This window comes from Acipenser ruthenus, chromosome 26 (assembly GCF_902713425.1).
Source record: "Acipenser ruthenus chromosome 26, fAciRut3.2 maternal haplotype, whole genome shotgun sequence".
Lineage (NCBI taxonomy): Eukaryota > Metazoa > Chordata > Actinopteri > Acipenseriformes > Acipenseridae > Acipenser > Acipenser ruthenus.
In genome coordinates, this window is record NC_081214.1 from 13,330,587 (window position 1) to 13,474,765 (window position 144,179).

Here is a 144,179-nt window from a genome sequence, read left to right on the forward strand (position 1 = left end):
AACCCGGGGCCGGACCTGGGTAGGAGTGCCAATGTGAAAGGGGATCTAGGTAGTTAGATATTCTCTCTTGGAACTTCTATTCTGTTTACATTATTGTATGGCACACTCAACAACAAAGAGTAAAAACGTCCATTACAAAACCAATGCATTATAAATAACACTTTCAGGGGGTTCAGAATGCAATGCTTTATAGTTGGAGCTCCAAATTAGGGTGCCCTAATGATCCCATGTATAACTGTTAGATGTACTGTACATTGAACCCAGATTATAGAACTGAATCGTTCTTTACAGAACCTAGAACAAAAGAAAGAGTTCCAGAACAGTTCAGGTGATTATATGTAGTAGAACACACAAGCTGGATAGGGAGGAGACTTATTCATTTTAAGTTTAGAAGCAGGGCAGTTTATAGCACACCAGGGGTAGATACATACTGTACGTGGCATCTGTGCATAACCTGTGTATGACCATCAGTGAATATTCTCGGTAAGATGTGATCCACAGCGACGGGAATTAAACCCTCCTTCAGGGCACTCTACTGCCATCCAGCACCAATCTGCGCGGCACAGAGGCACTGAGGGGAGAGAGGGCGGAGGAGGCTGGCTTTCCTTAATAACATCCCTCTCTCTCTCTCGCTCTCTCTCTCACTCTCTCTTTACCAAACACTTCAGAACCTGCTGGGCACATAACAACTACACACAACATCGGTGGACTATATTAGCGCAATAAACCAGCGAGGCAAGGATACATCTAGAATCAAGACTTTTCCGCGGGGGTGAAAAAGAACAAGACAACGGTCAATTCGGTGAGGAGACTTCATGTGTTCATAGTTGCTTGGTTGTCATGGAGCTTGATGCTAATTTGTAGTGGAATGTTCGGTGACTAGAATCTCGAGACCGTTTCTACATATTTGTTCGGATGTTGAGGGCATATAGTCTCAGTGTTTTAAAAGTAAATTATATATTTATACAATTAATTATACAGTGGCATACTGAGAAACTCGTTTGAGACACCAGCGTTTGATTTTGTCTCATACTGTCTGTACTAATAAATGTCAATCAATATAATTTCAAGAACTGTGCAATATTAATTTACAGTACGCAGTGTCATATATGTGGTTTAATAATAGTAAATAGAGAACACAAGTTAATTGCTAAGTAACATTGGCATTTTGAAATGTTTTAAACAAATATAACTAATTTATGGACATGACATTAAATCGTGATGATGATCTACATACACATGATGTACCTTTCAGAAACAAATCTAAACCTAGAATTCTTTCAAACTTTTAAACAAATCTAATCGAGACTATTTACAAGCACGGCAATAGAGCAGACCGTTCTCATGTTGCATGTGATATACTATTACATCGGAGTGTTGTGCACCGGGAATGAAAACGATTCTGTTCCACTTTCCTTAAAAAAAAAAAAAAAAAAAAAAAAAGAAACGGTATATATTGTGTACAAATAAATTCATAATTAAACGGGAACATACATCTACATAGCATGTTCCAGCTCCTCGAATTGTTTTATTAGCGGTGATTTATTTGCAATGCACAGGTATTCATGCATACTTTATATTGCAAAGAGAATATTGCATTTCGCAGCTGAACTGTCCTTACATACTGTTCTCTTACGAGTTCATGATTACCCGCGTGCTCAGGTACAACAGGTCAGGTAACCAGGAATAATAACAGTGTACGTTACAGCAAGGCTTTGATTGAGAATGACGTATCTATACAGGTGCGTTTCTTGGTCTTTAAATGTTTAATTCATATTCCATTTACGATACTATGATATCGTACCATATTTACGTCCGAGTTTTAGTAAAATGCGTTTATAATTGTGATGAAACTTGGTTAAGACATTCTTAGCTCATGGTATTGCAATCTAGCATATCTGTTGTAGAAACCTACAACAGATATGCTCTGTCCGTCCAGCTTTTATTTTCCATATACTTAACGAAACAACTGCCAAAAAATAAAATTGCGATAGAATTTTGTAGTTTCTTTGATTACATGATGCTAAATAAAATATCTAAATTATGTTTATATATATAAGTTAATTAGTTTCATAATGAAAAGAAAAAAACAGTAATTACAATAAATAATAATAATAATAATAATAATAATAATAATAATAATAATAATAATAATAATAATGAATGTCTGGGTTGTTTTTATTTTGTTTTTTTCTGAAAACATTGTTGCATTGTCGATTTGGAGTAGAGCTTTGAGAATCCAGCCCAGCATGTTCTATAGTTCTATAGGCATCAGTGTGGAGTAGTGGTTAGGGCTCTGGACTCTTGACCAGAGGGTTGTGGGTTCAATCCCTGGTAGGGGACACTGCTGCTGTACCCTTGAGCAAGGTACTTTACCTAAATTGCTCCAGTAAAAACCCAACTGTATAAATGGGTAATTGTATGTAAAAATAATGTGATATCTTGTAACAATTGTAAGTCGCCCTCTCTCTATAATAATATAGTACGTACTGTATAAAGTCTGATTTCACAGGCGATTGTGCCTTTCAACAATTTGTTTCAATATGGTCAACTTGGAGTCAGACACCTTTTCATTGTTTTTAAATAGCGTATTCTACACAGTAATAAACATAAAGTGAGCAGCATGTTATAATATGTTATTATGATAGTGTGTTCTACTCAGATACCAGAAAGACTGCTGAGTGCAACTCAATGGCACAAGCCAGAAGTTCTGGTATGTGAGTAAACACACGAAAAATAATGCACCCGAACTGCCAAAGTAAAGAGAAAAGGGGTGGAATTGGCCCTTCATTGGTCCAGTTAGTTGTCTGCACGGTTGCCAGTGTGAGATAGTTTTGTTACTGGTCCGCACGGTTGCCAGTGCGAAATGGTTTTGTTACTGGTCCGCACGGTTGCCAGTGCGAAATGGTTTTGTTAGTGGTTCGCACGGTTGCCAGTGCGAGATGGTTTTGTTACTGGTCTGCACGGTTGCCAGTGCGAGATGGTTTTGTTACTGGTTCGCACGGATTGCCAGTGCGAGATGGTTTTGTTACTGGTCCGCACGGTTGCCAGTGCGAAATGGTTTTGTTACTGGTTCGCACGGTTGCCAGTGCGAGATGGTTTTGTTACTGGTCTGCACGGTTCCCAGTGTGAGATGGTTTTGTTACTGGTCCACACGGTTGCCAGTGCGAAATGGTTTTGTTACTGGTTCGCACGGTTGCCAGTGCGAGATGGTTTTGTTACTGGTTCGCACGGATTGCCAGTGCGAAATGGTTTTGTTACTGGTCTGCACGGTTCCCAGTGTGAGATGGTTTTGTTACTGGTCTGCACGGTTGCCAGTGCGAGATGGTTTTGTTACTGGTTCGCACGGTTGCCAGTGCGAGATGGTTTTGTTACTGGTTCGTACGGTTGCCAGTGCGAGATGGTTTTGTTACTGGTCTGCACGGTTCCCAGTGTGAGATGGTTTTGTTACTGGTCTGCACGGTTGCCAGTGCGAGATGGTTTTGTTACTGGTTTGCACGGTTGCCAGTGCGAGATGGTTTTGTTACTGGTTCGCACGGTTGCCAGTGCGAGATGGTTTTGTTACTGGTTCGCACGGTTCCCAGTGTGAGATGGTTTTGTTACTGGTTCGCACGGATTGCCAGTGCGAAATGGTTTTGTTACTGGTTCGCACGGATTGCCAGTGCGAGATGGTTTTGTTACTGGTCCGCACGGTTGCCAGTGCGAAATGGTTTTGTTACTGGTTCGCACGGTTGCCAGTGCGAGATGGTTTTGTTACTGGTCTGCACGGTTCCCAGTGTGAGATGGTTTTGTTACTGGTCCGCACGGTTGCCAGTGCGAAATGGTTTTGTTACTGGTTCGCACGGTTGCCAGTGCGAGATGGTTTTGTTACTGGTCTGCACGGTTCCCAGTGTGAGATGGTTTTGTTACTGGTTCGCACGGTTCCCAGTGTGAGATGGTTTTGTTACTGGTTCGCACGGTTGCCAGTGCGAGATGGTTTTGTTACTGGTTCGCACGGATTGCCAGTGCGAAATGGTTTTGTTACTGGTTCGCACGGATTGCCAGTGCGAGATGGTTTTGTTACTGGTCCGCACGGTTGCCAGTGCGAAATGGTTTTGTTACTGGTTCGCACGGTTGCCAGTGCGAGATGGTTTTGTTACTGGTCTGCACGGTTCCCAGTGTGAGATGGTTTTGTTACTGGTCCGCACGGTTGCCAGTGTGAGATGGTTTTGTTACTGGTCCGCACGGTTGCCAGTTGGTTGTTTTTGTGTCTGCCCTTGAACCAGTGGGGTTTGCAAAGCGTCTTGCTTTTGAAAAGGGAATTCTGTGGATAACTGTACAGTTGGGAGTGTTGTTATACTATTGAAGCACATGTGTATGACCTATATTATATACTGCTTTAATGTTAATATATGAGTTACAAAATCCACCTTGGAGTGTTTCTAATCACAATAACCCTTTGTTTTTGTCCTCTGGCACTTTCATTTAAAGGAGGGGGAAAGGTTGATGAATCCATGTTCTGTTAGTAGGGACTGGTTGCCATGTTGCTTTCCTTAATTGATTTTGCAGTTAAAGGGAATAAAGCATGATAAAAACTCAATATGGTACAGTTGTGATGTCATGAATAGGGTTTGTCTGTGATGTGCAAAACTGGTGTTCTGATATGCTGAAAGCAGTCCCATCTCCATCATAAACAATGTCAACCACCAAACAGGAAAATGCTAATGTATTCCTAACACAAACATATTATATGACAACATAAGATAGATATTTACAAGCATGCTATGTCCATGGTGCCTTTATGCCTGGCATCCTGTTTGTTCGCAGCCTGTGCTCTTGTCACGTCCTTAACAAGGACAATAAATAAATACATAGATAGATAAATAAATAGACTGCAGTGTTTCATTAACTCTAGAACCAAAATACAATCCTGAGTCAAACGTGTAAGCATTCATGCAGCACAGCAGACAGGCTTTGTCTGGGAGAGATGCAGTGAGTGAGGGGGTGTGTGTGGCGGGGTGACGATTTGCTGGAGAAAATAGAAACTGGAAGGAAAATGTATCCTATATTAGGACAAACAACAACCAACAGGGAAGAGTGCAACAAATGCCCCCCTTTATATATTACAGAGCTCTTGTGCTTGATATGTTCATGCCATCTCTCTCTCTCTCTCTCTCTCTCTCTCTCTCTCTCTCTCTCTCTTTCTCTCTTTCTCTCAGATCATAGTGTATCGCTGCCTTATTCAGGGAAAAACAATCATTACGTTATTGTGTAGTTCTGTGATGGCAGCATGGATGGAGCTTTTTTATTTTTTAGATGTGATTTTTTAATTATTTTTATATTTCTATTTTTTACGTGTTCATGCAAGGTGAAGGCAAGTGCTATAAGAGAGAGAGAGAGAGAGAGAGAGAGAGAGAGAGAGAGAGAGAGAGAGAGAGAGAGAGAGAGAGAGAGAGAGAGAGAGAGAGAGAGAGAGAGAGAGAGAGAGAGAGAGAGAGAGAGAGAGAGAGAGAGAGAGAGAGAGAGAGAGAGAGAGAGAGAGAGAGAGAGAACAACCCCTGCCTGTCTGCCTGCCGTTCAGTCCTGGCCCTCTCTCAGTTGTTCCAGATTCTGCTGCGTTTGTTTTGTGATGTGGAGGATTACGGTAACGTACACTAGAGTCTAGGTTAAGAGACCGCTGACGAACTCCTTTTGACCACAGAGACCGATTCAACCTCAGGTCTTAACAAGTGAAGAGCCCAAGAAGTTACTAGCGAGTCCTCACCCCCTGTGTATTATTTAAAGAGTTAGGCTGCAGATTTCAGTTTTATAAACTAAAGAAAGTGTTGCCAGCAATGCAAAAAAAAAAAAAGAAAAAAAAATCTAAAAAGAGCCTTTTCCCCTGTTCATCTTTCTGCTTTTGGACAAATGTAATTAGCAAAAGCAGCAGACCTGAAAGCATCAGCTTACATGTGAATGAGATCAAACCGCTTTATTATTTTTTGCACACAGAATCAGAAACAGGAACTGGTGTAAGGATTACTGACTGTATGTTTATTGGAAGGAAATGTCATTGACAGTGAGTGGCGCTATTGCTTCTAGATATATCACATCTCCTCATTCAAGAATTTCTACAAGGCATCAGCATCTATGGTGACCGGGGCAGGATACTGATGGGAAACACACTGATGTACATATGTTAGGAGAATGTCTGCATGCTATATACAGGTTGCACTATACAAAGTGAGTATGAAATAGTATTCTGCATACATAGTGTAGTACACTATGGGGTTTTTGCAAGGGTAGCATGCAAGGGGCTGCTCAGGTAATTGTGCTACACACAGGATGAATCTTATATAAGTTAATACAGGTACGTCTCTTTTTATATCGGTGACATCTTGTGCAGTTTTGGCAAAAGAAGTTCTGGCTGCTCAGATTGCTTAAAATGATGTTTCTGGGCTGTGGTGAGTCTGAGCTGTGATGAGTCTGGGCTGTAATGAGTGTGGGCTGTGGTGAGTCTGGGCTGTGGTGAGTCTGAGCAGTGGTGAGTCTGAGCTGTGATGAGTCTGAGCTATGGGGAGTCTGGGCTGTGGTGAGTCTGGGCTGTGGTGAGTCTGGGCTGTGATGAGTCTGGGCTATGGGGAGTCTGGGCTGTGATGAGTCTGGACTATGGTGAGTCTGGGCTGTGATGAGCCTGGGCTGTGATGAGCCTGGGCTGTGATGAGCCTGGGCTGTGGTGAGTCTGGGCTGTGGTGAGTCTGGGCTGTGGTGAGTCTGGGCTATGAGGAGTCTGGGCTGTGATGAGTCTGGACTATGATGAGTCTGGGCTATGGGGAGTCTGGGCTATGGGGAGTCTAGGCTGTGGTGAGTCTAGGCTGTAGTGAGTCTAGGCTGTGAAGAGTCTGGGCTATGGGGAGTCTAGGCTGTGGTGAGTCTAGGCTGTAGTGAGTCTAGGCTGTGATGAGTCTGGGCTGTGGTGAGTCTAGGCTGGGATGTTTCTGGACTATGATGAGTCTCGGTTATGGGGAGTCTGGGCTGTGGTGAGTCTGGGCTGGGATGACTCTGGGCTGGGCTGAGTCTGTGCTGTGGTGAGTCTGGGCTGTGGTGAGTCTGGGCTGTGATGAGTCTGGGCTGTGATGAGTCTGAGCTGTGATGAGTCTGGGCTGTGGGGAGTCTGGGCTGTGGTGAGTCTGGGCTACGAATCTCCTGGTTTGATTTTATTGATCCTATAGGTTGAGGTTGTATCTCACCTGTTCTGGTTGTAGTTCAGGATGATTGTTTTTTTTATTTTGATTGCATTATAACCTTTACTCTGTAGTATTATAATACTCTGCAGCAGATGTTTGAGTTACATTGCTGTGCTGTTCCCAGTATTATATAACAGGACACATTCAAACCGTTGTTTATTAAAGTGTATTGATTAGCACGGTTCCAGGCATTGCTCAGTGCAACAGGGGAATTAATGTAAAGAAGACTTCAATGCAGGGTAATCACATCAATGTCACTGTTTATTTGAGTGCAACAATATTTCATTGTATGGTATTATAATTAATATATAGCAATCTATCTGTTAACAGTTAATAAACTGTAATATACTGGGACATATTACCATCAAGTTAATTATTTTTTCTTTTCTTAAAATACAGTATATCATTTCTGTATTTGTCCTCCTGCATGGGACGGTGTTGCTTGAGAGGGACTCCCTTAATCTCAATGGAACTCCCCCTGTTAGCAAAGCCATTAAAAAATCACTGCCTTCATGTCACTGTTTGTAGCTCAGACTTGATGTCCGCGTTTCTCCTCTGGGTTAGACAGCAAGCCAGTGTGAATGAGATGAGAGGAGGGCAGACTGGCTGCAAACCCGCCTCCGCTGCTCTGAGAGATGTAGCCCAATGAGAAAATGTGACACAGCCTGCTCATAACTTGCTGGGAGTGGTGATAGAGGAGAGCTTTGTTAGCGCTGCTAGAAAGCTAAATCGCTGAACTGCACAGTGCATATTGATTTATACATGTGTATATATAAATGTGCCTTGTCCTCTGGAGGCCAGCACTGTGCCAACGCCCAGTCTCGAGCTGGCTTGCATCGGAGCAAGCCCACTGATCTTCACTTCTTCTGAGCTGTTGTGAGGGAACACAATAGAGAATTCTAAATGTGGGAGAGAAACACTTCAAACAATGAGAAACAAGAAAGAAAAGAAACAAGAAAGGAATAAGACAGGCTTCCAGATTAGTGCAATCTGTGAAACCACAGATATCATTTGAAATTGTAAAGAAAGGCATTGACTTTATGGGTATATGGATATATGGAGGCGGTATTGTGGAAGACAGCATGGTTATTGAAAGAACCCCACTGTACTGAGGGGTTTGTTTAATTGATCTAACCTGTGTTTGAATGATTGAAATAGGCCCCTTTCTGGTGTTAAAAACATGCCAAAGAGACTCATGTGTGCTGTTAGATGTTTGCTTTTCATAACCTTGGTACACAGAGTCCTATTTTAATTATTAAAAGGGCGGCTGTATTCTTTAGATCAATTGCAGAGGCCCCAGAACATTTGCAGTTGCATTACTGTGTGATTATATGAAATAATTACGCACCAGTAAAAGGTAGCGTGAAAATGGTGTCAATACAGTATTTAAGGACATTGAAAAAGACTGCTAGTGGAAACGTGTGAATTTATGAAGTTTCTTTCAGTATTTCTAAATTCAGCACTATTGAGTGTTTCATAGGTATGGATGCTCAATACAGCACAATACAGTATGTTTGACAGAAGGAAGCTCCTTGTTTTAACACTTTAGATTAAGGGTTGTTTTCCACAATGCTCTAGTGGGCCACTGTGGTGAATGGCGATCAAAGGGTAGGCCTCTGGTGGGAGAAAGTTTGGGATCCCCTGGTTTAGCCGTTTTGCTAATTTCTTTTGTAATAATAACAGGTGGCAGTGTGACAGCTCACAACAAATTACCACTTAATTACGCCACACTGCAGTAGTTCCTCAGCTGTTACATATTAATGTCAGCTATGGTTTTGTTGTCTGCAAATAAACAGTGTTTTCAATAATGGAAAAATGTTCCTTTGCTGTGGCAGGGCTTTGGCGATTGACTTGGAACAAACCCCCTGTGATGTGATTTAATAAAATACAGTTTCCTAAAATGCAAACAAATGACTGCATTGCAAAATCATTTAAGTTGTAGCGTAGCCAAAAAAAAAAAAAAAATCAAACGAAGTTAAAACAAAATACCACAGAGGCTTTTTACTCCTTAAAAATAAGTACTTGATGCAATGAAAGGGGAGCCCCTGTATGGAGATTTACCTGCTTAAACAATTGACAAGGGTTGCCCATGTCTGCTCTAAAGTACCAGAATCTAGGGTAATATTTCCTATAAAAAATTCAGCTGTGATTTTACCTGACAGGGTGTAGGGTCATCAAACCAACCCCTAAGTCAAGTGACACATACATGTATTTTGGTTCCCTAGACCAAAATTAATAACAACTAATAAATAATATTTATTGTGCTACATTTTATGGATTATATGGACTGTCCTGATGACTATTGGCAAGTATCACACATTGTAGTTCCATTAAAGGTTAAATATATTCTGTAGAACAATTTTTAGTTTTTGGACTTGTCTTACAGACTTGTCCTTTCTTCCATAGCTTAACATTCTGTGTACTCTGCTTCTGTAGATAGCAGACTTTGTTGGCTGCCTCAAGGCACACAAGCCTCCTCGCTACTGAAGCCTCCTAACAATGTCATGCTGTCTCTTGAACTTACACCTACTCTCCAAGCCATGTTATAGAGTTTCAAATGACACCTCAGCATACTTAATCTAGCAGGGGTGGAGACAGCATTATGGCGAGCCAAATTATCATTTAGAGATGTCTCAAATTGCATTTTAAGATATATTGCAATATTTAAAGATATCTCTCAATCACGTTGGCGATATCTCATATTGAATTGCAGATAGCTTGACTTGTGCTGTTTTTAAGATATCTAAAATTAATTTTAAGATATCTGTAAATTGATTAGAGATATCTAAAAATGAAATAAAGATATCTCAAATTGATTTACATATATCTTTAAATGCTATGGAAACCATGTGGATTTTGCTAGCATGGTATGCCAAACTGTCATTTAGAGATATCTTAAAATGAGGGTTTTAAAGATATCTCTAAATCATTTGACGATACCTCTAAATGACTTCCTGTTAATTTAGATATATCTTTAAATCATTTGAAGATAATTTGAAATAACTTCTTTTTCATTTCGATACAGTCAGCGCTCACATATCCGACCCTATAAAATTTTGACTTCAGTGACGGTTAAACGTGTGTGACGCATATTTCATTTCATTTTGGCCCGTTCCAACCCTTGTATCTTTTTTATGTTCCCTGAAAAATGGATAATATCAAAAATACATATCTGAAAGGACTGTTTTAAAATAAGTAGGCTTCTAGTTATATGTACTGTATTAGTTTTGTTGGTACAGTACTATATTTTTAAGAGAAGTAGTAATTTAATTCAGAATGATATGATTCTGGAAATATCACTTGCCAAAACTAGAGAGACGACACATTAACTGTAATACAGTACATACTTTTAAATCCGGTACATATTGTAGCAGTATGTAAAATTCTAACAGCACCTAACAGCAAAATTAAATCTAAATGTTATCCATGCACAGAACTGCATAAAAGGTAAAAGGTAAAAGGCAATGCAATTTAGCAAAACCAAAAGACAAAAAAAAATACACAGTTTCCAGAATTAAAACAGTATCCAAAGTCAGTATTCAAAATTGCAGAATACAGTGCTCGATAAGGCCCTAATGTCACAGTCCACTTGCAAATGAAAATGCACAAAAGCAACATAAGATCACAGATGAAAAAAAAAAATACATCACAGTATCTAAAACTGTTTAATGATTAACTGTTACATAACCCTAGCTTGTCTCGTTCTCTTAGTTTTGGCTGCATTTTCGTCAGGTAAAACTGGAGGAAGTGCTGTGGATATTCAGATAAATTGTAACATTGAATAGATAGGATTTGTATCAGAAAATTGGTGACGGAGTCGGAAATTGCGTGTGACGGGTAAGTGCATTAATTTGTTACATATGTATAATGGGGATTGATTCTTAATACAAGGGTGGTAAAACGCGACTGACGTGTATCTGGGTAACGAATATGCAAGTGCTGACTGTATCTCTAAATCATTTAGAGATATCTCTAAATAACTTCCTGTTCATTTGGAGATATCTCTAAATGGACAGGAAGTCCATTTAAAACATAGAGCATTTTCACAGTGTAGTATACGGGTTACTACTGACACAATGATGATGTAAAAGGTCAGTGTGTGTAGAAGGTCAAGTCATGCTAGGAAGTGCCTTACCTCGTGTTGGGCACTGTTCATTAATAAACACAGTTCTGTTAATTAAAATACTTACCAAAGTGGTTTCCTTCATGAAAGCAAGTCCTCCAGTCTACAACTGTATGACAATTTAAAACAAACTACAACATGGTGTTAGAAGTGGTGAAGTTTTCCGTAGCTGAGGACAGAGCAGTGTGGTGAGCTAGACAAGCGACAGGCAGTGAGCTGCAGGCAGTATGAGACAGGCAGTTTGAAACAGGCAATGTGAGACAGGCAGTGAGCTTCAGGCAGTATGAGGCAGGCAGTGTTAGACAGGCAGTGAGCTGCAGGCTGTGTGAGACAGGCAGTGAGCTGCAGGCAGTGTGAGACAGGCAATGTGAAACAGGCAATGTGAGACAGGCAGTGTGAGACAGGCAGTGAGCTGCAGGCAGTGTGAAACGCAGTGTGAGACAGGCAGTGAGCTGCAGGCAGTGTGAGACAGGCCGTGAGCTGCAGGCAGTGTGAGACAGGCAGTTTGAGACAGGCAGTGAGCTTCAGGCAGTGTGAGACAGGCAGTGTTAGACAGGCAGTGAGCTGCAGGCAGTGTGAGACAGGCAGTGAGCTGCAGGCAGTGTGAGACAGGCAATGTGAAACAGGCAATGTGAGACAGGCAGTGTGAGACAGGCAGTGAGCTGCAGGCAGTGTGAAACGCAGTGTGAGACAGGCAGTGAGCTGCAGGCAGTGTGAGACAGGCAGTGAGCTGCAGGCAGTGTGAGACAGGCAGTGTGAGACAGGCAGTGAGCTTCAGGCAGTGTGAGACAGGCAGTGTGAGACAGGCAGTGAGCTGCAGGCAGTGTGAAACAGGCAGTGAGCTGCAGGCAGTGTGAGACAGGCAGTGAGCTGCAGGCAGTGTGAAACAGGCAGTGAGCTGCAGGCAGTGTGAAACAGGCAGTGAGCTGCAGGCAGTGTGAGACAGGCAGTAAGCTTCAGGCAGTGTGAGACAGGCAGTGAGCTTCAGGCAGTGTGAGACAGGCAATGTGAGACAGACAGTGAGCTTCAGGCAGTGTGAGACAGGCAGTGATAAAGTGCGACAGGGGCAGATGATAAAGTGAATATTAAAATAGCCATCATGTTACACACGTTCGGGGAGGATGCTTTAGGGTTGTATAATACACACACCATAGCTTATGCAATTCCACAAGCTAAAACAATGAAGGAAATAATGGATGCATTCAAAAGTTACTACATTCCAAAAAGGAACGTTGTGTTTTGAACGTAACCAGTTCTGGGCACATACAATGCTAGAATCTGTAGGGATTGACAAATACATGACAGAGCTCAGACAAATAAGCAAATATTGCAAGTTTGGCAACACTGAAAACAACATGATCAGAGAGAAAATGGTCTTTAGCATCAATGATCAGCGTCTGAAAGAGAGACTATTGAGAGAATCAGAGCTTACACTAGCGAAAGCCATTGATATTTGCAGAGCAGCAGAGACAGCTAAAACGCAAGCAATGGGAGCCACAGCACTTGAAAGACATGTACAAGCAATTTCACAGGCAAGGTCACAAGTAAAAAAGAATAAAGAGCACAGCAAAATAAACAAAAGTGACAAGTATGCACACAAACAAAAAGCACATGTTGCACTTGCAAGCACATGTGGGAGGTGTGGAAGTCACATCATCCACGGGCATGTCCTGCCTATGGAGTCACTTGTCATGCGTCTGGTAAATGCAACCATTTTGCTAAAATGTGTGGAGCTGGAAAAGCCACTGGAAAAGCTGTCCAGAAGAAACTCCCAGAAGTTGATGCTCTTTTCATAGGAACAGTGGCATGCGCTGAAGCGAATTAGTCATCCTGTTGTGTGATGCACTCAATGCGAAGGTCAGTCTGCAATTCTTTGTAACCAAGCACTCAGCAATGCCAATTCTTGGCAGACAGGCATGTGTGGAGCTGAAATAAGTAAAAAGGATCGAGCAGCTAAATGTGAAAGCTCCAGCTACTAAAGAGGACTTAGTGTCCAAATTCCCCACAGTCTTTGAGGGTCTGGGACAGTTTCCTGGAGTGCACCACATACATGTGGACCCTGCTGTAACACCTGTCATACATGGATGCAGGAAGATGCCATTTGCTGTGCTGTGCAGACTGAAAATTACACAGCAGAAGCTATTGGAAGCAGACGTCATAGCTCCAGTACAAAAACCCACAGAATGGGTGAACAGTCTTTCGTCATAACAGAAAAGAAAAACGGCACACTACGGGTATGCTTGGATCCCCGTGAGCTGAACAAAGCGATAAGACGACAACATTACTCGATCCCAGTGCAAGCTTTCGGGCAAGAAAATATTCACCATCCTGGATGAAAAGGATGGCTACTGGCAGATAAGGCTGGACAAAGAATTGTCACATACATGGGACATGTCATCACCCCTGATGGAGTATGGCCTGATGCTGAAAAGTGCCATCTATCTCCCTCCTCCTCAGCTAAGAACCTCGGAGTCACCCTGGACCCCTGCCTCACTTGCCGCTACACCTCCACTCGACCTCTCTGCTCCTCCTGCACTAGAAGACTGGCTGTATCTCCTCTACGCTCCCCTGCCTCCAGAGCCCGCTCCTTCTCCACCCTTGCCCCTCAGCGGTGGAATGACCTTCCTACAGATGTCAGGACTGTGCAGTCCCTGACCACCTTCCGGCGCCTCCTCAAGACTCACCTCTTCAAACAGCACCTGTAGAACTCTTTTCCCTTTGGACACTTTATCACTCTTCCTTAATGCGCTTTACTTGCACTTATCTGCTCCCTATTTTATTTATTATTATTATTATTTATTTCTTAGCAGACGCCCTTATCCAGGCCGACTTACAATTGTTACAAGATATCACATTATACATTATTTCACATTATACAGATATCACATTATTTTACATACAATTACCCATTTATACAGTTGGGTTTTTACTGGAGCAATCTAGGTAAAGTACCTTGCTCAAGGGTACAACAGCAGTGTCCCCCACTGGGGATTGAACCCACAACCCTCTGGTCAAGAGTCCAGAGCCCCTAACCACTACGCCACACTGCTGCCCATAAAACACAACGTAGTCGGCAGGATATGAACCTGCGCGGGGAGACCCCAATGGATTTCGAGTCCATTTTACTGCATTTAATCCTGTACTTTACAGAGTACTGTACTGTAATCTGCCACTAGTGTTATTCAATCGGTAGTATTTTGCATTTAATCATATCCTGATGTAACTATCACTGACACTATTATCTGCTCTGATATTGATTTGTATTTTGTAATATATTTGTACTTACTAGAACTGAAGTCATTGTATTTTATCTTGCTCTTAATTGTATTAATACTTGTACTGGGATTCTTGAAATGTATTCTTTGTTTACGACTGTAAGTCGCCCTGGATAAGGGCATCTGCTAAAAAAATTAATAATAATAATAATAATAATAATAATAATAATAATAATAATAATAATAATAAAGGGCTGCAACGCCTGCTGGGCACGACGAGATACCTTGCACAGTACATTCCCAATGAAGCGTCTATCACTGCACCACTGAGGAATCTGCTGTGCAAAGCCAATAGCAGTGGGAACATGATCATGACGAGACCTGATGCAGCTCAAACAAACTCTCACTCAGGCTCCTGTAACCAAGTTCTTCGATCCAGACAAACAAATCACCATACAGGCGGATGCCTCCAAACACCGTCTTGGAGCATGTCTCTTGCAGGAAGGAAGGCCAACTTTGTCGGATTCAGAACAAAATTATGCTCAAATTGAAAAGGAGATACTAGCCATTGTCTTCGCAGTGAAAAAGTTCCATCAGTATGTTTTTGGAACCCCGGTGATGGTTCAGTCTGATCATAAGCCAATGGAAGCCTTTCTTTCAAAGCCACTGGGAAAGCTCCTGCAAGACTGCAAAGAATGCTGCTTCAGCTGCAATGCTATGATTTACGGATTTCATACACCCCTGGGAAATATATGCTCATCGCGGACACGCTGTCTAGCGCCGTTGTTGGTGAGGTATCTACACACAGTGATGAGCTCACAGAACTGAAAGTAGTTTATGCCATGGAAGCTACAGAAGCACTAAGCTCACAGATGTTAAGTCAGCTGCAGGAAGCAACATCGAAATACAAAACCTTGCAAACATTGCTGGAGGTGCGTAACAGAGGTTGGCCTGTAATTAAAAAACAGCTTGACCTCAGACTTAATCAATACTGGCCTATTAAGAACACCATCGCCGTGAAGCAAAGCATACTGATTAAAGGAGACAGGATAATAATTCCTAGCAGTGCCAGACCAGTAATGCTGGAAAAATTACATTGTGCGCATCAGGGCAGCCAATGCACAAAAGCTCATGTATTGGCCAGGAAATAGAACAGATGATTGAAGCTTGTGCCACCTGTTAGCAATATCTCCCCAAGAACAAATTTGTTGGTACCCTTACAGCTCATTGAAATAATGCTTCATTCCTCCTGAAAAGTGATGAAATTAAAAGCGATTTTATCATGTATACTTGCATGCCTTTGGTATGTCATAGAATAAAGCAAAGAAGCTGTGAAAAGAGATGAATTATTGCTTATTCTACAAAGATATTCTAAAATGGCCTGGACACATTTGTTGGTACCCCTTAGAAAAGATAATAAATAATTGGATTATAGTGATATTTCAAACTAATTAGTTTCTTTAATTAGTATCACACATGTCTCCAATCTTGTAATCAGTCATTCAGCCTATTTAAATGGAGAAAAGTAGTCACTGTGCTGTTTGGTATCATTGTGTGCACCACACTGAACATGGACCAGAGAAAGCAAAGGAGAGAGTTGTCTGAGGAGATCAGAAAGAAAATAATAGACAAGCATGGTAAAGGTAAAGGCTACAAGACCATCTCCAAGCAGCTTGATGTTCCTGTGACAACAGTTGCAAATATTATTAAGAAGTTTAAGGTCCATGGAACTGTAGCCAACCTCCCTGGGCGCGGCCGCAAGAGGAAAATCGACCCCAGATTGAACAGAAGGATAGTGCGAATGGTAGAAAAAGAACCAAGGATAACTGCCAAAGAGATACAAGCTGAACTCCAAGGATCAGTTTCTGATCGCACCATCCGTCGCTTTTTGAGCGAAAGTGGGCTCCATGGATGAAGACCCAGGAGGACTCCACTTTTGAAAGAAAAACATAAAAAAGCCAGACTGGAATTTGCTAAAATGCATATTGACAAGCCACAATCCTTCTGGGAGAATGTCCTTTGGACAGATGAGTCAAAACTGGAGCTTTTTGGCAAGTCACATCAGCTCTATGTTCACAGACGAAAAAATGAAGCTTTCAAAGAAAAGAACACCATACCTACAGTGAAACATGGAGGAGGCTTGGTTATGTTTTGGGGCTGCTTTGCTGCACCTGGCACAGGGTGCCTTGAACCTGTGCAGGGCACAATGAAATCTCAAGACTATCAAGGCATTCTGGAGCGAAACGTACTGCCCCGTGTCAGAAAACTCTGTCTCAGTCGCAGGTCATGGGTCCTCCAACAGGATAATGACCCAAAACACACAGCTAAAAGCACCCAAGAATGGATAAGAACAAAACTTTGGACTATTCTGAAGTGGCCTTCTATGAGTCCTGATCTGAATCCTATCGAACATCTATGGAAAGAGCTGAAACTTGCAGTCTGGAGAAGGCACCCATCAAACCTGAGATAGCTGGAGCAGTTTGCTCAGGAAGAGTGGGCCAAACTACCTGTTAACAGGTGCAGAAGTCTCATTGAGAGCTACAGAAAACGTTTGATTGCAGTGATTGCCTGTAAAGGTTGTGCAACAAAATATTAGGTTAGCGGTCCCATCATTTTTGTCCATGCCATTTTCATTTGTTTTCTTATTTACAATATTATGTTGAATAAAAAATCAAAAGCAAAGTCTGATTTCTATTAAATATGGAATAAACAATGGTGGATGCCAATTACTTTTGTCAGTTTCAAGTTATTTCAGAGAAAATTGTGCATTCTTCGTTTTTTGTGGAGGGGTACCAACAAATTTGAGCACGTCTGTATATATATATATTCCTGGATTTGGCTAATGCATATGGTTCAGTGCCACATGAACTACTTTGGGCAGCATTTGATTTTTTCAGTGTACCGATGACAATAACAAATTTAGTGAAAGCCTATTTTGGAGATTTGCAATTCAGTTTTTCAACTTCAGAATTCAGCACTACATGGCAATGCCTAGAGGTTGGAATAATGGCAGGATGCACCATTTCTCCACTGGCTTTTACCATGGCAATGGAAGTAATCATTAGGGCATCAAAATGGGTAGTAGGAGGAGAGCGCTTGGCTTCTGGAATGCGACTACCACCAATTCGAGCATACATGGATGACATGACAACCATGACTACAACAGTAGCCTGCACTAATCGATTATTGGGCAAATTAACCAATAACATTGAATGGGCACGAATGCAATTCAAGCCCACTAAATCAAGGAGCATCTCTATAATTAAAGGCAAAGTAGTAGATAAAACATTCTTCATTAATGGTGAGGCAATACCAACAGTGTCTGAGAAGCCAGTGAAGAGTCTTGGGAGATGGTACGACGGGGATCTAAAGGACACAGTTCGTGTGGGAGAAGTTAGACAACAAGCAGTGGAAGGGTTGAAGATCATTGACAGCTGCGCTCTACCAGGTAAACTAAAACTCTGGTGCTTTCAGTTTGGTCTACTGCCGAGGTTGCTGTGGCCACTGACTGTGTACGAGGTTTCTTTGTCAACAGTAGAGAAGCTGGAAGCTTTAATCAGTTCATACATCAGGAAATGGTTGGGAGTTCCACGCTGCCTCAGCAGAGTGGGACTTTATGGTAAAGGAATACTGCAGCTACCAGTCTCTGCTCTAACCGAGGAGTTTAAGTGCGCCAAGGTCAGATTGGAAATGACATTAGTAGAGTCACGCGATAAATGTGTAAGGGAGGCAGCACCTGTGTTGAAAACTGGAAGAAAGTGGGCGGCAAAGAAAGCTGTGGAAGATGCAAAGGCTGCCCTTCGAATTGGTGATATCATGGGGCAAGTTCAGCATGGAAGAGGGGGTCTTGGTTTCAGTTCAACTCCTCCTACATGGCACAAGGCGGCCCCAGCTCAAAGAAGGAAGCTGGTAGTCAACGAGGTGCAAAAGCAGGAGGAGAGGATGAGGTGTATAAAGGCCATTTCCCAGGCCAAACAGGGAGAATGGATGAGATGGGAGAGTGTGGAACAACGCAAGATTGGCTGGCAAGACCTATGGTCAATGGAACAGAGCAGGATCAGTTTCCTCATCAGGTCAACATATGATGTTCTCCCATCACCACAGAACCTAAACCTCTGGGTAGGAGAGGATCCCTCATGTCCTTTGTGTTCATCACCTGCAACATTAAGGCACATTTTGACAGGATGTAAGGTGGCTCTTAGCCAAGAACGGTTTACTTGGCGCCATGACCAGGTGCTGCGATGTTTGGCCTTAGCATTGGAAGACAAGCGTAACATGACCAATAAGTTGCCACCTGTTCCATCAAAACATTACACACAAAAGACAACATTCCTCCGCCCAGGAGAGCAACCACCAAGAAAAGGTGTTAAAACCAATCCTCGCCCAGGACAACTGGAAGCTGCTAGAGACTGGAATATGCTGGCAGATGTTGGTCAACGGCTTATTTTTCCACCTGAGATTGCCACCACTAACCTTCGACCATATATTGTCTTGTGGTCTGGATCAGCACGCCTTGTTCACCTGGTAGAGTTAACAGTGCCATGGGAGGACGCTGTAGATGAGGCGTATGAGAGGAAGAAACTGCGGTATGCTCAACTAGCCACTGAAGCGGAACAGCGAGGATGGAGAGTTCGGGTTTACCCAGTGGAAGTGGGTTGTCGAGGATTTGTGGCACACTCTACAACCCGGTTTCTCAGAGACGTCGGATTCAGTGGCCAAGAGTTGCGTCGCACAGTGAAGAACTTATCTGAAGCAGCAGAGAGGAGCAGCAACTGGCTGTGGTTGAGACGGAAAGATTCTGGCTGGGGACAGGTAAGTAAGCTGGGCTGAGTTGAGTGGGGGACGGAGGGGGGTGATGCTGGGACGCCAGAATCACCGTCGAGCCCTCTTGAGGTGTCGTGGGCTAGTCGACGAAACACTGAGGATGGAAGGTGCCCACTTGAAAACCCCAGAGATGTACCCTACTTAGCTCAATCCAGACGGTTGTCATGCTGATGCGCTGGGGAGGCCGCACTTTGGTTGATCCCCGGAGCCAGCATCGCAGCCGTTGTGTGTGCTGATGCGCCAGGGAGGCAAAATAAGCTGATCCCTGGAGCCAGCATTACACTTCAGCCATTAACACCAGACAGAAGGATATCTACATCATCATATGGAAGGAAACGTAAATGGATGGAGATGCATATGGATCACATTAGTTTACTGTAAAGCTACGTCTTAGTTGGTGCTTATCTTGGCGAGAGCCGAGTTCAAATCAGCATGAAGTTTTAACATCTACTCTCGTGTAATGGAAATCATTATATATATATATATATATATATATATATATATATATATATATATATATATATATATATATATATTATAACATTATATTTTTAAAATAAAACCTTGGGTATGGTTGCCAGTGTTCGCCAGTGTTCACCAGTGTTTGTTTGGTGGAAGAAAAAAAAAGAAAAAACCCTGCTTTATTACCCACTAAACGCTGACTTGAATTATCTTAACACATGTATAAGACAACACAGCTTTAATCTGTTTCATAGTTGTTGAAAGATACCAGTTTTTTTCTATAGTATGTAACATGTTGAAAGCTATGACAATTCAAGTTCTATAAAAACATTCCTCTATCGTTTGCCATAGCATCTTTTCTAATAGATGACACGGCTCATAAAATATATCCTTTAGCTGAAGCTCCATAGGGGCTTGAGATTTAGACTGTAATTTAATTACTTGAGTGACAGAGCCTATAATTAATGTGCTCTAATCTTGGGATGAACATCCTGTATTTCACACGTCTCAGTACAAGCTAGACTCAAAATTATACTACATTCAACAAGGATCTTTTTAATTGTGACACACAAACCGATTACTGAGAAATCACATGATTTAAAGTAAATTATATACAAGCATGTCACTAATATGAAAAACTGCAGCACCGTGACCTACAGTACATTCACTGAATGTACGTGTAAGAAGTAAGACAGACGAACGGACAGACAGCCTTTATATATACCACCAAATGTACACTCAATAACTTATGCTAAAGAATGGCCTTACAAAGTTTCTTCACAACTGGACAAGTGCTTCTCTAGATATATGCAAAAATATACAGTGGAGCAGTGCATCCACTGACACAATATCCCTGACGGCAGGGACATGCATCAGCAGTGTGGGGTAATGACTGTCAGCCTAATCTTAAATCCCTTTCTACTCCCAGGATCCTCTGCAGTCTCCTCTCTGAGATATGGCGCTGGGGTTCCTGAGCTTCTCTTCATCCATTCCTAACCTGTGGATTCTTCTCATGGTCATCGCAGTCCTTTCTCAGCCAGGGTAAGCCAGCCCTGCTTTCAACTTGTCACTTCCAGGGATATATGCAGAATCTAAAGGTTGTTTCCTCTCTGAAACTTTATGTTTTAATGGACTTGTAGGGCCTTTTCTCAAACAGTTTTGTCCACTACTGCCTTTTAAAGATGTAACAATGAATGGATTATTGATCACCCTAAAATCCCACTGAACAATCAAAGAACTGTGTCACTTTAGATTCGGATACTGTCACTCTCAAGCCCTCCTGCGTGTTGCCTAATGAACACAGATCTGTTATTTCTAGAAATCTAAGATTATGGGATTTCCCTCAAAAAGCAGCAAATAGCTTTAGAAACAAGATCTTGACCTAGTAATGACCCTTGATGGAGAGGTCAGCAGGCTTGCAACCTGGCATTAGCAATTACTCAGAAAGGGGAACCGCGGTGTGTCATGCACAGACCCCGATCAGCGTTAGCACGTACAGTTGACCTGTCTGTCTCTCACAGTATCAACTTGTGCTTCTCTTGCACACCCCGGGGGGGGGGGGGGGGGGGCTGTTCAGAGGATCTTACTGTTTATAGCCCTAAATATAATAAACCTGCTTTGTGCACCTCGTTTCTATTGTCTTTAGTGATGTCAAAAATTAGGTCAATAAAAACCACTGGGGAACCACTCAGAATGATTGACACCATAAAATAGTACTGGAATGTAAATAAATCCATTGCTTACTCTTTAAGGACTATTTCTATGACTTTTTGTTGACTGTTTTTCAAAACGAATTTTGATTAAGTAGGGCTGCAGTTCTGAGGGTGTATTCATTTAATCAATTTTTTTCAAAGCACTGTTTAACCTGTTTATAAACAGTCTTAAAAAATTCCTTAAAAAAAGAATATTTAAAACAATCATTTTGTAAATAGGTCCCAGTATATCGTCATACAAGCAACAGTCAGCTACAAAGTTAAATGAAAGCTAGGGCCTGGGGGGAGGTTGTGGGAGGTAAGATTGTAAGATGTCTGCATCCTTTGGTATAATTAATTTGTCTCCATATTTTCAAATCTGCTTCAGTCTGACAGGTTGTATTTGTTTAATGCATTTTTTGTTTTCACAATAACAATGTCAGGCAAACCTGTCCAGAAAGCAGCTGCATTAGCAGATGCATCGTGTTTAAAATGAACTCAAAGGGAATGCAGATGAATGACCACAGTAGCGGCATGACGTGGCGGTTCTCTTTACAGAGGGGTTGTCTCTACAGCCAGTTGTTCTCATTACCTCCTGAACATTAATTTTTCAGAAGCAGAGGCAGAGGAGTGTGGGCGGCAGTGTGTGTCTAATCTCCATCACGCTAGGTTATTGGCCAGACTGGGGTGTCAGCATGATTGCTGGCAGTTTGTGAGTTCACACCATGCATTTAATTGGCTATCCACCTGGGTTATTTAGCAGGTTGCTGTGGACTGAGGGCAGTAATTGATAGCATGCCCTCCGAGCGACATAAACATCAGGCCAGGATTTAGGACAAGCATGGACCAATTCATTCCTCATCTACTTTCGCTAGGAAACACACACTCCTTTTATCAAAGCCCCGGACTGCAACTCACAACCCAGTTGGCTTAAATGGAGAACATACATAGTTTGTGCTGTTGCCCACAGAAGTGGTCACTAGTATACAGTAAATACTATTGCCCTCTAAGTATTTAAAGTGGCCCCTATAGTGTGCACTTTTAAATTGCATGACACCACGAAACAGATTGTGTGGTGGCTAATTTTAGTTTATTACAATTTATAGTTTAGATGCAATATTGTCTGGATATTAAAATAAAAAAGCAAGAACTGGTGGGCTCAATTTAAAATGTTTGATTGCTCTATTTCCTTTGTGTAGAATTATCTGTTGTATAATGAAAGAAGCAATGGATAATAGGCTCTTATTAAATGTTTATTTGAAACACGTTAAAATCAGTTGCTGTCCTTGAATTCCAAGTTTCCCGTTCGAAGGACATGTGTGACCTTAGTGCCGTGTCGTAGGAAAGCCAGCTGTAAATTTAACTAGTGATGACAGTGTGATTTATGACAAGATTCCGAACATGTTCATCGATAAATAAATGAGTCATCTCCAGAGCTAGAGTTCATGTTGTGCCCTTTATAACTCAGTGTAACTCGGTGTTGCCACCTGTTCTGGTTTTCTTGGATATGCCACCTTGGTACCACTCAGTCCTGGGTTTCAATCCCAGACACCATGAGGGTCGCCCACAAGCAGTAGCAGCTGGTGTTGATGGAGATAGCTGCACCAGCACCAGACTAGCAGGAAACTGAGCACACATTTTGCTTCCTGATTAGATAAACCGTGATACAGTATTACAATAACAGTTTTTTTTCAGTCCTGTGATAGGCTTTTAACTGGATTGCATTAGTTTGTTTATTTTTGGGACGTAACAAATGGCAACCCCAAGAGAGATTCCTGTCCCTTACATTTCCACATGACCTCCGTGGGGGATGCGAATCTCCACGTAAAAATACATAGAACCTAGGACATACATTTTGAAGGTTTGCAGAACAATATTGGTTTGGTTAAAGAAAAATGTTGTTCGTCGTTTTCATCGTGCAAGTGTGAAAGCTGTGTTGGCTGTCTACAAATCCACAGGCTCTGAGCCGATGGGAGCTGAGTCATGCAGTACAGTAAAGTCTCATGTTCAAGCATTTCCATGTAGATTGTGTGGACGAGTCAGATAGGATGGAGTACCACGTGAAACCTGCTAATTGTGCAACAGGTTGTCAGCCAATGCAGAGGCTGCGCAGCATCGTGTGATAATATTTAATGCATGAAAAATAATAAAAGGTTGTGATTTTGTTTATTGGCACCCGAGCAAACTTTGCATCCTCAAGGAAAATAACACTGTAAATGTTATAAAACTAGTAAGAAAAATGTCCATTTAACTGCTTTTACAATGATAAGATTTCTCAAAGTGGAGCAAACGCTCTATATATGGATAATCCAACCGACCCTTTAGTAAAAAATTAATGTAATTTCTGTATTTCAAGATGATTTTGACACCAACCAGATACTTTTAAACAAACTTTACTTGAGCCCTTTTCTACAGTTTACTGCTATGCTATAGCTCAGCTCACATTCCTTGCTGGAGTAACTGCACATGATTCATGCTACAGTGAACACACTGAGGTCTGCGTTCCATTCAGTGAGTCTGGCTGGGGCACGCACATGGCTCTGGGAGCTCCTGAAACAACTTTGTTCTTCCAAGTGCTGAAAAGCCTCTCCTCCGATCCCCCAGTCAGCTCTGCAGCTTCAGCCCTGCTGCGGGCCAGTGCTGCTTGGTAACACCAGAGTCTCATGTCAGCAGGTGGCAACTTTCATGTCTGACAGATTAGGCTTTCAGGACAGGGAACAGTAATCAAGCATTGTTCTGTTGTCTTCATTGCTGTCATGGCTTCATATCCTTAGACTTGGAGCTGTACACTGCACTGCTGTTCAGGGCTGTTTAGTTGAATCCTCTCTCTCTCTCTCTCTCTCTCTCTCTCTCTCTCTCTCTCTCTCTCTCTCTCTCTCTATACACATTTGAAAAGGAAAACTGCTCTGTACCAAAAGGTGCAAAATCGGAAAGAAAAAGGTAATGTAGGTACATAAAAATGTGAATAATTGAAAAAAAAATAATCTATTATCAGCTGAAGAATGACTTGTAGTCCAAAATGTCCTGATATAATAGATTTGTTATCAATTATTCACATTTTTGTGTACCTACATTACCTTTTTTCTTTTATTTATATATATATATATATATATAAAAAAAAAAAATTAGTGCTGGGATGAACACAGGATTTTTTTTATGCACGCATAATTTAAATTTAAATATTTGTTCGGATATTTGTTCATTTTCAAAAAGTAATAAAAGCCATTACATTGCTCTGAACGCAGGCAGAGACAGCATAGCAGCAGGGGCAGGGTGGCGTGGCCGTGGCCCTGTGTGTGTGTGCCTGTATTTACAGCAAGATGTAACACGTTAAAATAGAAAAATATCCCAGGAGTAAAGAATAAGTTGTGTAGGACTTACTTTACCCCAGTGAATATTAACTACAAAACAAAGGATGCCAAATAGCAGCTCAAGTTAAACGTTGTTTTGTTTAATCCCGAAATAAATAGTACATAAAGCTGACACCGCATTTTATTTATTTATTTACCTTTTTTTCATTCCTTGTCTTTGTTGTTTCTTCACAGTAAACAGTGGCCATAGTCACGTTTTCATAAAGTAATAACATGAGGTTTACTTGAGTCCTTTTGTAGCTGAACAAGCAAACAAAAACTGAAATTTTACTTTAAATACTAAATACAAAATAAAACAAATGTGGTTTGTTTTGGTTCTCGTTTATTACATTCCACATAAGAGAAAGTCGCAACAAATATATAATATATACAATCTATATAAAAAATCACTACACAACATTTCCAGCAAGTTGAGCACTGTTTAAGCGAGGCCTTTCAGAACGATGTATTGCCTTTTGTATGTCTCATATTAATCTCACATGTCATACAGAGCTCTTTTTCATTTGCCATTTTTAAAACTGTCACGCAATTTGTGGTGAGACGGTAAATAAGTGCAAGGTATTTTGTAATTTCTCGTGGATACGAACATCCGAATACATTTAAAAAAATATTCGTTTGGATATTTGTCCCAGCACTAATATATAGGATTGGGTCCAGTTTGAGGCTATCATATATTGTGAATGAATGCAAATCTGATTATTAGAAAATAAGAGCTTGTACTGGAGAGAGTTATCCAAGCAGTTAACACAACCGCTCCTGAAGCCATTCCCTTATTGACTGAAATCAGGCCAGCAGATGAGGTGAAATTCTATTTAATGTGTTTAGTGATGATAATTTAATAGCATGTGTCTGGGAAGCGTCTGGGATAAATCTTTTTAAAGGACGTTACATTAGCATGGAAATTATTTCTTAACTGTCAATAACTGATTTGTTTAATTGTTTTATAACAGTAAATTAGCACGCTTGAAAATGCATATGGCTCCAATACAATGGCGCTTGAAAATGCATAGGGCTCTGTAACAGGGGAGATCTGGACTGACTATCTGGCACATGCGTGGTACTGCAGGAAGAGGGCAGCAGCCTGTCAGTCATGGCGATGACACAGAGAGGTGAGGAACAGGGTGTGTGGGCTTTCTCTCTTTCTGAGTGGCTGAGAGGCGGGCCTTGGGAGATTGCTCGGCCCATAAGAACTGCGCTTGGTTGTGCATTGGGGGGGCCGTGTTTGGGAATATACAGTGACGCTGACAGAAGACACCAGTGTAAAACAAGGACCAGACAAACCCCGCTGAGGGAGACAGTCTGTCTTAAAATAATTTAAAAAAATAAAATAAATAATTACGTGTGTATGTATACGGGGAACTCTGGCCACCCCAGTGTATAGAAATAACTGAGCGTAGGTCGGAGGCCCGTGCTGACCGGTTTAGCGGCAGTGGGGGCACTGCGTAAGCAGCACCTTTATTTTGTAGTTTTATTACTGTGTTTTATTTTCCCTTTTCATTTTGCCTTTTGTTTTCATTGTTATTTTGAGCACCTGTGAGTGCGCCAGTGTTTTTACTGTTTACCAGTATTGGTATTCCTGTGGTCCTGTGTACCGTTGTCGGTACTCAGGCCACGGACAACAGCGCCCTCTGCGGGCTAAAAGACAAAAAATCGAAAATAATAAAACTGGGCACCAGTGTGGTGTTTTCAAATAAAACTTCTGTCTCCCGTGTGTGTCAGTGAATTGCCCACCACAGGCTGCAATATAATGACTCTTGAAATTGCATAGGGCTCCAATACAATTACTGCAGGTGACCCGGAGGACATTCACACGATCATACATTTATAAACCACTTTTGGAGTTTGGAATAATACAGTGAGAAAGACAACATCAGGCTTTCACAAGTGTTCTATAGTAAGTAGTTTCAAATGGGATTTGCTTTGCTTGTGTATTCCCCTTACTATTCGGTGGTGTTTGTAAGCATTCCAACTGGTTCTGGGTTCTGTGGCTCCAACACTGAGCTGCTGCTATAGAAAAGTCACATGATTTAAATTGTAACAAGACTTTGGTTTTTACTAGAACGTGACTTGGAGAATCATAGAATACAGCAGTGTAACAAATTAGAAGCCAGAAAAAAAACACAGCAAATTACAGCAGAATATGCTTATAGATCTTGTATTAGTTGTTGGGTGGGTTTTGTTCTAACAATCTGCAATTGTGCTTCCTATTTTTTACCTCCACTATTGTGAAGGTGTATACAAATGTGAATCCAACACGTTGTAAGAATCACAAGCTTTCATGAAAACAAACATCCATCCATACAAGAAAGCTTACAGAAACAGTACGTGCTGTAATGAATCTGCTCCTAGCGGCTGATCACTTAATAATACGGACATCAGCAGAAGACTGGCCCTTAGCTCTTGTCTACAGAGCTTGCTCTTCAGTTGAATGGTAAGACGTGCAACTTTGAACCCTATGGTTTGTGGTTAGCGTTCAGCCCCTGCCTTTCCATTAATTCAGTGGGCGGAGATGCCAATTCATTAGAGTGCTGCAAACTCAGTGTTTCAGCAGCTCTCAGTTACAGTAGCTGCAGCCTGGCTGATTAATGTTCCCGTTGTTTCTTTTTCATATAATGGTTGTTAGGATCTCTGCATGCGTGGAATCAGGTACAAGGTGTTCACTGCGTTTCCATCATCTTGTTTGTTATTGTGATGTTGTAATATGGCCTCTCAGTGTATGTACATTCGGCAACATTAAGTTTCTCTAATTACATAGTAGTTAGTAAATACATGTGTACTTACTAGGGCTGTCAATTACCATTTTTGATCGGTTAATTTATGAGCATTAGTTGATTAATTGGTAGATTAATCCGTGCACATTATTAATAAAGGTAACGATATTATAGCAGCTGTCTGACATTGTAAAGTCAAAATAATCTAAAGAAAATCAATAAATAAGCCCAAAGGGAATTTGGTCTTTTGAAAAGCATTATATTATTTTATTTTAGTAAATGTAACACATTTTCACAGAACAACCATTCTTTCGTGCCACTGTCAGTCACATACCTGAAAACACAAATCAGCTGAGCTGCGTTTCCTATTACAACTACGTACTTAGCTTCCTGTACTTCTTCTTTTATTGCATCTAGCAAAACCTGAGACACTGAAGAGATGAAGTTGTTCTGAATCTTGTTAGAGTTACCCAAGAATACTGTGGCTATTGACAAATGATTTCTTAACATGCTGTCGTAGTCAGAATCAGAGAAAGTCATTTCACATATTTACCTCTATTGAGGAGTCGGTGCCTTGCCTGCCGAGGTAAACAACAGAATCAATCAACCTCACGATCTTTTGTTACTTGCTCATTGTGATGTATTGTATCCATGCTCTTCTGCTCATCCAGGTGCAGAGATGCCAAGGGTTGGCTTTCTTTAAGAGTGAGATTACATCCCTGTTTTATCAATACACCAATATGTTTATTTTGCATATCACCTTGTCATAGTGATCATCGTTTTGAAAAACACTTTACAGTACCAATATTATTTGGATTGTTATTATTGCTCATATTACCTGCTTTCGATCAAGTCCTGCTCGTTTTTTGGGCGAACTCATACTTTGACAGTCAAGTGTTCACACACACACAAAACCGTGTCGCCTCCTCTTGCGTGTATATAGAATGCCTGTAGTCTCCATGGTTACCACAGTACACAAGCTTAGAAAGAGGCTTTTGATGCTCTAAGTCCCGTGCCCGAGGCCCTGGATGTACTGTTGTTTCTAGCAGCCACAGAGAAAACATATTTTAAATCGTTATATAGTTACTCAAAATGGGCTACGAGTACCTTATACAGGCAAAACGGATTTGACATTGACCCGAGTTACAAACATTAACATCTTATTCAACTTTGTTGTTAGTCACAGATTTAACTGCAATTAATTGACACTACAAACATTTACTCAAAATGCGTGAGATAATCTTAGGAATGCGTGTGGGCGTGAGATAGCATGCTAATGTGTGAGTCTCACGCCCAATGCGAAAGACTTGACATATCTGCATTTGAAAATCAATCTGGGTTTGTCCAAAAGTTTAGAGTGTTACAGTGGGTTGCAAGTGACTTTGGGAATGCTCGTGTTTTTGTGCTGACTTCGATAGACATCCTAGATTGCTGTAGCCAGTACTGTTCCATATCGCCTTTTCTGTACTGAACAAAAGACAGTTCCAGCAGTTTTTTTTTAATTGACAGCTACCGATACCACGGATACCTTTCATACTTAGAATTTTGGAAGTGGTGAGTATATCCCTTCCCTTCCTGTGTCAGTTTGGGTTTGGGTTTCAATTTGTGATGTATACCTCCTTTTTTAACAATTCTGAGAAAGTTCTTGAAAATTGATTCATAACCAAATCGACTACGATCTCTTCATTGTCTGATGACATTTTTTTTGTCGAGGTTCTCAATATAATTCTCAACAACGGTCTCAATAATAAGCAATATCACATGAAATTCAGCAATTCTTACACCGTTTACTGTAGAATATTGTAGAATATTTATGTCCCATCTCTGCTCTCTAATAAGGGTAGATCTTTGACTCTCCCATTGGTTAAACTTATTCAAGACCTTCGGCTGCGCGAAGAAAATGCAGATCTTCTATTGGTGATATTATTTTATATAAAAAAATAGATTTCTGCGTTTCAATTGTAAAAAAAATAATAATCTGCGATCAACTCTTTAGTTGATTAATCAGTCTGATTAATCTGTTAATCAGATCAGCCCTAATAATAACATTGCAATTCTGTGTAAGTACACATGTATTTACTAAGTAACTACTATTGAAATACACAGTGATTAGAGGTACGTAATGTAAAGTGTTAAGAAAAGACAACCTATGACGTTATAAAGCAGGTTTAGAAATGATTTCTAATGAATCACAGCAGCAGGAGTATTTAACAGTAATACTCCCATCTCCTTCAGTGGTCTGAGAAACACGGATTACCTATTTGCCCTTCAGATCCTTTTGCTTTTCATCTCTCCTCAAACCGCACACTGGAGAACAAAGGTCCAAAGCAGTCAATGGTGACATAATTATAGAAACACTAAGATTAGGACTGGGGTTTGCTGACTGTGTTGATTGCTGTATGTAAGGCTGCAGAGCTATAATAGATTAATGGCTGGTTTCACAGACCTAGATTAGCACTAATCTTGGACTGCCTAATGTTATTTTAGGTAAGGTAATCCAAGATTAGTACTAATCAGGGTCTGTGAAACCAGTCATTTAAACTATCACACATTTTATAGACTCAGGACAGTTTTCATAGTCATCTTTAGTTATTTTAGTTATTTTTTATTAAGTTATAATTTCACATTGATTTTGATACAGTTTTCAATTACAGTGGTTTACAATACATGAAGATACTATAAATGATGAAACATAATGGATATTAATGGAAGGTAAAACAGCACATATCCGGTTAAACAATTTGTAAAATACTACTTTGTTTCAGTAAGCTGTTTAAACCTGCTGTTTACAGTCTTAATAGTATGATGCGCTGGTGTTTTAAATGGTCTTTTCTATCATACTGTTTGTGTGATGGTGTTTTGCTGCAGCCACTTTGCCCGGTCACCAGTGTAAATGAGATTCTTCATATCAATTCATGGATTCCATTCGCAGGATGATCTTTATTTTTTACATTTATTTTTACAAAGCAGCTTTGGTTACCATCACTTTGGAGTCTGCACCTCTGTATCACAACATACAAACCTGTAGACATCTCTCTGTGTATAGTAGCTAGGAATATGTTCTGTACACCATCTGGCCAGCAGCACCAAGCTTGCAGTTAGTTATACTGGGAACGGTATGACTGACACCACTGAGGGAATTAACACTCCTGCCTGAGATTCTCAGTGTGACTACAGGTTCACAGGGACATTGCTTTTATTCCTTAGTTTGTGAAGGGACTGTATCATAGTCTTCTGTACCTAATGGCTACTGGGCATTGTAGTATTGAGCATGTAAAAGAGATTGCAAATAATACAATACCGTATGCATTCCTGTTCTAAGGAAGTCGGCATTTAGATATTTTTTAAATTTTATTAATAAACAGATTTCCAATACGGGGGCTGTGCCAGACCTATGTCACTTTAACAAAGGCCCTAGCTAGAACAGTAAGCCACTGGAGTACAGGGACTGTACAGTGAGTACAGTAACAGATTTCAGGACCCTGGACAGAGCATTTGGGGATTAACTTTACTAAAGAGAAATAGTGCATGAACCTTGTTGCAGTTCCATGAAATAGCCTTCCAGTGCACACTCTCCCTTTTCAACACAAAAAGAAAAGTCATTGATAGGATCTTCCTTTATCATTCATAAATCATAATGAGGAGCTATGGCTGTATGTATGGATTTCATGTATGTGCATTGTATATGTATTTAAACTCCCACTGCATACATGTTTTGTGTATGTTTTATTAAGAGCATAAAGGGTACACAAGGACCTTTTTATTTTATTGTGTTACATGTTCCCATTTGTTGCTACAACTGTTTATGTAAGGTGTGTGTATTGTTTTATTTTATTTTATTTCTTTTCCATTTTGACCACCGATAAACATTTCGCAGTTCACCTCCTCCTCCCCAGCCTCCACCTGCTTTTTTTGGCTTTGTCTAATGGGGAGGGCCGCTATCCTGCCCCCCTCCCCATGGCTTCCCAATGGCCAGCCTCTCCACTTGTGAGCTGACAAGGCCAAATAGTGTAGCTTAAAATGTGTATATTGTAGTAATGTCAAGCCTGTTTTAATAAGTAATCTATCACCTGAGTTTTCTGACTGAATTATCGGTTCACTCGAAGCCACTTCTAGTACTAGAGCTTGCACATTGACAGCGCTGGCTCTGAAGCATATGAAAGAGAACAGGGAAGGAATTCACTTGTGATTGAGCGGACCTGCACTGCCTGTTTGCCCCAGTCAATCAGCCTGTCATTAACACCTGCTGCTGCTGTCTGTTCATTGTCATCAGTGAGTTAGGGGAAGGCACACAGCGATTACCGTATCATAAAGAAACAAAAAAGCCAGGAACACAAAGAAACACTCAGCGTAGCAATTTCAATGGTATTAAATGAACACAATAAAAATCTCCATAGAGTGTAACCCTGCGACGCTGCTCCAGCTGAGGATATGTCATGTTGTTTAAGTGTCCTCTGCTAATCGCTCATATTCCTCTGCCAAGCTGGTGGGTTTGAGTCCTCAATAGGTAGCACACTAAGGTAGGGCAGCAGTATAAGAACTTTCTAAGTCTTACTTTTGAAATACATACACACTTCTTGAGAAACAAGACAAGGGTAGTCCCATGTATGCAATGAACTGCATGCACAATGCATGCATTACTTTATAAAATTGCAATTTTCATAATATACAGTTAATGTCAAAATTATCTGAAGCGTTTCTTAAAATGCTTCAGATGTCATGAATGTCTTTCTTTACATTTTTGCCCTGTTATTAATTTATTGTGCTTGTAATGACTGTGAATGGATCTGGGTTCTGTTGCATTTTCCTTTACCTGGCTTTGGCCTGTTGAACATCTTTCTCATGCTAGCCAAACCATGTGTCAGTGAGACATGGGTGTGGCTTGCAGAATTGAAAGGTCTCATTGTCACATGATGTGAATAGAATGAGGAACGCTGTTCAGGCCTGGTGTCAGAGGAACCATTATTCGTTCCCCCTAGGAACCAATATATTCAGGAATATTGGTTCCCCTTCCAAATATTTGTAGCCTCTTATTTTATTCTAACAAAGTAATCTTTCTTTGCATACTATATCCATGGATTTTCAACTAAAACCTTAATTTAAGACCACTTTTTCTAACCCTATCCCTAAACTATCCCTATCCCATCCAGTCCCCTCTGACAGGTCCAGTCTCACCTACAATAATTCATGATAACATTGCTTTCTACATGCATAATTTACATACAAATAGGATAAATAACAAATGTGCATGTAGGGGGGAACAAATATTAGTTTACATTTAGGATTCTTAAATGGTAACTCAATAAGGGAGTGACAGAACCAAGAACCTCTGAGAGTGATTACAGACACTCCGGAACAGTACAGGGAGGAACAAGCAAGATCCTCTGAGAGTGATTACAGACACTGGAACAGTACAGGGAGTAGAACAAACAAGAACCTCTGAGAGTGATTACAGACACTGGAACAGTACAGGGAGTAGAACAAACAAGAACCTCTGAGAGTGATTACAGACACTGGAACAGTACAGGGAGTAGAACGAGCAAGAACCTCTGAGAGTGATTACAGACACTGGAACAGTACAGGGAGTAGAACAAACAAGAACCTCTGAGAGTGATTACAGACACTCCGGAACAGTACAGGGAGTAGAACAAACAAGAACCTCTGAGAGTGATTACAGACACTCTGGAACAGTACAGGGAGTAAAACGAGCAAGAACCTCTGAGAGTGATTACAGACAGTCTGGAACAGTACAGGGAGTCGAACAAACAAGAACCTCTGAGAGTGATTACAGACACTTTGGAACAGTACAGGGAGTAGAACGAGCAAGAACCTCTGAGAGTGATTACAGACACTCCGGAACAGTACAAGGAGTAGAACAAACAAGAACCTCTGAGAGTGATTACAGACACTGGAACAGTACAGGGAGTAGAACAAACAAGAACCTCTGAGAGTGATTACAGACACTGGAACAGTACAGGGAGTAGAATGAGCAAGATCCTCTGAGAGTGATTACAGACACTGGAACAGTACAGGGAGTAGAATGAGCAAGATCCTCTGAGAGTGATTACAGACACTGGAACAGTACAGGGAGTAGAACAAACAAGAACCTCTGAGAGTGATTACAGACACTCCGGAACAGTACAGGGAGAGGAACAAGAAAGATCCTCTGAGAGTGATTACAGACACTGGAACAGTACAGGGAGTAGAACAAACAAGAACCTCTGAGAGTGATTACAGACACTGGAACAGTACAGGGAGTAGAACAAACAAGAACCTCTGAGAGTGATTACAGACACTCCGGAACAGTACAGGGAGAGGAACAAGAAAGATCCTCTGAGAGTGATTACAGACACTGGAACAGTACAGGGAGTAGAACGAGCAAGATCCTCTGAGAGTGATTACAGACACTGGAACAGTACAGGGATTAGAACAAACATGAACCTCTGAGAGTGATTACAGACACTCCGGAACAGTACAGGGAGTAGAACAAACAAGAACCTCTGAGAGTGATTACAGACACTCCAGAACAGTACAGGGAGTAGAACGAACAAGAACCTCTGAGAGTGATTACAGACACTCTGGAACAGTACAGGGAGTAGAACAAACAAGAACCTCTGAGAGTGATTACAGACACTGGAACAGTACAGGGAGTAAAACGAGCAAGAACCTCTGAGAGTGATTATAGACACTCCATAACATAGTATTCATTAAATGTAATTACATTTGACCGTACAGTGAAGACAGATTTCTGGTGCAGTACTTTTGCTTTGTCAGAATATTTGTTTTTTTATGTGGGAGGAAAAGCATAACTGTATAGTACTTCCTTAGTGATCGTCAGCAACTTGCACAGATTAATATATGTGTAGGCATATAGGCGTATAATTAAGACAAGGAAGTTGAAATGAAAGTCGTGGTTTAGATCTCATTTACTGCTTGTACAATCTTAGGTGAAATACTGCAACAGAAGTGCTGCAAAGTTACATTCAGCTCTGTGACATCCTTTACTAATCCCTTTGGATTTAACAACATTGTTTCTTCTTGTTCCTGTCTAATCTGGTGCACGGCTGCATGGTATTTTAAAATTAAACCTCCTCATGTTTATGTCTAAATCAATACAGCAAGTGTGCGGCAGAATTAAAAAAAAAAAAAAAAACTTTAAATTACCCACCATGCAAACATGCGCCATAAACTTTTTTTTTTTTCATTGAAGGATCTCATTTACTGCAAAGAGGATTCAAAACAATGTTGCTTATAATGCCGAGTTTCACATCTGAAGCATTACAATATTAATGCTTCAGATGTGAAATTAATATACTAAAACTTGGAAAAGTAAATGGTATGTTTCTCTCTTTTTTCTCTTTCTCACAGATATATGAGACATGACGTTCTCCTCCCAGATGACGGTAAAGATAATATCACAATCTTTACCCGAATCCTCGACAGACTGCTGGACGGCTATGACAACAGGCTGAGACCTGGCCTGGGAGGTGTGTAAGAGTTTCGTGTTGTGCATTGCTTGTGTTTTGTTTTTTTTGTGGTGTTGACAGTTTTCAGATGTAGGTCATTTCTAAGTGCTTGTGTTCAGTCTTAGGGGCATCTGAACCTCAAAGAGATTTTATATAGAAAAGCATAATTCCCAGTAACATTTTGAGTACTGTCGGATGAAACTACACAAACGTCACAGGATTTTAGCTGTATCTATCAGACCCAGACGTTTAAATTTGTTCAACACTGTAGACCTGTATGTAGGTCTAGGAAAGAGTGCTTGGAGGTGGGACACCACACTCCTGCAATGATATAAACAGGGTGTCAAACAACAGAGATCAGTAGGAGGCGCTGTGGTCCTGAAGTGGGAAGTGACTCAGCACTCTGCTCACACGCACAGCAAAAGGGTTTTTTGTGTCGATTGCTATGTCTGCTGACGTGTGGGTGTTTGTGCAAAAACATTTTTTTTATTCTTTTATTTCAAGAATTCGTTTTTCTGGTTTCTTTGTTTTCTTGTTGTTGGCCCCATGGCAGCTCAGGCATGTATAACTTTCAGAAATCAGCACCACGCTGTCCATCCAGATGGAATTCAAGAGCTAAATGAGGAAAAATCCATTCAAACTGTGGTGCAAAAATAAAAAAGAATTACATTGTACAGGCTGGCATCAGAGCTCATTGAATAGCACTATGAGAAAACCCTTCAGTTTAAATTTCACGTGGTGTCCCTGTGGGGTCTGTGCACTCGATGTGTGAATGATGCTGCAGGCACTGTTCCAGTTGCTCATAACTCACAGGGTTTTCTGCTTATTTCAGAGCTTGTTTCCAGGACAGTGAACTGGGCACACATTTGGTCTATTGTTATTTCTCTGGCTGTTTAAATACTGTATTAAGCAGTGTTTGTGGTGCAGAAGGCTGCTCGTTCTGCATTACCATACATACCCTGAATCATCCAAACTCACCTGACGACATACATAAGAACATAAGAACATAAGAAAGTTTACAAACGAGAGGAGGCCATTCGGCCCATCTTGCTCGTTTGGTTGTTAGTAGCTTATTGACCCCAGAATCTCATCAAGCAGCTTCTTGAAGGATCCCAGGGTGTCAGCTTCACAACATTACTGGGGAGTTGGTTCCAGACCCTCACAATTCTCTGTGTAAAAAAGTGCCTCCTATTTTCTGTTCTGAATGCCCCTTTATCTAATCTCCATTTGTGACCCCTGGTCCTTGTTTCTTTTTTCAGGTCGAAAAAGTCCCCTGGGTCGACGTTGTCAATACCTTTTAGAATTTTGAATGCTTGAATCAGATCACCGTGTAGTCTTCTTTGTTCAAGACTGAATAGATTCAATTATTTTAGCCTGTCTGCATACGACATGCCTTTTAAACCCGGGATAATTCTGGTCGCTCTTCTTTGCACTCTTTCTAGTGCATCAATATCCTTTTTGTAACGAGGTGACCAGAACTGTTATGGATCATTTATGTTGCATTGCATATGCTGCAAGGAATATCTTATACCCTCTGAATTTGTTTAGTATTGATGTGATTATCAGTTTGTATCACCCCATGGTCTGTGTGCTTGATTTATCATTTCTTACCAGTTGGCATGTTTAATATATTTCTTCCTCCCTGAAACAGTGAGTTTGTCAGAGGCTTTCCATCACCCCTAGTGGTCATTTTTATATTGACCTCATTAAGAACAGAAGGACATAAGAAGGACATGGATGGCTCAGAGACTGCCCCAATGGTGACTATTAAACATGTAGGATATCTATGAGTGCAGACACACGAAATAGATAAGGAAGTATTATACAAATTCAGAAGGTTTAGTGTATCCCAATCTAGAGCAGGACTGTTCACCGCATGTGTGATTATGTACAACAGTGCACCCCCTGGAGTGGTTTATTGCATTTATAACACAATGTTTACTTTGAAAAAGAAAGCAAAAAGCACGTATTTAAAGTTTTAGTTTTTGTTCACTTTCAAAAGTGGTCCCACCATTGTAAATATCCAGTGTTTCAGAGCCACACACAAGTGAACTGAGGTGGATCGTTATTGGAGGTATGTTTGTGTATATTGCCTTTGTGCTTCAATAAAGAAGGTTTGGAAACGCAGACTAGCACAAGTGCCTGGATGGCAAATGCAGTCTATTTTACAGACTGCAGTTCTATACTGGGTACCTGTGTAGTTGCTGTACATGAATGCACCCCTATGATGCAGCCTCACACATTGACATGAAAAGAAAGACAATTGATGCCAGATACCTAAGACATTACATTTGATAGCTTGATTCAGCACAAGTGTGTGTCATTAGCCAAAGCTTAATGTGTATTTCCAGTTGGATGCTGATGTAATGTAATGAAAACTTGTTCCTGAATTTTGCAATATTTACTACTCTTTCTATTCACTAACAAAAAAGCAAAAAATAGACATTTTTGTTTTTCAAGAAAAAAGAAAGCGCAACACTTCTCTGGCAAGGCTAGAGGATATATATGTTTCATGTCTGGTTCAATCAGCAGGTTTGTGGTTTTTCAATAGAAACGTTACAATAGAGATGAGGAAACAGCTTTTGAAGAGATAACATCTTGTGACAAACAAAGACGGGACCCAAGATTATACCAGTTAATCAGTGTAGGTGTGAAATGTCTATGTGCAGAGTTGAAAAGCCTTGCATTAAACACAGGAAAATCACACAATGTTCAGAGAATAAGTTTCAATCATTGCTCACGTCTTTAACATTTAAAGGGGTGCATACAATTATTACAATTTATATGAAACCTTACAGACCCAATCCGTCCTACTAACAGTGAAGGGGTTAACCTTAGTAAGGAGGATTGACAGAACACAAAGAGCACTTGATTCCTGATCCTCTCATCTCTCAGACTGCAGAGTGATCAAGGCTGTCATGAATCTGCCCTAGATAGAGAGATGCACCTCTCATTGAAGCACCCAGGACATTGCTAGGCAACCACGGAATGTTTGCACAAACAGCACACTTCCAGGTTGTTTTCATGCTGCAGAGCATGGTGTTTGAAATTAGAATCCATGCCTGCTTTCCACCCTGTATCTGTGCATCACACTGTTGAACACACTTTCACAGACACATCAGAATTTCAAGCACGTTTGCTTTTATACAAAGCCAATTAATGTGATGAAAATAGACACGGTCAAGGTGTACCTGTAAAAGGGAGCGAAATGGCGACCACACACACCACAATTGAGCATCTTAACCAGCGGGCGAGAGAGCCAGGCTCATCTGCAGGTGTGGAGCTTGTAACATCACCTCACCAGCAGGGCTCTGTGTCCGTAATGCATCACCCAACACTTTTTTGTTTTACTTTTACCCTACTCTACAAGTACAATTAATGGCAAGCCAATATAGATCTATCCATCCCTATTATAGTGGATTTGGCCATGCAATAAAATTGACAGTAAAATGTCATTACGTGATCTCTCTTCCATTTCATGCAGCGTATGTTAATGAGCCGAGTTGCTGTAATTACAATTCCTTATGGGAACAGGCACCAACACAAGACAGCTTTATTCATCACTCCAAAGTCTGTGAGATGAACAAGTTTTGTACATATCTCACATTTCTAACAACAAAAACTTCAAACATACCAATACCAAAGCACTAAATCGTAGCCACATCATGTGGTATAAACATAACGTAAGATACTGTTGTTTGAAAGTTCTCTCGATTACCTAGACTAAGGAGTGAACCATGGGAGGAGATTTGACACAAGCCACAGTGAAATATAGTGAGTGCGCTCTGCAGAGGATACGTGTCTGTCCCTCTGTCAATACAGAGGCCCTCCTCTGAGTCTCACTTATCATGAGTACTATTGATGCACCCAGACCCTTAACATCAAAATATCAGTGACACCTGCAATTGCTGAAATCCTATAAAGGTGTAGGTATCCAGTCCTTTATTTTTTATAAATGCTGCTTTTCTGATTATTACCCCTTTTCTTAAGCTGAGGATGTGATCACATCACAAGGTTCAATTCTGCGTTCCAGAAATAGTCTCATGGATTATATATCTTAAATGCAATGCCATAGTCAGCCAGCTGTTCAAAATCAAATACAGACAACCAGTATGTGTCCATCTTGTTTTTATGACTTTTTGTATTTAATTAAACCATTTATCTGTGGGAAAATCTGTTTCTAACAACACACTTTAAAAAAACATGAATGCATATTGCCAATTTGAAAGGAGGTTTTGGCATGTTGTTGCAGGACAGAGTTGTATGTCTTGGTTAATGGAAAGGGGTTTGAGATAAAGTCAAAACGTAGGGCCTATTCTGCAATTATTTTAATCCAGTCTGTAATTTTACCCCTGTTTTGATTAAAAAGCGAGAGTGTTTAACCTTCTCTGTGCCTGTGACGAGAGGACCCTCCTAATGCACCAATGATGGTATCAGTTCCTACAATGGGTAACAGTGTTTCAATAAAGAAACTCTGCATGGCCTTGTGGGATCCCAGCAGGAGAGATAGCGCCCTATTTATGGTTGGTAGGAAAGAAGATAATAGACCTAGTTCTAGTTATCTAAAATTGATAGGTGTTTTTTTCCTTTAAAAAAACGGAGCAAATTGCAAACAGGAGTAAACTGCTTCAAGCACAGGCCCTTTGGCTTTCCAGTGTGAAAAACAGCATGAGACATGCACAGAGCAATAAAAACATCAGCTCTCTCATTGTGATCATGCTGAGAAAATGCTGGTGGTATAGTTTAATCATAAAAATATATAGCAATTGATTGATAAAGGGATGCATCAATCACAGTATTTTTTTTACATGAAAAACATGACAAGAAAAAGCATGGAGAATATCATGTGTTTATTGATAAGAAACTAGAATCATGTATTCTGGGATCGGCAGCCACTACCTTCAGCATCCTTTCATAAGCAACTACACTTCCTAGCAAAAGAGAAGTGGCTGAAACCACGATGGGCTTATTTTTGACCATCATGACCTACAGTACTTCCATTTAACAAATTAAATCAGTAATCAGTAATAGGTCAGATAATACCTAGCTGCGTAATTGTACACAGATTAGATTTCTGGATGTACTCCTACCTTGAGTGCTGCTCAAACAGGATGTGAAACTGTGGCGGGGTACACCCCGCCCCTGTGTGTATTTTGTGTTTTGTTATTTAATATGTATGTATTTGGGCAGAGGGTGTTTAAAGTCGGCTGGGATGAGTTCATACGTCCAGACTGTGCCTGGACCCGATTGAATGATTAATAAGCAGTCAAGCTCAGGCATAGCTGCATAAGAGGAAGAAATCTATCACTCGGGGTTGGGTGTTCAGGGAGCAAGAACGAGAAACATGAGTGAAAACAGAAAATTGCTACTTGTGCTTGCTTTAAACCTCGCAGAACTGTGGTACTGGTCTGACGTCACCAGAAAGCGTCATTTCCACAGAAGCTCATGGAGGAGGACGGGCGGAAGGTAGATGGAAAACCCTGATTTCAGAACACTGCCTAAAGCTCTCAGTGACTGCAGATATTAATAATAATACAACCGAGGGGAAGATTCTGCTACTGGAGTTGTCTTGCTATCCAATATTCAACCCTGTGCCAGACACTGCTTCGACTGAAGACACTGAAAAAGACTCCTAGTGGAAACGTTTGAATTGAATGTATTCAAGATTCTTTTAGTATTTCTAAATGTAACTGTGTTGCGTGTTTTATAGATACGGGTGATTATTGAAGTTTACTATGAAACAATCATGGCCAGCAATGGAAATGCGAAAGGGAGCGTTCCTATACCACTGCTGGTCAACAATGATAAGAGGGCAGAACCCACTGGCTGTTCCTGGGATCCACCATTTTGAAGCCCAGTCTGTGCCTTAAAGATAGTTGTCAACAGCTCAACAATGACATCATCCCTGTTGATCGGTTGGCATCCAGCGCCGGATTTAGGAACACAGACGATGTCTGGACATATTCCTGAGACACGTTGACTAGAGTCCTGCAACTGCCTTAGAAACACTTACTTGGTGATTTATTGTGGCTTCTCTCTCACCAGAACATAGCAAGTCAAAGTGGTGTGAATAGCTGGAGCCCTAAGAGGAATGCAATTTGAGCCCTTCCTGGTTTTGCTAAGCCTCTCCTCCCTGTTGTTTGCTATTTAAACTCATTGTAAATCGTGGGAGGCCTTAAACTGCAATGCAATGGGATGTTATGCTGAACTATTCAGTTGTGCACGCTTAATATATTAGAACAGATCTGTTTATATTATGAAATGCGTTTAACCACTTAGCTTACCCCGATAACGCTTATATTATATAAAAGGAATTCTGGATGCCAGCTTGTTTTCACCGCTTACGACAGCCGTCATGTTTTTGCTATTGCTATTGCTCTAAGCTCCTGCGGCTTGTCAACTTTCCTCACCAGATAAGAGAGGGGGCTTCTGCTGTCTGTGGCATGGGGCAGAGCTCAAGCTGCTTCAACACTGCGTGGACTGGCATGTGTGCAAATCATTGAAATGGCTTATTCCTGTCTGACTGCTAATGACCTTTAAAACACATTAGTGTTGTGAAAAAGAAGCCTCCTGCTTCAGGTTTACAGTGATGATGTTCAGCACATTTTCAGAGCTGACTTTTTTCATGTTGCATGTTTGCATGTCTCTCTCTCTCTCTCTCTCTCTCTCTCTCTCTCTCTCTTTTAGTCAAGCCAGATGCAGTGTTTGTCATGTAAAAAGCATTTCCCTGGCCTTTCACCACTCATCATGTGGAAAGACCAAGGGAGAAAAAGTGCTTTTGCTCTGCCTTTTAACAGGCTTGTCTGAAAGGCTGCTTTGCGTACTTCCCATCACAAAACAGCCCTGGTTAACCATTGCCAGATGGGTTTGGTAAATTAAAACTTAATGCTAATCGTTTTGTATCTTTGTTATTGTTTCCACAGAAAGTGTAACTGAAGTGGAAACAGATATCTACGTTACAAGTTTTGGACCAGTTTCAGACACTGACATGGTAAGTTTTGTGTGCACTGCATGTTGAGAAAATGATGATGTGTGGTTTCTTGAATTTATAATAATCATATGTTGTGCCTCTTCTTAAAAAAGCCAAATGTGCATTTCTCCTGACATGCATTCAAACTCACTTCTGATAAGGGCAGCACATTCAAAACAAAACATCTCACTGCCTAAATAAAAAAAGCATGTCAGTGACACCCATCCTCTGCCATGGCTATAAATTCAAAACAAGAGCTAGCAGTAACAGGAAACAGTGGATCACCGTGACCTGCATCCGCTGTTTGCACCTGGGCATATGTACGTTTGAGGTACGTGTAATGTCCTTACTCTCTGGTAAACAGGTAATGAAGATTCGGATGCACAGGTGGGTCTCAATTCACATGAACTTTATTCCATGGTTAGCAGCTAACATTAATGTTTATTACTGCTGTCCTGCACTACTGTTTACATTGTATTACTTAAAGGGGCAGCAGTACATTTGAAAAATAAAAATATCTTCTTATGTTATTATTATTATTTTTTATTTCTTAGCAGACGCCCTTATCCAGGGCAACTTACAATTGTTACAAGATATCACATTATTTTCTACATACAATTACCCATTTATACAGTTGGGTTTTTACTGGAGCAATCTAGGTAAAGTACCTTGCTCAAGGGTACAGCAGCAGTGTCCCCACCGGGGATTGAACCCACGACCCTCCGGTCAAGAGTCCAGAGCCCTAACAACTTCTCCACACTGCTGCCCACTAGTGTTTAAACATTAAACTATCCAGAACACATTTGCATACTAGTGTTTAAACATTAAACTATCCAGAACACGTTTGCAACTCACTATATGTCCTCCTGCTATCCTAGAATGTACAAATAGATTCACAAACATTTACATTTGTTTTTTACATACTTGCATGCACCAGTCTTATGTCAGAACAAAGTCCTTCAGATGTGCAGGAGTGTTTATTCTTTCTCGGAGGTATCGAGGGGTTGCATCATCATCGTCCGTTCCCTCTTGAGCACAGGAGTTTGAATCCAATGCTGTTGAACTTTCCTGCTTGAAGTCGCTTGAAATGTGAAACATTTCTTGTCACAGTGTGTTGTCCACGTCGGGCAGTTATCATGGTGCTGTTGATCTGTGTGACTTTTTAACCCTTTGCGGTCCATTTATTCAGCGTGTGTCAGGCGCGTCAGGTCCAATTTATTTTCACACGCACAGTTTATTTTAGATGCACTGTTTAAAAGTATTTTTTTTCACAGTAAAACAGGTTTAAAAGGCACTGCATATCAACAGAACACTCAGTACTGCATCTCCAGCCCTGCCCCACCTCTTGTTCGCTATATTTTTTACATACCTCGTAATAGTAGTACATACCGATAAATCATCTCCTGATCACTCGTTTTATCACCAAACTCCTCAATAATGCGATCCAAGTCGTTATTTTATTACTATAACATCTAAAAAAAGCTCTGCAAATGTCTGTGATGTTCTTTGAGTGCTTGATGCAGAAGCAGCTATCTTATTTGTTTATTTCCGTGTTATCTATGTGGTATCGGGTCTATCAGTATTCATGAGATACGTCCCTTTTTTTTTGGCTTCTCTCGGTCTCACTCGGCCATTGAATGGTTTTCTTGGCTTTTTCTGGAGATCTTTGTTATTATTATTATTATTTATTTCAGCTGGGATTGAACCTACAACCCTCCGGTCAAGAGTCCAGAGCCCTGACCACTACTCCACACTGCTGCCCACACATGGAACATTTGGAAGATTGATTCCACCGTGTAACAAATATTTTTTTTTTTTTTTTTGTTCCTGGGTAGTAAGTGTTATTTCCTAATTGCTTATGCCTCAAAATTATAGAAAATGGCTATTATTCCCCACAAACTTTGCTTTTGTGACCAGGACAGTGATATTTTGAAATTTACCTATTTTCCAGAACATTCCAGATAGATTTAGTGCTGAGTAAACTTTCTAGAACTTTCCAGTAATATAAATAGTAGTATAAATACAGGGGCCTTAAGCCCACCAGTTCAGTTTAGTTCCAGCTGTGGATACATATCTGCATTTTTCTGAGATGGCATCAAGAGGCTGCAAGCATCCGGCAGACGCATTTTTCTATGTCTGCGGCCAATTTATCAAGACAATAACGAAAAAGTACTCCGTGGAAGCATCTGCTACGATGTGTGAGGCCTACAAGGCATATTTCGGCATGCCTGTCAGGGATCAAGACAAACCCTGGGCACCTCATTTCACCTGCGAGCACTGCAAAAAAACTCTGGAAGGTAAGATGGACAATTGGCACTTTGGCACTTCCACCAGGATATACTGGACTTTGAACGCCGCTACCAAGGACAGTATAATGAGAACATGATGGGAGACTACATTTGGGGGCTGATTCGTGAAAGTGATTTACAGTATAATCGTAAATCTCGAAAAACTACTCACTTCTAAATCTTTTGTAGTCATTTTTGTATTACTTTAGTATAAATACATGTTAATTTGGATTCATATGTTGTTTTTTTCTGACTTTATGTGAACGAAAAGACACAAATTCGCCCGTTTTCTCATTGGAAATAGGTAAATTTCAAATTATCACTGTCGTGGTCACAAAAGCAAAGTTTGTGGGGAATAATAGCCATTTTCTATACTTTTGAGGCATAAGCAATTAGGAAATAACACTTACAACCCAGGAACAAAAATTGTGTTACATAGTGTTCTTAGTTGTCTGTTAAACTACACAGTTGCAGGTGCTTTGCCTGTGGAACAGCGTGGGGTTGCGCTGTAGACTGAGAAATCGGTATAGCTTTAAGTCTTTATGTTGTACTGTGGCAGTGTCTTTTTCAGTGTCTGTAAAAATCTTTCCACATTGCCATTAGCTTGTGGCAAATCTGGTGTGATATTTTGATGGGGAAATCCAAGGCAGGTAGCAAATCGGGCAAAATCATCGCTGTTAAATGGAGGTTCATTGTCTGTCTTGACAGTCTTTGATATTCCATGCTCTGAGAAGATTTTGTCGAGTTACGGATTTGCTTCTCTGGCAAAAGTCGTGGACACTATTTCAACTTTTGGGAATCTGGAATGGTCAACCATCCTGACAAGCAAGTATTCTCTTTCAGTAGAGTGCAGAAATTAATGCTGACTTCTGACCAAGGAGCAGAGGTAACAGAGTCATTTGCAGTGGTGAGCGGACAATGCTGTTGGTTGCTGCTTCACATGCAATGCACGATCTAATGTGATTTTCTGCCATTGCGTCAATGCTGGGGAACCAGACCTTTTCTTTTATCAGATGGTTGGTTTTGACAATGCCTTGATGGCCTTTGTGAGCAAGATCAAAGACAGAGACTGGGCAGTGATTCTGGGATAAAGAGTCTGGTTCCTCATAGAAGGAGATTTCATGCCTCACGTATGTATACTGTATATTTTTTTCTTTGGCAACGACAAGAAACTGGTGCCAATGTCCAGTTCTGAGTCAATCACAATCTCTAGGGTCATCGCATGGGGAAAGGTGTGGTCAATGACAAAACAAACCTGTTCTTCTGCAAGCACTGTAGCCTGACTGTTGTCCATCTCTGAAGGTGAAAGCGGATGTCTTGAAAAGTAGTCAGCAGGATTGCTGGAGCCTGCTTTGTAGGTGACGTCAAATTTGTAATTTTGAAATTTTAGTAGCCATCTCTCAATTCTTGGTGGTGGCTTGGAGGAATCTCTGTTCAGGAGATAATTCTTTACTGGCATATGCTAGTGTGTATATTTGACCATCTTGGGATCTTTGGGTTAATATGGCTCCTAACCCAACTGGACTGGCATCCATGCGCAGTTCTGTTTTCTTCAGCGGATCAAGTAGGCAGCACCGTGTCACCTGTTAGTTTACTCTTTAGGGTGTTGAATGCTTAGTGATGTGGTTCAGACCAGGACCATGGCTGATCTTTGTTTTGTAAGCTCTGTAGCTAGGTCAGGGATGAAATATCCACAATAGGTAACTAATCCAAGAAAGTTTATTTGACTTGTTTAATGTCTGCAATCTTATTGGGGTCTGCTGAAACACCTTGTCCTGAAAACACATATCCATTGAGCACTGAGCATCAGATTAGTCTCATATTATCTTGAAGACTTTCTCTAGGTGATCACCATGTTCTTGCTGAGTTGTGCCAAACACCAGTATGTCACTGCTGACATCCAGTACACCTGGTATGCCTGCTGGGGCTTCTCTGATAATGTTCTGGAAGATCTCAGCTGCCATGAGATTCCAGATTCCAGTTAAGCTGTTTGTAGCGCCGCAGACCGACATTCTAGCTAATCATATCCAGCGTTTAGGTCTAGCTTAGAAAACACCTTTGCTCCATTGAGATCGGTGATAATGTCATCAAAAGCGGGTGTTATGTATCTTTCACGTCGAATGGGTTGATTAGGCTATCTGATATCAACACACAGTCGAATATTTCCAGGCTGTTTTGGTTTTGGAGCGACAACTATAGGCGACACCCAAGGTGTGGGGCCTTCTCCTCGCTCAATAACATCCAGAGCTTCAAGCTCCTCCATTTCTTTTTCCACAAGCTTACGCATGTGAAAGAAGAATGCGTCTGTGTGGTTGAGCTGATGGTCAAACAGTAGGATCAATGTGGAGTTTCACTTGGTGTCCCTTCAGCTTGCCTATGCATTGAAAAATGTCTGCATATTTTTCTACAAGCCAGCTCTTCTGTTTATCTTTGACATTACAAACTAGGCGCACAAGGTCAAACGCAACTGCTTCAATGTAGCCAAGCAGTGTGACAGCTGCATGATCTACTATAAATAGTGCCTTCTATGGTCTTGTCTCGAAAGTTCATTTGTGATTTAAATTTTCCTCATACTGGCAGAGGTATAGTTGAACCATAGGCATATATCAATCAATCAATCAATCAATCAATCAATCAATATTTATTTTATTATTATTATTTATTTCTTAGCTGACGCCCTTATCCAGGGCGACTTACAATTGTTACAAGATATCGCATTATTTTTACATACAATTACCCATTTATACAGTTGGGTTTTTACTGGAGCAATCTAGGTAAAGTACCTTGCTCAAGGGTACAGCAGCAGTGTACCCACCTGGGATTGAACCCACGACCCTCCGGTCAAGAGTCCAGAGCCCTAACCACTACTCCACACTGCTGCCCACATAAGCCTTTCATAGTGGACGACCATCACAAAGCGCTTTACAAGATAGTGAGGAACAATGCATAATACATTAAATATAGGCATAATACATTAAATAAAAGGCTAGGAATTCTAAACATTGTGGATGCGTGTGTCAAGCAGAATCATACGAATAAGATGGAGTAAAAAACCTGAATTAGCAATTTAGACAACAGCTAATAACAGACACCAGGCTTAGAGAGCATTAAAAGCAAGAGAGAACAAGTTGGTCTTGAGAGCTGATTTGAAGCGAGCGACTGTGGGAGCTGCACGCACTAAAGCTGGGAGAGAGTCCCAGAGAGTTGGGGCCATGAAGCTAAAAGAGCACTCTCCGAGTGTTATGCGCTTTTGCTTGGGTATAACCAGCAGGCCTGAGTCAGAGGACCTCAGCTTGTGTGCAGGGACATAGCAGGTCAGCAGGTTGGAGAGATACTCTGGACCTGTGTGATGGAGGGCCTTGTAGGCAAGCAGGAGAATTTTGTAATCCTGAACTGAACAAGTAGCCAGTGTGGTTGGGCAAGACGGGGTAATGTGCTCTTGTTTTTTACATCTGGTAAGGATCCTAGCAGCGGCATTTTAAACCAGCTGCAGTCTGTTTATGGCGCATGACGGAAGACCACCATAGAGAGAGTTACAGTAGTCGATGTGAGAGGAGATGAATGCATGACAGAGTATCTCTGCATCCAGGAGGGAAAGGTAGGGACTGACCTATGAGATGTTTCAGAGGTGGTAGAAGAAGGATTTGACTACAGAGGAGATTTGGGCACAGTGGGGGAAGGCAGCAGCAGACAGTTTCCGAGGTTCAAGGCAGCAGTATTGAGATTCTTGAGTTGAGTTTTCTATCCTACTAGAAGAAGTTCAGATAGGTTGGTGTTGAGCTGAAGAAAATTGGCAGACATCCAGGCCTCGATGTCTTGGATGCAAGCTGAGAGCCGAACCATGGCAGATGGACATCCAGGGTCTAGTTTTAGGTAGAGCTGGGTGTCATCAGCATAGGCGTGAAACATGAAGCTATGTTGGCAGATAAGTTGACCCAAGGAAAGCATGTAGATGTTGACGAGAAGAGGCCTGAGAATAAATCCTTGAGAGACACCGCACGTGACCGGGTTTGCGTCAGCACTGCTTCCACCATAGAAAACAGACTGCATGCCTCTAGATAGGTAAGAGGACAGCCAGGAAAGACAGGTTCCAGAGATCCCAACATACTTCTGAAGGTGGTCAAGAAGAATGGTATGATCTATGGTATCAAAAGCAGCAGTTAGGTCAAGGGGGACAAGGACAGAGGGAGCAGCAGCATCAGCATTGAGCAAGAGATCATTCACAATACGGAGCAGAGCAGTTTCGGTACTGTGATGTGGCCGGAAGCCAATTGGCATTTTTTTAAATAATTTAGACTCTGAAATCATTAAAATTTTTCTCCCAATTTGGAATGCCCAATTATTATTATTTTTCTCCTTCACTGCGGCGCTTCCCCACACAGCTTAGGGACCTAAGGCTCAGTGGCGTCCTCTGATTCCACCAGCCAATTGGTGTCTTTTTACACCCAAGAACTTGAGAGCGGATGCCTGCAGGCTATCGGCCTATGGAGGACAAAGGCCAGCCCGGCAAATCTTCGCCCCCAAGCTCACTCTGCCTATAGGGGTTGCCATGGCACGGTGAGGAGAAACAGTCTAAGTCAGATCTCACCTCCCCAACCCCAGGAGCGCCAAAGCCAATGCGGTGCCTCCCCCCCCCCCCCCCGGGTGTCCCCAGCGAAGACCGGCTGCCATACACATAAGGATTTGAACTTGCGATCTCTAGTTGTATGCCTCACCCGGCACGCCATGCGGCACTGCTTTTACCAGGTGAGCTATTCGGGGACCCATAGGTATATATCTTGATTGGTGTGGTTTCTCATGCTAGCATAGCAGGTAGATAATTAAATGTGTTGATGTCCAACACATTCGCTGATGCACCTGTGTCCACAAGAACTAGCGGGTGTCCAAGTATTAAGAACACACAACTCAACTTCTCATCTTTGTGCATGAAGTGATGGAGGAGTTTGAGATTTCTGAAGAGTTGCTTACACTCACCTCTCTGAAGGATCAAACCAGGGGCCATGACATTTTTTAAGCGGTTTGTAATGAAATGGAAAGAAATGGTTTGCGGTGGCCGGGTCTCGGGGGTGTTACAACTGAGGGGGGACCGTGCATGACTGAAGCAGTGCCAGGACTAGTTGGCCTTAAGAAGAATAGGGAAAAAGAGATGGGTTGCTCAGAGATTCTCAATTACCAATGCATCATACAGCAGGAAGCTATTGTGTCATCTGTCATCAATCTTGAAGGTGTAATGGACACTGTGGTGCAGTGTGTCAGTTTTATAAAGAGCAAATGATTGAACCACCATCAGTTCAGAGCGTTTCTGGAGCAACCGGATGCACAGCAGGGAGATGTATTTTATTTTTCAGCAGTACGGTGGCTTAGTAGAGGGGTGACATTAAAGCGCTTCTTTCAGTTGCGAAAATAAATCGATGAGTTTATGCAGTGGAAAGGTTGCCACTTACCACAATTAACAGATGAAGCATGTCTATGTGATCTCAGCATCCTTGTGGATGTCACTGAGCATCTCAATTACCTCAATCTCAAGCTTCATGGCCAAGGACATTTAACCACATAAAAGCCTTTGAGCAGAAAATTAAACTACTGCAAAAGCACATGAGCGAGGGAAACTTCACACATCCCTGCCTCTAAGAGGCTGCCGATATACTACCTCACTTCACCAGTACACACAAGTACAAATCTCTCTTGGAGTACCTTCAGAAAGAGTTTGAGAAATATTTCCCAGATTTTCGATCCCATGACAGCGAGCTTGTTGTATTTGCCGACCCCTTCGGTTTTGACAGAGACCGCATTCCGGGTGACATGCAGCTAGAGCGGATTGAGCTCCAGAGTTATGAAGCCAGAGTTTGACTGATTGAACTTCAGAAAGCTTGCAGTTCAAAGCTGAGTTATGAAGCCAGAGTATGACTGCTTGAACTTCAGAAAGCTTGCAGTTCTAAGCTGAGTTATGAAGCCAGAGTTTGACTGATTTAATTTCAGAGAGCTCATAGTTCAAAGCTGAGTTATGAAGCCAGAGTTTGACAGATTGAATTTCAGAGAGCTTGTAGTTCAAAACTGAGTTATGAAGCCAGAGTTTGACTGATTGAACTTCAGAAAGCTTGCAGTTCAAAGCTGAGTTATGAAGCCAGAGTTTGACTGATTGAATTTCAGAGAGCTCGTAGTTCAAAGCTGATTTATGAAGCCAGAGTTTGACTGATTGAATTTCAGAGAGCTCGTAGTTCAAAGCTGAGTTATGAAGCCAGAGTTTGACAGATTGAACTTCAGAAAGCTTGCAGTTCAAAGCTGATTTATGAAGCCAGAGTTTGACTGATTGAATTTCAGAGAGCTCGTAGTTCAAAGCTGATTTATGAAGCCAGAGTTTGACTGATTGAATTTCAGAGAGCTCGTAGTTCAAAGCTGAGTTATGAAGCCAGAGTTTGACAGATTGAATTTCAGAGAGCTTGTAGTTCAAGGCTGAGTATCAGAGCCAGTTTGACTGATTGAACTTCAGAAAGGTTGCAGTTCAAAGCTGAGTATCAAAGCCAGAGTTTGACTGATTGAATTTCAGAGAGCTCGTAGTTCAAAGCTGATTTATGAAGCCAGAGTTTGACTGATTGAATTTCGGAGAGCTCGTAGTTCAAAGCTGAGTTATGAAGCCAGAGTATGACTGATTGAACTTCAGAGAGGTCGTAGTTCAAAGCTGAGTTATGAAGCCAGAGTATGACTGCTTGAACTTCAGAAAGCTTGCAGTTCTAAGCTGAGTTATGAAGCCAGAGTTTGACAGATTTAATTTCAGAGAGCTTGTAGTTCAAAACTGAGTTATGAAGCCAGAGTTTGACTGATTGAACTTCAGAAAGCTTGCAGTTCAAAGCTGAGTATCAAAGCCAGCTTGACCGATTGAACTTCAGAAAGCTTGTAGTTCAAAGCTGAGTATTGAAGCCAGAGTTTGACTGATTGAATTTCAGAAAGCTTGCAGTTCGAAACTGAATGATGAAGCCAGAGTTTGACTGATTGAATTTCAGAGCACTTGTAGTTCAAAGCTGAGTTATGAAGCCAGAGTCTGACTGATTGAACTTCAGAAAGGTTGCAGTTCAAAGCTGAGTATCAAAGCCAGAGTTTGACTGATTGAATTTCAGAGAGCTCGTAGTTCAAAGCTGAGTTATGAAGCCAGAGTCTGACTGATTGAATTTCAGAGCGCTTGTAGTTCAAAGCTGAGTTATGAAGCCAGAGTTTGACTGATTGAATTTCAGATAGCTCGTAGTTCAAAGCAGAGTCCAAAGCCAGAGTTTGACTGATTGAACTTCAGAAAGCTCGTAGTTCAAAGCTGAGTATGAAGCCAGAGTTTGACTGATTGAACTTCAGGGAGCTTGCGGTTCAAAGCTGAGTACAAAGCCAGAGTTTGGCTCATATTGAGCTTCAGAAAGCTTGCAGGTCAAAGCTAAGTATTGAAGCCAGAGTTTGACTGATTGAACTTCAGAGAGCTTGCGGTTCAAAGCTAGGTATCGAAGCCAGAGTTTGGCTCAATTCTATGCCAACCTTCCAGCTGCATCTTTCCTGCATTTTCGAGCTCATGCCCTCTGGATTGCATTGCTGTTTGGCAGCATTTATTTCTGTGAGAAAACATTTTCGCTTTTGAACCATAACAAATCCAAACCGATCAAGGCTTACTGACTAGCACCTCCATGCAATTCTTTGTATCTCCACCACGAAGTTTGAGCCACGACTTGATGCCATCATCAACAACAAAGTCCAGTTGCACACATTGAAGTTGTTTATCTTATATATATATATATATATATATATATATATATATATACAGACGTGCTCAAATTTGTTGGTACCCCTCCGCAAAAAACGAAGAATGCACAATTTTCTCTGAAATAACTTGAAACTGACAAAAGTAATTGGCATCCACCATTGTTTATTCCATATTTAATAGAAATCAGACTTTGCTTTTGATTTTTTATTCAACATAATATTGTAAATAATAAAACAAATGAAAATGGCATGGACAAAAATGATGGGACCGCTAACCTAATATTTTGTTGCACAACCTTTAGAGGCAATCACTGCAATCCAACGTTTTCTGTAGCTCTCAATGAGACTTCTGCACCTGTTAACAGGTAGTTTGGCCCACTCTTCCTGAGCAAACTGCTCCAGCTGTCTCAGGTTTGATGGGTGCCTTCTCTAGACTGCAAGTTTCAGCTCTTTCCATAGATGTTCGATAGGATTCAGATCAGGACTCATAGAAGGCCACTTCAGAATAGTCCAATGTTTTGTTCTTATCCATTCTTGGGTGCTTTTAGCTGTGTGTTTTGGGTCATTATCCTGTTGGAGGACCCATGACCTGCGACTGAGACAGAGCTTTCTGACACTGGGCAGTACGTTTCGCTCCAGAATGCCTTGATAGTCTTGAGATTTCATTGTGCCCTGCACAGATTCAAGGCACCCTGTGCCAGGCACAGCAAAGCAGCCCCAAAACATAACCGAGCCTCCTCCATGTTTCACTGTAGGTATGGTGTTCTTTTCTTTGAAAGCTTCATTTTTTCGTCTGTGAACATAGAGCTGATGTGACTTGCCAAATAGCTCCAGTTTTGACTCATCTGTCCAAAGGACATTCTCCCAGAAGGATTGTGGCTTGTCAATATGCATTTTAGCAAATTCCACTCTGGCTTTTTTATGTTTTTCTGTCAAAAGTGGAGTCCTCCTGGGTCTTCTTCCATGGAGCCCACTTTCGCTCAAAAAGTGAGGGATGGTGCGATCAGAAACTGACGTACCTTCACCTTGGAGTTCAGCTTGTATCTCTTTGGCAGTTATCCTTGGTTCTTTTTCTACCATTCGCACTATCCTTCTGTTCACTCTGGGGTCGATTTTCCTCTTGCGGCCGCGCCCAGGGAGGTTGGCTACAGTTCCATGGACCTTAAACTTTTTAATAATATTTGCAACTGTTGTCACAGGAACATCAAGCTGCTTGGAGATGGTCTTGTAGCCTTTACCATTACCATGCTTGTCTATTATTTTCTTTCTGATCTCCTCAGACAACTCTCTCCTTTGCTTTCCCTGGTCCATGTTCAGTGTGGTGCACACAATGATACCAAACAGCACAGTGACTACTTTTCTCCATTTAAATAGGCTGAATGACTGATTACAAGATTGGAGACATGTGTGATACTAATTAAAGAAACTAATTAGTTTGAAATATCACTATAATCCAATTATTTATTATCTTTTCTAAGGGGTACCAACAAATGTGTCCAGGCCATTTTAGAATATCTTTGTAGAATAAGCAATAATTCATCTCTTTTCACAGCTTCTTTGCTTTATTCTATGACATACCAAAGGCATGCAAGTATACATGATAAAATAGCTTTTAATTTCATCACTTTTCAGGAGGAATGAAGCATTATTTCAATGAGCTGTAAGGGTACCAACAAATTTGAGCACGTCTGTATATATATATATTGCAATATGATGCCATAATTAACTCTCCTTTTAAAGTTTAAGATACAATTGATTATGTTGAGGCGGTTGGTATAGCATTGTTTATTTGCAGTAACTCAACCCTAGCCAGAGACAGCTTACTTGACTGGACATGTAGAATACCCATGGCCTCAGTAGTAATCGATTGTAGATTAAGGGAGTGTATAAAACACAGTTTTTATTCCACACCACATACCACATACCTTGTGCACAGATGGTAATGATAGTCTTCACAATTTATTGAATAGCTTGTTATGGTCACTGACAACATAAATAAATACTAATGAGTTCATTTTACAATTTATTGAATTGGCTGTTACTGTTAATAAATGCCAAGTATATATATATGTATGTATGTATTAAATTGACTTTTATCAGCAATAGCAATATAGTAAATTATTTGATACTTTTCATTTATTGAATTCAGTGTTATTGTCACTGACAACAGGAACACATTCTGATACCATGGTGTAATGTTTTTACAAGTTCTTGACAGAGGGAGTAAATACTAAGACATGGTTTACATTTAGCAAGTGTCATTTATTAAGCTGAAATATGGAACTGGCTAGAAACACAAATAAATGCGCTTGAAAAAGGTACTTGAAATTGTAAACTTCGGACACCCCTGGTCCGGTTCTTGACCTTACCTTTGTGCTATTACTGTTTACGTTGTATTACTTAAAGGGGCAGAGTACATTTCTGGACACTACAGTACGTACAGACTAACAGATGTTTATAGCCCAAGATTATGATACTTTAGCTTGTGTGCAAACCACGTTTCATCACAATGGAATCATTGCTTCTCTGGATATACCGGTATGTGAAAACGCTCAGCTGTGCTAAAGTTACATGGTAATTGGATATGCAGTTGTCTAGATAGGATACATTACACGGTACACTAGTGTACCAAAAATAAAGTCTGCCATTTTTCTTAATTACATTTTTTTTTTTAAATAGCTAATTGTTTAGTGATTTTTCTAAAAGCCATTAGCAAGCTTTGGTTGCAGTAGGCCTACTTTTAATTGTTATAAGAAAAAAAAAAAAAACGCCTTACCTTTTTGCTGTTATTGAACATCTGTTCGCATGGCGTGTGTTCCACTGTCTGCTCATGTCTCCCCACACTAATTAACCTCCCATCAGTAATTAACCATAGGCAATGGAAGAGTTTTGATTAATCATTTTACTTTGTAAGGAATACAGAAAGTATAAGTCATCTGATACTATGAGCAAGATAAACTTCTAATAGATTCCCCTGAACCTCTGCTCTTTGAGGGTAATTGTGAAGCCTCCACACAACTATAACAGTGTCACACGGTATTTGTTTCCCTTTTCATTACTCCTCTGATTATGTTATGTCTTTTTTTTTAAACAAGACAGGAAAACTGCATTTAGGTGTCTTTTTCTTTTTCTTTCCTTGTAAACTTACAAATCAGGGATTCAAAACAAGTGCCCAAAGCCCATTGAAACAGTTAGAAATAGCAAAGATGAAGCAAAGCTTTGTGTGTCCTAATCAAACTGCACGATGATATACAGTACACCGTCTTTCTGTACAATCCTAATCCCCAACATACATATTTGATAGTATGTTGTTGTTCTTGTCTAAATAATGTTTTAAAAAGTACAGCTGTTTTTCTTTTCTTTTTTGTAAATGTATAAAGCAGGGGGTGGATACTAGAATTTGAAACTATTCCATTGAATTACAAATACTTTTTTTTTTTTTTTTAATAACACTGTGACAGAAATACAATGAGTTCTGTTGATAAATCTTCCTCCCGACCTGTGAGGGCGCTAAAGAACGGGAGGAGAAGTATCTGGAAGGGCTGGCCTGACAGTTTGTTTCCGGGACCGGGAAGTGGGTCAGCCTGGAAAGAAGCGAGACTCTGTAAACGAGGGGCAGCTGCAAGTAATAAGGCAGCTGCAACCGTTTACCTAGATATCATGCGGGATTACATATAGGGGCCAGGGTAACGCTGTTCTTTTCCTTCGTTTGGGTTAATGCTAGGAGAGAAGGACTGAGAGAGGAGCTCTCAGAAAATAAGAGAAATAAGTGTTACGTGTTGTGTGTTATTTCTGTCTGTCTGTAATTGTCTGTCTTTATTGCACCACTAGACAGTTAAAGCACACCTCCGGAGCTGTCGCCACGAAAGCACTATCCGGAGCACCACTGTACAGAGCACCTGCACGTTTGGATTCACCCAGGACTGGTGACCGTGCCTTTGTTTTCTGTTCAGGACTGTGTTGTGTTATTCACGCTCCCCGCGCTTTACACATTGTTGTGTACTGCCGGGGATTTATTATTTGACGGTCGCCAGACCTGGAAACGGCACAATAAACACTTATTCACTAAATTACCGTTGTCTGCCTGTCACTCCTGCATTGCATCACCACTACACCTGTTCCCCTTACTAGCTACTTTGCCACAAACACATTTGTTATAGTACGTTGTTGTTATATTCTAAATTAAAGGCTATATGAAATGGATTTTTTTTTTTTTGTATTTTAGTGAACTATTTTGAATGTATTGAACTACACAATTAGATCAAATCTGTCTTTCAAAACAAAACAAAAAAAGCGTTATGACAGCATGACTGGCGTATTGCATCATATGTTTGCAAAATATGTAACATACAGACTGATGGTGCGTTAAGAAAGTGAGCCGCTCAGAGCAGCTCAGTGAAATAACCCAGTTACGGCACGCTCAGTTCCACTCCCTCTGAGCAGCTCAGAGCTGCAGAGCAGATTTCATCAGTGATCTGAGTGAGAGGAAAAATTCTTGCTATGAGCGATGAGTTACTTAACGCACCCAAACAGTCTCCATGTATTACACACTCAATAACTTGAAATAAAGAAGGTTTGCATCACAAAGCACTTTAAAGTTAAAAGTGTAAAAAGTTGTCAGGATGCTAACAATGAAAAAAAAAATACAGGTACGTTATTTAAACAGTTGTAGCAACATGTGGGGATGTATAACGCTATATTTATCAGAACCCTGCTGCTTACTCTTTGAGAAGTCCCTGTGTTTTTACTGCCCGATTCACACTTTTACAATTACTGGTTGTTTAATAAGGTCTGATGCAGAGCTCACAGAAAAATATTCCAGTATGTATGATAGAGAAAATGGGAATTACAATATTCAGTGGATGATTTAGTCAAGAACTAATGGATTTTTGTGTACAAAAGGAATAGCTTTGTCGGTTTGACAGCCACTCGAGCATGGAAATCCAGCGTGGCATTGTACACCTTCTTTCCTTCCTTCTGTGGATTAAAAGCCATTTCTCATCTTTTCAGAAAGAAGATGAAAATTGCTCGGATTACTCTGAGCAAAATTGAGTGTCACTGAAATCAGCAACATTCATTTCAATCGATGACAAAAATAAAACGCTGCTCTGTTGATAACATGCATGGGTGGAATTAAAATGTTTACATTACAAGCTGCTCCTGTATAAAAAGGGAGTGTGGGACTAACCATTTGCTAATGAAGCTTTTCAGAAGCGTCTGTGCTTCAGTGTGAAACAGCACAGCCGGCATATTTACAGAATTCTTCTATTGAATTCTCTTTCTTTTCTTTTTTTTTCAATATATGGTTCTGTTTGGCTGTGGGTATGGTCTCTATGAAATACAATGTGTACGCTCAGTAAGACGAAGCCTTTAAAACATTCAAACATGACTGTGTCTCGCAGGCAACTACTTCATGTTGAGAAAAAGAAACACAAATGATGCAACCAGTATCTTACTGCTGTGCTTGTAATTATTGCAACAATGTGTTTTTGTCCCCATTGTATCGATCTCACTGTAGTGCATATTTGGGCTCAGGGGTGCCTAACTTTGTTTAATAGTTGGGGGTCAAAGGTACAGAAGAACTGTGGAGCGTAGCGAGGCACTTTTTTTTTGCTAAGAAGCTCTGGTAAACCTTTTTACTGTTCAATCTTTTTCAAGTTACGGTTTTTGTACTAGTAAACCCACAAAATTGGACAGGTGTTTCAGCATAAAATATAGACTATTTACTAACTGAGCATTTATTAAGTACAAACACAAGTAGCACCAAATGGTGGAACCAGTTCCAGTTTCATTTCTGCACAATGCTGTACAGTACCTATAATTCCAACATGCAGCTTATTAAAGGGAAGTGCTAAACAAACACAAACAATAACATGTACAACATGTTATAATATGGCTTGTTTATTGAGAGATATATTGACATGTATGTTAACAGTTACAATATTTCTTGCTTGGCTTTGTTTTAAATGTAGTGCTGGATGCTAGAGAATGTTTTTCACGTTTTGTCATCAGACATTGCTGAGCTCAATTATCACAGTGAAACCAGCTGTTACAAGACTTTTGGAAAGTAAACACTCCATTGCAGCAGGACAATGCTTGTTGCTGATAGGTTGAAACAATAAGCACCCGCCCTCACATTGCAATGCTTAGTGCTAATTGGTTGAAACACTAAATGCCAGCCCTCACACAGCAAATTCATGACAATATTACAGGTAGTGCAGACCATACACTGCTCATACGTTAGCAAGAGTAAAGTTGTATTCGGCCGCACCGACAGCACTTCCACTTCCTGCATCCTTAGGCACCAAAATAAATTAATAAATAAAAATGGATGCACCAAGTATGTGACATGTACCCAGACCAATGGAGTCAATGATAAATCTAAGAGATTTCAGTAGGCCTACATAATGAGCACTGGCGTAGCCAGAACATTTTTGCCACTGGGGCAAAAAAACAAATATCTCTAGAAACTTTCAATTTTGCCAAGCGTTCCTGTTCTGATTCAGTTTTAAGTGAAGCTATGGACAAAAGTTCTGCAGCACCTAGAATTTTAGAATTGGGAACAAAAATAAAAACTAAATAAATGAACATAATTAATACATTTTATTTATCACGTAATCAAATATACTACAAAATGATATCTCAAAAGTCTACCGGAAGCCATAATAGTAGTACAGTATTTCATGTTAGGTTCTGAAATGTCACATTTTTAAAAAAAATTTCCTGAAAACATCCAGACTGAAAACTTATATCATTGGTTTAAATAAAGCTTCACCGTTTGATTTATTAGAGTGTGGTTATGTTGAATAACACTATTTGTCAGCTATTCAGACCTTACAAGTTACAAGAACAAAGTTTCATGAGTTGTATGGGGCAAAACGCCCCTGTTAAAAACATTGATAATGCATACGATTTCCAAAGGAATTAAATATATTTTTAACTACTGCCACCTGTGCGTATGCAAGGCAGTAGTGATTGAAAAAAAAAACTGCATCTTGCCCCATCCTACCCTGTTATTTCCAAAATGTACCATTTTTGTTAAACTATTAACTATTTTGAAAGCACATAATAAACAATACATTCAGTTGTATTACAGCAAACTTATAGGCAACGGGTAACAAGAAGCTAGCATGGCATTTAGTCTTTAATTACAATTATTATTTATTTTTATTAATAATGATCTAAAAATATGTAGCCCTAAAGACAAGACAAGACATGAAAATGAAGTGCACGGTACCAAGCACCCAGTTTAAATTATTAGTAAGTACACACGTTTCAATATGAAAGCTGAACATTAACATCAGCAAAGAACAACTAAGTTACATGTTTCTAATGAAAAAACAATTGTAGCCAACGTTTTCACTAAAGTAAAATCAGGCTTGTGTGATTGTAAAACGCCACTTTTTGATATATTTACAACTGCTTAATCTAAGTTAAAAATAAAATATTTTAGTGCAAACTGAACTTGTTCAAGGCCCCGCGGCAACATTACCCTATTTGTAATTCTAAAACCCAACATTATTTAATTTTACTTAACAACGTTTTTTCTTACTGTTCGCTGACGTTAGCCACGGTGCAGACCTTGGGTCAAACCACTATGTGCGTGTAGGGAGAATTTATTGTGATTGTTTTTAAATGTGGCCCATCCTCTGAATACTTTTCCATGTTTATATTAGATTTTAAAGCAAACCAATGCCAAACACAACAAAGTATAATACATAAATAATAAACAAAAAAAGTGTGTGTGTGTGGGGGGGCAACATTTTTTATTTTGACCCACCTACCATATTCAAAGTGGGGGAGCACATGCCCCTTCTGCCCCATAGGTTAGGCGCCTATGTTCGGACTGTTAATTACTTGTTAATTAGTATGAATGTAATAGTTTAAATTAGCATAGTATCAAACGTTTAAAAATTGCCATGTCAAATATATGTTGGTGTTTATTGCAAGAGTATGTGGCCCTGTATGACTAATTTTGTTTTAATATTTGATATCCGTATATATCAGTATTTCACACAGTGTATTTCAGTGTTTCTCATTGCAGGTTTCAGAAACTTTCTAAAGTTCCAATTTAAGTGTGTTTATTTTTAAACCGATCCTAGCACCTCTAGTATACCTTTTAAATTAAAGGTATTAAAAAGTGTGTAGAAAATGAAATAAGTCACTCACCTACATGCAGCATGTATCATTCATGGTGTTTGGTTTCCAGTTATTATTTTTATTTGTTTTTTTTTACATGCTTTTTTAAGAGTGTGAGCTCAGCAAGGTTCATAGCAATTTTTCCTTTTCTAAATTTCCCACAAGGGCTTGTTACATCCTCAGTGTGAGGACTCATTTGATTAAGAACTCAAACTACTTAAAATATGTTTCAAGAATGGGGAAGGCAAACAAATTAAGAATTGGAAACCAAAATGCCATGAATGATACATGGGTGAGAAACGGATTTCACTGTGTACACCCTACTTACTCTACCTTTTCAGCCATATTGCTTCAGGGACTGTGATTTAATGTTTTACAATCAACACTTTACAATGTTCACTCATTCTCAATACATTTTACCAAGTAGATATTGAATGTTCCCACGTTTTAAATAAGACAGCTAGGGGGATGTTCAAACATTCGTGTTATTGTATGGAACTCGCGGAATCAAGAATGTACATTTAATTTGAACACTTCACATATAAAATGCTGATTTATGATTATCTGGTGGTTGGTAGAAATTGGACGGCACGGATTTAAAAATAATAAATACAAAAATGAAATCCCACTATTCATGTACCCTCATTCGGGGGATAATTTGCCACATCTTATTACATAAAACCCTTTTATAGACTTGGTTGGGATTTATTTTCTTATGTTGACATTTACTTTTGTATGTATTTTAGTATGTACGATTGTAGGCTATAAATAAATACGTTTGAACTGCCATTGGTGTTTGTAGTGGTTAGTTATTATACATGTATACCATGTATGTAACACTTCATTATATATTTATTAAGCTTTTAAATTATGATAGAACTCCCTAACAAGGATTATTATTTATTTCTTAGCAGACGCCCTTATCCAGGGCAACTTACAATTGTTACAAGATATCACATCATTTTTTACATACAATTACCCATTTATACAGTTGGGTTTTTACTGGAGCAATCTAGGTAAAGTACCTTGCTGTACCCTGTAATGACCTGTAAGGAAACTTGATTGCAATAGTATGCTGTTTTCTATACCAAGATTTAAATTATTTACTCATGTTTTTATTTGTATAATTCAAATAAAATCTACAGTATTATTATTATTATTATTATTATTATTATTTATTTATTTATTTATTTATTTATTTATTTATTTATTTCTTAGCAGACGCCTTTATCCAGGGCGACTTACAATTGTTACAAGATTTCACATTATTTTTTACACTATTTTTTTTTTACATACAATTACCCATTTATACAGTTGGGTTTTTACTGGAGCAATCTAGGTAAAGTACCTTGCTCAAGGGTACAGCAGCAGTGTCCCCCATTTGGGATTGAACCCACGACCCTCCAGTCAAGAGTACAGAGCCCTAACCACAACTCCACAGAATAAAGGTCAGTTGTCATATAATGTACATATCCAGAGTTCAGATCATTTCTTGGTAGTAGCATTACACAGGGTGCAAATAAGGGTATATCATTTTAGCAATACAACAAATGTTCCGTAAAGTTACAAATGGTTAAAACAACTCTCATTCATAACCACAAGTATAGAAAAGGCTAAAATATTTATAACTACAAATATTCAATTATCTAGATCCTTACAATACTGACCTACCAATATATCATCTGGTGTATTGGGTCTCTCAAATGATTAAACACAGCGGATTGTATCAAAATGTGTCATGACAGGAGACAGGGAAATCTGCACATACGTTCCAGATGTTGTAAGATGCATCACAAATCACCTGCTCGTTTAGTGACTGGAACCCCTTCCTGTTCACATGTGCATGGTGCTGCGGTGATTTGAGTGCGGTGATGTGCAATCGATGACTCCCATTACTCTGAGAAATCCAGCAATGTCATAAAACTCCCTTTTAATATTTTGTAGCTGCTCCTGATTAAGTGGGATGCTGATATAATCGTTAACCCTCTTTATCAAGTTGTGACCCTTTGAAATGACCCAGAGACATAGAACGACAATGCTGCCAAGCCAAAACCTTCATATGCGGGGTACGGCACAGCCCCTTTTCGTAGGCAATTCAAGGTCCTCTCGCAGAGTCTGACAGAGGTCGACAAAATGCCCAATACAGATGCAATCGAGTTTTTAGATCGTCATCTGGTAAATCTAAGAAATGAACCCTGGTCCTGCCTTTGTATCGTCGGTGTCACAGCCGGGGTCTGTCAATCTCTAAAATTACATTTGATGCTACTGCTGCCACTCTCAGCAAAGCCATACTGTAGTTTGTTTATTATATTTTTGTAACACCAAAGAACTTTAAGACTGTTTCAAGGTGAGTTATATACTTTTTTGTTTATTAAAACCCTCCTTTTCCAAGTGCAAATTAACTCCTGATAAATTATGACAATTAGCACAGATTTCCTTTTAAATTCCCATGCAAACAAAAGAAATGGTCGCAAGAAGCTGCTTGTTGAGATATTAACATTATTTCGTAAATCAACATAATTCATTAACACGATTATTTAATAACGAAATAGGCATAACGACTGCTTGAAAATGCCAAAGTCAATGTTACATACCGATGTATTTATCAGCACAGGAGTTATCATTTATGACCTTTTGAACCCCCCCCCCATCCCATTGCCTTAGCAAGTCGGCCTGTCTGTCTGTCTGGGTAAGGAGTATACATCTTCTTGGTTATATACAGAGTTAAGGGCTCTAGCAAAACATTACTATGTTAAACAAAACAAAAATATTGCATAAAAATTGGGTTATTGCTTCTGACAAAGTAATAGCCCAGTTCCACCAGCATTATATTGTGGTGATGCCTAAGGGGACAGTGCACGCGACACAGACCCTGTATTGAAGGGTGTTATTACATTCATAAATCTGATGGGAGCAAAACGGTTATGTGATATAAATTATAATAGTGAATAACATTACTTTTTATTTCCCATGTCAGTGTGTGAAGGCAGTAGAGTGCAGTTTGCGCTTGAGGCACTGTGTGAGATTATAGCAATGGCTCTTGCCTACAATGACAGCCCATTAAATAAAGAAGGAGGGAGCCCCTTGGATTGGCATCTGTGAATATTCTCTGTGATGCTAATGAGCAGCGGGCATGTGATAGGTTGAAAGATGATTATAGCTCAATATGGAAAAGGACATGCCCATCAGTGTGGTTTTGCTCATTATTAACCTGGACATGTGGAAACTAATTTGTTGAGCATTCCCTTGAGGGTACCAGCTGATGAACAATGTAAAGAGATTTAAACCACCTTTACTCATTTTTAAAGCTTTAGTCTAAGTGCATATTGGGCGAGGAAGGGTGTATTTGATCTAAATACAAGACCTGGAGATTATAGTTGTGTGTTTTGGATGACATATAATGGTTCTGCGAGGTATACACATCTTTTATACATAATTCGTGGTGTTTGTCCTTAATTGCAATTCAAGAATTTTAACTGGCAGCAAAAGTACACTTTTATTTTTGTTTCTTTCCATTACTAATTGCTTAACCTTTCTTTTTTACTACATGTACTCATTTTGAAACTCTAATTAGGCTTAATTAGGCTGTTAAAATGTCACCCAAACTGCTGTCATTGTAAAAGTAACTGTAGTCTATTTGTACTTGTTTTTGATCAGTTAAGCTGGCTTGCTAGTTATTCTAAAGAGAGGGAATAGATGCTTAGCAAGCCCAGTCTAGGAAACACGATTTGCATCCTTAATATATTGCTTCAAAAGAGACCTTCATTATGTTACCATAGCTACAAGTCTTTCTGCTAGTTTGCTATCGAGATGCTTGCTGTGTAATAATCATGCAACAATAGTCACAGCCTGCCTCCCAAGTATCCATGGTGAATATCTCTTGTTCAGTCTCAAGGACCATTTACTGTTATTCCACCTTTTCCAAATTACTTGTTTTTATGTCTGCTTGCTGACGTGACCTGAATACATTTGTTTTAAAATAGATATTTTTGTGTGTGTGTGTATATATATATATATATATATATATATATATATATATATATATATATACACTGCTGTGCAAAAGTCTTATACTTGCATTTTTCTATTTATGCATTATGAGCATCAACAATTTATTCAAAGCCTCCACAAGCGTGTTCTACTATTATAACAACCTTGCCTTGCATCAAGCAAAAGAAAAAACATTGAGTGAAATAGCTCACATCACTTGATTTTCAAGGTGTGGTATCTGAAGCATAATCAGCAAGTACAGAGAAACATCATCTGTAATTGACAAACCCAGTACTGGAAGACCCAAAATGCTGCCTAACAAGGATGAGCAATACTTGAAGATAATATCCTTAAGGAAAAGAAAAAAGACAAATGTTGAATTGACAACAGAACTGGCAGAAGGCACATGTGTCATTGTCCATCCATCAACAGTCCAAAGCACCTTTGACCATTGTTCCATAGTCCAATTTCTGTGTTCATGTGCATATTGTAACCTTTTAGTCTGGTTCCCCTTTCTTAACAGAGGTATTCTTACTGCAACACATCCTTTAAGTCCTGATTTCAAGAGTGACCTTTGTACTCTTGATTTGATGGACAACGACACCTGTGCCTTCTGCCAGTTCTGTTGTCAATTCAATGCTTGTCTTCTTTCTATTCCTTAAGGATATTATCTTCAAGTATTGCTCATCCTTGTTAGATGGCTTTTGGGGTCTTTGTGACAAAGTGGTTAATAGTGTGCAGGTGCAGGTGCTCAATGAACATACAGACAATTATAATCCAGGTGCAAAGTTTGTTTAATGATATGTATGTCCAGATGGCAAAACAAACAGTAAACAGTACATGATGCTTTTCTAATGACTCATGTTGTAAGGTTTATGAAGGAAGGTAAGCATGGAATTAACTACTTTGTTAGGCCATGTTTCACATCTTAACAATGTTTACCATTTATTATTCCAAACAGCAAACATTACATTCTACATTAAACATTATTGGTGAGATACAATAACGTGGCACTAACGCACCAGATAAAGAAATTGATCCAAATTACCATCCGCTGAAAGAGAGAGAGAGAGCTTCAGACACTACATCGATATTCACGTTGATCTTGAAGTATTGCGAGCTTCTCTGTCTGTGTATCCCTCTATGCCTGGTATTTATACTCTAGTTGGCTCAGAGCCTATGTGACTCCAGTTTGTTTCTGTTATCTTACTAGTTATAGTTGTCAGCAGTAGTATTATTCAGCTGTTACTTCATTCAGGTGCAACCAACCACTAACTACTCTATTTTACAAGGTCACTGTGGTCAATGTTTGCTGTAGTTCATTTTTCTCACCCATTCTTGCACTCGCCTGATCACTCAACATTCTAGGCTTAAGGCCAAGTGGGTCGTTGCCTTAGCAACTCTACTTATGCCAATGTCACCATAACAAACTTGTTCCTGTCATTTATATTCGAGCAGCGCAGACCTTGTTATCAGTTTTGTTGCTAGGCAGGCCTTGTTAGCTGTCCTGTTTAAAATGACCAACACAATTTCTTTCCTATGATTACCAATACAACTTGTTTTAAAATGATACAAAACGATTTGAAAAAAAAAACAAAACATTTTTGCTACTGTATTGAAAGCATACATTGTTTTTCACGGTTCATCCACACCGTATCACCTAAATTTCTGTTAGCATTATGACTTGCCAGTTTCTCATCTGTCTGTCTTTAATAAAAAATTGATGTCATTTATGCAGTATTTCAAATCAGATCAGAGCAGTACTGTAGATTTCAGTCTTTACATGAAAAGATTATTCTGTTGAGTGCAGCAAGGCGTATTGCAGTCAATGTTTAAACAGAAGGTGTACAGGTGTATGAGAAGGGTACAACTATAATCCAATTCACAAAGACAGTCATGTAGATACATAGATAAAGTGACAGCACAGTTCTAGGGAGAATAATATTTATATGGCCGCACGCAGCTTAGACTTTACGCAGATTAGATGTTGATGTCGCTACAGTGCAGTACCAGCTAATCAAATGCATCGTGTGTGACAATAGGACAAGACATGTTAATGCATGCAACATGTTTTCGGATCTGCTTAGAAATAGCAGGGTTTTTTACTCTGACAGTTCTGCGGTAACCGATGGTGATACTTTACCTGGTTATTGATAAAATGATGACTTAAGATGTCAGCTGTGACATTATTGATTTTGTTTAGCTGTATTCTAATCTCCTCATTATAAGAGTATTTCAGGATATTGAGTGGGAGGCTCTGCAGGCTCTTGAGAGGGGAGAGAGGCAGGCTTTGTGTTGATCAAAAGAAATAGCAGATGCAGTGGAATTGAGGGAGGGCATTACACCTTGTGGATTTTATATGTATCAATATTTAATTGTTTCCTCATGTTAATTCGGTGTCTCCCATTCCAACATGTTTTCACTGTCCCTCGATGTAATCCGACTGTGGTACTCGTTCATTTGCATATCTCGCACACAGCTTGTGGAATGCTTTGTTTTGTTGAAGATGTTCAGTTCTCAGGATCTTTGTCAAAATGTAAGATTAAGCTTTTTGTTCGTAGCTTTTCGTTTCTTGCTCTTACTGTGTCTGTGTGGCATGCTTGCACCCAGCCTCCACCCTGTAAGACAAGGATAACTCCTTGTTTGTTTAGATGTATCTGGGATACTGTTGGAAACTAGTTGTTGCAACTCAAGCGCATGCTGTGGCTAGAGAATACAAATGTAATTGACAGCATAGGTATGTTCTCTGGGTGAGCTAACTTACACAAAAAAGCTGTGATCCCATTTTAATTCTGCAACACTCTTTTGGTTTAAATATTACAGGGGGTTGGGGCACGTCATTATGCTGATCATGTGGGCAGGAGCCTGTGAGTAGGAACAGTTCATGCCATGGTTGAGAGGCCTGCCCTTTGAGATGGTTGGCAGACAACAAGTCATCAGATGATTTGGTTACAGCAGGATAATGGGCAGCCACACAGACACACAGACACACACAAACACTCCTATATGTTAGCAAACCATTAATTTCTGCAAAAGTCATGTATGGTCTGCAGTTACTGTAATCCCTATCTATACCTGGCAGAGTTTAGGACCCAGGCATGCATTCAGTGGACAAGGCAAGCTCATATACGTGACCATCTACGATAAACTCCCCCAGTAAAAAAAAACTAAACTAAATTTCAAGCTTGGACAACAACATATTCTCCCATAATCCTAAGCAATGTTGGAACAAGGCACTCTTTTAACAATGGGAAATGGGACCAAGAATGATGTTTGTGATACGAGCACGAGCGATCACAAAACCACCAAAAAAACTGTGACGCTCAGAAAACCAGCACCTCAATAACATCTTTCATTGCCAAAGGAAAAACAGAGATCAAGAAAGTTACATGTGCAGAGACCTTCACACGTAGCAGACATGTTCCCAGGCTCACACACTGCAGAGTATTCTGCAGGAAAGTCTAAGAGTGCACAACAGTGAAAGGCGTTTCTATTACAGTTTAAGCATCAACATTGCTTTAGAAATTCAGGTTGATTGATAACATGTCTCTATATACGGCAATAGTGTGCTCATTTAAAATAGTTGACAATGAAATGCTACTGACAGTGGTATTATTGATCCGCCAGATTCATGCAGTGTAATGAATAACGGTGCAATACCACATTGTTGTGCATTTTGGCTTTTTTCTTATTTATTTTTTTATGATGGACTTATTGCATTTAGAGTTTTTTTTCTTGTTATAAATTAGGTGCCGTAGCTCGTCCTTTGGGTTTGTCGTGTGATGAAAGTAACAACGCCTACTGTGTATGCGTTGCTGTCCTGCAAAATCAACTACAGTGGACCTGTTTACAAAGTACTGGCTGCTTCCAAATCAGCCACCTACAACTACAGCACAATAAGAACAATTTGATTGCAAAGCATCTCATTATTTTGAAAGCTCAATATTGACCGGTATGTATATGTTGTAAATATAATTTTTCCATCTGATCTATTCATAATAAAAATAAACTTTGAGGGACCCCAGAGTGGCTCCCCAGCTAAAAGCATGGCTGTTTGGTGGTTAGGGCTTGTCTTTTATATATGACAGAATAATTGCCAGGTATGTCATTTACTATATATAGCCCATGTCCAACCCCCGTAAATTATTATAGATGATTGTGCTGTGAGCCTGTAAAAGTAACTACATAGCCCCTATCTTGTAATACTTCGCATCTCCAAATACCAGTGGTGACATCACTAGTTTTTGATGATCAGAATCGTAGAACATTATAAATCACGATTGTTCACCAGCCGTTTCAGCTGGGTCGTTCTGACTTTGGACAGTTTTAAGGGTTGCCTAGAAAAGCTTCTTTTATAAACTCAGATTTCAATGGAAAATCATTTTCAAACTGAACCATACCCATTTTACTGACAGCATTTGGTTGAAGCGCAAACACTCGCATGAGAATCAAATGAAACTGGATCCATGACATACCAGCTGCAGTAAGAAAGGTGCCTATACTATTAAACTAAACTGTTTTATAACATATGGATTTTCTAATGTATTCATTTCCTTATTTTATTTCGCTGTGTTCTGAGCTTGTAAGCTATTCCATGGTACATTTTAACAAGTTAACTGAGATGAAGAATTTTATGTTAAATACAGTAATGTAATTATTTCCAGAGTCGATGTCAAACCTCAATGAAAAAAATGTGCTGCCGAGCTGATAAAGAACCTTGTGCACACGCACACGCACACACGCGGTTGTAAGAAACGTAGCTGCACATTTTCTCCTTGTGACGGTTTACGAAGAGCACATTTTTTGTATTGTTTGGAAATAAGTAAACGTGTTAAAAAAAAAGTTGAGTATTATGAGAAAAATATGATTTCTGAATGCTATTTGAAAAAATTAACGTGTTGTGTTGTCTTTGAAAACCGCATTACTGGAATGTGCCGCAGAGTTTGAAAATGATTGGTTTGATGTCTGACAGGTTTCTAGTGAGTATTAATAATACTGCATTACTGGAGATGAAACTGGACCCACATTCGTGATATTTAGAAATGTACATTGTATTAAGTTTCATATGGAACAGCTAATGTCAGTCAATGTGATTAACAAATAAATAATACTGTAGTTTTTAACAAGCCTTCCCCTTCTTTTTTCAGGCACTGTAGAAACAGATTTGTTGAAGTGTGCATTCTTGCAAAATGTCATTTGGTCTTGCTGAGCCCCCTGAAATGTATTTGCATGTAGACTTTAGAATGCACATCAAATGGCGTTGAAAGGGGGATATGTGTAATTTAAAAATTGACAGCCCTTAAAGACTTAGAAATGTAGGCAAATTCACGTTATAATATTTAAAACAATTGTTCATAGAAACAGATTGAGCTTTATAAAGAGCTGTGGTTTGTCCATTCTTGCACATGTGGAATGCCTAGAATGCCCCTTGATTGCGCTAGTGTTTTTTTATCCCAAATAATTTCCACCTGTTTCTTTCATGATATTGTGTGTGTGTGTGTGACATTCTCCCTGTGTGTGTGCTGGGTTAGGGTGTGTGTGTGTGACATTCTCCCTGTGTGTGTGCTGGGTTAGGGTTAGTGTGTGTGTGTGTGTGTGACATTCTCCCTGTGTGTGTGCTGGGTTAGGGTTAGGGTGTGTGAGTGACACTCTCCCTGTGTGTGTGCTGGGTTAGGGTTAGGGTGTGTGTGTGACATTCTCCCTGTGTGTGTGCTGGGTTAGGGTTAGGGTGTGTGTGTGACACTCTCCCTGTGTGTGTGCTGGGTTAGGGTTAGGGTGTGTGTGTGACATTCTCCCTGTGTGTGTGCTGGGTTAGGGTTAGGGTGTGTGTGTGACACTCTCCCTGTGTGTGTGCTGGGTTAGGGTTAGGGTGTGTGTGTGACATTCTCCCTGTGTGTGTGCTGGGATAGGGTTAGGGTGTGTGTGTGACATTCTCTGTGTGTGTGTGCCTGGTTAGGGTTAGGGTGTGTGTGTGACACTCTCCCTGTGTGTGTGCTGGGTTAGGGTTAGGGTGTGTGTGTGACATTCTCCCTGTGTGTGTGCTGGGATAGGGTTAGGGTGTGTGTGTGACATTCTCCCTGTGTGTGTGCTGGGTTAGGGTTAGTGTGTGTGTGTGTGTGACACTCTCCCTGTGTGTGTGCTGGGTTAGGGTTAGGGTGTGTGCTGGGTTAGGGTTAGGGTGTGTGAGTGACACTCTTCCTGTGTGTGTGCTGGGTTAGGGTTAAGGTTGGTGTGTGACATTCTGTCTGCCACCCCTTCGCCTCCCCTCTTCCAGAATCCTGGAGTCGCCACTTGGGGGTAGGCTATTCTGTCTGGATAATCATGAATAATCTTTACAATCCTGCAAAGATAAGTTGTATTAATAATTCATCTCACACTATTTTTTTCAAATAGAATTCCTTTAAAAATAAATTTAAAAAATAACCCTCCAACAGTATTGCTTATATGTTAGACATCAGGACTATCTCACATCGTCGACAAAACAAAAAAAGTATGTCCATAATGATGGTTCAACATGCTCACTTTATACTAACAAACACTGTTGACTTTCAGTGCCACTTTTCAACAGGTGGGTTTCTGTTTTAAAACATATTTAAACGTGCACTGTAAAAAGTGTTTGATTCTGACAGCAGGCGCCTTTATTTACATTCCTTCATGATAAAGAAACATGAAAAAACTGGCATCCATCTATTCAGGGTGCCGTGATAATGAACTGTCACCTTGGCAACCAAAAGCAGTATCAATACTTTCCAAGCTTATAATGATCAATCAGAAAAGAGGAGACTCACCTTTGAAAACATTTTAATTAATTTAGTATTAATTGATCTTTGTACTAAACCTGTACGTGACTCCACACTCAAAGACAACAACAAGGTGTAATTGAGTTCATATAAATACACAGATTGGATCACAAGCTCGATATTGCTGATATACACCGTCTTTATTAGCTTTATTATTAGGTTTATTATTAGGCAGCTTTATTAGGTTTGGCATTGCCCTGGTTTGAGGGCATGTTCTCCTGGTAGACCCTGGGTCTTGTGATTACTCTAGAAGGCCGCACAAATTTCATAGGCATTGCTGCGGATCAAGTCCTCCCAACAATGCCGCCTTGTATCCTGATGGTGATGGCTACTTTCAACACCATAATGCACACATCCATTGAGCCAGAACTGTGCATGAATGACTTCAGGCTTTTCCCATGGCCACCACAATCCCCAGATCTCAACCCACATGAGCATGTTTGGCATAAACTTCAACAATGGATTCGTCCTCACGATCCCCTGCTTGCCTCTCTGCACAAACTGCCGACGATGGATGTATTACGAGGATGGAAGGGATGCCTCGAGACGCCTTCCAGACCCTTGTGGACTCTATGACACATTGTGTTAAAGCTGGGCTCAGTGGTGGCCAGCCAATCTTATGTACAGGTCCTAATAAAGTGGTCAGGCAGTGGACATACAGACTGCCAAGGCTGTACAAGATCTTTATGAAATCATACATACCCACATTAGAAACAGGTTTATTTCTGTTTCTAGGTTTCTTATTCATCTGGGCTGAACTCTGCAGGGAATATGGTCCCTGGAATAATGCTGGGAAGATGTGTGTTACCCCACTTAACTACACAGTAATTCAAGTATGAATTTTTAAGGATGCCCCAAGGATTCAACATCGGCAAGGCGGCTGTCGTCTTAAAATAATAATAATTAGTTGAAAAGTTTTAATGCATAATATTTGTGGCGACCCTAGAGGAGCAAATGTTAGGGGGAGTCCAGTGGCACTGCAATGAATACAATCCCTCTGTTTTTGTACAGAACATGTACAAAACAATTGTTGGAATATAAGGCTGACCCTGCATGAGTATATTGCACAAACTTCTATATAATGTACAACTCGTATCACACAGACATTCTTCTAAAACATGTAAAAGAGTAATTATTAAATTCTGAAAATGACAGGCAAGTAATTATTTCCACATTGCTTTGTTAACACTTTGAGGAGGTTTTTGTTAAATGCGTCACGACATTCATGTTGTAAAACTGAAGACAGCATGAATGTCAGTCAGTCCAATTGTTCTGGGGGTCAGCACTCCAGTTGATTAATGACCCTGGACATGTGGAAAAAATATCAAGGCTAACTGTCAGGACAACTTTCGTGGCGCCTGTGACCAGGGCCATGGTCCTTCACATATACTAAATCTGAGTGATAGTTCATAACAGGCAGAAACAGTAAGTAATGAGATTATAATAACAGGCAAGGAGGTGTGAGCCAACACTGGAATACAAAAAGAATATAACGTTTTACACGATTAACCAGATGCTTACATTATCCTACATTCATATTATAAAATAAATCTGCTTTGTTTTTCCCAATAAGGAATATACAATCGACGTGTTCTTCCGACAGAGATGGAGAGATGAGCGTCTGAAGTTTGACGGTCCGATGAAGATCCTCCCCCTTAATAACCTGCTGGCGAGTAAAATCTGGACCCCAGACACATTTTTCCATAACGGGAAGAAATCTGTAGCCCACAATATGACCACACCCAATAAACTGCTCCGCCTGGTGGATAATGGAACACTGCTCTACACCATGAGGTAAGACTTCCAGGTTGTACTGTTTGTGTTTTCAGCCAGTATCCTCGACTGTTCTTCTTACTGGGGTTTGTTTTAATGATAGAATGCACACAGTAATCTGCTGCTGGATTTTCCCCACTTATTACCTTGACAGAAAGCAGGTTTAGGGCTGCTGTCTGTTCAGATCCTTATAACAGACATCTGTTAGTTTTTACTTATCATTGTCCAGAAACTTTCAATTTGTAATTATAAACATTCTCATGTAGGTTTATCAGCTCTTTGAAAACTATGCACTGCAAGTTTGATTGAATAATCAAAAAGGACTTCCTTCCTTAAAATAGTCAATATAAATCTTCTTCAGTTTCATTTGGATATCTCTTTGCAACACAAATGTAACATTGCAGTGCATCTGTCCCTGACAGACCAGCTGAATGCAAATCCTTGCTCCTTGTTCTTTCTTTCACTGGACTTTATCACCGCTAGCATTAAAAAGCATGAAATAAAATAGCATCTTTAATTATATGTATCTGCTATGTGAACGGAACAAAGGTTATTTAAATCCATCTCAACTTTTATATTTGAAGCCTTTGGGCTGACATAACTTGCAGTCAAAGTGATGTGGCATTTATGTTACAATGCATCCACTTCATTAACAAAGTAACTAACAGAAAGATAAGCTCAAAAGAACATCATTTTCGAAATTAGACATTTTCAGTCCCAGGCATGTTAGCGGTTCATTAAATGTGGCATATGGTCCCAATATTCCTCAGGCTACAAATAACATTTTAAAATCAGATGGTTTTGAAATGTGCACATGTCCTGATAATTTTATGTATCTCAGTTAACAAGTTTAACAGTGCAGTAATATGCCTTTTCTCTTTAAATCTGTGAAAAATTCATGTAAAACAGAGCTGTGTTAAATGTGTGTACCATGTTTTTGCACACCCTCACCACTGCTGGTAGCAAGTTGCCAGTAAGATAAAGCTCTTTTAATGATAAAACCAAAGTGCCCGGAAGGTGCATTTCTAGATATGCATTTTAAACAGCTTGAGATCATCTATCTGTGCAAGCACATCATTAGCTAGAGGGGTTGTGAATTTTCTTTATTTTAAAGCAAATGGGCCAAAGTTGAATAGGCTAAGCAGAATGGTAATGTTGCTACTGGTTTTATAATGCACTGGTTCTTTCTCCTTTGAGAAGGCCCTTGGGCACAATGCCTGTGTTAGATGCATGGCTGTATGGAGACTGACCCCAACAGGTAAAAAGGTTAAAAGCTCTAAACCTGCATGTGCAAACCAATCAGGCTTGTGTGTACAGTGGTTTAAGAGCCCGCTTGGAGAGCCCCCCCGCTCCCTGTACTTTAGATTACAGGACATACATATGCATGTAATAACATGGTAATAAACAAGTAACTACCAATAGCTTACATGGTAACTACTGTTGGAATTAATTTGCATGTGAATGACCTATGTTGTGGTGTTACTGTTCGATTACATTAGGGAACACAATATTGTTTATAAGGCCATGTCCATGTAATTACACAGTCGTTACTGGAACTAATCATGTTATTGCAATGCAATTACACAGCTATTCAAGCAAGTGCAAATGGATATGACTTCTTTTTTTATGTAAGTACAGTGCACTCCACTCAGTATTGGCTGTTTCAATAACAGTTTTTTTTTTTAATAGATATACAAAGGGCCCTGAAGAATTATTTTATCTCACGTCATAAGCCCACAGCCTCTGTGGGGAGCACTGCTCCAGATACAGTACAGTTGTCCCAGCAGCATCACATTTTGAGTTTTTTTAGTGTCAGATGACCTTGGCAATTTGCACACTATTAGGGCAGCAGTGTGGAGTAGTAGTTAGGGCTCTGGACTCTTGACTGGAGGGTCATGGGTTCAATCCCAGGTGGAGGACACTGCTGCTGTACCCTTGAGCAAGGTACTTTACCTAGATTGCTCTAGTAAAAACCTAACTGTATAAATGGGTAATTGTATGTAAAATTAATGTGATAACTTGTAACAATTGTAAGTTGCCCTGGATAAGGGCGTCTGCTAATAAATAAATAATAATAATACAGGTATTATGCAGCACAAGGATTATCATCATATTCTGCAGCACTGGGGCTCTGCAATTATATAATTTCATTTTGCATAATTAATGTGCAAGTTTATAGTTCTACAGTTGGTGCATAATTTGGTAATACATTTTTTTTTTACCAGTGTAATTAAAATACCCAGACAAAAATGGCTGTTTCAGATACAGTATGATTTTGTAAAGAGAGACATTATTATTTCCTACAGCAACATTTGAGAACATACAACGTTTAGAATAAATCAATATGACATTCCAGGGGAATAGAAGGTCTAATTGTCTGCTTGTTATTTCATTAAACTCCGTCTCGTTCTTTTGATGCAGGTTGTGTTCTGTGCTTTTTCTTGGTGGTTTTTCTCCAGTTCTACAGGGACTTTGGCTTTGGCTCTTAAGAACAAAAGAAGATTAATAACAATTGAAAAGCAGCTGCTGTGTTCTACTGTGAGGATGCTATTCTACTGATACAGAAATACTGTGCTGTTTGAGTTTAGCCCTTTATTCTCCATTCCACAAATAACATTAATAGCAACGTAATTACAAATTAACTAACACTTGGATTATCAATAAGGAATTTGATACTAAATTTATTTGAAGATAATATACAGTAATGCTGCATTCAACACTTGTCAGTTAACACTAGCCCTGCTCATATCAATGTACCTTCAGTAATGTTCAATGACCATCAAAGATTTTGTGAATGCTATCACAGGGCTGCAAATCCTTTTGAAAATGGGTACTGATTGGAGCACACTGATTCCAGGGGCGACCCAATTAGGTGGTCAAGCCACAGCAATGAACATGGTAAAGTCTGATAAATCACCATGCAAATTAGGCTTAATACATGTATAGCTTTTTTGTTTGATGATATTAATGGAGGCGTGTCACAAAGACGGCCAGAGTGGGTGGCGTCAGACCAGAGAGGAATACACAGACAGAGACGGTGGTTGTGATGATGAGCCGAGTGCAATGGCTGCACTCAGCGTTTAATAACAAATAAAAGGTTTGAAACACAAAAACACGGGACACGGCACTATACGCCAAAATAAAGAGACAAACAAAACAGACTAAACAGTGAACAGACAAACGGACAAACACGGTGAGTGAAAACACTAATTACTTTACTTTACTTTTGACTTTCTTTTCTCCTTCTCTCTCTCCCGTTCTCCACTCACCGAACACCAACCCCCGAGTGACTAAACGTGCATCTATATATACTGTTGTGCTGGGATTCAATTACTAATTAATTATTCACTTGAATCCCAGCACGTGAATTAATTCTGTGCAACCCCGTGCTCGCATATTATATTTTAAATGCACGTGCGTGATGTGCAATCCCGTGCCTAAATACAAATATACTATTTAAATATACGTGAAACACAGACCCGTTTATATCCCGTGTACCAATCTATACACCAACATTAACATACGCACGCAACATACATACACAGAACACACAAATGCACACAGGGGCGGGGCACTTTGCCACATATACCCCCCCTTGTGCGCAGCACACATGGCCTCAACGGCCACCTCCCCCCTTAAAAATCCAGCAGTCCAGGACAAAGTCTCGGGCTGGGAAGGGAGGCTCCAGTGGGCCCATGGCTGGCCATGCTGTCAGCACCCCTGCCGGTAGTGGCACGGCTGACAGCCTGTTGGTCCTGTCCTGCAGCGAAAAAGCTGCGGGGGCAGGTGGTCCCCCGACCTCCCCCTTCTTCGTAGCCGGCAGCTCCCTCCTGTGGGGCTCCGGCCACAAGAACTCCTGCAGCGAAACTGCTGCTGGGGAAAGTGGTCTCCAGACCTCCTCCCCCTTCTTCGTGGCCGGCAGCTCCCCTTTCTGGGGCTCCGGCCACCGTACTCCCTGCGGAGGTACGGGCAGCAGAGGCAGCTCCTGCTCCTCTGCTCCTGGCGGTGGTGGAGGCAGAGGCAGCTCCAGCTCCTCTGCTCCTGGCGGTGGTGGAGGCAGAGGCAGCTCCAGCTCCTCTGCTCCTTGCGGTGGTGGTGGCGGAGGCAGAGGCAGCTCCTGCTCCTCTGCTCCTGGAGGTGGTGGAGGCAGAGGCAGCTCCTCTGCTCCTGGCGGTGGTGGAGGCAGAGGCAGCTCCAGCTCCTCTGCTCCTGGTGGAGGTGGAACCAGCAGGTATTCACCCTCTGCTGGTGGAGGTGGGAGGGGCAAGCAGTCCTCCCACTGTGGTGAAGGTGGAACCAGCAGGTATTCACCCTCTGCTGGTGGAGGTGGGAGGGGCAAGCAGTCCTCCCACTGCGGTGGAGGTGGAACCAGCAGGCATTCACCCTCTGCTGGTGGAGGTGGGACCAGCAGGTATTCACCCTCTGCTGGCAGCTTGGGTCCTAGGGCTGTGGAAGCCCCGTCTTCCCTCTCTTCGGGCTGTGGACGCACCGACTCCTCCCTTTTGGGCTGTGGACGCCCCGACTCCTCCCTGTTGGGCTGTGGACGCACCGACTCCTCCCTGTTGGGCTGTGGACGCACCGACTCCTCCCCGTTGGGCTGTGGACGCACCGACTCCTCCCTTTTGGGCTGTGGACGTTCGGGCTCCTCCCACTCAGGCGTAGGACGTTCAGGCTCCTCCCACTCAGGCGTAGGACGTTCGGGCTCCTCCCACTCAGGCGTAGGACGTTCGGGCTCCTCCCACTCAGGCGTAGGACGTTCGGGCTCCTCCCGCTTGGGCTGTGGACACTCAAGCTCCTCCCGTTTGGGCTGTGGAGGCAAAACCAGCAGGAATTCTTCCTCTGCTGGTGGAGACGGGGACAGCAGGCATTCTTCCTCTGCTGGTGGGACTGCTACCTGGGCTGCTGTTCCACTTATAATTGCCTCCAGGTAGCTGAGGACCAAACCCACACCTTCCTCCCAGGTGCTTACGGTCTGCTCCCTTGCATAAGCCTCCCATCGCTCTCTGTCCATAAACTGCAGGAACTGGACGACTACTGGTATAGACTGGGCCTCCAGCCCAGCATTTTCCAGCATCCAGTCCCGCACTTTGATGGCGTCTTCTGCCATTTTTTTTTTTTTTTTTAATTTATTTTTTTTTTTTTAAATCCAAAACTGCGGTTCCTGCTCTGGCCTGAGTCCTGGAGGCGCTGTCGATCCCACGCAGGACACCACGTGTCACAAAGACGGCCAGAGTGGGTGGCGTCAGACCAGAGAGGAATACACAGACAGAGACGGTGGTTGTGATGATGAGCCGAGTGCAATGGCTGCACTCAGCGTTTAATAACAAATAAAAGGTTTGAAACACAAAAACACGGGACACGGCACTATACGCCAAAATAAAGAGACAAACAAAACAGACTAAACAGTGAACAGACAAACGGACAAACACGGTGAGTGAAAACACTAATTACTTTACTTTACTTTTGACTTTCTTTTCTCCTTCTCTCTCTCCCGTTCTCCACTCACCGAACACCAACCCCCGAGTGACTAAACGTGCATCTATATATACTGTTGTGCTGGGATTCAATTACTAATTAATTATTCACTTGAATCCCAGCACGTGAATTAATTCCGTGCAACCCCGTGCTCGCATATTATATTTTAAATGCACGTGCGTGATGTGCAATCCCGTGCCTAAATACAAATATACTATTTAAATATACGTGAAACACAGACCCGTTTATATCCCGTGTACCAATCTATACACCAACATTAACATACGCACGCAACATACATACACAGAACACACAAATGCACACAGGGGCGGGGCACTTTGCCACAAGGCGCTATTAATGTGAAACAGTGATCCTAAACCATTTGAAACACCAGTAAGAATACTATCAATTTGGAGCTCCCATGGGCAGCCAGAACAACACTAATTTGATGTGGCAGTGAGTCTGCAAGGTGCTTAAACTGTTCTACATGGATACACTGCCATTCATCTAATTCCTAAAGGGTTGGAGGTTGTAATCTGCTTTGAAGTCTGTTATCCAGTATGGCCCATATAGTCATTAAGTAATGTGTACAGTACAGTAGACACTAAAACATCTGTATTCAACCCACTAGAAACCTTGTCAGATCTACTGAATCTGAATTGTAACAGGAAGATGCAGCTTTACAGGGATCTTACCTGCATAGCAAACGTACCTGTCATGCGAGAGACAACATACTGAAGGTTTCTCCAATTTCTTGCCCAGACCCTGTATGGTGCCTTAAAATTCTTTCACACACCACATGCAGATTCTGTGTTAGAACATGCTAGGGGCTCCCAAGTGGCGCACTAGTAAAGGCACTCCGAGTGGAGTGCAGTATGCGCCCTATAGCCTGGAGGTCACCGGTTCAAGTCCAGGCCATTCTATTGCCGACCTTAGACGGGAGCTCCCAGGGGCAGCGCACAACTCGCCGAGCACCGCCAGGGGGGGAGGGCTTAGGTTGGCCAGGGTGTCCTCGGCTCACCGCGCACCAGAAAACCGCTGTAGTCTGGCTGGGCGCCTGCAGGCTTGCCTGTAAGCTGCCCAGAGCTACGTTGTCCTCCGACGCTGTAGCTCTGAGGTGGCTGCACAGTGAGTCTGCAGTGTGAAAAAAAGCGGTCGGATGACGGCACACGCCTCGGAGGACAGCGTGTGTTCGTCTACGCCTCTCCCGAGTCAGTGCGAGGGTGGTAGCGGTGAGCTGAGCGTAAAAAATAATTGGATATGCCAATTGGGAGAAAATAATAAAATAATTGCCGATTACTAAGTTATCAAAATAGAAATAAATAGAACATGCTGCAGGGATTATCAGCACTACTGAGCTAAGGCAGGGAAGTACAGGTATCTTAGCTACAGCCCCTGGTATTCGCAAATGTCTGCTTGAAATAAAATGAACACAAAATGATTGCATTAGATTGGTTCAAGGGTCATAAGATGCAGTGTGTTGAAAAACATATGGTACACACAGTGGTGTGAGGCAAAAACACAAAATAAATCGCTGGGGGAATAATAGCTAAAAAATAAAAGTTCCCTGTAAACTCTGGTTCATCCAACACACCTCTGTCTTCCTATACTTTCACTGGGATTAATCCCTGTCCCTTTCCTACACAGATATGTAAAACTCTTGACCTTGGTTCAATACAACAGGGATCCCAAGATCACAAAGAAAGTCTCTGGGCAGCAATTAAATGCATTTTGACCCACGAAATGATGTCAATTGTACCAGAGTGGCACTGGCCTAACCCCAGGTGTTCCACGCTTGGAATACGCATGTCCAAAATCTAGAAAAGTATAGAACAATGACGGTTTGATGACATCTGGAATCTAGAAAAAGAACATCACATTCTGGGTGCCAAAAGGCGTTTCAAATGTAGCCATTGCCATCATTTACCATTTAACAATGACTCAAAGTGATCTTAGAAAGAGCATTGAGACTGCCTGTGATAACGGACATGAACTGCATAGTTCACAAGGCAGCTCCCTTCACTTTGTATCTTCAGCACCATTATCACCGCGTAATAAACCTGCATTTCGCTGTTTGATCAATGGAGGTCAAAGGTTCGGAAGTATATCATTTAGTGTGAAATTGGTACTGCAGCTTCAATACAAGGATGCAATCGTCTTCGTTCTGAAATCCTGCTTTCCTTCAGTCTTCTATTCAAGAGCTGGAATCTCAAGCCAAAAACAAGTTTGATGGAATCTGAAACGATACTAGAATATCAGTACAATGTGTATTTCTTCCTGTCTTTGTCAGATAATGTCTTGGGAGCAGGTGGTCCATGCTCTGAAAGATGAACTCCCCTGAAATAAACTTACTTTAAAATGACATTACCTAGATTTTATTCCTTTTGCAATGTCTCAGTGTGTTAAACATTAGAAACCTTACATGACAAATCAGCCAATCACTTGTAAGGGCTTATCAAAATTCAAAAACATCTCATCCTGTGTATGTAGTTCCTGAGTTAATTGTTAAACTTTACTCTTTATTATTATTTATTTCTTAGCAGACGCCCTTATCCAGGGCGACTTACAATTGTTACAAGATATCACATTATTTTTACATACAATTACCCATTTATACAGTTGGGTTTTTACTGGAGCAATTTAGGTAAAGTACCTTGCTCAAGGATACAGCAGCAGTGTCCCCTACCAGGGATTGAACCCACAACCCTCCGGTCAAGAGTCCAGAGCCCTAACCACTACTCCACACTGCTGCTCTTATTAATGATTTGTCATGGATTTAGTTTCAGTCTGGGAGTTGTACTAGAGAGGCACTAGATGTTATGTTCCGTGATTAGAGGCAGCTTGTGAAATGTTCTATATTCACTGACTCAAACCCAGTACTCCCCACACCCTCTGCAGGGGGCTGCCAGTCCATTCAACACAACCTTGGAAAGTGTTTCGGATTGCTGTTTGCAGACCTTGAGCTGGTATTCCTCAGTGTAGCCGATAGGCAACGTATCAATCATAACTATCCAGACCTCAAATAGGTCTTGTACTGCCTGTAATCATTTCCGTGCCACGGTCAATAGAATGCTGCATCCCCCTGGTGTCCCACAATAAAAATTGTAACTACACATTGTTGTGCATCTGTTCTTTTTTAAATCATTTTGAAACAAAATAGCAACTTAGGGGAACTAATTTAGAGTTTGTAATTTAAACAAAACCAGTGTTTGTCCTATAAACACCAAAGAGCTTATTTTGTGTTCCGTTTTCTTCATGGAGGTACAGCCTTCATTGTGATTCCCATCGGTACTGTTAATTGATTTGAGCAGTTTTCAGGATTTACAGCGGCTCTATCATTTAATTGTGAGTTTCATATAGTGTTTACAGCGGCTCTATCTTTTAACTGTGAGTTACATACAATGTTTACAGTGGCTCCATCTTTTAACTGTGAGTTACATACAATGTTTACAGTTGAAAATTTTACAATTGTGATGGAGGATCGGAAACAGCATGAATATAACTTGAAACCTGCTACTACTGTGAAGTTCTGTTGTACTGCAAGCTCAGGGAAATGCTGAGTAATTACATGCCCAACCTGTCTTGGCAGTCACACTTGCACAATTTCATTTTTGGGAGTAAAATAAAGAACGGGTGTTCCACAGAGATCCGGTATGAATGGATAAGATTTGAGGTTTCACTGCACTTGCGGGACAGATTGCTTATTAAAATCCTCAAGCACTGGGTCTGAGCGAGGTTGAAAGAGGAGGCAATTCCATGTGTTCCCATACCGGTATACAAGCCATCGAACAACACAAAACCCTAGGTGACTGGATCCGGTCCATTGTAAATGTTTTAAAAGAATTCAATGCAGTGACACAACCATCTTATAAGACATGCTCAGGATTTTAAGAATAAAACATAGAAAACCTTTGACCGTTTTGTAAGGAGACTAAACTGTACAAATCAATAAGGTTCAATTGTGGGTTTCTAAGAACACTAAATATCGTACATGTGCACAGGTTTCTAAGCAACAAGACCCTTTTCTACATTAACAAAATACTGTCTGCTTGTTAGGGTAATCACACACGTACTCTGTCCTTTTAGCATGTCTGCTTACCATGCTGTTCAGAACACCCTTAATTGAGTGGTCTGTACAGTGTGTGTGTGTGTTTGTGTGTGTGTGTGTGTGTGTGTTTGTGTGTGTGTGTGTGTGTGTGTGTGTGTGTGTGTGTGTGTGTGTGTGTTAATGCAACACAACCTACAAACCCTGGAGTGTGTTATCCCGCTTATAAAACAGACACAATAATACATAGAAAAACAAACTTTTTAAAATATTTTTTTAAAAAACAAACAATTTTATTGTATATTCTTCCGCTTTGGAGAACAAATAGTCCATCAGGCATTTCCAACAGTAAATACAAATACAATAGAATACTATTGAATGCATTAAGCTATATTTATGCATGGCTTAAAACCCCTCAGCAGCCAATCAGCGTGCAGCAGTGTGGAGTAGTGGTTAGGGCTCTGGACTCTTGACCGGAGGGTCGTGGGTTCAATCCCAGGTGGGGGACACTGCTGCTGTACCCTTGAGCAAGGTACTTTACCTAGATTGCTCCAGTAAAAACCCAACTGTATAAATGGGTAATTGTATGTAAAAATAATGTGATGTCTTCTGACAATTGTATGTTTCCCTGGATAAGGGTGTCTGCTAAGAAATAAATTATAATAATAACATTCCGTTTTATAAATATATATATAGGCAGTTAAGAATGACGTGTTAAATATACCACGTTGTATTTGTTTGTCCTCTAGTTAATTGTATCTAACCTGTTGTGCATCTCCATTGCCTACATATGTCTCTAAAATACAGTTTTGAGTAAAACACAAGCTATAGCAAACATGTATCATTTTAAAACATTAATGGCAGGATTTTCAAAAGGTCGTAAATGATAACTGCTCGCTGGTGGAAGAGTTGTCTCCCTGTATGCTAGTAGTTTCCATAACAGCGAATTATGCTTCCATTGATTTTTCTTGATCTCGTTAACATGCATTTTGATTAACGAGTTCCCCTTATCTAGTCGTTGAGACAGAAAGTGATGTAGGTGACCTGCGACAATTAAGCTTTTTAACGAGAAATGCGTTCATTAATGACCTCATCGACTCAATTTCAAAGCATTAATGAAGGGATTTAATTAACACATTTTGTTTGCAAATCACTTGCTACTAAAGCTCACGTTACTATACCACGAGTTCGATACAATAACACTGGTTTGTGAAAATCCTGCCCACTATCTGTTGTTAGGGTATAGAAAGGTCTCAGTCTGCATGCCTTACTCTTATGAAATCTGTTACACAAGGTCATTTCACCTCAGCAATTTCTTCTGGGTCAAAGCAGCTGGTTGGTAGACAGGAAATAAGCTGTTGAGAGGATGGGGAAGTGATGAAGGAAGTGCAGCACAATCTCAACACTTGGTTTTCAAACATAGTTTTCTTTAACCTAATGTAGTACCAAATACCAAGTTATAAAATTCCTTATTTTACAGTTCTTTCAAAATTGCACCTTTATGATCCACTATATACAACAAATGGAAGTGCACAACAAGTAACATTCCTGGTGTTATCTTGTTTGCTGCAATCGCATTATTGCACACCATTATGTTATGAAGCAACAGCAAACGGTTCTATGTTAAGCACAGGGTATCATGTGCAAGCTCTCCCTGCACAGCACAGTAACTGAATGCCAGTGCAATCTCCAGGCTTAGGGATTCTTGGCATCCTTCGCCGATGCTACCCAAAGTGTCACCAGATTGCTGGTAAACGTTTCTATGCTTACTCAGCTTCCTTTTCCTGGAACGCCTCGTCACCTGCCCTCAGGAATCAAAAAGGAGATTATCCTTTTCAAACAAGTTGTCCTCAGGGTGCCTTACCTCATTATTGCGTTTTGGCTTTTTTTTGGTCAGCCAATGCTTTCTTCTTCTCTTCCATGTTGCGGTTTCTGTGTCTTGTGACAACATAATGCCATGTGATTAAACATTGATGTAGAGGGACTGGTGCATAAGACTCATATTGATGCACATGTTTTTATTAGATTACTAAACATATACAGTCACCTCCAAAATTATTGGCACCCTTGATAAAGATGAGCAAAAAAGACTGTATAAAATAAATAATACCAGTACTGAGCTATATTGTAATTTTCCAACATGTGGAATATATTTGACTTTATTAATGATTCAATGGAATCAACCAAAATTACACATTTCTCAAATTATAAATTTATTTCCAAAAAAATGAAGTGTCACAATTATTGGCACCCTTGTTTTCAGTACTTTGTGCACCCTCCCCTTGCAAGGATAACGGCACTGAGTCTTTTTCTATAATGTTTAATGAGATGGGAGAACACATTGGGAGGGATCTTAGACCATTCCTCCAAATAGAATCTTTCCAGATCCTTGATATCCTTCGGTCTACGCTTATGGACTGCCCTCTTCAATTGAAATCACAGGTTTTCAATGGGGTTCAAGTCCAGAGACTGAGATGGCCATTGCAAAATGTTGATTTTGTGGTCAATTAACTATTTCTTTGTGGATTTTGATGTGTGCTTGGGGTCATTGTCTTGCTGGAAGATCCACTTGTGGCCAAGTTTTCAGCCTCCTGGCAGAGGCAACCAGGTTTTTGGCTAAAATGTCCTGGTACTGGGAAGAGTTCATGACGCTGTTGACCATAACAGGGGCCCCAGGACCTGTGGAAGCAAAACAGCCCCATAACATCAAAGATCCACCACCATATTTTACAGTAGGTATGAGGTTCTTTTCTGCACACGCATCCTTCTTTTGACACCAAACTCACCACTGGTGTGCGTGGCCAAATAGATCTGTTTTCATCTCATCTGACCATAGCACCTGGTTCCAATCGATGTGCCAATGCCGTTTAGCAAACTCCAGGCGCATACGTTTGTTGGTTGCTCTCAATAAAGGCTTTTTTTCTGGCAACCCTTCCAAATAGCCTATTGGCATGGAGGTGGTGTCTAATTGTAGATTTGAAGACTTGGTGACCCCAAGATGCAACCAAGTTCTGTAATTCTCCAACTGTGGCCCTTGGATTTCCCTTTGCCTCCCGAACCATCTGCCTCACTGTGCGTGGGGGCAAGATACACTTGCGTCCTCTACCAGGCAAGTTTACCACTGTTCCAGTCTTAATTATTGCCCTAATAGTGGTAAGTGGTATATTTAGTTTTTTAGCTATTGTTTTGTACCCATTGCCTGATTTATGAAGGTCAAGAACCATTTGTCTCTTTTCATTTGTGAGTTCTTTGCCTTTCCTCAAGGTGATGGATGACGAATGGATTTCATATGCGTGTTACCTCATTTTTATACCCCAGTGAAACAGGAAGCCATGGAAGGCCACAATACAGTTCCAATAATTCTGACACCTATCTTTTTGAGAAAAAAATGTATTACTTGTCAATAAAAAACTTTTTCTCTGAGCAATTGTATTAGAATAAAAGAATATGGTTTTCCCATATATTTGAGCATAAAATATAGCTCATTACCTGTGTTGTTTATTTTATACAGCCTTTTTTGCTCATCTTTATCAAGGGTGCCAATAATTTTGGAGGTGACTGTATATAGATTTTACAGTACTTCCAATATAAAAAAAAAAAAAAGAAAAACCATGCAAACATTTATGCATCAATCAGCTGACTTGAACACACACATACTGATTTCCACTCTTTCCTAATTCTGGGTCTGTACCAGGCAATATAAGTAAGTAGTCGACAGCATCAGTCATAATTCTTCAATGCCAAACCAAGACGTTTAAAAGTCATTGAATTTCTCCATTATAGAACACAATACTGAACATTACCACTGAAGGAAAGAAGTCTTAGAAAAGGTACATGCAGAGGCTCTATTTCCTCATGTGAATAATGCAAGCAAGTACAGCTTCTGTGGTGTGATGCAGGTAATCTGTGTTTTACGCATTGAAAAAATATGAGTTACGTATGATATTTAAATTGTATGCGCATTGCAGTTTTGTTGCACAGGTTGAGTTTGCATGTTATCAAGCTTCTTGTGCTTCGTGGGTTCCCGGCGTCTCAATGGTCAGTTGTGAATATACTGCATGCGATAGCTATAGAATGGATCATGGTGATGTCGAGACAGCTGATTGTAGCCTGCCTGGGAATTACCAGAAACACGTGACCAGTAAGTCCAGGGTTTTCAATAAAAACAATTAAAAAAAAAAGTAGGGTTGAAATCACTCAGTGATGGGATTCTTCATCCTTAGGATTTCTCAGCACCATCTTAACACCTAACCTAACAATGTACCTCTCTGTCAACTGAATTTTAGAAGGTAAAACTATATAATAAATGCAATAGTCTGTGTGTGGAGAGTCGGGATGCTTTTTATTGCTATAGCAAGGCGATCAATAAGGAATACAATATAGTTTAATAATATTTAGATCTCAGTGTTTTTGTTAATATAATCATTCGTTAAGGGAGTTCTGAATGGGTGTAAGGTTTATATACGTTCTGAATGGGTGTAAGGTTTTATATACGTTCTGAATGGGTGTAAGGTTTTATATACGTTCTGAATGGGTGTAAGGTTTTATATACGTTCTGAATGGGTGTAAGGTTTTATATACGTTCTGAATGGGTGTAAGGTTTATATACGTTCTGAATGGGTGTAAGGTTTTATATACGTTCTGAATGGGTGTAAGGTTTTATATACATTCTGAATGGGTGTAAGGTTTTATATACATTCTGAATGGGTGTAAGGTTTTATATACATTCTGAATGGGTGTAAGGTTTTATATACGTTCTGAATGGGTGTAAGGTTTTATATACGTTCTGAATGGGTGTAAGGTTTTATATACGTTCTGAATGGGTGTAAGGTTTTATATACGTTCTGAATGGGTGTTAGGTTTATATACGTTCTGAATGGGTGTAAGGTTTTATATACATTCTGAATGGGTGTAAGGTTTTATATACGTTCTGAATGGGTGTAAGGTTTTATATGGGTGTAAGGTTTTATATACGTTCTGAATGGGTGTAAGGTTTTATATACGTTCTGAATGGGTGTAAGGTTTTATATACGTTCTGAATGGGTGTAAGGTTTTATATACATTCTGAATGGGTGTAAGGTTTTATATACATTCTGAATGGGTGTAAGGTTTTATATACATTCTGAATGGGTGTAAGGTTTTATATACATTCTGAATGGGTGTAAGGTTTTATATACATTCTGAATGGGTGTAAGGTTTTATATACGTTCTGAATGGGAGTAAGGTTTTATATACATTCTGAATGGGTGTAAGGTTTTATATACATTCTGAATGGGTGTAAGGTTTTATATACATTCTGAATGGGTGTAAGGTTTTATATACGTTCTGAATGGGTGTAAGGTTTTATATACGTTCTGAATGGGTGTAAGGTTTTATATACGTTCTGAATGGGTGTAAGGTTTTATATACGTTCTGAATATATGTACCCTTTTAAAAGGTAAATAACTGAGAGATTATTAAAACTCTGTTTGTGCTTAATATTTGGGGTTTCAGAAGACTATATTAGCAACACACCCTCATTTCTGTTTGCCTAGTTTATCTTATCTGGCCTTGGTGTAAATGGCTAGTATTCATTCCTGGAGGGGGGATGAATGGCTGGTTAAATTATGTGACTCTGAGCTTGTAAAGTAGATAGTGAGGAGACAGGAGAGAGGAGACATGGGGGAGCTTAGGGAAGCAATTTATATGTGTTTCTTTTTGAAAGAGCCGAGATAGCAGAAAAGGGGGCTTTTATGGTTTTGACTGTTACATAATATTCTGCACACAGGCTTGTAACGTGGTTGTAAAGCTGGCATATATATATATATATATATATATATATATATATATATATATATATATATATATATATATATATATTCTGTATGTTGCTGTGCTCAGACATTTCATCTTGCTGACTCTGATACGAGATGAGGGCTCAGAAACTAAACATCTACACTGACCAGCCAGCTCACACATACCATCTCTGATACGAGATGAGGGCTCAGAAACTAAACATCTACACTGATCAGCCAGCTCACACACACCATCTCTGATACGAGATGAGGGCTCAGAAACTTAACATCTACACTGACCAGCCAGCTCACACACACCATCTCTGATACGAGATGAGGGCTCAGAAACTAAACATCTACACTGACCAGCCAGCTCACACATACCATCTCTGATGCGAGATGAGGGCTCAGAAACTAAACATCTACACTGACCAGCCAGCTCACACACACCATCTCTGATACGAGATGAGGGCTCAGAAACTAAACATCTACACTAACCAGCCAGCTCACACACACCATCTCTGATGCCAGACGAGTGCTCAAAGACATCTGCTGAGGGCAGTTGCAGCTCAAATTAACACCAAATGAGACCTGGGAGACGCTCTTCATTTCGTGTGCAAAACGATTGGTTTCTCTGCTGTTTCCACAATAAAGACTTTGTTAGTTTTGACAATCTTTGTCCAGACTATTTTATTGTAAAGAAGACAGACCTTACATGGGCTTGATTCGCTGTGCTCAGAACTCAGCTTATTCAAGACATTTAACATAACAAAGATTCAGAGCTAACTGATTTTTAAAGCACAGCAGTAGAAAACGCATGCAGCTGTACTCACAATAAAACATCCATTCTGTGGAGTGTTATGGTTTTATAGATAAGAGACAGCAGTTTCAGAAGCAATGCAAGACTGATAACAAAGCATGCTAAATGCTGTTTGATAACTGAGTCTGATGTTTCTAAAACTCTGCCTAAACTAGGAATTATAAATATTGCTTCTTGGAGATGGTCTGATACAGAGTTACAGACCCATAAACCTGTAGTTCCATGCTTACCATTAATGCACTTACCCCATTCATACAACTCAGATATTGCACAATCTATACCGATTGTCAATGACGTGAATGGCAATCACATGGTTTCAACATGTGATGATCAGGCTTTATTTAGCATGCGTGGATAGGGTCCTCCTGTTTTATACTGACATCCTGACATCAAGGCTGTTGATTTAAAAGTACAATGTACTGAGTTTAAGAAGTTACACTGTACTGCTGTGTTGCTTTCCAGTACATATTTACCCTGGTCTTATTAAACAACACTGGTATTGGCTTTGCACTGCTACTGTTGTACGTGATTCTAAAGCTGTTTATAAAAGTGTTATGTCTTTGTGTTCTTGATCTGTTTCCCTGGTGTTGTTGTTGTTGTTATTTACAGCTTAGGAAATCTTTCTTGTCAAGTTCTAGAAATGTGTGCTTGTTTTAGTTGAGTCTGTTGTACAGGACAGTATTGCATTGTGTAGTGCTCCATATTGAACGTGTATCAAGCTTGCAGTTGAAAGGGAGGTTTTTTTTACTGTAGGTGGTGCATTGTGATGCACATCCCTGAATCCCACAACAGATCATTTCCATAAACAAACCCTGCATACTTTATCAGGAGCCTCTGCAGGAGTCCATTGTTGTTAACGGCTACAGAGTTAAATATACCTAAACTCTGTAACTTGTAACAGTAAATAATTGAATAATATTCAAATACAGCCAGTATCATAGTACTATAATGTTACATGGTGTTTCCATGTTTAATTAATGAGTGACACAATCACATCACTCCAAGTACGTTCGTGGACTGTATATTCTATTTATAGAAAAGGTACAATGTAAGGGAAGCAATGTTTAACCCCTTTATCAAAGCTCTTCTTAGCAAGCTGGTGTAATCTGGAACAATGCTATACTCCCACAATGAATGCAAGAATGTCATAGCAATTATTTTGTACACAGGATTTTATGAGGCAAACCCATCTCCGCAAGCTGCTCTTATTGTTAGTATTTTGGTTAGCAAGTTGCTAGATCTTGTGAATGTGTATTGGTCAGGGTCTGGATTGGTAAGTGCAGGTATGAAAACAGTCAACAGCTTCTAGCAGATTAGATTGTGTCCGAATAGTTGCTATGAACCCCCGGACTCTAAGGCTGAATTGATAATGTCGAGTGCTCTCTTCTGTTGCAGGTTAACAATCCACGCAGAGTGTCCCATGCACCTCGAGGACTTCCCAATGGATACACATGCTTGTCCATTAAAGTTTGGAAGTTGTAAGTTTCTGGGTTTTTTTGCCCACTCTATATTCTTTTAGCTTTAAATGCAATAGTTTTTGTTGTTTTTCCATTTCCCTTTTTCATGATGTTCGCAATGATTTAGATTGCTGCAATATCTCTACATGTGTCTTGCTTGGAGAATCAAAACTGGCAGGCATTGTACATCCTCGTTATTCAAATCACTTGATGTACAAATACATATGGATTGATATCAAACTGTTTGGAATAAGGACTCTGTCAGCCTCTAGTCTGATATTGTAACAGAAGAGACTGTGTTGTGTGGGGCACATGGAAATCTCCGTAGAGATCTGCACATATCAGTTTTTACATATCATTTGGTGCATTACAAGGAACATCACATATTTGAACAGACATTTCCCTTTTCCTTACTAAATCAGTACACAACACCACTTAACCCATATTTAAAATGTAGAATTTTCTCTATGCAAAATAGTGCATGGCAGTTTTTTTTAATTAGTTTACATCTCATGGATATAAGGCTTCAGAAACCAGACAAGGCAAAGCAGAATTGGTGATGCAGTGCGACATGCACTTGAGGAAAACGCTGTGACTTGGAACTGTGTTCAGGCAGCAGTATCCACTGTTTCTACATTCCCTTTGGTACACTCATTTTTCATTAAATTAACAGCTGACTCCCCCACAGTCAACTTTCACTCAGTGCTGAAAAAAAGTAGCAAGATTGTAGCCCTTGGTAATTTAAATATGGGAATTGCTGAATCACATGATGCCACCAAAAGCAATACTTAGTTGCTGATATTAACTATTGAAAGAGAGCAGTCTTTTACTGCCGTAGGGTGCTGGAGAATGAATAGGAATGGATGCAATGCTGGTAACCCTATTCCAAAGAGAAGGCAGTTTCAAGGAAGACACTTCTCACTGATTACTTCACAGTAGATTGAATGAGTTTCCCTGAATTCTAGGGAGGGCTTACCCATTACACAAGACTGTGCTGATTCAGGTTTGACAAGGAGCCGTGACCTTAAATATTTGCATATACTTAATAATTAAGTAGTGTAGAACCCTACTACTCTGAGCACAATAAAAGGGGAACAGTAATAATGTTGTATTCAAAAGCTGTCCAAATGGATTTTAAATTAGCATTGGATAACAGTACACTGTACTTGGCTAATAACACTATGTAACACAATTTTTGTTCCTGGGTAGTAAGTGTTATTTCCTAATTGCTTATGCCTCAAAAGTATAGAAAATGGCTATTATTCCCCACAAACTTTGCTTTTGTGACCAGGACAGTGATATTTTGAAATTTACCTATTTCCAATGAGAAAACGGGCAAATTTGTGTCTTTTCGTTCACATAAAGTCAGAAAAAAACAACATATGAATCCAAATTAACATGTATTTATACTAAAGTAATACAAAAATGACTACAAAAGATTTAGAAGTGAGTAGTTTTTTGAGATTTACGATTATACTGTAAATCACTTTCACGAATCAGCCCCCAAATGTAGTCTCCCATCATGTTCTCGTTCTACTGTCCTTGGTAGCGGCGTTCAAAGTCCAGTATATCCTGGTGGAAGCGCTTGCCTTGCTCCTCCGAGTACGCTCCCATGTTCTCCTTGAATTTATCAAGATGAGCATCAAGGATAAGGACTTTGAGGGACATCCTACAGCCCATTGTGCCGTAGTTCTTCACCAAAGTCTCAACCTGCTCCACATAGTTTTCGGCCTTGTGATTGCCCAGGAAGCCCCGAACCACTGCGACAAAGCTGTTCCAAGCCGTTTTCTCCTTACTAGTGAGCTTCTTGGGGAATTCATTGCACTTCAGGATCTTCTTTATCTGTGGTCCGACGAAGACACCGGCTTTGACCTTTGCCTCAGACAGCTTAGGGAAGAAGTCTTGAAGGTACTTGAAGGCTGCCGACTCCTTATCTAGAGCTCTGAAAAATTGTTTCATAAGGCCCAATTTGATGTGCAGTGGTGGCATCAGCACCTTCCGGGGGTCCACCAGTGGCTCCCACTTGACGTTGTTCCTCCCCACAGAGAACTCTGTCCGCTGTGGCCGGTCCCACCTGTGGTAGTGCGCCTTGGTGTCCCTGCTGTCCCAAAGGCAAAGATAGCAGGGAAACTTGGTAAAACCGCCTTGGAGACCCATCAGGAATGCCACCATTTTGAAGTCTCCTATGACCTCCCAGCCGTACTCATCATACTTCAAGGCGTCCAGCAAGGTCTTGATGCTGTTGTAATCCTCTTTGAGGTGCACCGAGTGAGCCAGGGGAAGAGACGGGTACTTGTTACCATTATGGGGCAGCACAGCTTTGAGGCTCCTGGATGAGCTGTCAATGAAGAGGCGCCACTCATTCTGGTTACAGGCGATTCCGATTGCCTCGAACAGACTGGTCACATTGATGCCATCTCAGAAAAATGCAGATATGTATCCACTTAGGCAGATGGAACTAAACTGAACTGGTGGGCTTAAGGTCTCTGTATTTATACTACTATTTATATTACTGGAAAGTTCTAGAAGTTACTCCAAGTTTACTCAGCACTGAATCTATCTGGAATGTTCTGGAAAATAGGTACATTTCAAAATATCACTGTCCTGGTCACAAAAGCAAAGTTTGTGGGGAATAATAGCCGTTTTCTATACTTTTGAGGCATAAGCAATTAGGAAATAACACTTACTACCCAGGAACCAAAAAAAATAAAAATTTGTTACACGGTGTAATCCATGAGTAATTGCTGTATTTGTGTCTGGTAACTGAATTGTTTCTGTTCGATTTTGTCACTGAGTTTCCCTGAAGTCTTTTCAGATTAGAGATGAGGTATATCTCACTGTTCACAGCTCTCTAAGCCAGTCCAGTTGCTATTGTATCTCTGGAGGTTCGTTTGATTGGCACAGTCTCATATCTTGCCACACTTCAAGTATGAAAGTTAAATGAAGCGTAACATGTCAGCAATCTACCTAAACCTCAGAGAAAATGCAGTTCGCTCGCCAGAGCAGGGCAAAAGGGCGAGAGACTTTCTCAGATATATTCATTAGGAGCATGATACGCTAGAAATTCTGACCTAGTTCAAAGAACATTATTCCTTCAAGGGAGTGACATGCTGTAGATGTGCTGAAGATCAATATGCTACACTCCTGACCTGTTGGGTGTCAGTTATAGTGTGAGCGAGCCAGCAAATGCACACAGAACTGTAAATATTCTAGAGACAACTGATAATGAAATATGCTTTCATTGAAGAAATACCATAGCCAGTTTGTTCCAAAGCCTTTAAAAACAATAAGGTTTATTACAGTACATAGCTTGGGTGGTGGAGTCTGTCAAATACAATCTCACCTCGTTCCAATGCCAAAGTGAGGCTGCCACTATTTCCAGCTGCAGCCAGAGTTCGGACGAAGAGAGTCTATACTGTTCGATTGCATTTCTGTATTATTGGCATGTCATCCACCTACCTGCAGCCAGACTTCAGATGATGAGAGTCTATACTGTTCGATTGTGTTTCTGTATTATTGGCATGTCATCCACCTACCTGCAGCCAGACTTCAGATGAGGAGAGTCTATACTGTTCGATTGTGTTTCTGTATTATTGGCATGTCATCCACCTACCTGCAGCCAGACTTCAGATGATGAGAGTCTATACTGTTCGATTGTGTTTCTGTATTATTGGCATGTCATCCACCTACCTGCAGCCAGACTTCAGATGATGAGAGTCTATACTGTTCGATTGTGTTTCTGTATTATTGGCATGTCATCCACCTACCTGCAGCCAGACTTCAGATGATGAGAGTCTATACTGTTCGATTGTGTTTCTGTATTATTGGCATGTCATCCACCTACCTGCAGCCAGACTTCAGATGAGGAGAGTCTATACTGTTCGATTGTGTTTCTGTATTATTGGCATGTCATCCACCTACCTGCAGCCAGACTTCAGATGAGGAGAGTCTATACTGTTCGATTGTGTTTCTGTATTATTGGCATGTCATCCACATCATAGTAAAATTAATTGGCATCCCCCTGTTTCTGAAGTTTACTAAACTATCCTACTATATCTGAGTGTTCTCCTACTTCATCATGCCAACATCAGAAAGGTGTAAGTTACTGTAGGTCCTGGGCAGGGAATGTGTAGACCATTCTTCTGCTTTCTTTCAGATGCGTACACAAACTCTGAAGTGGTTTATATTTGGACCCTCGGCCACGATAAATCTGTGGTGGTGGCAGAGGATGGTTCTCGCTTAAACCAGTACGACTTGCTGGGCCATGCTGTCAGCACTGAAGTGATCAGATCCAGCACAGGTAGGTGTGGGTTTAGCATTGAAGTGATCAGATCCAGCACAGGTAGGTGTGGGTTTAGCATTAAAGTGATCAGATCAGCATGGGTAGGTGTTGTGGGTTTAGCACTAAAGTGATCAGATCAGCACGGGTAGGTGTTGTGGGTTTAACACTGAAGTGATCAGATCAGCACGGGTAGGTGTGGGTTTCACTGTCCGTGTGTCACTGTCCCCACATGGCCGGCAGCCATAGCACCTGAGACTCAAACCTCCCAGGTGTGTGTACAGTGAAGCCTGCTTAAGATCACATTGGTTAAGATCAAATCCTGTTACTATCCCTATTTAGTTTAGTCCTTGTTTCTTTTGGTATGCGATGCTCTGTCAGTAACCAATCTGTCCTTTTTCTGTAACGTGCATGCTTTCAATGTGAACTGTGTTCCTTCACAAGCAGAAGCACCCTGAGAGACTGCCTTGCAGGACACGTTAATCAAGGCAGCCCCTGCTCCGAGGATGAGCCAGGTGCACAGGCACTCTGTGAAGTCACTGATCCTTCTGCTTTTCTGTGATTTCTGAATAGTTGCACACGACACCTTGTATCGGTCTAGTGGATCAGATGACAACAAAAAATTGCCTACATTTCAGACTAGGGAGTTCTCTTATTTAATTGCATTCTCTAACTTTCTGGCTGTCGTACTTCCACTGCCTGATTGATTACGAATATGAATGTAGCGTCATCAGCATGATAATAATATATGCATTAACCCCCTCTCTCTCCCCTGCAGGAGAGTACATAGTGATGACTACGTATTTCCATTTGAAAAGGAAAATTGGCTATTTTGTGATTCAGACATACCTCCCATGCATCATGACTGTCATTCTGTCCCAGGTATCCTTCTGGCTCAACAGAGAGTCAGTGCCTGCGCGCACAGTGTTCGGTAAGTGTTATTAGACTCTAACCTTGGAATATGTTTCAAAAGCAACTCACCTTAACCTGGAAAATAGATATTCAGCTAGTTTTTATACTGCCTGACAAATTGCTTCTTTATGAAATACTGTTCCTGTTGAAATATTGCGTGGTTTTTCAAAGTCGTGCCAGACCTAACTTTTTAGGTTTTTTTTTTTTTTGGGGGGGGGGGGGGGGAGGTGCAAATTAAAAAACAGCAGTGAAAAAGAATATAAGAGGGATCTGATACCATTTTGTTTTTTTTTTCATGTTACCTTTTTAAACAAAATCTTTATGAACTTAGAGCAATTAATAAGCACTACTACTATAATAACAAAAGGGGAATGCGGCAGATAATTAATTAAATGGTATGCTCAAGTTTATGAATACGGTAGTGTGTTATTTGTAAGCTGCTGAAACTTATTGCAGGTAAATGCATTTACTGTTGCACTAATGCTTTCTGAATACAGCTCCGCATGTGTGTGTTACAGCTTTAATTCCGCATTGCTGTTCAAATTTCATAGCCCCTTTTACAAGAGCCCAAGACTGTAGCAAGTGCACCATTAAAAGACAAACTCAAGTTTCTGTAGTAGAGAAGGAAGCATATTCTCATACCATATGTGCACAGTGCAGACTTCCTTGGAGAGACAGTAGTTAGCATTTTGGGAAAGGGCAGAGACAGTCTCCTCTTTGCTGTGCCGTCTGGATATCTGTGAATTGCGGAGCTGCTTCATTGAGAGCTCCACTGGACAAGTGTCAAACGAGCAGACAGAAGGACCGCATGTTCGCTCATTAATATAAAATTAAACACTGCAGAGGAGCACATGTCAGTTGGCCCCTTCATGAAACTCTTGCGGAGAAGGAGCAGATTTTAGGAAGAGCTTGAGATGCCAGTAATTTACAATGCTGAGAGACAATATCTGTGCACAGCTTGAGGGATAGGACAGGATTGTGGTGCAGTCGACTCTATAAACTTGAGGAGCATCAATATTATACAGGGTTTATCCTGTTAATATGAAATGCACTGTTTATTTATTACAGCTGAACTCATTTAAACCAGTGTCTCTTTATAAACTAATGCAAAAGGTATAATTAAATAAAACCTGATCTCATTTACTAAACATGACCTTGGTAGTAATGACAAACATTTCAATGATATTCCCAAATTAGGGATATGATGTTTGCTAAACAGTTTTAGCTGACCAGGTTGTTACTGTATATTTTAATAACTAAAAACAAACCAATCTGTTAACGCATTTGTTATCAGTTAATACATTAAAAATACGCCCCTTAAAACATATTATGAAACATGTCTCAACTAAACTGTAACCTCTTGCAAATACAAAGAAATTAAGGTGTATTTCTGTATGAGTATAAAAATCTTATAATAAAACACCTCTGATACAAAAAATGAAATCAGTGGATAGCCAATAAACACGGAAACACTGGAAAACTGTGGAAATGGTTAATCAATTCACGTTGACTTTACCCTTTTCACATAAAAAAAATAAAACCTACTACAAAAATAATAATAAATACATTTCCCTGTGCTGCAGGGCAATGTCCCGCCTTCCTGACTTGTATCTATCATTGATTCATTCTCAATACTTTAAACCCGCCCCAACTACTGAGTGACAGCACATTGCTACATTTCTATTGGAGACTTCACTTGCGAGATTTGAAACGAGATCACAATCAGGGTGGACGCTTGTTAGCGGGATTTAAAGCTGTATTACAGTTAAGATACAGAGGATTTAAAACAGAATTGTGGCAAAATGTACAAAAATGCCTACACACAAAAACCCCAGAAGAATGTGCCCGTGACCATAGGGATTTCGTTGTGGAAGACAGCAATGGAAAGAAGGGACAACTTAAGTTTGCAAGTACTGTCGAGTTACTATACATATTTTGACACACACACACACAAAAAAACGCTCAAGCATTTTGGAAAGTAACCGAAAACACTAATTTCATACAGTATATCAAAAATGAAAGCCCCGAAAAAAAATGATTTACAAAAAACTCGAAAATAGCTAAAAATAAGCACCGAAAAATACAATTTATAAAGCCCGAAAAACAGAAGCCCTACTTACAATATACAGGCACTTGCTGAGTTGCGTTGTGTATTAATGTATTAGAAAGTATGTTGACAGTGATCCCTAAATCAGTATGTTATCCCTGTCCTGAAACAGAGTCGGAATCAGAGGCAATGAGTATTCACAGACCCTTTTTGAGTGGAGTGTCTCATGTCACAGTGTTCGCTGCTATTGATAAAGTTAAAAAAAAAATGTATTACTAGTATTTTGACATCCTTTTTAAAGAATGTTGTGTTTGTAAATTATAGTACTAAGCAGTAGAAACTCCAGTAGTTTACAGCCTCATTACAAGATAATAAGCGTGCTCATTCCTCCTGTAATTAACACAATACGTCTTTCCCAACGTTGCCACTGAACAGCTGGACAAAGCATGTAGCAAAAAAATCACATAGAATGAGAGATTGCAAATTTTGATAGATGAATACAGACAATTTTAAAACAAAAAACAAAAATGCTGCAGCAATGAAAAACCTGGTTCTCAAACTGGGGGTTGAGGAAATCTTACAGTGGGTCCACATCACAAGCAGACCTACTATACATAATGACTACAGAGCGGTGAAGCAGCTCTTTTATATAAATTATACAGAATGCATTTTGCTTTAATAGTCATGTTCAAGTGTATACAGTAACTTCTGACTGTATAACATTTATTTGTGAATAGCTTTTTTTTAAAAGGGGAGGGGGTGTGCCTGACCAAAAAAAATAATAATTGAGAATCAATATAGGATCTTTTTATGGATCTTGTGTTTCTGACATTGTTTTGTGCAGTTTTAGAATGAACAAGTGTTGAGTGCTCAGAGGCACATGTACAGTGGGGTTCTAGAGGCACAGGTACAGTGGGGTTCTAGAGACGCAGGTACAGTGGGTTCTAGAGGTGCATGTAGAGTGGGGTTCTAGAGGATCAGATACAGTGGGTTCTAGAGGTGCAGGTAGAGTGGGGTTCTAGATGTGCAGGTACAGTGGGGTTCTAGAGGCTTGGGTACAGTGGGGTTCTAGAGGATCAGGTACAGTGGGGTTGCAGAGACGCAGGTACAGTGGGGTTCTAGATGTGCAGGTACAGTGGGGTTCTAGAGGCTCGGGTACAGTGGGGTTGCAGAGATGCAGGTACAGTGGGGTTCTAGATGTGCAGGTACAGTGGGGTTCTAGATGTGCAGGTACAGTGTGTTCTAGAGGTGCAGGTAGAGTGGGGTTCTAGAGTTGCAAGTACAGTGGGGTTCTAGAGGCTCGGGTACAGTGGGGTTCTAGAGGATCAGGTACAGTGGGGTTGCAGAGACACAGGTACAGTGGGGTTCTAGATGTGCAGGCACAGTGGGGTTCTAGATGTGCAGGCACAGTGGGGTTCTAGATGTGCAGGTACAGTGTGTTCTAGAGGTGCAGGTACAGTGGGGTTCTAGAGACGCAAGTACAGTGGGGTTCTAGAGGCTCGGGTACAGTGGGGTTCTAGAGGATCAGCTATAGTGGGGTTGCACAGACACAGGTACAGTGGGGTTCTAGATATACAGGTACAGTGGGTTCTAGAGGTGCATGTACAGTGGGGTTCTAGATGCACAGGTACAATGGGGTTCTAGTACCTCAACTTTAGTACCCAAGATGTGCTGTATTTGAACTGTATTATCTAAACTTTTCAACTGTGAGGTCACCTGGGGCTGTAGGCATAACTGCATGGCTTCAATTGCTTGTTTAGCAGGAACACTGCATGACTGAGGCAATGTTCTCTGATATTTATATGGCTGTGCAGGATTTGTGATGTTAATGTGTGAATGTCTGTCGGCTGCAATGACCTTGTTTAAATTAATGAAATTATTTTTTTTAATTTTTATTCATTTTATTGTGAAGCGTTTTGAGATGGCGTTGCCATGAAAGACGATATATAAAAATAATTTGATTGATTGAATTTACAACCAGTGTAGCTCTGTGAAACCGGGGTAAATAAATCAGAGAAAATAATAATTTGGTTTAAATAAAACGAACACCTAACTTCCTATGGGTTTATAGTGTCTTCAGAAATAAAACGGCGCCCTTATCCTGTCCAGCTGGGTGTACTTTGTGCTTTATGTCATCATTCAGCACACAGCCGTGTTTCTTTCCTGTGCTGCAGCCCCTTGCGATGTGTCTGCCACCTCAGACAGATCGCTTCCTTTGAGAGCGAACACCTCAGGAAGTCATTACGGCAGCTCTGTATTTATTGCACCACATACTGTGTAGTATATCAGCTCAAGGTAAAATCAGAATATAGCTTCTCCTTAATTCAGGTCTGCACCAGTGTTATAGTAATATTAGAATGTGTTAAATTATTTAGACAAAAAGGTAAATAATGCATGTTAAAAACAGGCACAGTAATATTGCTGTATTTTTGTGTTTGCAAAGTTGGGAGTTAAAAAAAATAATCATTGCAATACAGTAGTTAGTACCAAAGTCGTTGCTTGAAAACGAAGGAACATAGCTAAGAGGCGGATAGGTCTGTCTCGACTCAAACTGACAGCTATAGTCATTACTCAATTTGCTTCAAGGAACCCTATTGCATTGAATTGAAATGAGTTATTTCAAAGACTAAATTACATATGCTCAAATGTATTGGACAGGCCAAAGCTACACATTAAAACAGCACAAAGCAAGAAACAATCGCTCCTGGTTCACTCAATCAGCAGCATGTTTACTCAAACAAACAAGCTCCAATTGAGCACTGCACGGCCTTGTGAAGAGGTCTCATCGTTTTTAGTTGTTGTTTTTCCTAGTTTAGGACATTAACAAGAGCAGCTCCAGATGAAAGCAGAACAGAAACCCTGGTAAGTGTTGTGTTATTAACTGAGGTATTCTGTCATACGTTCTGTGCAAACTGAGTGCCATTTAATAGTACTCCCTGATCACTGCCTTCATTGTGATTTATGATAACAGCATGCTGTTTTTAGGGCCTGTACGTCCTTCCGCACAGTTTAAGCAACCAGAGCTCTCCCAAACTGTACAAGGTCACATCTCTTAAACAACAAGAGACACCATGCATGTCATTCTTTAACTTATAAAAGAGGCCAACACCAGAATTCAGGAATGAGCCAATACTCATGAAAGAAACCAACACCAGCACAGCATTCTTACCCTTATTTAGGCAGAATAGCATGCAGGTAGGGATTGTTATGGGCATATGTAAAGAAGTGCATCTTTAAAATGAGAATTTAGGAGTTTATAGATTAGTTGGTGCTGTTCTTTTTTTCTTTGTGCTTCATGGCGTGTAATTATTGTGCAGAAACCCACACCGTGTCGTGTCTTATTGCTTAAATAAATAAACTCCCCTGTCGCTTTTGTCATTGTTGTTGATGCCCATTAGTGAGCTACTTTTGTAGCATCCGTTCTCATTTGGATTATTAATTATTATCTGTATATTTTAAAGCACACAAGTGAATGGGCTGGGGTAGCTGGAGTGTGTATCACTGGCAGGCCTGAGCATCCAAGCTAATCAGAGATTTGGAGCGTGACATTAGGATGTCACAGACAGGAAAGAATGTGCCAGAAGGGGCTTGCCATCCTTATCCACATTCTAGAATTAGCGCCTGCAGCCCGGCAGATTGCAAGAACCCTTGATACTGTAGAGACTTTAGTAAGCAGAGGAAAGAGAATGTAGGTAAGGTAGACACAAAACAAACATTACACTTCAAGGATCCATTATGACCAATCAATACTGCATCTATAAATGTGTCACAGTAATGCAGTGCTGTAAATAAGACGTTTGTAAGAAATCTTGGTAACACTTGTGTGTCTCTAATTACCGTGTATTTACATAGTAGTTAATACATAGTAAATATATGTGTACTTAAACTAATTACAATGTTATTATTTATAGTTACAATGTAGTTAATGTGTACATTTCTTTGCATGATATATGTAACTAAACAATTGTATCATAATTGTATCAACAATTGTATTAGGGTTATATTGTGCAAAAAGATTTACACATGAAATACGTTGTAACTATGCATGATAACATTGTAAGTATGTGTAAATACACATGTATTTACTAAGTAACTACTACACAAATAGTAATGTAAAATGTTACAGAAATCTTATAATTACTTTATAACATTATTGTTTTGTTTGTTTGTTCCAAAGAAGGGGTCTGATGCATTGCTAAACAGTTTTAACAAGTCTTTTTGTTGTTAGTTTATAAATAGGTTACTATAAAATGGATTAACTAACCACTTTTAACAGTTGATTAAAATGAAAATCTAATTAAAGTAAAGCTTGACCCATTAAAAAAGTTATGGTAATAAAATGCTATTCCCAGTAATTAAATTGTCACAAATCCTTAATAACACGTTTATAAAATGTGTTATCAAAACAGACTGGCTTTATTTTTCATGCATATAAATGCCAGAGTGTCATTAAACTGGTAACATACCTCCCTTCAACATGGTCCTGAAAACCCAGAGAACGATGCAGATGTAATTACCTTTTACAGGGGACACAGAACAAGGTGATGTGGGTGAATCAGGAAATATATCAACTGTTATTTTAAATATGAGAAAAGAAAACCATACCAGCCTCAGATCATTCTCCTGTGAACGGGGAGAGATCCTTGAAGATGAATCAGGGTTTCCATGTGCAGCCGTCCCCAGCTCTTGTAGGTAATATTAGTTTCATTTGTTTCTGCAGCCACTCATGTATTGGTGGGAATACCTAACTGCCATGCATGATTTATGAATCTCCATGTCATGGGGTGGAAGAGAATGAACAGTATGCCCCTCGGCACTGACAGACTTTATTTGTATGCTAAGCAGCTCACTGACTCACAGTTTAGGCTTCTCTCCATACACAGTGTGTTTAGAGTTCAGGAATACAGTACCCTACCCTTCCTGCTGAACCCCTGGGAATCAGTTTATTATACCCAATACAGGGACTCAATTAACCATCAAATAAGAGTCAATTTATTATACTCAATACAGGGACTCAATTAACATTCAAATAATCCATTAGGATCAAATAAACAGAGTTTTCCATACTTTGAGATTACTGTATTTTGTCAGAAGAAAATCTGGCAAAATAACTGTCTGGATCAAAACCACTAATAATAATAATAATAATAATAATAATAATAATAATAATAATAATAATAAGAGGGAAAGTTTGGAGCTCTGCCATATTGATTGACACACCTGTCTAGCTAATCCTTCATCATAGAGAAGGAAGAGAGGCTCTCACTTTAAATATAGTATGTGATCAATGTACTGCATTCTCTCAGTTTCTCCTGCATTGCATATGTTGTTCAACATATTTTTGCTTATGTATATTATGGTTATAGCTTCTAAAGTAGTTGCACGGCAAGACTGAGCACCATAGAACACAAAAATGATAAAAACTAGTGAGACATTTTCAAATCATTATTGCACAGTGGAATCCTGCAATTACTATCGTGTCTGGCAGACTGAGAGCTGGTTACATGGGGGCACCTCTGGATAGCACTGAGATTGTAATTAAACAGTTTCATCATACCCCCATATTCTGAGCAGCACTTTCAAATGTCAAGGAAAGAAAACAACGTACAAAGCTGAAAAACAAAACTCCTCCTCTCTAAACTGCATCCGGCCAAGACAGACCTGGAGTCAGCTGAATTGAGGTTTATCACTGACTTGAAGAAATTGTGACTGGCTAATCTGACTGACTAAAAAAATACGACTTAATCTTACCTGAAGATTTTCAGCTGACTTTTTTCAGCTTAGACAATGCAACAAAAATAAACAGCGCAACACATATGCATGTGTTATGAATTCAATAATTTTAATTATTTTTAATTGTGTCCAGATACTTACTAGCAAGGTGCAGATCACCCAATAGAATGTTAGCAGAAGCTGTGAAGAGGCGGTCGCCCTAGCAACCAGCAGCAGCACTGAATTAGGGGCAATCACAATGTTTACAGAGTTGAAAGTCCTTTTAAAGTCTTGCGGCAGTTCCAAAATGTTATGACTAGCTTGGCGTTTAACAAATAGGACTGATGGTGGCGCCAGGGTCACGGTGAAGAGGAGCTGTTGGTATTGTTGTTGTTGCTGTTTTCTGTCGCAAGCAAAGGCCCAGCCATCAAGTGCATCAAACCATTTTAGTTACCGTTATTTTTACAACACTGTTTGCTGGTCACAAGATGTTGGGAACATACCTCCACTAAACAGTCCACATTGTGAGCTGTGCTCCACTCAACATACTCGGTTCAGTGAACTCTACGGCTGATTAAATCCACAGAAAGAGTATCTTCACAGATGGTAATAATCTGTTTCCATATTGAGTCCTGTGTGCTCCATATCAAGCTAATTATTATTCATATGTTAAACATATTCTGATGTTTCAGTAGAAATAACAGCAAAAACCACAACAAACTGCACTTAAGATGATAGTGAGACCTAAAGACAGGTCATGAATGCTGTGTTTTCATGTCTGTAGAGACATATATACACATACATATGTACATAACTGATCTTATTAAAAAGGTTGTGCATCTCGTAAGTGGACGAGCACGGCTTAAATAAGTCAGAAAGCATTGTTTCAAGAATCGAATATCATTGTTTGTGTTTTGTTCCACTCTTGTTATTTCTTTTGTTCACTCATTTATTTTGTGTCAGTGAAGCAGGGCATGTCTGGTCATGTGATTTAATTGTGAGTCTGGGTAATTACCAGGGTCCCAGATCTTACACTGTAACTGCTGTGTAATTACATGGACATGGCCTTGTGAAATATAGCTTGTTACCTGATGGAATTACATGGTAACACCGTGGCACAGGTCCTCTACCAAACATTACACACTTAGTCCGCCAGCAGGTAATGCATGTTTATGCAGATGCAGAGTGCTACCATTGCATCTTGCTATTTAGCAAGGAACACATTTGTTACATCTCTTAAACAGATAATTATCAGTGTCCAAGTCATCACTCATTCACACTGTGAGATTTACCAATGAAAGACAGAAGAACAGTCTTCTTAATACATTTAACATAACCTATAAACCATTAGATAGATCACATATATAATGCCTGTTATATATAAGTCTTCTGCAAAACTCGTAGTAGAGATGGAATACGGTGTATAGGTTTGAGTAAAAGCCCTTTGTGATTCAGCGCTCGAAAATACCCAGTCAACTGGAGCGCACCAGCGCTCAGTGTTCCACAGGTCTGTCTGTATTACACATAATATTAACACAGCCTCTGAAGCCAAACTCGTCAAGAAAACATGTGCAATTCTCAACTCCACATCGAAGCAAAAAAAAAAAAAGTTATCAGTAATAGATAGTATGAGTAACTAATTATGCTTATAATGAAAGATCAGGATTGGATTGTAGAACCTCAGGGATCAGGGAGTAGGTACCAGTGCTCTTTCCACTGGGTTACAGCACACAACTCAGCAGACCAACCAAATTGCACTTTTTTTTATAGATGATGCTGGTCTGCAAGCAGCAAAATTTATTCCTTCTACTGTGCACCAGCCTCAGTTGTGGACTAGCACTGGTGTACATACTAGTGTTCTGCAATACCTCATTTAGGCTAACTCGATACGATACCCTGCATAAGATCACGATATTCGATATTATCACGATTCTTTGGATGTTATGTCCACTACATGTTAAGTGGCTGTCAAATAAAAATGTTCGCAAGTACAAAGTGTGGTATAAAAAGAGAACTGTTAATGCAGGGATGAGTGTAAAGAAAAACACCCAGTCCCACTGGTGCTAACAAAACTTACAGTACTGTGAAACAAAATAACACAAATACTTCTCAAAGCATGCTTTTTATTACTAGGTCAGATGTTTATATACAAGGGTGTCTTAGAAGTGCTCTAAGGAATGAAAAAATGAAATGTTTTTATCGAGAGAGAGAGAGAGAGAGAGAGAGAGAGAGAGAGAGAGAGAGAATCATTACTTCAAATTAATTTTATAAAATAAGTTCAGCTGGTGAAAAAAAGTATTTCTGGCTAAGAACTTCTGATACTGTAGTACTGAAAACACTGATAACAACTATTAGAACATAATATAATGTCTCATCTTATTCAAGCCAAACATCTCCTTCAAAACGACATTGCAGTGCACTTAAATATAAACATAGGAAATGTTACGCAATTTTATTCAGACCATCATGCGAGCGTGGATGTTAATTTTGCTAAGAAAATAAATTAGACAAAATACTTTTACAACTATATATTAGAGCAGATAGTTTACCTGCTGAACCGCGTATGCACGCCTTGAACTATATATGGAAAAAAAAACTATGCAGCCTATGTATGTACTGTATGTTTTTGTGCTGAACCTGCAACAGTCAGACGTCCGTTTCCAGCATGAAAGCTAATTGTTTTACACACACACAAAAAAAAGTTTACCTCAAAATCCAAGGAATATATAAAGAGTGTTAACATTTTTTAACATGGAGTCGTTTTAATGACATGCCTGCAAAATATATTTGTGCATCTTGGTAAACTAACGAACGACATTTTGATCAGCTTTTATCTTTACACAGTGTTTTTTCTTTTATAGTATTGTACAAAATTGTACTATTTCAACTTCATATTGTTAAACACACACACACACACACACACACACACACACACATATATATATATTAATACTAATTGGGTGCATGATTTACATTTTGAAGGCGAGATGGAATTCACAGAATCTCAATAATATGTAAAACAAAAGAACTACAGTAAAAGTAAAACTATTTTCCCCGTAACTTACATGCTGTCCCTTCACTTCAACAAAGAGATTGGGGTGGCGATCTGATAAATGCTTAAATAAATTGGTGGTGTTTCCTCCCTTGTTTTTGACTTCTTTCAAACACCTCCTACATTTTGGATGTCCACCTTCAACTGGATTGCCGCTTTCATTTAATGGATAACCAAAATAGTTCCACACTACACTTGTGGAATTGGCTTTAGAAACCAGCTGTTCTCCTGCGTCCGCCGGTGTTACTTGGGCAGTACTGTAATTAAATTTTCCGAGAACGTGCAGTGCAGCAAAGTTAGTTTCTTCCAGTATAAGCAAAAAAAGTTCATATTGTTTTTAAAGCACACAATTAAAGTGTTGTTTTGAAGTCTCAAAAAAAAGAAGAAAAAAGACAGGATCGAAAAACACCATATATCACCAAAAAAAAGACGGGACCGAAAAAAAAGATTTTATCAATTTTTTTTTTTTACCCGATATTAGGTATTGTATAATTTTTGTATCATGATATTTCGATATACCGAAATACCGCGGAACACTAGTACATACCATGCACTGTCGCTGGTGTGCGTATCGGTGGACACACTTGTACTCCATGTCAGTTCTCATTAATGTTTCTTTTTCTTTCACAGGTGTCACTACCGTCCTCACAATGACCACCCTGAGCATCAGTGCTAGAAACTCTTTACCCAAAGTGGCGTACGCGACGGCCATGGACTGGTTCATAGCCGTCTGTTATGCCTTTGTGTTTTCTGCACTGATTGAATTTGCAACGGTGAACTATTTCACCAAGCGGAGCTGGGCGTGGGACGGTAAAAAAGCTATGGAGGCCCAGGAGCAGAGGGTAAGTGGTTTTGTCATATTGCGGGGGAATTGTAGTGCAGAAAGCCAGCATTAAGGAACATGCTGGATGACATACAGCAACAGCCCTTGCCTGTGCTGTTTGTGACCCAGCGTGCTCCTTACTGCTGGCATTCTGGACCATCATTCCCCACTGTGAAGCAGCAAGCAGGCAGGAAACAAGTTACTAGGCTTAAATAGGAAATAAAATAGGAAAAGTGACTTTGAACTTGGGAATAGTAAGTGGAGTATAGTACATAACAACAGGGGGTAATGTCACATCACATCAAGCACCCAGCTGACAACAGCTGCATGTCACTGAATGAAATACAGAGGACTTTATTATGGGATTTTATTTTGTGTGTTTTATGCTTAATTCTAGAAAATGTATGATCATTGCAAAAACAAGTTAAATCAGACTACAAAAATTCTCTCCTTTCACTTTTAACTAGATTCTAGCTAGGAGCAGTAGCAAGCAAACCAAGCCAATGTGTACCAAAGTGCAGTGCGGCAGGCAATTATTTTGCACTGAGCCTTATGTAAGCTTAAGAGCAATGCAAATTACTCAACACACACAAATAATGATCCGCAATTATGATAATGAGGATCTCAATGGTTGCATCGGTCTATTTAGCGGCTGCACTCGCAGAGTTAGGAGTACAGAGAGCAGTAGTCTCTATGGCATTTGTGGAGCATGAAAATACAAACCAAAAAAGAGGTAGAGGAAGAACAGCAAAGTCCTCTTGGCACACGGAAAAGAAAAGAAAAGTTTTCTGAGAAGGAGCTGAGAGTCCTTATGGCTGAGGTCACTCAGCATAAAACAGAGTTGTTTGGAAAAGTGTCAGCAAACATCAGTAATGCTAGAGTCCTTAGGAATTTATATATATCAGCCTGCCCTTTTTAGCATGACATGCAGACATTTGCCTAGCACTCTGGAAAAGGTGGATTGGGCTATCCCTCCAGACATTCCAAGGCTAAGTAGTGCAGAGAACACAGCACTCACATGTGCAGGGATAGCGGTCCCTAGATTGACGTTGGGGTCTAGCTCATCCCTGAATTCAGCTATTGGGTCTAGGATGATCTGCGGAGTGAGACGATAACGCTTTAGCACAGCATCCTCCGGCACCCAAACAAAGTGACCCTTGGATTGACTATGAGGGGTCTTATTCATCTTGCCCTTCTCCTCCAAATGTGTTCCTGCCTCTCCTCAACAAGAGCCAAGTGTCACCGCATCAGGAAGTGTACCAGAGCAGCCATCCTGAAGCCAATGACAGATATCTGCAGGTGTGTGCTTTTATACAGCTCTTAGTTAATCGCTTCTACAATGGTTTGCACCTTGTAAGAAGAGGTGTGAAGTTTTTGGAGGGTCAGCAATTGCCTAAGTGCAAGCAAAATCCTTACATCACATTATAATATTTGCACCCGCTTAGTATCCAGATCCCGCCCAATTCCATGCTCTTTTCTTCATTTGAATGTATTTCAATATAATTGTAATGGATTAAACGCCAGGTGAACACCATTCTTTACATACACCACATTTTTTGCGGCTCCTAATTCAGATTTTACGGCGGCTAAACATGATTTATGTCAGTATTATGGAGGTTTTCCACCCGCATACCACTTTGTGCATATCCTTACATCACCCCCTGTATCTAATATCTTTAAACACATGCTCATACAATATATCTATGCAGTTCTTTTTACAAATTGTTCTGAAATGACTTGTTTTGAGAATTCAAACTAAAGTACCTGAACAAACCAAGTATGATGTGTAGAATGTTTGATAAAGTGAAACTTAACTGGCGGTTGGTGCTTGATGTTAATTAGCCACAAGGTTTTCTGAATGCTCTGTATTCCAACACAGAAGCACATGTTTTTCTACCTTAATAGACAAGTATATTATGCACATTATGCTTAGTACTGCTTAGCAATACTGTGTAATGCCCAATTGAAAAGCATTGGGGTTTTTTTATTAATCATTTTATATACCAGTATTTTATTCTTGGAAAACGCCTTACCCATCTTTTACATGGTGCCATTTAGTGTACTGCATGTAGTTTACAGCTTTACTGCCATGACAGCCAAGTTTGCAGAACCCTAACATGAAAATCCTTTATACACTCGATTCAAATAAATAAATAAACCAATAAATATCTGCAATCTGAAATAGAAACAGTACCGCCTCCTCAGCTGACAGTGCATGCTCAATATTTGACCTCGGAATATATAACTATCGTCAGGATCATTGGGTATTATTACTTTAATAATATTACCATTGTCTATGCTGATTGTCTATGCCTCAGTTGCCTCACATTGACCTTAGAAATGGCTTTGGGGCTTTTTTGTTTTGTTTTGCAATTTTTAGTTGCACCAAAATAATCCTCTCCCTAAATGTACCCAGCACAGGCACAGTGGTGAAATACTGTATGGGTATGTGAACAAGATGGCATGGGGGTGACGTCAGACCAGAAAGAGAATGGACACAGTATTTAATAAATAATAATAAAAAACAAACACTAGACAGAACACAGAACATAGAACACAGAACACAGAACAAAACATGTTAACAAAATAACCGGCACAAGGGTCAAAACAACAGGACTTTACAAAACCCCCAAAGAGTAAATAACACAGGACAAACGACATGGCACAGCACAGACCACGAAAACTACTCACCACATACCTCTAACACCAACATTACCTCTAACACACGTGATCATCTTATTTATACACCACATTCCCACGTGTGTTTGCAGGGAGGATTTTAACTCTGTCCCAGCCACCCAATATACTCACATATACAACCCCGTGCCTCAGAAGGCTCTCACCCTGCCACACTGCCACAGGGTAACAAAAACCTACTGTTCTGACTTTGCTTAACTATTAATGATTTTATTAAAGTTTTTTCCTTGACTATTTGGAGTAAAGAGAATGTCACCCACAGTGTTCTGAATTTAGTTTGGCAAAACTAAACAGCACACTCTGTCACTGAGCTAAGATATGAATGAAACAAACAAACCAACAAACAACCAAAAAGGCCTTTGAAAGAAGACAGTGAAGGGTATATGACGGAAATAATCGAGGGAAAGGAACACAAGCAAGACAGAGACAAATGTATTACTGCAAGGTAGTAACTGAGGTTAATAAAAGGGGTGATGAAGGGATGGGATCACAAGGTGCCTGAGGATAGAAGGGTGAGAATAGAATGCATAAAACAGTGGAAGACAAAATGGAGGGGTGACAGACAAGAGAAAAATACTGGGAGTCAAACTGTGCTTTCTCTGGAGCTGCTTAGTGTGAAAAGCAAAGCACAAAGACACCAGTAATGATCGGACTCCATCAATTACTGCTGAGACATTTGAGTGTGTGGCTCCGGTTTGTGCAGGTTGAAACACTGCTGCACGTGTTGGAAGGAGGTAGGTTACAGGAAGGTAAAGAGTGTCCCAAAGACAGGCATCGTGCCCATTAGGATGTCCTCTGTTATACCAGGCAGCCACATCACATTGAATATCTGATTTGAATGTGTACTTCGGTGCTTATAGAGAACCAATATTAAGCATGTATTCCAGTGATTCCTGACTTATGGGCACTCTGTGTTGCCCTTCCGTGGCTGTATCGGTCTGTCTTGCAGTTTGCCACCTGTAGCGGGGTAGCAGTGGGGTTCTCCTCGCTTTTATACACGTGTGGCCATTCCCCAATTACCTAATTGGGGAATGGCCACATTCCCCACATTTGTTCTATGTGGTATTTTATGGTGATACATTTCTTACATTCCCCGTGACACTGCAGTTTTATACTCCGATCTTAATGCTGTCCGCATGCTGCACTTTTTAAGTGGCCCCAATGTATTTATTGGAGCTAGGAGCACTTCATTCATGTTAAAGAACTAGATCCATCACCAGCGACATATTCCAAGAGTGCGTGTTGAAACCTAATGAAGTGTGTTGTTAACACATCCTGGGAGGCAGGCACAGAAACTGTTAGAGAGAAATACATTTTGTTTGACAAGCAACGGGCAGTGGGGCCTGCAAATCGGGCAGAGCTCTCGCTTTTGTGAACATGGCGTTTCAGCTGATTCTACAGCTTAGACCAGGGTCGACCTACAAAAATGTGAAGCAATCTGTCAGATTCCAGCCTAAAACTGTTTGTAAAGCTTCAGCCGGGGAAGGTAAAGAAAGACCTTGTCAAAGGGGGCTGGGTCAGTAGAAGGGCAGCTGTGGGTGTCAGCTCTGCTGAAAGCAGTCCCCAGGACCATGTCTATCCCCAACATCTGAGTAACTCCAGTATTGCTTTACTATGAGTTGGGATTTCGTATGAATTGTTCAACTGGACTAGCAAGCATCCCTTTGCTGCTTGTCAGTCTGTATGTTTCTTAGTCAGGTAAGTTGACAGGAAAAAGTTGAATAAACACGTTAACTTTATGTTGATGTATGAAGAAAAGACGGCTTGTTTGTCCACAACTACAACCTTGATCATGACCTCCCTCCCTGCACCCCATCACGGAATGTCCAAATAAAATATTAAAAAAATTCTTGATTTTTCTTTTTATATTTTAGAAGAAGGATTCAGCACCGCTTTCAAAGAAAGCCAATAACACATACAATATTGTTGGGACGACCTACGCCATCAACATAGCTAAAGATCCAGGCTTACCTACGATTTCAAAGAGCGCGGCCACAGCAGCTGCAGCAGCGGCTCCCGTCAAAATCCCCCAAATGGAAGAAAGTCCCCCGGAAAGCAACAAAACCTACAACAGTGTCAGCAAAGTGGACAAGATGTCCCGCATTATATTCCCTGTGCTTTTTGCCATTTTTAATTTGGTGTACTGGGCGACCTATGTCAACAGAGAGCCCATCATTAAGGGGTCAAGCCCTAGTAAATGAAATTCCCATACACGGTCAGGTTTTGTTGTCAAAACATGATTTTTCTTTTTTCTTCTTCTGTGTACCGCTAAAACTGTTCACAAGAGTTGTTTAAACATTCTCCTTTATTCTCTATGGATATCTTGTCACAAATTACTGTGATTCTGTCAAAGCAAGTTAAAGAGACAAGTCAGCTTAGTTATTTCCTAGGTTTCATTTGCTTGTAAGTAACAGTTCAACAGCGGGATTCAGTCAAGTTTCCTGCATTGCATTAAGCTTAGCTAGAGTTCTACAACAGAAGTATTATATACAGTACGTAGTCTTTTCAAGCAATATTATCTGGTATATACAATAGTCATAAAACACTGATATGTTAACAAGGTAGAATATAAATACTGACTCACATACAAAAAAAAAATCTTTCTTTTAGCAGAACAGCTAATATCCTGAAGATGTATACTGTATTATAGTGTTACATATTTTCTAATCTCATTGCATCCTTGTCTGTCTATTTGTTGGTAGTTTCCCTTTAAAATAAAATTGCATTCGGCAGGTGTTTTGTATGTTGAGGTTCCTTAGCAATAGCCACCACAGGTACTGATTTTGTTGGGGATTCATTGTGGCAGCCCAGAGACTGTCAACATACATTTACTACACTTCAATATGTTGTTCCTTTTAGCCTGCACTACTGTACTGGCAGAGTATATAGCAAAGACTCTTGATAGTTTAGCTCAATGAATCCAGCACTGGGGAGACAGTAGCTTACGATACAACCTGCGTCATTATGAATTTCAATTTTCAACCGAGATTTTATTTTTTTTAATAATTAACTACATTTATAAAATAAAATAGACACAAGTTTACCAGTAGAGTATACATGAAAAGTAGATGCGGGTGGGGGGTATTGAATTGATATAAAACAGTTTCAAATCTAAATACCACCACAGTTTAATTCCTGTTCCTTCCTTTTCTTACACACTGTGAGAGTTGACTTGATTTCAAAACCTTGGTGTACAAGAGGTCCTATCCCCATGATCTGAACAGTATCAGGATCAAGGTCCACTCCTGTGTAGATCAGCTGAATAGACCCTGCCTCGGTGGGACGTGTGAACACAACTTCTAAAAAACGTGTATCTTTACTTGAGGACAACACTTGACCGTAATTTTTTTGGTTTTTAACAAGAAAACTGTGATCTTTGTCCGAAGGAGTGTGCCTGACCATTGTGAGGTCTATGGCTTTATCCCTTTCTTTAGCTTGCATGTTCAATGGGCGAGTTCATGTGGGAGTGTTTTCTTTAAAGACTGGATATTTTGGCATCTCCGTCTAATTGTTCATTGATACAATGCCCCAGTGGGTCCCCGGTGGCTCACCTAGTGAATGCAGGGCGAGACATGTGATCCCAGTTCAAATCCTGTTGCTGAACTTGGCTGGGGGCCCACAGGGTGGCGCAACATTTGTACACTGGTAAGATATGCTAAAAAATGTATTAAAAAAAATAATACAATGTCCCGTTACTGTTAAAGTATAATCAGAACAAACCCAATCAGACAAACCCATTTCTGGTAACAAGTTACGTTAGTAGTCCCACTGTGTCATATTTACAAGAGAACCCTTAAGTCTATAGTCTATATACTCCAGTTACTCAAATGTGTGTCTAAAAAACATCCAAACACATACTGCATTAGTCCACTTTTCACTTCAACTATTCAAAGTTTTTACAGTTTATATTTCTGAAGGTTGTTACTTCACAAGCCCATGTTGAAAATACTAACTGTATAGCTGTTTCATGTAAAATGTTATCAGTATACAAAAACACCAAAATATTCTTACTGAGAGTGCGTAAAAGGCTGCACTATGTAAGACTGTAATAGTTTGGGACACTGCTTTAAATAGCTGTTAATAGAGGGTCTGCCTTTCCCCAAATGTTCTGAAGTACTGTCCCCCTTCCGGGGGGTCGACAGTCTTCCATGGTTGGGCACTAGTTGGCCTCTGGGGCTGCTAGATATTGTCCCTGACTTCCAAACAATCAAATTCACAAGCAGACAATATAAGAACACCACCACCACAGTCTGAGGCATTACTGATGAAGGTGTTAAGCCAAAACGTTTTAAGCCAAAAAGTTGTTAGTTGGATCTTATAATTTAAGATCGTAATGAAATAAAACATCTTCAGATCTTTTTTAAAAGGAGTCAGCGATTCTCTTAATGAGATCAAAACCCTAAAGACATTGATAGACACCTTGTGAAAACATTGTCTACAACAAGAAGACAGGAACGTAACCATATCTGCGAACATGAAACCTGAGATAACACTTTAGATTACGAGACATACAATACTGTGTAATGACATGCTAATAACTGGGTTCATAAACACCAATGGTAAATAGTGGTGGAATACATGTATAATGACCTGTGCCATGGGGCTACCGTACTGTGTTATAACTGTGTAACAAAATGTTCACAAGGCCATTTCCATGTCATTGTTTAGTAGTCATCTACTGTAGCAAGAGCAGGAATTGGTAACTACCCAGTTATTACAATGGAATTCTATAGCTATGCAGGCCCTGTAATGATCTAGTGCCACCTAAATCTGCTACTTTACCTTCTGTAGTGGTTCCCAGTGCCTGAACGACTGCTCTGCTGCTGCGTCAAGGGAGCGTGTGATAGCAGTCTATGAGAGCCAAAGTATCCTTTCATCTTGTAAAGAAACACATGGGCAAAATGATAGAAGTGCAGTTTGTGGATACAGCTGACATTGTGGTTGCCTTATATTGGTTTGTGTTTTGTGTAACCATATAGCTCTGTGTAGACCAGCTACGTTAACCACCACTAGTGAAAAACAAAACAAAATAATCATTTTGCATTTAGGCCAGCAGCAGTTTAATGCATGACAATCCTACTGATTTTTATACTTGTAAATAATGCTGTTAGTTGAAAGTCCCCTGGTGAAAATTAATTATTTCTCGTTTTGCTTAGGATTGGAGTGTTAGCATTTCCTTGTTAAATGCAGGTTCCTTTGGCGATTATGAGGAACATGTTTAGATTGGAATACACTGGTGACTGGCATGTAACCCTTTTCTAATGAGGGTCCAGCCCTTAAGATTGTAAAATATGTTTAAGGCACTTATATTTAAAAAGTTTGGGATTGTTCGGCGTTTATTTCCAAAATGAAAAACATCAAGGTAATATCGTGGGAGGACGCAAACAAACTGCAATAGTAGGAGTATTTCAGGGTTACAATACATCATTAACACATATGTATTATGTAGCACTGCAGCTGTGTTGTCTACTTGAAAGAAATTGAAAAAAACAGCCAACATTTTTTGATAAATCCAGCAATGCTTGTGTAAAAACTGAATGGAAATAAACAGCCTTAAATGTGTTATACCCCCCAACACTGGAAGATTCCAGTTAGGATCATGGATGTGGGTCTTTTAATTAGGGGTCGGCACCAATATCGATATTTTGATATGATATCGATATCGTTCGATATTGATAATAATTTCCATATCGCGATATCGTGGGATTAAAAAAAAAGTCACGTATTGTCGCAGAGACATACTTTTTTATTGCGAATACTGCTAAATATATAAACCCAGTATAATCAAGTTTATTTTATATTAAGATACAACAAACCCTATACATAGCAATCATTGTTAGTCTCATAGGCAAAAACCACACATCAAGTATTATTTAACCATTTTATTCCATTGATTGGCGTTTTTCTTTTTCTAAGAACCCGATTTATAAATGTATTTCAAACATTCAATAGCTATAAATCAAGAAAAACAACAAATTCACAACCTGTGTATCCTCTCGTATGCTCTACTCTCGTTTCTTCACCTGTTTCCTCTCACCAGACAATCCCTTAGAGCAGGGCTACTCAACCCTGGTCCTGGAGGGCCGCCGTCCCTCCTGGTTTTTGTTCCAACTGTACCCTAAATTACTTAAGTGGACCAATTAAGTGCTTATTAGAAGCTTAATTGGTCCAATTAATCAATTCAGTGTACAGTTAGAACAAAAACCAGCAGGGACAGTGGCCCTCCAGAACCATGGTTGAGTAGCCTTGCCTTACCGGAAATTATATCCTGTTTTCAAAAAGTGCGCACATCAACTACTTAAGAAACAGGACCATCTTTTTTAAAGGGATACACACCTGAAAACAAACTTAACACACACAAAAAAATACTAAACACGAAAATCGGTTTAAATAATTTGATATATGTATATATCACTTTTTTTCTTCCATTCAGAACATGCTCACAAGGTACCAAACACTATTTGCATGCTGCATTAAGCACTATTGGGATTATTGTGAGATATGCGCATGCGTCAGTGTGGTTCATTGCATTTTTTCCATGCGATTACTTACACTGTTATTAATGTAGTTTTAAAATGTGAAATGAGATGTACTTTTAAAACATCAAAACACATCTCAAAATAATGCAACATTCAGCATGACACCGTACTTAATACTTTTAGATGTGTCGTGCATTTATACGCAGAGAAGATTAAATTACTTCTGGATCTGGCTAGCCTGCGCAGTGAACTATATAATATTTCAGTTTTGAGGTGGCTGATGATGGCATGGCGTAGTAAAACAATATAACAAGACCTTGTTTTTCTCCATGGATATTGTGAAGCAAAGCTAAGAAAAAGTAAGTTATTGCTTTTCTTATTATTATTTATTTCTTAGCAGACACCCTTATCCAGGGCGACTTACAATTGTTACAAGATATCACATTATTTTTTACATACAATTACCCATTTATACAGTTGGGTTTTTACTGGAGCAATCTAGGTAAAGTACCTTGCTCAAGGGTACAGCAGCAGTGTCCCCCAGCTGGGATTGAACCCACAACCCTCCGGTCAAGAGTCCAGAGCCCTAACCACTACTCCACACTGCTGCCCTTTTCTTATGTAAATATCTGTTAACGTCTATATGTATATATGTTTCATATTGCAATTTTGTTATTATATTTTTCTGTGTTTTGGAAGACTTTGATATTATTGATATCGAAATACGTGCACAATATCAATATACAATTTTCATATTGATGCCCACCCCTAGTTCTAATGCAATAACAGAACTCTGTAGAAGTATTGATGCAGATCATGTTGCCTGCTTCTTCTTTCTAGCATTTCCAAAAAAAAAATCTGTTTTTTCTTCCCCCCAAATATATTTAAAAAAACCTGAATAAATCACACTTCCAAAAGTATTGAACCCTTTCGAGGGTCAGACCCTCTTAAAGTGCCCCAAACCACCTGACACTCATGTATGTATTCTGAAATCCTCAACAACGTGTATGCAAAAGATAACAAGTGACAATCTGTGGACATCCTTGAGGGTCAGGACACTGGTCAGGGCAGAACATGCTGGGAAACGTCTTTACAACCATGGTGAGAGTCTTTGATTTGTGTAATAACAGAATTCCTTTCAATGTCAGCAGGGATGTGCTGGCAGCAGCTTTGAAAATGTCCAGCTTTTTCAAATGTGTGGCATTGATTGAGCGAGTTAGGATCCTGGATACAACACCAATCACAACTCAGATCAAGGGTAGGGCTAGAGGTCATTCATTCACTTCCACAACAACACAAGGCTTTCATGTGTTGCTTCATCGCTGTGATTCACAGCAGAAGAGACTGAGCCCAGTTTTTTTGATAACCCTGCGACTATGTTTACATGCAAAAGTATTAGGCATGCACACACATTTGAATTTGTTTTTCGTTGACTCCATCAACGTACCTCAACAGTTAGTATGGTAGCGGCTGATTTCAGAGCTGCTGTTGATTTAGGTAGGGCAATCCAAGATTAGTGTCAACCTGGGGCTGTGAAACCAGCCATAAGGGTTTGGTTTCCAGTATTTTTGGATCTCTAAAAATAATACTGCCTTGCCATTTTCTTTGAAATGAAACTATATCACCTAGGTTCAAGATCAACAGTATGTAGTATTGAGGAAACAGATGCTGTTTTCTGTGCTGCCATTTTCACTCTTTTGCCTGAAAGAAAACATACATGCAAATAAATAGTTAAACTTTAAATTTAAAAAAAACTAAAAGTGGATGTTTAAATGGGAATTGCATTGATAAAATGGCACTAAGGTGACTGGCTAGAGAGAAATAGTTAATAGTGGGTTCCACTTTCACTGCTCCAACTATGCATCTCAATACCAAAATCTTCAGGAGAGCCAAAAGACATGCACTATAGGTAAGGCTTCTCCTCCTGTGACAGCCTTAGCGATTTCATTGTGTAACCCGTGCTTTTAATACACATGCAGTGTTATTCATTGCTGTTCAAATCAAAGCCTTTCAGGCAAAGAAATGGTACCAAGTATTTCCAGCTATAGAGAACTGGGATAGACTTGTATTAAATGCAGAATATAGCACACCTACTGCAAACTCATGCTGTGAGTTTATGGGGTTGGATTCAATAAAAAAATACAGCGTCACGTTCTTTACCTTTTCCTGCGATTCAATCAAACGGACATGTCTCTACATCCCAAACAATCTGCCGCTCTGATTGCTGCAGACATCTTGAGTATTAATAGGTTGTTTTTATTAAAATGGATTCAGGGTCTTTTTTTCTTTCACCATGTAAATGTGGTATTCTAATAATCCCTGAATTAAATAGAGAGATACGCGTGTGCTCAACTGAGGAGCACCCCTGCTGTAGCTTGGGCTTTATGTGGCAGGGACAGGGTTCAAACTCCCTATCCCTGGTCCCCTGTAAGAAAGCTGTCAGGATAAACTGGACAGATACTGCATAAAGGAGGGACTGGGAGACATCTCCCTGGCTCAATGTGAGCAGATGCTTACTGTATGTACCGTACCTTACAACATACATGCTAGGGTGTGTGTGTGCTGAAACACCTGGCCCAGCCTTAAAGGGACAGAACATTTGATTTTCATTGTGCGTTATTTTGAAAATAAAAATGCACCTGACCTTCTGTTGCCCTGACTCGCCCCCCCCCCCGGCCAGAATTTGATTGTATTTTATGATTGAATCCATGTTTCTGAACCAGGTCTTATAGCACTCCTATATTTACAGGGGTGTTAGGATTTCCTTATTCAATTCAGGCCTTTCAGTATTTGTTCAAATGACCACTGGATTTGTACTATATATTAAAAAGTGTAATATTCAAGCCAGTCCACCTGATGCAAGCTTGATTTAACCTGTGCTTTACTTTATATTTACAAGCTTAAATAACCCATTATTTAATTCTGAATGCAAAACTATTAGCCTACATATCCAGGACTGTTTGGTTTTAAGCAGTCTAATTGCATTTTCTGTTTTTGTTGTTGTTGTATTGGTTATAGTGTTATTGTCATTATGTCTTCAAGTGAATTGTTCTGAAGAAATTTCTGATTTAAGTGTTTACCTCTTCTGTTTCTCTCTTGTTTTGTTTGTTGGTTATTGGATGTAAACAGTGTGTTGTTTTACCATGCATAACGTTTTGAATTTCCACTGTACTTTCAATAAAAAATAAAAAGATACTTAAATGAGTTATTCATTCGTACCTGCTTACACTGCTTAGCCACTTAGGACCTGTACCTAATATCAGGTTGGGTCACAGTGTGTCCTTTTCACAGTTATGACACAACATGGCATATATATATGGATAGATAGATAGATAGATAGATAGATACTTTTTTACTTTTTTACTTTTTCAAAAGACTTTATTGACTTTTGGTACAAAACACAATAAGAACAAAAAAAAATTAATTTTTTTTTATCTTTAAATATTTACAAGACAAAATTTTTTAAACATTAAGTCATTATAAATAAATAAATATTATAAGTAAATATTAAGGATTTCTCCTTCAGTCTCACTGAGCACACCCCCAATACACCAATTTAACTGGAAAGAGTCTAAGTCGTGTATCATGCGGTGATAACTGAAATCCAGCTTGATTCTACTAATCACCAGCATTCTAAAAACAGTAAGAGCATCTGTTTCCCCAACCTGGGCAATTTGAGCTTTTCTAGATTTTAAAATGGAGAGCTTGGCCTGCCCCAAAAGGAAGTTAAGTAGCTGGCACAGATGTTTCTTTTCCTTAATATAAGGCACACCAAAAACAAAAACACATTCGGAAAAGACCACATTCAGTTTAACAAATACATTATTGAGTACAGAAAAAAGAGAAAACAATCTTTTACAAAAGATAAAACTATGAAAGACAGTCTCTCTTTGTAAACAAAAAGGACATTTGTCAGATACCAGTGGGTCTAGTATGCAGAGGTAGGCATTAACAGCGAGAATCGTGTGCAAGAGCCTCCACTGTAGATCTCCCAGCCTCTTTGACAGGGGGGGTTTATAGAAGCTTCTCCAAGCCGGCCTGACCTGCTCTTCCACCTCCAACCGCTCTCTCCAAGATGTATCTGGAAGACCCTGTAATTGCTTCTCATGTCTTAGCTTAACACATAATTCATACAGTGTGTGCCCCTTCACACTTGACAGGGGGAGATCTGTCAAGTTCTCGATTTTAAACAACTGCCCTTTGTCTCCCGTGTCTCGGCTGATAGCTGGGGAGATCTGTATGAAGGGGAAAGGTGTTTCACAGGGGAAGAGATACAGTTATTAAAGCCCTTTCTTAGAGTCTCATTCTGTGCATTTAATAATGCTGCATGAATCTGGGAAAGCAGCAACCCAGCTACCCTCACAGACCGCAACCCCAAGGGTAAAGACAAACTCTGTGGACTTTTCCAATTAAAACTCTCCAGATCTAAAACATGCCGTAACTTGATGACCCCGGCCTTTATCATTACATTTGTAAAAGCCTGTGATTTTAACATTTCTACTTCTCCCTCAACTCGTCCCCTGACAGTGTCTTCAGGCAGTGAATTACTTTGCGCTGCGCACTCTTTTTCTCCATGCCAAAGAAAAACTGTTGGCGCATCCACCTCTGCAAGGTATTGCACTCTAGACCTCACCAGCGCCCCCTGCACTTTGACATTCAGCAGCTCAGCCAGCTGCTGTTTTTTATTTTTGAGGTCTTGAATCGTCCTACTATTGGGATTAGACTGTAGAGCTCCCTGAAGCTCTAACATGTCTCTCTCCAGCTCTTCCAGAGTCTCAGTCATCCTCTTTGTGGCATTAGCAGTGTACTGCTGACAGAACAACCTGACCTGCACCTTCCCCACATCCCACCACTGAGCCAGGGAAGTAAAAGCAGATTTCTGCTCTCTCCACCGGTTCCATAGAAAAGTTAGGCATTCTTTAAAATGCGTATCTTTCAGCAGCTGAATGTTAAAATACCAGTAAGAACGTTTTGTCATTTGGGAAGGCAATAAATCATGAACTGTTAAAAGACTGTGATCAGAAAGGCCGGTGGGAGAAATAAAACACTTGGTAAACAGGCTAAAATGCTGCTTAAAAGTATAAAAACGGTCTAATCTCGCTAAGGAGACCGTCTTTTCACACACTTTGACCCATGTGTACTGTCTATTTGTGCCATTGAATGCTTTCCACACGTCAGACAAGTCGTGCTTATTTAAAATCATTAAAAGCTCTTTGGCAGACTGTGGGTGCGGCTCAGGGTGATTTCGATCATCTAAACAATGTACAGTGCAGTTAAAATCACCGGCTAAAAACAGGACTTCCTCACTTCCACAACCGTTCAGAACTGTATCTAAAATCCAAAAGAAAGCAATCCGTTCTCTGCCCTCATTTGGTGCGTGAATATTAATAAAGACAAGCGAGATTTCACCGACTTTCGCTTGCACTTTAAGTAACCGCCCCTTCACTACCTCAGTGACATAATAAGAAACTGGTTTAAAGTCTTTTGAAAAAAGGACTGCCACCCCAGCACTCACACTAGATCCGTGACTAAAAAAAGTCTCCCCCTTCCAATCCCTGGCCCAGTCTATTTGATTCCTAGAATCAGTGTGTGTTTCTTGCAACAAAATTACTTTCAAATCTTTCTGCACCAGATACTCAAACGCAGCTCTCTTTAAATCATCCCTACACCCGTTTATATTTAATGACCCAATCTTAAGAGAGCTCATGTTAGGGAGAGATAGAAAGATACAAACAAGAAAGAAGAAAAGAAACCACTTATCCATGGGAGAAAATTGAAAAAAACGGTCAACTATTTTAAGCAGTTTTAGACTGCTTATTAATCTTTGCAATTAGGTTCTTTAGACGCCAGCGCTCCTGCTCAGAAAGACCAGATCCTGAAACTTTCTGTAACAAAAAATGTGCCGACAGTAAAAACATTTTAATATTAGGAAAATGGTCTTCAACGCTGACCCCCCTCCTACCTTTAGTAAGTTCTAAAAACGTTTTAATACTGCCCACGCTGTAACCAGCCTCGGTGCAAGGGGGCTCTGCCGTAAGCGAACAATCAGTCTGACTCCCCTCCTCCTCACTGTCAAACTCTGAGCTCTCCTCTGGATCCTTACAGGCAATACTAACACTCCACGGTGTGCTCTCGCAGCTTTTTTCAGGTTGAGAGCTATCGGATATACTTGAACCATCATCCGTGTAATTTGCTTTTTTCATAGTGACGACATCTGCAGTCACTTTTCTCTGCCTCTTTTTTCTCGGGACTTTAAAATGAAACGCCCCGCCACTCGCTTCCTGCTCCTCACTACGCTCCATTCTCAGACTCTTATCGTCTCTCTCAGTTTCTGTCAGTTCATCTTTCTCTACCTGAGTCTCCATTTCTGACTCAGCAGAGACACCTGCTTTCTCAATCTGGTCACTACTTTTCTGTTCCACACTGATGCTTGCTGCAGCAGCTGCTGCCAGTGTGGAAGTCTCACCAGTATTAGTTTCAGTAAGCCCACTGCCCGGTTTTTCAACTCCGGCCGACTCACTCACACTCTCCTCAGCGTTGCTGTCCCGATTCAGACTCCCGCTAGCCTGCATTGTGTCCTGCGCCTTACTTCCCTCTTTAGCCGGGGTTTCAGAAACCACGGAACCGCTCTCAGCTCCACGCGCCTCCGGCTGCCCAGCTTCTTCTCTTTCCCCTTGCTCATCCTCATTCTCCTCGCCCGCATTACCTCCTTTCTCAGGACAGTGCTTAACAATGTGTCCCTCCTTTTTACAGTGAAAACATCGCATTACATCAGTACTGGCAAAAATGACATATTCAATATCATCTGCCTTGAATTTAAGTGCAACGTTCAGTTCCTGATTCACGTCATTAAAAATCATATTGACATGTCTTCGGAACGACACTATATGCTTTAGCTGCGGGGATTTGCAGCCAATCGGTATTCTCTTGGGGCTGGATACAATCTTACCATACCGGGAAAGCGCACGCTCAATTAAATCATTTTTTAGAAACGGAGGGACATTCGAAAGAATGACTCTTCGGGACAGTACAGACAGCGGTGTAACCGCAACAAAAGTATCATTTACAACAATGCCTTTTTCAACAGCCTTTGCAACAAGACTGGTATCACATAAAAAAGCAACAATTGCTCTATTCATTCGAGACGCAGACACAATACGCTCACACCCAACCACATTACCTAAAGCTAGCACACACTGCTCCAACAAGGTAAACCCCTCCGTCACCATTTTTACCCCATGGTGGCGGCTTAGCTTTTCAAACACAAAGTTTGGGGGAGATTCCCTCCCCTTTGAATTGGCCATACTGGCCTATTAAGCTGACAAAAAGTCAGCTTATTTGTTGACAAACACCCCAGAAAACAAAACCTGTATAACACTGTGGCAAAGTCCCTGGTAAGGGTAACAGGTGTAGCGGTGATGCGGTGCAGGAGTGACAGGCAGACAACGGTTTTCCAGTGAAAAAGTGCTTTATTTCTTTTCCAGGTCTGGTGACCGAAAAATAACTAAATCCCTGGCGATACACAACAATGTGTAACGCACGGGGATAACAATAAACAGGGCACAGTCCCGAACAAAAACAAACAGACGGTCACCAGTCCTGGGTGAGAGCAGTCATGATGGTACTTTAGTGCAAACACAGATAGTGCGGGGTGCAGTGGTGCTCCGGACAGTGCTGACCCTTAGCGACAGCTCCGGAGTCGTGCTTTAACTGTCTGGTGGTAAAAACACAGACAATTATACAGACAGACACAACACAACACAACACAACACGTAATTATTTTCCTTATTCTTTTTAACAATGAGAGCTCCTCTCTCGACCCTTCTCTCTCCAAACGCTTAACCCAAACGAAGGAAAAGAACAGCGTTACCCTGGCCCCTATATGTAATCCCGCATGATATCTAGGTAAACGGTTGCAGCTGCCTTATTACTTGCAGCTGCCCCTCGTTTACCTGTCAAATCAATACGGTCTTACAACAGAGTCTCGCTTCCTTCCAGGCTGACCCACTTCCCGGTCCCGGAAACGAACTGTCAGGCCAGCCCTTCCAGATACTTCTCCTCCCGTTCTTTAGCGCCCTCACAGGTCGGGAGGAAAATTTATCACCAGAACTCATTGTATTTCTGTCACAAACACCTATAAGAAAAAGTAAATAACCATAAAGCAAAAAGTAAGAAAAAACAAACACTCACCTACTCACTCTACACACCTCTCACTCTCCCGCAGCAGTACACACTCACTCCTCACTCTCCCAGCATGCACCACTAGACTAGATAGATAGATAGATAGATAGATAGATAGATAGATAGATAGATAGATAGATAGATAGATACCTGTCAAACATATATAAGAGATTCAAAAAGTAAATGAGCCATTAGTTCAACACTTGAACATAACAATTTGACCTAGAATTTGTAGATTTAGAAGAAATAAAATGAGATACTGTACAATACAGAAGAATAAAGGAAAAAAATAAATGGAAAAAAGGAATAGTAGACTGTTACATCATGGACTATGTAGTAAATGACACATTAATAGATTCAAATAGAAATACATGAGTGTAGTTTCCCTTGACAAAGGTATGTTAAACATACCGAAATGTTGAAAGTTGATTTTTTAGCGCTTTGACCGCTACAATGAAAGTGTCTAGGAGTGTACAATATCCGTCCATCTTCAAGCAATGCTTTAGATTTCTTCTGTGATGGTCATGGGCAAAGTACCTTTTCAAATCAAATGCCAGAATCCACATTGCCTTTGGTATTAAATCTGTTCATTTGCTCAGTTAGTAAAAGTAATTAAGTTTTTTGCAAGTATATAAAAAAATTAAATTATACATAAGGATATTCAGAAGGCAATTCAAACCCAATATCCCTGGTGAAATGATCGACGGCTCATAAACAGAGTGAGTGCCCAATGAATTGAAGTGCTGCTGACAGTCATTCCCTTCGTCAGGCTTGGAGCAAGCCTCTCCATTACTCATCCACTGGGCACATTTCTGACAAGGCAGTTGAAAGGATGGTTGGGTTTCCCAGTTAATCATTCTACTCAAGCTTGAATGCCATTATCATTACTAAAAAAGCAAAGATTTGCATTAAGCAAGGAGATGACAGGATAATTGACAAAAATGAATGTGCCATGTGTGAGGTTCAGTGGAACGATTGCTCAGAGGTTTCGGCTTTATTCATTTCTGTTTCTAAGTCTCCGCTTTCAAAGCCCTCACTCCCCATTGTTCATTAAATGTGGGTTAAGTAATGTGGAGTTGTCATTGGCAATACACTCGTCCTTATCAGAAATCTTTTAAAAGTGTATTCTGACCTCTCATTAGCTTTAGATAGTAAAAACAAAACATCAAATGATCAAACAGGAATTTGTCAAGATGTGCTCCATGATAACTGCTAATGTTTTTGCACACACACGCACACACACAAACAGACAAACAGACGTACACAGACATGCACACAGACACACACACACACACACACACACACACACACACACACACACACACACACACACACACCCCTAAGGGAAATCCTTTTATATTACAGGCTTGGGACCTTGAACCAAGCCTCTGATAAATTCACTTTCTCTCCAATTCCTCAAACATTCACAGTGGAAGATGAAGGGTACATGAGTTCAGCCAATCCTGCGATGGTGTCAGTATTATTCTGTTGCTGTAAAAGAAGCAGTAAAGGTTATTAAACGTGATTGACACTAACACGAGAAGAGCCGCTCACACCTCTCTGCCCCTACGTGCGCAGCACCAGGTAAGGAGGCTCGCAGAGTGCTTCACTTAACTGTGAAATATAAAATTAGCACTCATCTGCTGTATACTGCAGAGCTAATCATGATGGGACCTGAAGGACTGAGAGACGCATAGTCATTGTTCTGATTCTCCCAGGGGTAAAGACAAGGTAAAGTATTTCTGTCTTGAATGTAAAAGCTTTATGATTCATGTAAATCAATGCACATTCAGCAGTTTCCTCAAAGATGAAGCCTGAAGAGTAGCAGGCACTGATGCTGCACTCAGGTTGGTCAATCCATTTTCTAACCAGCAAGCTTTTTTCAATAACACACCACCTGGAGCATCATCGCCATATATCAGAGAGGGTCTAAAAAATTAAACAAAGCGGTGGTTCTGGCAGGGAATTCACTTTAACCTTAGATCAAATCATGTTATCATCAAGCATATTTTAGGTGCTTCCAATACCAGATCAAATTGTCAGTCAAATAGCTATTATGTTATTCGTCCTTCAATGCACCATACATCCAGTGTTCGGCAAGGAAAGGATTTATATTTTACCATTATGTCCTTGCTGTGTGCCTCCTCCTCCCCAGCCCACCTGCCCCTCTGCCCATGGCTCTCCTACGGTCAGCCTCTCCACTTATCTGTGAGCTAATTTATGGGCAGGGGTACCTCGAAAGGTGAAGTCAAAGGCCAAAGACTGTAGTGTAAAATATGTCTAATGTAGTAATGTTGTGCAGTCTAAACTTCAATAATCTATTGCATGAGTTTCCTAACTGAACTGTAATTGGCCCTTCTAGCTGCTCATTTAAACCATTAATTGCACTCATTATTCAAGAGACTGCACTGAAGTAAATGTCAGTCTGTTTGACACTACTGCTGTGTGCAAAGAAGTCTCTAGGTCAGTGGTACTCAACTCTGCCCCTCAAGATCCAGTCAAGTCCAGCTTTTACTCCAAGCAGGTTCTAATGTAGTTAATTGAAGCTGCTGAGAGGCAATTAACTAATTTAAGACCTGATTGGAATGGGTCTTGAGGGCCAGAGTTGAGTACCACTGCTCTATGTTGTGAGTTTCTGTACTATTTACACCACTGATGTTAACGTTCACCCCTAATATTTCATTTTAATACCCCAATCCTAGCTTTGGGGGTTCAGGGGAGTTCCCTGGTGCTGTGAAATGCGCTAATAATAAAATCCAGGGGTGACGTAACCCTGCTGGGCCTAGGCTGGTCAAATCAACCCTTTACTCACACATCCTGACATGAGCAGCCCAATGAAAATCTCTTTCGATGAAATTTGAAATCAGCAAACAAAACAATCTTGAGATTTGAGAAATAAAGCTACTCGAGTCAATTAAGAATAAAAGGAAAGCTATTGTGACCACTTACACAGGACTGGACTGTATGGGAACTCTAGGAGACCTCTATTCCCCTTGAATCCACAAACCTCTCTCCCTCCTCATCCACCAAGAACCTCTGTGTCACCCTCGACCCCTCCCTCTCCTACTCTCAATACATCTCTGACACGCTCCTGTCGCTTCTTCCTCAGCAACATACGTAGAATTCGCCCCTTCCTCACCGACTACTCCACACAGCTCCTAGTTCAGGCCCTGGTACTGTCCTGCCTCGACTACTGCAACTCCCTCCTGGCCGGCCTTCCTGCCTCTGCTACTCGCCTTGTCTTTTCCCTTCCTCATTTTGGCTGGTCCCTTTATTTTAAGTTGGCCCTTGTTTCTTTACATTGTCTGAAAGGAGTTTTGACAAATTGTATTTATGGTTCAGTGAAGTTTGTTCTTTGTTTTTTTTTTCCTGTGCTGCTGTTTCTGAGGTTCCTGTCCTGTTAGTCTTGTTCCCATTCACACTGTTTATATTTCTTGAGTGAATTAATGGAAATATAGACTGCAGCCAAATCTTTTTTTTTTCAAATGTCCCCAGTCTAAAATCATTTCTGATTCTATCTCATATGTATTCCTTTAAGCGGGATCTGTGTTTAATTTAATTTTTTTCCTCGAATCCTACAAACTGGTAGTGGCCTAGGTTCTGGATTGCTGAGAACGACTCAGTTTAAACTGTCCTATATTGCAGTAATTGGTCAATGTCATTTACTGTCAGTATCAATGCATTACCGGTATGAAATTGGTAAACCATATTAAGTTAATTGAGTAAACTGATCACTAAAACATAGACCATCTTCTTGATATTCTTAATATAATTGTCACCTAGCTTGTAATTATACTTTTATTCTGGTATATACTGTGTGTGCGTGTATATGTTTTAAAGGAGGTATAACTGAAGAGCACAAAAATTATTATTTTTTTTCTGAAATAAATTACCTTTTGCGTAGAACCCAAAAAAGAAATCATAATTTATATATATACTGTATATATACAGCTATGGAAAAAATTAAGAGACCACTGCAAAATTATCAGTTTCTCTGGTTTTACTATTTATAGATATGTGTTTGGGTAACATGAACATTTTTGTTTTATTCTATAAACTACTGACAACATTTCTCCCAAATTCCAAATAAAAATATTGTCATTTAGAGCATTTATTTGCAGAAAATGACAACTGGTCAAAATAACAAAAAAGATGCAGTGTTGTCAGACCTCGAATAATGCAAAGAAAATAAGTTCATATTCATTTTTAACAACACAATACTAATGTTTAAACTTAGGAAGAGTTCAGAAATCAATATTTGGTGGAATAACCCTGATTTTCAAGCACAGCTTTCATGTGTCTTGGCATGCTCTCCACCAGTCTTTCACATTGATGTTGGGTGACTTTATGCCACTCCTGGCGCAAAAATTGAAAACATTACAAAGTTAGTATCGGGTATGACCTCCCTGAGGATTACACAATCCTGGCAGCGCTGATGCATAGACCTGATCAGCCTCTGGATAGACTGCTGTGGGATGTTCCGCCACTCTTCCTGTGCAGCTGCAGCCAGCTGGCGAAGGCTGGCTGGTCGTGGTTGTCTCCTGTGGATGACACTGGCGATTTGGTCCCACAGATGTTCTATTGGACTCAGGTCAGGAGAAAAAGCTGGCCACGGCAAGACCTCGACATTGTTTTCATGAAGTTGTGCAATTGTAATCCTAGCACTGTGTGGTCTTGCATTGTCCTGGTGGAAAATCGACACTTCCAGATTGGCTTGCAGGAACGGAAAAACTGTTGCCTGAAGGACTTAGGCAGTGTATTGCCGAGCAGTAAGGTTGCCCTCAATCTGCACCAAAGACGTTCTTGTATTAAAGGAGATTCCTCCCCACATCATCACAGTCACATAACGCGCACCATGATGTCTCCACACACATTGTCTTCCGTCAGGTCTGTCAACGGCAAAACGGCATTCATCAGTGAATAAAACACTCCACCACTCTCTCTGCCGCCACCTCAGATGTTCTCTGGCCCACAGAAGACGGTGATTTCATCTCTCAGCTGTCAACATGTTACCCTTGAACGGCCTATGAGCATGCAAATAATTTTCATGCAGACGGCGAGCTACAGTCATTCTGCTGATGCGCGGGTTATTTCTTCTTGGAATTTTCATCTGTATCCACTGCAGTTTGAAAACGATTACGCAGATGGATCAGTCGGATGGATCAGTCCTGGGCCGGTGTGGTGACCCTCTGCCTTCCAGGACATGGCCTGTCCCTCACAGAGCCGGTTTCCTGGTTTCTCTGGACTAGTCTGCTGATTGTTGAAGCAGAACATCTCATTCTGCGGGCAACTTCTCTCACAGACAGGCCGCCTTCAATCATGCCGATAGCAACCAGGCGATCTTCATTACTCAAGCAGGGCTTGGTTGTACCTTTCACTGTTCTTGCGTTAATTAAAATCATGTATTTTCGAATGGCTATTTATACTCAACTCAAATACCAAACACTGAGCACCTGGCCCTTTGTATATTTTCATGATTTATGGTATTATTGTTTGCGGCGCGGGTGAAAAGCTGCCACCATTATTTGTTATTGTTTTGTTTTTGTTTGAAATTTCCTGTGAGAATGCGTGACTGTCAGCTACTAATTATTTAACTAGCTGACAGTCACGCAGACTTAATAAACTCGTGCAGACTGTGGCTGAGGGGTAATAAGATCATTAATAGCTAGTGTTAACCCCTCGGCCAGAATATAAAAGACCTGCAGTTTGGCTGCATGGTGGAGAGTGTCAGAGGCGGAACAACACAGGAGTAAAGTGAGCTGCCTTGGTAACAAAACAATTGCTATTGTTATTGCTATTGCTATTGGTATTGCTATTGCTATTGCTATTGCTATTGCTATTGCTATTGGTATTATATATGCCTGCTTGTTTACACCCATTCCATTATCTGTTTGTTTTGGCCCTTGTGCCCTTTTGTTTTTGTGTTTTGTAACACTGTTTATTTTTGTTTGTTTAAATAAAAAGCTGAGCGCCGTTGCATCTCAGTTTCACCCGCCAGTATTGCCTTGTTTTGGATTCATTTCCTGGTCTGACATCACCCTTGCAGCCATCTCTTTCACAGCTGTATATACACAAACATATAAAAATATGACATTAGCTGGAAGGCAATGAAAGTGGTTTGAAAAATTGTCTTCCCTGGAAAATTAGGTTAGTTGTTAATTTGCTTTTCCCCCCGAATTAAATGCTAACATTTACATAATGCAAATAATTTTTCTGTGATTGCATAATTAAGTAAAAAGACATGTCTGGCATAACAATATGTCAGCCAAAGAGGATTAAAAGGAATATTATTAACTGTTCCACATAATAATAATAATAATAAGAAGAAGAAGAAGAAGAAGAAGAAGAAGAAGAAGAAGAAGAAGAAGAAGAACAAGAAGAAGAGAACGTGATTTATTCACAGTTATAGGGTACCAAGTGATATGAGTGTAAATGACAGGGTAAGGTCATTGGGAATTGGCTAGCATTAACATGATTGGGAAAGATTGTAAAGAGGCAAGACTAATGGCAGAGTGTTTTATTTATTGCAGGTTCAATTTCCCAGTGTAACACTTGTGTGATATATGAGACACTAACCTGATTTAGTATCTCTAAATGGTAATGGGTGGTTTGCAAGTTGAGCAGGCTTCACCTGGGTCTCACATACAGCTAGCATTCAAACCAATACGAAGCTCATCAGCTAATTGCAACTGATTGCAATAAAGATGAGAAGATAGAGAAAGGTGACCGGCTACAGCCGGCAGCTCATCTCGTGTCCTTGAAGAGCACATTGTCAGGACGTAGCTCTGTCTTATACGATTGATTGCAGATTGGAAGATGAGCTGTCAGGCTTCTGCCTTCAGTGTAAATTTACCTCTCCCTGACATTGCTGGAACTAAAAGGGGTCAGTGATCCAGATACAATAGGGAAACTTCTGAAGAGGAACTGAATCTGGGGATTTTCCAAAAGAGAGAAAAAAGAAAAAGAAATCTGAGGAAATTGAAACCTTAATGGTACTTAATGGGTTAATGTGTCGTGCTTATTTTGTCATTTTTGTTGCACTGGTCTGACTGCACTGGTTCTTTTTCTAAACACACCCTTATATGACTTTATATCTTTTCAGTGTGTCCAGTCCCAAAGCAGATCTCCTCTCAGTAATACAAGACGACTCACACTGAAGTTTTTCAGGACAAAAATTGAAATTGCTGTCTCCCCACTTATAATTCATAGGAAATAATGAGCTAGAGAGGCATGGCATTATTGAGCCATTAAAAAGAGGGACTCAAATGAATATGCCTTGCAGATTTCTTTGCAATGATACACTCAGTTATGCAGATGTGTTATTGTTGAACAAGGTCTTCAAGCAGTATCTTAGCAACAACTTTGCATTATGTGGCACACGGCCCAGTTATTCTTAGACACTTCCATGCATATCAAAAATAGATATAGAAACGTGTCCCTGGCATGCCTACTACATTGTATTGCTTTTCATGAGATGTATTCACATGTATAATTTAAACCAGCTGCAACAAGCAACATATCCTACAGGTTGAGAGAATACAGACTAATGCACACCCTTACCTTACACTGTAGAAACCACATGTTAAACAATACAGACTAATACACACCCTTACCCTACACTGTAGAAACCACATGTTAAACAATACAGACTAATGCACACCCTTACCCTACACTGTAGAAACCACATGTTAAACAATACAGACTAATGCACACCCTTACCCTACACTGTAGAAACCACATGTTAAACAATACAGACTAATGCACACCCTTACCCTACACTGTAGAAACCACATGTTAAACAATACAGACTAATGCACACCCTTACCCTACACTGTAGAAACCACATGTTAAACAATACAGACTAATGCACACCCTTACCCTACACTGTAGAAACCACATGTTAAACAATACAGTCTAATGCACACCCTTACCCTACACTGTAGAAACCACATGTTAAAGAATTACATACTGTATAAAATAGACTTTAAACACACTTAAATGTTTATTATTTTAGTCAATACTTTAGATGTTCAAAAAACACTCCAGCTAAAAGAAGAATAGTACGAGCCAGCGCCATCTAGTTTCCTTTTGCATTGCTGGTGAATACAGTTCTAAAAAGACACTTTTTTCTGATCTAGCCTCTGTTACATATGTCTACAGCAGACAACTAGAACTGAAGAGCAGCTCCTGCATGCATAGTCAAAACACTTTAATACTCTCATATAATAAAGACAAGCACAGTCTTTGAGTAATTGCAAACATAAAAACAAAAAAAAAAAGCAGATTGTGTTGGGAAAGTGTCTCTTGAGTTATAACAGTATATGTCCTTGGCACCAATGCCTGGATGTTTGGAAGGAAGTAATAATAAATCATCAAAACCAGGATCATTCTGTTTGGTCAGGTTCCCTCTTGTGTGCTTCTGTGGTGCAATGCAAGACACAGGCAGCATACAAATACTGGCATGCTTTTCTTTTCATTTCATGATTTGCAGTAAAATGTTCTGGACCATCCTGTCCTATTACTGTCTTCATTGCAGCATAAAGACCACAATAGTTTAGTCTCAATAGTGTATTACATTGTAGTTATTAAATAATGTATATTAAATATTCTCTTTAAATGTATGGGGGAAAGCCAGCAGACCCTTTATGGCATATAATTAGGGCTTCTGTTTTTGTTTTTATATTAATTTCATTTTTCAGTGCTTATTTTGAGCTATTTTTGAGTTTTATATAGATCGGTTTTATTTGGGGTTGTGGTAAGGATGGCTGATAGGTGATGTCAGACCAGGAAGAGATAGGACACAGTACTACTAAATTTATTATAACTTATAACTTATCTGAAGCAGCAGAGAGGAGCAGCAACTGGCTGTGGTTGAGACGGAAAGATTCTGGCTGGGGACAGGTAAGTAAGCTGGGCTGAGTTGAGTGGGGGACGGAGGGGGGTGATGCTGGGACGCCAGAATCACCGTCGAGCCCTCTTGAGGTGTCGTGGGCTAGTCGACGAAACACTGAGGATGGAAGGTGCCCACTTGAAAACCCCAGAGATGTACCCTACTTAGCTCAATCCAGACGGTTGTCATGCTGATGCGCTGGGGAGGCCGCACTTTGGTTGATCCCCGGAGCCAGCATCGCAGCCGTTGTGTGTGCTGATGCGCCAGGGAGGCAAAATAAGCTGATCCCTGGAGCCAGCATTACACTTCAGCCATTAACACCAGACAGAAGGATATCTACATCATCATATGGAAGGAAACGTAAATGGATGGAGACACATATGGATCACATTAGTTTACTGTAAAGCTACGTCTTAGTTGGTGCTTATCTTGGCGAGAGCCGAGTTCAAATCAGCATGAAGTTTTAACATCTACTCTCGTGTAATGGAAATCATGAAGATCTGGATACGTCCAGTGACTGCTGTGAATAGTGCAGCTGGCAACAAGGGAAAGACCTTGTGACAGCCTGGAGAGACAGCTGACAGGAGGAAAGAGACCCCATTGGGGCTGGTAAGGGTTAGCTACCCTTGTCGGCAGTATCCAGCTCTGTGTTTACAGGATGCTGGAGACACCCGCCCAAGGCTTCTAAGAAATTAAAGAGAAAAATACCCCTAGAGTCTGCGAGAGCGGGGGCGGAAGATGACTCAACGTTGGACAACACGGTTAACGACTTAGGAACGGAAACGGATATGAGTATGGAGAGTACTTCACAAAAGACTAGTTCAAGATCTGCAGTTAACAAAGACATGGAACTCCAGGTTTGTGTCTGCGGCTGGAGCAAGGCGACAACGGTCAGGGGTTTGAAGATTCATCAAGGGAGAATGAAATGCTTGAGGGAGAAGGGACAAGGGCCTCGCATTGATCAGTACTTCTTACGAAGTCAGTTAAGTCAGTCGAATGAAATCCAGCGACAGGAAGCAAACCACAGTTCGCAGGATATCAGCACCCCTGTCATAGATGTGAGGAGAACTTGCATGGACACAGTTAGTGATGAACCTAATGATCCTTGTGAACCCGGTCAGACAAACCAGCATAAGAGAGAAAAGAACCTCAACGGGCACAAGCCTGGAGTTAAATGGCCAAGAGCTTGTGAGAAAACTGCATGGGACACAGTAAACACAGACCTCTGCGTTGCATTGGAAAGATTAAGTGGAACAGTTGAAAAGAAGCTGGATAAATTTGGGGACATCATCTACGCATATGGAAGTGAGAGGTTTGGAGTTGAAAAAAGGAAGGAAAAAGTACAAACTATTCCTGGAAAGTCTAGACGGCAGCAGGAGATTGAACGCTTAGTTAGAGAAAGGAGACAGCTGAGGAACCAATGGAGAAGAGCAGAACAAAGTCAGAAGGAGGGACTCAATCTCTTACAAAGGGTCATAAAAGATAAGCTTACAACATTGCGCAGAGCTGAGCGCCTACGGAAACGCTACAAAAAGAAGGAGCGTGCGAGAGCTAACTTTTATAAAGACCCATTCAAATTTGTAAAGAAGTTATTCACCAGTGAGAAGAATGGCACACTAAAAGCATCTAAGGTTGAGCTGGAGAGATATTTGGAGGAAACACATACAGATTCAAAAAGGCAGGAGCCTATGTCAATTCCGTCAGACATCCCACCTATCAATCCACCAGAATACCAAATGGAGGACTGTGCACCTAAGTGGAAAGAAATAGAGCAAGCTGTGAAAAAAGCAAGGGCTTCATCATCTCCAGGGCCTAATGGAGTTCTACGAAATCTGTGGAAATTGATGAAAGTGGCATGGGAAAAACAGGTTGTACCAAGAGCATGGCGCCGAGCAGGTGGAGTCTTTATACCTAAAGAAAAAGATTCTACAAGCATCAGTCAGTTTTGTCCCATTTCCCTCTTAAACGTAGAAGGCAAGATTTTCTTCAGCATTATTGCTCAGAGATTGTCAGCTTACCTATTAAAGAACTGCTTCATTGACACTTCAATACAAAAAGCAGGCATTCCAGGTTTCCCAGGTTGCTTAGAACACATCAATGTGATCTGGCAACAAATTCAATCAGCTAAAAAGGAGAGGAAGGAGCTCCATGTGACATTCCTGGATTTGGCTAATGCATATGGTTCAGTGCCACATGAACTACTTTGGGCAGCATTTGATTTTTTCAGTGTACCGATGACAATAACAAATTTAGTGAAAGCCTATTTTGGAGATTTGCAATTCAGTTTTTCAACTTCAGAATTCAGCACTACATGGCAATGCCTAGAGGTTGGAATAATGGCAGGATGCACCATTTCTCCACTGGCTTTTACCATGGCAATGGAAGTAATCATTAGGGCATCAAAATGGGTAGTAGGAGGAGAGCGCTTGGCTTCTGGAATGCGACTACCACCAATTCGAGCATACATGGATGACATGACAACCATGACTACAACAGTAGCCTGCACTAATCAATTATTGGGCAAATTAACCAATAATATTGAATGGGCACGAATGCAATTCAAGCCCACTAAATCAAGGAGCATCTCTATAATTAAAGGCAAAGTAGTAGATAAAACATTCTTCATTAATGGTGAGGCAATACCAACAGTGTCTGAGAAGCCAGTGAAGAGTCTTGGGAGATGGTACGACGGGGATCTAAAGGACACAGTTCGTGTGGGAGAAGTTAGACAACAAGCAGTGGAAGGGTTGAAGAGCATAGACAGCTGCGCTCTACCAGGTAAACTAAAACTCTGGTGCTTTCAGTTTGGTCTACTGCCGAGGTTGCTGTGGCCACTGACTGTGTACGAGGTTTCTTTGACAACAGTAGAGAAGCTGGAAGCTTTAATCAGTTCATACATCAGGAAATGGTTGGGAGTTCCACGCTGCCTCAGCAGAGTGGGACTTTATGGTAAAGGAATACTGCAGCTACCAGTCTCTGCTCTAACCGAGGAGTTTAAGTGCGCCAAGGTCAGACTGGAAATGACATTAGTAGAGTCACGCGATAAATGCGTAAGGGAGGCAGCACCTGTGTTGAAAACTGGAAGAAAGTGGGCGGCAAAGAAAGCTGTGGAAGATGCAAAGGCTGCCCTTCGAATTGGTGATATCATGGGGCAAGTTCAGCATGGAAGAGGGGGTCTTGGTTTCAGTTCAACTCCTCCTACATGGCACAAGGCGGCCCCAGCTCAAAGGAGGAAGCTGGTAGTCAACGAGGTGCAAAAGCAGGAGGAGAGGATGAGGTGTATAAAGGCCATTTCCCAGGCCAAACAGGGAGAATGGATGAGATGGGAGAGTGTGGAACAACGCAAGATTGGCTGGCAAGACCTATGGTCAATGGAACAGAGCAGGATCAGTTTCCTCATCAGGTCAACATATGATGTTCTCCCATCACCACAGAACCTAAACCTCTGGGTAGGAGAGGATCCCTCATGTCCTTTGTGTTCATCACCTGCAACATTAAGGCACATTTTGACAGGATGTAAAGTGGCTCTTAGCCAAGGACGGTTTACTTGGCGCCATGACCAGGTGCTGCGATGTTTGGCCTTAGCATTGGAAGACAAGCGTAACATGACCAATAAGTTGCCACCTGTTCCATCAAAACATTACACACAAAAGACAACATTCCTCCGCCCAGGAGAGCAACCACCAAGAAAAGGTGTTAAAACCAATCCTCGCCCAGGACAACTGGAAGCTGCTAGAGACTGGAATATGCTGGCAGATGTTGGTCAACGGCTTATTTTTCCACCTCAGATTGCCACCACTAACCTTCGACCAGATATTGTCTTGTGGTCTGGATCAGCACGCCTTGTTCACCTGGTAGAGTTAACAGTGCCATGGGAGGATGCTGTAGATGAGGCGTATGAGAGGAAGAAACTGCGGTATGCTCAACTAGCCACTGAAGCGGAACAGCGAGGATGGAGAGTTCGGGTTTACCCAGTGGAAGTGGGTTGTCGAGGATTTGTGGCACACTCTACAACCCGGTTTCTCAGAGACGTCGGATTCAGTGGCCAAGAGCTGTGTCGCACAGTGAAGAACTTATCTGAAGCAGCAGAGAGGAGCAGCAACTGGCTGTGGTTGAGACGGAAAGATTCTGCCTGGGGACAGGTAAGTAAGCTGGGCTGAGTTGAGTGGGGGACGGAGGGGGGTGATGCTGGGACGCCAGAATCACCGTCGAGCCCTCTTGAGGTGTCGTGGGCTAGTCGACGAAACACTGAGGATGGAAGGTGCCCACTTGAAAACCCCAGAGATGTACCCTACTTAGCTCAATCCAGACGGTTGTCATGCTGATGCGCTGGGGAGGCCGCACTTTGGTTGATCCCCGGAGCCAGCATCGCAGCCGTTGTGTGTGCTGATGCGCCAGGGAGGCAAAATAAGCTGATCCCTGGAGCCAGCATTACACTTCAGCCATTAACACCAGACTGAAGGATATTTACATCATCATATGGAAGGAAACGTAAATGGATGGAGACACATATGGATCACATTAGTTTACTGTAAAGCTACGTCTTAGTTGGTGCTTATCTTGGCGAGAGCCGAGTTCAAATCAGCATGAAGTTTTAACATCTACTCTCGTGTAATGGAAATCTTAACTAAAAATATTAAACAAAACACTTCTCAAAAAGCATAAGGCACGATGGACAAAACAAACTGGTAAAATAAAGCAACAAGTAGCGTGCTGATGTAAAGCCAGCATGCGTAGCAATTGGTCTCCCTCTTGCGGTGGAGGTGGGAGCAACAGGTGGTCTCCCTCTTGTGGTGGAGGTGGGAGCAACAGGTGGTCTCCCTCTTGTGGTTGAAGTGGGAGCAACAGGTGGTCTCCCTCTTGTGGTGGAGGTGGGAGCAACAGGTGGTCTCCCTCTTGTGGTGGAGGTGGGAGCAACAGGTGGTCTCCCTCTTATGGTGGAGGTGGGAGCAACAGTTGGTCTCCCTCTTCTGGTGGAGGTGGGAGAGGAAGGTAGTCTCTTGCTATCACTGGGGACTGGTGCGGCTCTCCCTTTTTGGGCACTGGACGCACAGGCTCCTCCTCCTCGTCGGCAACCATGAGCCAGCGTCTTCCCCTTCTTTCGGGGACGACCACTCCTCCCCTTCTTCTTCAGTGCCGGTGGCAGAAGGGACCCATGCACGATGCCGCATGCGGTGGTGCCTGGCTCGGCACAGGCGAAGCATCACTCTTCCCCTCTTTGGAGGTGAAGCAGGTGTCTGGTTTCGCCTTTTTAGTAAAATGTGGCCATTGATAAATAGAGATGCGAGAGTCTGTGCGATGTATTTAAACACGCAAAATAATTTAGAATCAGTAATATATTGTGATTAATTTGGTATAGTAATTGTTTAAAAAGTGGTAATGTATTTATTTGTTATTGATGTCTATATTTATTTGCACAAAGGTCATTTTGCTGTTTTAAGTTTACTGTTTCAATTTAAAATGAAAAGTTAAACTGCAAGTAGACGGAAACCTCAGTGTGATAACATTAGTAAATAACACGAGCTATGGTGAATTACAAACTTAAACCTTTTCCCTGTGTTTTGGATACATAAGTGTACTGCATCCTCCTCTATCTTTGTCCATCCGTTTGCCATTTTTCCCCAACATTACTGTGATCTCAGGCTGTATACAAATTTGTCATCCGGGGTCTTTAAACTACGTGCCACGTATGTTCACTTCTCATTGGTCAGTTTCCCTAGTTAAGGCGTGTGCAGCAGCAGGATCGGATCAGTGGAGCCTGATCTAGATCCTCATAGTAAAACACCATCTCATGATCCGGCTCCAGTGATTCCGGATCCGATCCCATTGACATCTGTACTGACTCTCGATTATATCAATAAATTATCGTGAAATAAAAGTTTTAGTACTCCTGCAATGTGAGGGGGACATTTCCCCATCATTGAAAAAGTGAGGGGGACATGGCCCCCGCGTCCCCCGTATAAATGATGCCTATGCAGGCTCTGGTGCACAATGCTTCACTTACAGGCTTCAGAGCTTTGCGCAACAGTAATATACTTCCCCACAATCAGCTATGGAGTATTTTATGAAACAATATAGTTAGTGAGGGTGGCAAATACTGATCTATGCAGAAATTATATATAATTATAGAGAACACAAGTAGGATAGGATATGTTACTATTAGGAAAATGTAGACAATATCAAATATTGCTTCAGGAAAGATTCCTCATGGCTGATTGTGGGGAAGCATATTATAGCTGCACACAACTCTGAAGCCAATTAGTGAATTATTGTGCACTGGAGCTCATGCAACACTGATATGCTTCCTCAGCCTTGGAGTCTTTTGAAAAATAAACATTTTCAAAGGCAGTCATGTGTCTGTGTTTGAATGGCAGTGAAAGAAAAGCGTTTGCTCTAAAAGCCTTTTTCAATTTGACATGAAATCTCAGATTTACAGTTAGAGGGAGCCATGAGAGGCTTCTTTTAGACAATTTAAACAGAACCGTACATCAAACAAGAGCTGAACTCAAGTGCCTTCAGATTTCAAAATACACCAATATTTTCTATTACTGCAAACATCATGGTTTGGGGTGGGGTGGGGTGGGGTGGTGTTGAATAAACGAGAGAAGGTAAGGTGCAAAACATTTTTTCACTATCTCTATGGATGAGCTTGTCTTATAGATTGTATAAGATTTTAGATAAGTTCATGATTTGTTCCCTAAGAAACACATAATTAGTACTGTTTCCATACAATTACAGAGTATAACGTAGGTCAAACGTACATTGAGTCCGGGGGAACCAGCGATCCATTCAACTGACAATTAGGAGGAATCGGAGAGACGAAATGGGAGAAGGCAAAAGAAGAAACCACTGCTGAAGGGTCAGTCTGCCCTGAGCTGCCCTTCTGTTGAAGGCAGAAACAAATATGAATCGAGGTGTCTTGATGCATTGTTTTACATGCAATGTAATTTTTTGTTGGCCTGTTGAATGGGTTCTAAGTAGGGTGCAGCTTGTTCAGAACTCTGCACCTTGTATTGTAAGACCAGGGCAGGATGACACCTTACCCCTGTTTTGAAATCTCTGGTGGATATTGGGCTGGTTTTAAAGTCACATGGCATTCAGCTTCTTGCCTATATTTCAGAACTGCTCGTTCTACACAGCATGTGCCTCGTCGTGCCCTGGGTTCTCTCAAGATCTTGGTTTACTAGTTACTCAGGGAGTGCAGGCTTTTTCAAACTATAGGGCCAAAACTCAATTCCAAAATGCATTAAAAATGAACTTGTAGACTTATTTTTATAATTTGGTATTTACAGCTCTCGAGGCCTCCGTATTTTAATATTATAGTGTCTGTATTTGAATATTATAGTGTAGGTTTGTCTGTGTTTTTATTGTAATTTAGTTTTGTAGTTGGACCAGTGTTTTATAACAGTATTTTTTATCTATATGTGCAGGGCTTTGAGATGAAGAATATTTCAATTGTATGAAGTAACTCCTTAACTCAAAACAGTAAGCACTGCATTGGAAAGAGGCCTGTTTAGCAGTTTTAGGACAGCAGTATTGAGATCAACACTTTTCAGATAATTAAAATAGACCTCAGTTTCAACCTGTTCCTTTCTGTTGATCTTTACCATGCGTATGAGCATTTCAGCCATTGCACGGATGGAGGAATAGTGCACTGAAGCCTGTGGTAAATGAATGTCATGTTTTGTCACCGACTGTCTGCTTAACTAATAGTCCCTGTCTACAATGATTGATGCCGCAGCTCCACCAGAGACGACAGTCTCATTTGTATAGAACTGGCGCTGTGCCAAAACAAAATGAAGGGTAAATATTATTAAAGGCAGAAGTTACCTTTCTGGAAATGATTCTGTCACTTTGTGGCGAGTTCATCCTGTTTCTGTCAGCGTATCTGTGCTGGATCGTAAACATGAAGAAAGCTGCAGCCAGTGGAGCAGACCACTATGCAGCTGGATTAATGAAATACAATACCTAGTGTATCAGAACTGAAAGGGCAACTTGATATGTGTATCAAATATTAGGTAACTTTACAATGTATTCTTGTTTAAATTAACATTGTATATCATTATCTGTTTATCATTACATCCTGGTGACTTTTAGTTTAAAATACCCCTGTGAACCTCAAAATACCCCTTAAACATCTCCAAGTTTACCTGGTACACCACAGTGCAACCATTCACCTGTCCCCCTCAAACGTTCTGCTTTCACCTGGTACACCACAGTGCAACCATTCACCTGTCCCCCTCAAACACTCTGCTTTCACTTGGTACACCACAGTGCAACCATTCACCTGTCCCCCTCAAACACTCTGCTTTCACCTGGTACACCACAGTGCAACCATTCACCTGTCCCCCTCAAACACTCTACTCCTAATGGATGTCAGAAATACTTCACTAATAAATGCCACTTAGAACAAATGTGGTATTTCTAACATGCACCAAGAGATAAGCATTGCTACAGCAGTGTGATGAAAAAGATCCTTAAGACCACATCAGAACTTTAACACATAGGATTTGCTAGCAGCCCATCTCCTATGTATAGAGAGAAATGTCTGCGCTACCATTCTGTGCTTCCAGCTCCTTTCAAGCAACAATAGGAGGTGCTGTGGAAACATGGCAAGCCACCAGTTAGTCAGATTAGAACCAGTCTCACTGAGGCTCTGGTGGAAACAATCTGGAAATGTATTACTTTTCCCAAACCTCAAAATCATCAGCAGGTGAAACAACCATTATACCATGCTGCTTGTCTCTCCAGTGTCCTAAGGGCCTTAGATTGCACATATATTGCTATTAAGGTCCGTTGGGATGACGATTTGACAGACATGTGCATTTAGTACTGAAAAATGAGAATAATGCTATGTTTAGGGGTCTCCAATACTGGTCCTGGAGGGCCAGTGCCCCCCCCCCCCCTGGTTTTTGTTCTAACTGTACACTAAATTAATTAATTGGACCAATTAAGCTACTAATAAGCACTTGATTAGTTCAATTAAGTGATTTAGGGTACAGTTGGGACAGAAACCAGGAGGGACAGTGGCCCTCCAGGACTAGGATTGGAGACCCCTGGTCTAATGTTAATATAGCACACTGATACAGACCCCACTGTATTCTCCTTTCAAGTGTTTTCAGTTCTTTTCCTCTCTCAATGGTAAAGTAAATGATGCTGAACAGGTGAATCATACATGCCAAGCGTGCAGTATATCTGGCAGTCCACTGTTTTTAATATGTATTCTGTGTCCAGTATTTTCTTAGTCAAGAGTTTTTTTTTTTTTTAATTTTATTTGGTTGTTCTATTTCTAACATTTTTAATACTGTGACATTCAAAACAGCTATCATACTTTTGCAATATACAGGTATGCTTTACAAACACAGGCTCTGTATCATTGTTTAAAAGGATCATTGGCTGCATTTACAATGAAAATAGGGGTAGCATGCTATGATTGCTACGCTATGATTGCTACACTATTATTCCTGAAAACAAATCCTTTGACCCTGTCCTTTTTTATTTTGACAAGGTTTACAACAAACTTCTAAGTGTCGCACCAGTGGGTGTCATTTTATAGTCATTTAGGAAGGGTTATGCTGATATTTCATAAAGTGTGCATCATAAGAGCATAATGTGTGTATATCTGCACCAGTACAGCTCGTATAAAATCAAATCATACACACAATCTCAAATAAAATATCCAGTAAAATGAAAAAAACATTCCCACGAAAAACGCCCCCTCGAAAAGGATTAGGTTATTTTGGATTAACTAAAGCAAAGGCAGGAAGGCTGAATTGAAAGAGACCTCAGCACAAGAAAAAAAACACATGGACACACAAAAATGGCTGTTCTTGACAAGTACAAGACACCAAAAAAACACAAAAAGTCTGAAAACCAACACAAAAACACTGGTGTTTTTTTTTCCCCCTTGAAAAATGAAAATATGACTATTTGCACGGTCGAGCACATGCACACACTGAAGGACTAGCCTTGAAAAAGGCCAATTACCCAACATCAACTCAAAAAAACTTTTTAAAAAATATATATTTTAGTATATTCTTTCAGAAAAGTTAGGAAATCACTTTTTGAAAGTGAAAGTAATATATCTTTGAAAAGAGTTTGATTCGGAGACAATTCTGTCTGCCTGACCTCCTCACTCACACAACACAGAATAATGCTTAGTCCTCCTTGGTTGGCTCTCTATCTCTAGACTCGAGACTGACAGTCATCACTGCCCTGTTATAGCCAGGAGCTGATTCAATGCATTTTCTAACATATAAACATATTTTTTCTCAGAATAGTAGTACGCATACGAAGAAAAAATGCCCATACTCGTAACAAATACTTGTACTCGTACCCAGGCACACCCCTGGTGACATCATTGTACCACATGTAAAATAATCAGCAGTTGGGTTTTTACTGGAACAATCTCGGTAAAGTACCTTGCTCAAGGGTACAGCAGCAGTGTCCCCCACCTGGGATTGAACCCACGACCCTCCAGTCAAGAGTCCAGAGCCCTAAACACTACTCCACACTGCTGCCCACACTCCACACTATGTAATTACTGTAGACTGTAATTACACATGGGGCTGTGTATTTGCTTTGTAACTACTATGTGAACACATCACAGGATTTGAAAGTGCAGATCATATAAAATGCTTTTTTGTGGAAAAGAAATATCTTTGAAGTCAGAATACATTTTTAAATAGAATCGAGGAAGAGCACATTTCAAAACAACCAGCCAATGATGTCCCTAGTGTGTGAGTTCAGCTTCAGCGCCTGCCATGTGGGT

The 144,179-nt window shown here is 40.5% G+C and overlaps 1 protein-coding gene across 1 annotated transcript; it reads left to right on the forward strand.

Annotated features, from left to right (window-relative positions):
• Window positions 1–574: 574 nt before the first annotated feature.
• Window positions 575–119,545, forward strand: LOC117430633 (gamma-aminobutyric acid receptor subunit alpha-3). The gene is made up of 10 exons (XM_034050895.3): window positions 575–802; window positions 20,758–20,870; window positions 34,971–35,089; window positions 41,992–42,059; window positions 72,566–72,786; window positions 90,275–90,357; window positions 94,493–94,636; window positions 95,394–95,546; window positions 106,969–107,180; window positions 111,733–119,545. Exons 2-10 carry the CDS (start codon window positions 20,785–20,787, stop codon window positions 112,057–112,059), a joined length of 1,413 nt encoding a protein of 470 aa, XP_033906786.1. The 5' UTR covers window positions 575–802; window positions 20,758–20,784; the 3' UTR covers window positions 112,060–119,545.
• Window positions 119,546–144,179: the final 24,634 nt, after the last annotated feature.

Coding starts and splice junctions, on each gene's coding strand:
- LOC117430633 (XM_034050895.3), top strand. CDS start 20,785: ATGGCGCTGGGGTTCCTGAGCTTCTCTTCATCCATTCCTAACCTGTGG. Junction 20,871..34,970: donor GCAGTCCTTTCTCAGCCAGG/GTAAGCCAGCCC, acceptor TCTTTCTCACAG/ATATATGAGACATGACGTTC. Junction 107,181..111,732: donor TGGAGGCCCAGGAGCAGAGG/GTAAGTGGTTTT, acceptor TTTATATTTTAG/AAGAAGGATTCAGCACCGCT.